Here is a 144,179-nt window from a genome sequence, read left to right on the forward strand (position 1 = left end):
ACTGACAGTCGATATCTTTACAACAGAAGCACTTGCCAGGTGTGCTGCTCATTCAGATTGAGGCAAATAGTTGGGACTGAGATCTCAAAACTGCTTCTATGGTCCAGAGCAGTGTTACTCAACCTTTATGATGTGGGACGTGGGGTCCCCTCTTCATAAAACAAGCATGGTTTGATTGAGGCAATATCACACACAACTAGTGCTTTGGAGGACAATTGGGGTTTTACCACGTTGCAGTAGCTAAACAGGCTTTTTTTCTTTCTCATATGATTGTGACCTATGACCACGTGGTTTAGAAACACTTATTATATTGTGCCCAGGAGATTAACTTTATAATTGTGCATGCTTCTCTGACCAATCTCCCGCCCAGCTTGTCTAACATTAGTGCAAGTTGGCAGTTGGAGTGGACCCTGGCATTCGCAATTCATTTTATGTTTTTTTTCTCAATGGACTAGGTAAGAAGAACACACAGACTGTACAGATTACACATGTTACAAAAATAAAAAGCTGGTTCAAAAGAGAATCCTTAACCTGTTTTGTTAACAACAGCTTTGAAAGGAGGCGGGCAAGGTCTGAAGAAAATAACTCCACTTCCACTTACAATGATACATGCTCTGCCTGAATGGGGTACCAGTCCATCAAAGAGTAAAACTGTATGATGCAAATAAGGTTTTATAGCTCGGCCCACTGGACATCTCTATAAATAAAACTGAAATACTCTCACTTTTGAATTCTTTAGCTTTGTCGGCTATTACTTACCTGTTCTGCACACTATGGATGTCATTTCAACCCTGAGATTGCATCTTGTCTGTTTGCCAAAAATAATACAAAAATGGCTGAACAGGTTTTCATAACATTTTGCATTTGGCTGTTGATGGTCCAACTTAAACTATATTATATAGTGTTTCAAAAATTTCAATGGGTAGGAGGGTTGTAATGGGGGTGGGGAAAAAAACAACTGTTGACAGCATAATAATGTTAATATAACTTAAAATCTATATATATAAAATTCCATAAAGAAAAGAGGTTTTAAGTGTACATAGCCTCAATGTATCATCCTCATCATCACACCAAAATGGTTCAGCCTATGCTAATGAATTTGGCATATTGTTAAGGTTTGGCCCTACTTATAGGGAAGGGTACACTCCCTGTCAGTGATTCACTGAAAGCAACAGGAGCTGGGAGTGGTGTGATGGTGACAGGAACCAACATCCAAATTGCACATCAGTCAGAAACTGCTATTCCTACTTTCACGCAATATTGTATTTACATTGTTGTTTGTGTAATTTAAAATCTAGGTTTCATAGGTGTTCAAGAATTTATATTAGAGCCAAAATGGCAGGGCAAAAACCTCTCATTAGTTTAGAACAGTTAAGTGAATGTTCATGAATTTTGTGTGTATTTTACAGTTAACATACAGAATTTATGGAGTGTCAAATGTTTAATCTTGAATAGGGGAGTCATAAGAGGGACCAGCACAAAAAGTAGCAGATTTGTTAACTTGAAAGCCATATCTATGATTCATTTATTCAGTAAGTCTTCCATTTTATTAATGTGGGAAAGTACTGCTTATTAGAAGAATTTGAGTCGTAGTGGCCATGAGCCTTCACACATTCATGAGAAAAATAGCAGGCACACCATCTCCCAAAAACTGAGAGTGCAGGTGATAGCCATCACACAACCACACAGAAAGCAATGGACACAACGGCAGGAAAGTCGGGCAAGAACTGTCAATGCCACACTGAGTAACTGATATGTCTTTAAAAGGATCATTAAACACTGATCTCTAGCCTTTGTCTGACACTTTAAGACCAGTACAATATTTGGAGTGTAGTGGATAGTTGCTGTCTTGCAAGTATTAGAACAAACTGGTAGCATCTTCTCCAATTCGGGATAATGAAAACTGTTGTTCTCATTAAATGCATGTTTATAAAATACATTGAACACTGCTGTCCCAGCAAAGCTGTCCATCAGATTCCTCAATTCAAGACTTGGTGCCACTCCCTGCAGTTGAATTTTAGACTTCTAACAAACAGATCGCAGCATGTGAGGACTACTTCTAGCAAGATCACATTCTCCATGGTGACCCCCCAGCACAGGCACTCCACAGTGTACTTGTTCACCTCTGACTGTGACACATGACATAACTTCACCTTTACCACTACATTTGCAGATAACGCCACCATCATACCAACAGTTTGCGTGTTTACATGCACTCTAATAACTCAGTTATTCACAGAAACACAGTTTCTAAAATAACTTGTATACCAGATGAATGAATGGAAAGCTGTCTTTTAACCTTATTACATCCGATTTCTTGATTGCCACACATTTGGCTTGTCGGCCTGTTGTGAGCCTCAGCATCAGCAAACACACTGTGCATGCCTGCCAACTGAAGCACTGCACTACTCGTTAGACTTTAGTTTGAACAGCCTCAGTTTGAGCAAACTAGCAAATGGGATTTTACTGATCACTTGTGGGGAAGGAAGGCAGTGCAGTTTGTACCATTGACAGTGATTGGTTCCTGCCTTGTGCCCTGTGTTGGCTGGGATTGGCTCTAGCAGACCCCCGTGACCCTGTGTTCGGATTCAGCGGGTTGGAAAATGGATGGATGGATGTAGTTTATCAACTTTTTTTTTTTAATATAATCCTCAGAAATGGGACAAAAATGTGTTATTTCAGCATTTGTGCATTCAAGTGCGATGTTATTTTCTATATTAAAAAGATACTGTAAAATATAGGTGGAAAAACAGAAAAATGAAGTAAAATAATGTTTTTTGTTGAAGAAAGATTAATTATTGAGAATGTAGGTGGGTCAGACCCCTTTATGGTTCTGACTGAAAAAAAAATCATATTTCTGGTCCTATAAGGGCTAGGGACTTGGGTCTACCCTTAATTGATTCAGCAGATTTCTGGCTCTGTATCCCTAAGATTTCATACACTAATCTATACACAGAAATAGGACAAAAAATGCATTTTTTTCCAAATGGCTGCCACTTTAAAAGTGGGGTGTGGAGTCAGATGGGTGTCAGACCCCTTTATGGACCTGACTGAAAATATTAAGAATTGTTTAGTGAAAATTCTGAGGTCACAACTACAAAAATGAAAGTGCCTATTCTGGATAAAAACCCTTCTCTTGCCTTTTATTATATACATGGAAAGAATGTCTGAGCTTTTCCCTAATTCCCAGTTCTTCATGAAAACTACTAGAATCGCAGAACAAATCACTGTTGTGTAATGTAGATGGATAATGCACTCGTAATCAACATCTTGGCAGATTGGTTCTGTTGGACTGCAGGGGGTGGGAGGCCCTGGTGTCTGGTCAGGTCCAGGGATGCATTCCAGAAAAGAAGGCACAATCAAACAGGTCCCTTAGACATCTCAGACCACTTAACAATCTAATTCTTATATGGTAAGTTGGTATTTTTCAAGTTAAAGTAATTTCTTCACAAGAATTATATGTATGCATTTGACACATGAAATTGTCTTCCAAAGTCCAGCCTTTTCTATAAATTTTAAATACTACTACTGTAATAGAATTTTATATTCAGTCCTGTCCGGCAGTGAAAGCGAAACAGGATCAGTCTTTTGTGCTTGCTCTTGCAGGGTCATACAAACATTACCAAAATGCTGGTCTAGACATGGTGAAGTCACTTCCACCCTGAAACTGCTGCAATACACCTGTGGTGACATATAGTGCTGTGGCTCTGCAGGTTGATACATCTCGATAGAGGGGATGTTTCATGATGGCATCCAATTTTGCCACCATCCTCTTTTCTAAAACAGTTTCCAGTGTGTTCACCCTGTGATGGAGCAGACTTTCCTGATAAGTTTGTTCACGCATTGTGCTTCTTTTGAGCTCAATGCACTTCCCTGGTTGACCACACCGTAGTAAAACACACTGGCAGCTATGGACTGATAGAACATTTCTAGCAGCTTTCTGCACACATCAAAACTCCTTAGCAAATCCAGTCTGCTCTGGCCCTTCTTGTCCAGTGCCACTGTGTTGTCAGACCAATTCAGTTTGTTGTTTATGTGAACCCTCAATTACTTGTAGCTCTGAACCACACACACATTTTCCTGGTGACTGGTCACAGAGGCTTCTTGTCATGTTAGAAGTCAACCACCAGTTATTTTGTCTTAGTGATGCTGGCATGCAGATTTTTGTTCCTGGACCATGAGGTGAAGTCCTCCACAACCGTCCTATACTCTGATACATCACCATTATTAATGCAGCCTATGATGGATCAGTCAATTGAAAATTTCTGTAGGTGGTAAGCACTGGTATTTTGCTGGCAGTCTGTTGTATAGAGGGTAAACTGAAGTTGTACAGGAGGTGCTCGTTTTATACACCACCATTTGTGACTTACAGTCCCTCCTTCACAAACTGCTGTCTGATGAATATTGTAAAATTATATTATGAACAATTTATCATGTGACATGGAATATGATATAAATATGTAGCAGTATAGTTTACAATTATTTTTATGGTTCACCCCCTTGCCGGCCTAAATATCAAACTCTTCCCTTGCCTTAAACTGGTATGGTTGGTTGGAACTGGAGAAACCCAAAAACTATAATCCTCACAGTACTGCCTGCTTTATCGAGGGAAGAGTAAGCCTGGTGGAGCAGACAGATAATTGCATGTTCCATTCCAAACTTGATCCATTTACATTAGTTATTTTGCAAGTCCTTTCTATAGAAACTGTATTGTAGGCTGGAGACTCAAGCCCAGTGTCCATTGCTGATATAACTGAGGTCAAGGTTTCCACAATCTTGTAAAAGGAAACACGCCTTTCGGGGTGAATGTGGGTTTTTCGCCCCATGGACACAATGTTTTGACTTCCAAGTTCCTGTATACTGTACTTGCTTTTCTTTCAGTGACGACGATTTGCATCTCTTCCACCCAGGCGGTAACAGTCCCTTGCGTCCGCACACGTTGCCCAGTCATTCGTCGCCTTTCATGCGGTTCTGACTACCAATGGATCTACCGGCTCGCACGAAGACATCGTCCCCGGGGCAGCACGCAGGGTTAGACTCATAACAGCACTCAAGATCCATTGGTAAACGGGTGAGCGCGGGTTAAAATTGGGAGGCAGCACCGGTGACCCAACTCCGCGCACCACGACGGGACTCGACTTTGCGCGGGCGGAGGCCAAGGGTGACACAAGAAGCGTACTGAACCAACGAGTAAGCGCCGGGCTCCGGGCACGCTTACGGCGGAACAGCGCAGCGCAGCACGCCGCGCACGCGACAAGCTAGCAATGTGGGTGCAGCCTCCCATCTCGCTTCGTCTCGTCTCAGCACGCTGCGCAGGCGGACAGCAGATCGAGGTGTCCATGTTTGCCAGGCAGTCGGGAATCCCGGTCATCGCTCTCTCTCTCTTCTCTCACACTCTCTCGCTCTCCCCTTGAGAGGCGTGTCTTGCGTCTGTTGATTGAAAGCGGCGCTTTTCCCGTGCCAGCCAGCGCTGCGATTATTCAAAAGAAGCCGATACGTTAGATACTGAAGAGTTTATCTGGAAAGCGCAGTGGCGGCTCTGTGGGGCGCAGATACTGCACTGGGCGCCATGGCGCTTTGAGGCCATACCGGAGGTAGTGCGCGCGGCTGCGGAAGACGTTGTCGCCGTATCGCTGGAAGTGCCTGGCACCCTAGCCGGGTCGCTGCGCGCCATTCAACAGCCAGGTAAACCATTTATCAACGTATTTCGTTTCTGTGTGTCTAACGTACTCGGCTCACCTGGTTGTCCTATGTTCTTTCCTTTACTGTGTTTTTTATTTATTTACAAGGCACCTCCTCCCCCCACCCCCGGTCAGTAGAAGCGGACACTTTAACATACTGGGGAATCGTAGCGGTTAACGACAAAGCAGGTGGGATAGAGGGGAGTGTATACGGAGTAACGAGGTCACCGACGAGCTCGAGCCACTCTTTCTTGTTATTAAATCGATGTTTGATTATGGTTCTTTCGTGAAGAAGATGGCCGCCATCTTCTTTGCCTGTTTGAAATAAGCTTCCCCAACCAAGCCTTTTTTTGGTTTGTGTGACTCGAGAGCTCCGCCTCCTGCAGCTTTCCTGCTCTCTCATTTGCTAGTCGATAAAACACTCTCATATCCGGTTTTTCCAATTTGTCGCGACTTTGTCAATTATTTTGTTACACCAAGAAAAAACGGGGCGGGTCGAACTCCGGTTTGAAAGCTGAAGGATTTTTCTAGAATACTGTGCTAGACAAACCAACGTGTATAAACTGTTTAAATTGCATACCCCATGTCCGAGTCCTGAGTACTGGGGGTTGTGGTTTCGTTAAATTTGGTGCCGGTATGCTGTTAATTTTTGGGGGGCATGGGCTAAAACGACCCCGCCCCCCACGCTGGCTCAACATTTCTATCAAATTATCCGTTAACGGGGAGGATGGAATTCGGCATCATTGGAGCACCTGGCACATTCCTTCGTCCTTACTTTCCGCTCGTGCTGCATTGACGCTATTCCATCAGTTATTCACAGTGACATAAATAAAATAACTACAACAGGGGTTGAGGGGAGGTAAACAGGGCATGCAAGGTGAGGATTGGCATCGTTGCGCTTCAGTGGGGGCGGAGCTAAGTAGTGACGTAGTTTCAGTCTGCAGGAGTTGAGCCCAATTTTATATATCGCCCGTGCACTTTTGAAGTTTTTCAGAAGCAGTTATGTTAAATGTCTAATTGTCTGAAAAGTCCTTATTTCAATGGTTTGTTTGAAGGCTTATTAAAGACATTTGGATAATTGAAGTTTGTCCCAGATCAGTTCATATCAATTATGATATGAATTGTTTGGATCAGTGATCTTATAGAATTAAGAAGAGTTGGACTTGGAGCACTTAAAGGTCAGCACGGGGTATTGAACACAGGACTTTATGGAAAAGTGATCAAGAAAGCTAATAGGATGCTCGTTTGTATACCTCAAAGGTGTTATAAACCTCCCCTCAATTGTACTTGTTTGTTATATAACATGCCTGTGAGGCCTCACCTGGAGTACTGTGTTCAGTTCAGGTAATGCACTTGAAGCTAAGTATGTCCAGGCCTGGCAAGTACTTGGATGGGTGACCATGTAGTAACAATAATAATACATTTTATTTATATAGTGCCTTTCCCATGCTCAAGGCACTTTACAGAGTTTAAGATAGAACAGCAGGGTATACAGTATATAGCATTGTACAAACTAGATAAATAAATAAAAAAAGATTAAAACAGTAAATTTAGAGAAAAAGCCTAACAGACAACATAATTCATGGTCTAGCACACACACAGGTTACATGAGCATCTTGACAGAGAGGTAAACTGAGAGAAGGGTAATAAAGTCAGGTAGAGCTAAAAGCCTTCTTGAACAGATGAGTTTTGAGTTGTTTTTTAAAAGAAGTCATGGAGTTAGCTGACCTGATTAATTTCAGTAGGTCATTCCAGAGTCTGGGCGCTATACAGCTGAAGGCCTTGTCACCCATGGAGTGTAGATTAGTGTGGAGCACAACAAGATTGCCAGAATCAGAGGACCTTAGTGGGCGGGCAGGCACATAGTGATGGAGAAGGTCGCTGATGTAGTTTGGCACAAAGGTCGTTTAAGGCTTTGTAGGTTATTAGTAGGATTTTATATTCGATTCTGTTAGACACAGGGAGCCAGTGAAGACTGAGCAGGATGGGTGCTATTTGTTTTCTGCTGCTGGTTCGAGTAAGGACTCTTGCAGCCTAGTTTTGAATAAGCTGGAGCTGTGATATAAGATTAGAAGTGGCACCTGCCAGTAGGAAATTACAATAATCGATGTGGAATGTGATAAAAGCATGGACAAGTTTCTCAGCATTAGAAAAGGAGAGGAACGACAAACACAGGATACATTACGGAGGTGAAAGTAAGAAAGTTTCTTAATGTGGTTTATGTGGGAGGAATAAGAAAGGGAGGAATCAAAAATGACACTAAGATTCTTTGTAATAGAGGCAGGTCTGATGAGATCACCGCCAAGATGGACTGGGAAGGAGCTCATTTGATTAAGTTGCACTGTAGTCCCAATTTGCAGGAGGTCAGTTTTGTTGCAATTTAATTTTAATGAGTTCTGCTCCATCCAGGTATTAAATTCACTGAGGCTGGTTGTGAGCTGAGAAAGCTCTGATGAAGTTCCACTTTTAACATAAATGATAACCCAGTCCAAAGCTACGAATAATAAGGCCAAGGGGAAGCATATAAATACAGAAGAGAAGAGGGCCGAGGACAGAGCCCTGAGGAACTCCTTGTGTGGCTGGCGCTGATCTGAATCTGCTGTTGCCAAGACTAACAAACTCTTGCCTATCAGTCAGGTAGAAAAAGCTTGCGTTGCTACTGAAAGAGGTGTTGCTTAAGCTTGTTGAGGGTTTTCGCCCTGTGGTCTGTATGTCCAGTGAAGGGGACCCTGTGCTGTAAAACTGGGGCCGTCCTTCAGATGACCCGTAAACGTAAAAGCAAGGTGCTGACTCTCTGTGGTCATCAGATTCCTGCGCTAACTTTGTAAAGAGTAGCTAAGAGTAACCATCCTGTCCCAAATTGCCAGACTCTCTCTCACTCCTTCACCACTTAATAACTAATGTGTAGTGAGCATATTATTGCAGAATGGCTGCTGTTGTATCATTCAGATGGATTATGCACATTGATTGTAGCTGAAGTGGCTCCCTACTCACTATGTAAAGTACTTTGAGTAGCTCTGTATACATAAAATGTAATGTAACTTAATGGAAGTGTGATTAAGGATTTGTGCTTAGGACTTCAGACCCTGAGGTTATGGGTTCAAATACCATAGCTAACACTATGTGACCATGAGTAAATTGCTTCATCTGTCTGTATTCCCAACTGGAGTAACCAGTTGTATCTTAAATGTTGCAAGTTGCCTTGGCCAAAGGCATCAGCCAAATAAAGATAATAGTAAATATTTAAAAAAAAACTTACATATATCTTAATTTTCCCATAAGGATAGTTTTATTACCAGTTCTGGATCATTTTAAAGAGTAATTTTAACAAGGTTTAAATTTATTTAGCCACAGAGTAAGTTAGATCTTCTCGTGTTTCCTTTAATAGTACAACTGCTCCTTCTTATTTGAATTTTGGGTATCCGATTCCTTCTGCTTTGACCATTTCTTTTGATAATAAATATTTGTTTCAACATTCATAACATGTAACTTACTGTATTTGTCTAATGCCTTTAATGACAGTGCCAGTTAAGATGAGCACAAAAAAAGTTATTTTTTATTTCTGTTCTACACAAGCCATTTCAGACATAGTGTTAAAATTCTCACCCATGGAGTTTAGCAGTACTTGCTGTTAGTATTTTAGTGAGTCCCATGCAGCAGCACAAAGAAAACAAAAAAAAACTTAAATATTTGTTGTTTTTATAAATTGAGTTACAATGAATCAGAACCAATCTGGAAATATGATATATTTGTTATATTAAACCCGGAAACAATGATAAATAATTCAGTAATGTAATTAATTCTTTCTGTAGTGCCTTTCATCATTACAAAACAGAAATGCAATAACTACATATAATAAGAATATAAAAAAAATTGTAAGCAGAGTAGGTGAAAGCAAAACTCAAGCAGTAGGTGCTTCTTAAAACTGATCACAACATCAACTAGACTTTAAGCTGATAAATGTTTTGTATTAAATAAAGTGGAGTTATGTATTTTAATATATATTTTTGTTATCAGGGTGCTGGATAGTGGCAAGGTGGCTGCATGTTGGTTGGACATGCAACTGACAATACTAATACAATGTAATCCCAAAACACTGGGCTGTTTTAGACTCTTGAAATAAGCCCCCGGTGCTTGTTAAATCAACTGTATGTAGTTATTCTTTGATGCTGCCTTCTACATTCAAAAGGAATGGAAGTATCACATTGTATTGTGTAAACTGTGTCTATCACTTAAAACTACTTGTGTTTTCCAGTCGTTTGTTCTTTGAAAGGACAGTTTGATTAAGCCATTTCACACTACAGCAGGGGACCAGCAAAAGGCACATTTGATGTTTTTTTGTTAGTAATGGAGAAGCATTAACACAAGTTTGAGATATTGCTTACACAAAAAATGTAATTTTATCTTTAATGGTCTTGTCACTTCACCTAACAGATGATAACATATAAAAGTGGCATTTAATAGAAGTGACATTTAAATCCTAAATTAAGACATTTCTGAAAGTTTTCGCCTTTTCACACTTACCATTTTTTCAGATGCCAGTTCAGTCATAGTTTTCAAACCAGATTTTAAAACTGTATAATGTTGTGCATCCATTTGAGGTGACTTTATAAACTCCACACCAATAGTCTTGATTACTGTGATTTTATTTTTTCTCCAGCCGTCTGGAGTTTTTTTGTTTTTTCTTTTCCCCCCTGGCCATTGAACCTTACTCTTATTCGATGTTAATGTTGATTTATTTTGTTTTATAATTGTGTCTTTCATTTTTCTGTTCTTTAATATGTAAAGCACTTTGAGCTACTGTTTGTATGAAAATGTGTTATATAAATAAATGTTGTTGTTGTTGCTGTGTATCAAGGTTTGTTGGCAGTGTGGCATGGTGACTAAGGCAATGGACCAAAGTACCACAACTTTGCCAGTTTAGCCTCCAGTGTACAAGTTTTCTGACCTGCCGTTGATTTAACTAAAAAACTGGAAAAAGTTTCTCTGTGTATTTGTTACTTGTGGTTCCGTTTGTGGAAAATGTTGGATAAATTAATACTTTACAAATAGTAATGCTGAAGAAGAGTCTGGATTTAGAATGAGGTGAAGCCCCATTTGATGCTGCTGCATGTTTACAAGGTTTGAAATGAGAGGTAGAAATGAATGCTGGGCAGTTACTAGCCTTTGTTGTTCAGAGCCTTTAAAAGCTCCTGCTGTTTTGGCAAAGTTGTGAAGCCATTTATACATGTGAAGAAAATGTGCTGTGGTAGTAAAGAAAAGATAACCGGATTTCACAAAGTGTAAAACCACATAGTTTCCCTACAGTTAATGTTTCTGCATCTACGTTTTTTTAAATATTATGAGTAATAATTCTTATTATGAAAGATGCCATGCAAAGTAGGCGAAATAAATGTTTTTTAGTTTTTACTTTCTTTTATGGTTCTGTTCAGCCATTATTATAGTAAAGCACTTTGAGCTACTTTCGTGTATGAAAGTATTATATATAAACAATTGCTTTTGTTTACAATAGTTTTGCCTTTTTCTTGTTTTTTAACTTAAAGCCACAAATGACAGTTGTGCGTACTGCCAAGTTTATTTACTGCTAAGACACACACTGTAAGGTGTTTGTGGATGTTGACCAGCAACCTCATTTATATAATCCACTATTACGCCACACTGCATGCACCATTCAGAAATGCAGTACTTTCAGAGTCATGAATGATACTGTTTTTAATATGTGTCGTAATATTTTTTTAAGCTATTTGAGAAAGCCATGTTTGTCCGCATTTCTCTTTTTTTTTTTTGTTTTGCTGCGTGGTGTAGTTCTAATATCTGTCAAAAGATACTTGGTTAGTTTTTTCCCTAAAACAAAAAAAAAAAAAGGGTGAATTGGTGAGGTGTTCATGGGTATAAAGTCAGTGAGAATAGATCACTTGTACATTTTCTGAGACTACTTTAATTTCTACTTGGTGTCAAAGACTTCACGGGCGATTATTCAGTAATTCACCTTTTTCCAAGTTCATTTTGAAAACAATGATACAACAATAATACAGTACATCATATATCCTTAAACCATAATTTACAGTCTGTAACACAAAGCTTTCATTTTAGTTTCTTTGTTATTAATCCTCTTTTGTATTCTGTTGTGCCTGAATCTGCTCATTGTTCTGCCTTTCTGGCTGTTAGAATCTCTAGGTAAATATGGGGTTTGGATTGTGTTTTGGGTGTGCCTTGCTGTGGGCAAGCTGCTAGACTTTTGCCTTCGTTTCCTTATTGTTATAGACATAGTATTATGCTTGAGAGCTTCATTTTAATTGAAATGAATTCAAAATTTTTTGCATGTAGGCTGGACAAGGGGTGTACCCAAAATTCCTGGAACTGTTTAAAACAAACTTTATTGAAAAACTTGCAGCAATTTCCCTTTAGTCGCCTTCAAAATTGTCTGCTTGAGATGTAATACACTTTTTCTCAGAGCTTCACCCATTCCTGGAAAGATTTCCTGTACTCCTGTTTTATCTAGGGCCTCCTGTGTTTTTTGCTGGATATTTTCCGTGGCAGCACAGCTTGTTTACTTCAGTCTCAATTTTGATTTTGAGATCAAGAAAAAGTTGCATGGCGTGAGATCTGGCAAGTACCAGTGGTGTGCAACAACACCCACATTGTTTTTGGTCAGAAAACGATTTAACTAAATAACACAGTGTGTACAGGTATGCCAGAATGGTGCAAAATGCTGCTTTTCATGTGCTACTTTTACAAACTATTTTTAATACTTTTCTGTTAACGTGTCAGCCATTTTTTGATCATTGTCTCTTGAAAATCTGGCTTGGTGGCTTGGAGGAAAAATGACCAAAGTCATGCATGTGATTGTAGAATAAATTGCAGGAATATTACTTGTTCAACTCGGCATGACGGTTTAACCGGACTTTTAGGCACATGAAAGCTAGTGATATATTTGGGTCCCTCCTTGTAAAATAGTTCATCTATGGATTGCTGATTGGTTTTATGCACCATCTTTGTCTGTCTTGCTCCTGAAGATGTCTGTTTTCACTTCTGTGTTTCACCTTTTACTATTTTAAGCCTGTGTTCCTAAATATTTCTGTTGGTAAATAACTTGAATAGGAAATGTGAAAGTTTTCAACATGTGGCTTAACAGTAGTCAAACTTGCACTGTATGTATATGGTGTTTTCTTTCTGTAGCTGCTGTTCTGCCTAAACCTAATGAATGACCTGTGTCTCTTTTTTGTAACCTTTTTTGGCAGGTAGTAGCCAGACAATGAGAAAGCCTCGAAAGAAGGGGAGGCAAGGTGGGGAGGGTCGCTCCCCATCACCCTACAGTCTAAAGTGTTCTCCAACACGTGAGACCCTGACTTATGCACAGGCTCAAAAGATGGTGGAGGTGGATATTGATGGACGGCTGCACCGAATCAGCATCTTTGACCCACTGAAGGTAATTACTGAGGATGAGATGATGGCACAAGACATCAGTGAGTGCAACAGTAACAAAGAGAACAGTGAGCAGCCTTTGTTTCCCAGCAAGATGAGTAAAAAAACAACGGCCAGCAAAGGCAAGAAGAAGGAGACTGGCAAGAATTCGTCCGCTACAACTGCAGGAGTTGCACACCATAATCATCCGCTGCCGAAGCCCAATTTCAGAGTTGTTGAATCTTATACACCTACTGATGCCCCTCCAATGCCTGCTGCTTATTATCGCTACATGGAGAAAACTGTGGATGAACTAGATGCAGAGGCTGAATATGACATGGATGAGGAGGATTTTGCATGGCTAGATATGGTAAATGAAAAGAGGATATCAGATGGTCAAAACTCTGTATCTCTAGATACATTTGAATTACTCATGGATCGATTAGAGAAAGAGTCCTTCCTTGAAATCAGAAGTCAGGGTCCTTCTCAGTCTGTCATAGATGAGGATGCATTCTGCTGTGTCTGCTTAGATGATGAGTGCCACAACAGCAATGTAATCCTCTTCTGTGACATTTGCAACTTGGCCGTCCACCAAGAATGCTATGGGGTTCCCTACATCCCAGAAGGACAATGGCTGTGCCGCTGCTGCTTGCAGTCTCCTGCGCGGCCCGTGGACTGTGTTCTCTGCCCAAATAAAGGTGGGGCTTTCAAGCAAACAAGTGATGGGCGCTGGGCACATGTTGTGTGTGCCATTTGGATCCCTGAGGTTTGCTTTGCCAACACAGTGTTCCTTGAGCCAGTTGAAGGGGTAGAAAATATTCCACCTGCCCGTTGGAAGCTTACTTGTTACATTTGTAAGCAAAAAGGAGTAGGTGCATCTATCCAGTGTCACAAGGCCAATTGTTATACAGCCTTCCATGTAACATGTGCTCAGAGAGCAGGCCTATTTATGAAGATTGATCCTGTACGGGAGACCAACATTAATGGCACTACTTTTTCCGTCAAGAAAACTGCCTTCTGTGAGGTCCACTCTCCACCTGGGACAGTAAAGAAGCAGAGTTCCCCTTCCAATAGTGAGGGGGAAGAGGGGGAGCAGACAGTGAATAAGGAGGAGGAGGGACTAACTTTTCATAACAGCAAACAGCCTGAGAAAAAGTCCTCAAAATTGAAGCAAAAAATCAAAAAATCTTTGGATGTGGCTTCACGTAGGTCAGCTGTGCCCATGGTGACTGTGCCGCAGATACCTTCCTTCAGGTAGGTCTTATATAAAAACTGCACTAATGCTTACTTAATATCTGGAAGTCTCCACCAGCAGTTTATTATCTATACACAGCAAGCAATGAGCTGTTTCTTATGAATTAATATTTTTATTTATGCTATGAATAGTCCTTGGTTCATTTTTTTGTTTTTATACACTGCTAGAGGCACTATTACTTTATGTGGTGTTTCAGTTCAGAGTTTTGCAAACTATTTTACATCAGATTTTTTTATCAATGGTTAGCATTGTTTACCAGACAAAAAGTAGAATTCTGCAAATGCAACCAAAAGAATTAGGGATGTTCTGATCAGATTCTTTAAGGCCTATACTAATCACCGATTTCATGTTAGTTGATTGGCCGATTCAGATTTTTTTTTTCTTTGTCCCTTTAAATAACTTTTTACACTTACCTCCTGCATAACCAGATGCATAGAAGTTTTATGTCCTATATTGAAGTATTAAGTTTGCTATTTTTATAATTAAATTATAGTCCATAGGTATTAACTGTTCTTTTTTTTTATTAACAAAAATCAGTTCTGTAGGCTTATTGTTCAAGGACCATAAAAATACTAAAATAGATAAAATTTCAATACAATACATTGGTGCTGGGCGATATGACGATATATATCGTGGGGACGATAGAAAAGTGTCTATCGTTCTATTTCTCTTCTATCGTTTCTAACCTAATTTTATCAATTACTAAAGATAATATTGCATTAAATAGGCTATGACAAATGAATGATAATGTCTTGTCGCTATGCAATGCATACTCTACCCTTTATATAAGTGATAATCAAGAATAAAAATGAACTTTTTCGCAAAGAAACTCCATCTTGTGGTTTTGTGACAGTTCAGTTAAATGTCACTTCAAAATAAAGTTGCAAAAAAAAGTATGCAATGATATTTTTGTCAAACTTTTCAGAGAATAACTGGAAACGTACTTTATTGTGGGTGGTATATCGTGATATATATTGTTATTGTGATATAAAATAATCCATATCGTGATATATGATTTTTCCATATCGCCCAGCACTACAATACATACTTTAATGAAATATACACAATATTTACCCATAATGCATATGGCATAAAAGAAAATAAAACGCTTCTCTTAATTACAAGCAGTTTATATTGTTTCAATTTTTCTGTAGTGTACTTATCTGAAGCAAAGTTTAATTATAAAAGTAGTTTTCACAATTTCTCTGGGGGAAAAATACAGTATATACTCTGTGTGTGTATATATAAAATTTTGTATTTTAATTTAAAATATATAAACAATATATATGTATGCATACTAGGGTTGGGTCTACAAGAATGAGGAAATCGAAAAGCCCTTTGAATTACGGTTCCACTTACCGATTCCTACACACAGATTTAACAACTATACTGTATAACTGTAATGATGTGGACTCGGACCACAACACATCTTGGGCTAAAGATTTGCTCTGTGATAACCGTCGACGATCAGTCACGAACCCTGTACTTAGAAGCAGCTGTTATTTAGCATGAGAAACTTATCTTGCGTCACCGGCACTTGTGGAAAATTGGTTTGTTGTACAGCCTCCCTTACAAGAAATTATCAAAACATTTACTACAGCACATCATTAATTTAAAAGAACATCTTATGGTCTCCCAGCCTAAGTGCCTCAGCTAATATTCAGGTAACATTATATAACACTAGCAAAATACCTGCGCTTCGCAGCGGCGAAGTACTGCCTTGAAATTTTTATTAAGAAGAAAATTAAACCTTTTTAAACTGAGGGAAAATATACCAATAATTATTTGTTAAGGATCTCTTTGTATACCACATTGTGAGTTCGGCCCTGGTTGTAATATGACCAAGCTGTGCGCTGAGCTTACTCTTTAGTATGCAACATACAGTTGGCCATGTGAACAGTAATCTTGTTTCAAATCTCACAGTTTGGATTGCTGCTGTCATAATCGGTTTGAGTTTCTTGGTTTGTTTTAATTATGACAGTATTTGTAGGACTTGTGTTGAAGAGACATTCGGCATCTGTCAAGCGTTGTAAGTATACAACCGGTTTCATCGATCACTTCACATCCAGCTTTTGAGAGTTTAAACATTCATAAACATCGAAGTGTCCACTACTGAAATCGTCACCTGTCAATCTAAGATGTTTAAGAGGCATTGGCGGTTGTCGAAAGGTGTAAAATATTTGGCCATTTCGGTACACTTGAAAGCGACAACCAAACAATTCAGCGGCAGCCATCAACTCGCATGCAGATGCATAGGTGAAGGGCTTAAGCATTTCACTCTTATAGTGCTCCTGTGTAATATAATTATCAGTCCACACCTCGAACCTGTCCCAGTCATTCAATACATAAGACACAATATTTCTCCGGATATCAAGAGTGAGCCTGATATGGCAGTGCAATATGTAACAAAGAGAATGGAAAAGGCAGGTGCCATCTCTGGGCATGGAAACCACTCGGTAAGTGACAGTTCTTTGATCGATGGTGATCACCTCGATAGACATGTTAATGGGGGTACGGTTGGAATGATAAAGGAAATGGGTACCTGAACAATGTAAAATAAGTCTAAAATACCTAAACAATAACTATAATCGTAATAATTTATCCATCCATCCTCTTCCGCTTATTCAAGGTCGGGTCGCGGGGGTAGCAGCTTAAGCAGAGAAGCCCAGACTTCCCTCTTGCCGGCCACTTCTTCCAGCTCTTCCAGGAGAATCCCAAGGCATTCCCAGGCCAGCCGGGAGACATAGTCGTAATAAATGAACAGTAAAACACCGGGGAAGCCGTGGATTAAATAAAAAGGCTGCAGTTATCAGCAGGGAGACATGAATCCCGTGGCGAACCAAGGAAGGGAATGTAGAGACTGGAGCGACGGACAGCCTTATATAGGCAGGCAGCCAACAAAGTGGGAGGCGTTGGGATGGGGGACCCAACGCCGCCTCACACGGTGACCGAGCTGCAAGCTATAGACGTATATATGTACGTAAGTAGGATTCAATTAGCGTTGGGAACCCGCGTACCAAATTTCTTTAAGATGGGCCCATAAGTAACAAAGACCGTTGAAAAGTTCAATATGGCAGTCGACAGTGGCATCATACCACAGAAATAAGTACCAAATTTCAGCCTTCTACCTACACGGGTAGTTGGAGAATTAGTGACGTTGGAAAGTTCAATATGGTGGCTGAGAGTGGCGTCATACCACCGAAATAAGTACGTACATTGGTTTCAGTTAGCACAGGGAAGTCGCCTACCAAATTTCGTGAAGATGGGGTCATGAATAAGAAAGTTCAACATGGCGGACGTTGTTGACCGTTATGACCGTTACGCGTAGAATTTGGAAATGAAACCTGCTTAACTTTTGTAAGTAAGCTGTAAGAAAGGAGCCTGCCAAATTTCAGCTTTCTACCTACACGGGAAGTTGAAGAATTAGTGACGTTGGAAAGTTCAATATGGCGGCCGACAGTGGCGCCATACCACCGAAATAAGTACGTACATCGGTTTTGGTTAGAGCAGGGAAGCTACCTACCAAATTTCATGAAGATGGGGCCATAAATAAGAAAGTTCAACATGGCGGACGTTGTCGACCGTTATGTGTAGAATTTCAAAATGAAACCTGCTTAACTTTTGTGTAAGTAAGCTGTAAGGAATAAGCCTGACAAATTTCAGCCTTCCACCTACACGGGAAGTTGGAGAATTAGTGATGAATGAGTGAGTCAGTGAGGGCTTTGCCTTTTATTAGTATAGATAACAGGCAACGGTGTAAGCAACTCTTATTTTAAACTGCAAGAGAGCAGATTAGCTCGCATTTAATTTACAGTTTTTTTTTTTTAGATGATCGTTCACGAAGCTGTAGTTCCTCCACTTCTCCTTCACCTCCAGTGCAGACAAGGCAAAGGTGACTGCAGAGAGAACTGAAGTGTCACAGAGCAGTCACGGCATTTGTGGTGAAAGGGATGTTCTCATTTTCAGTTGTTGAATCGCCGTCATTTAGGTAGATAAAAATAAGTAATCAAAAGTATAATAAACTATAATTTGACGATTGTTCTCGTAGCCAATTTTAGTATTGTTTTCAGTTATGATGTGCAGATGATCAAGTCCGTAAATCCAAAGTTCCTTCTAGTTCTATTTTGTCTAATTATCTGGTGCCTGCTTGGTACAAGGCAGAATAGTCAAAACTGACTGACTGATTCACTCCTCACTAATTCTCCAACTTCCCGTGTAGGTAGAAGGCTGAAATTTGGCAGGCGTATTCCTTACAGGTTACTTACAAAAGTTAAGCAGGCTTAATTTCGAAATTCTACGCGTAATGGTCATAACTGAATCCTACTTATGTACATATATACGTCCATAGCCTGCAGCTCGGTCGCCGTGAGAGGCGGAGTTGCGCCCTTCATCACCACGCCTCCCACGCAGTTGGCTGCCTGCCCATATAAGGCCATCCGTCTGCAGTAATCCAAGCTGTGAGAAAACAGTAAAAAGGAGGCATGTCAGACATTGTGGTACATTTTCTGATGCAGCTAGACGGAAACAACTTCGTGACGCTGCCACCAAATACTCTCAGAAAAATCCACAAGTTAATAGACACACTGTCGCTAAATACTAGCAGGCAAATCCACAAGTTCATAGAGACGCTGCCGCTAAATACTCGCGGGCTAATCCACAAGTTCATAGAGACTCTGTCGCTAAATACTTGCAGGCAATTCCACAAGTTAATACCGGGAATGCCTGTTCAACATCTTCGATTCACGCGTAGCGATTTGGGTGGTGAGATGTCTATTGAGGTAATCACCATCGATCAAAGAACTGTCATTTACTGAGTGGTTTCCTTGCCCGGAGATGCCGCCTGCCTTTTCCATTCTCTGTGTTACATATTGCATGGCCATATCAGGCTCAATCTTGACATCCGGAGGAACATTGTGTCTTATGTATTGAATGACTGGGACAGGTTCAAGGTGTGGACTGATGACGGTACATGAGATAATTATACTACACAGGAGCACTATAAGAGTGAAATGCTTAAGCCCTTCACCTATGCTTCTTAATGTGAGTTGATGGCTGCCGCTGAATTGTTCGGTTGTCGCTTTCAAGTGTACCGAAATGGCCAAATATTTTACACCTTTGGACAACCGCCAATGCCTCTTAAACATCTTAGATTCACAGGTGACAATTTCAGTAATGGACACTTTGATGTTTATGAATGTTTAAACTCGCAAAAGCTGGATGCGAAGTTATCGATGAAGCCGGTTGTATGCTTACAACGCTTGACAGATGCCGAATGTCACTTCAACAGAAGTCCTGCAGATACTAACGTAATTGAAACAAACCATGAAACTCAAACCGATTATGACAGCAGCAATCCAAGCTGTGAGAAAACAGTAAAAAGGAGGCGTGTCAGACGTTGTGGTACATTTTCTGATGCAGCTAGACGGAAACAACTTCGTGACGCTGCCTCCAAATACTCGCAGAAAAATCCACAAGTTAACAGACATGCTGTTGCTAAATACTCGCAGGCAAATCCACAAGTTCATAGAGACTCTGTTGCTAAATACTCGCAGAAATATCCAGAAGTTAATAGACACGCTGTCACTGAATACTCACAGGCAGTTCCACAACTTAATAGAGACGCGGCCGCTAAATTCTCGCAGGCAAATCCACAACTTCATAGAGATGCTGTCGCTAAATACTCGCAGGCGATTCCACAAGTTTATACCGGAAATGCCTGTTAAAAATCTTTAGATTCAAGAGTAGCGATTTGGGTAGTGAATGCTTTAATGAATGAAACCTGTTATCTTTACAACGGTTGACAAACACAGAATGTAACTTGAACACAACATGTCCTCCAAATAAGAACCTGATTGAAAGAAATAATGATAATCAAATCCTTTGTGACAGCAACACTCATAACAGTGAAAAAACTATTACATTGACAATCATGTTAACGTTATTTTTAAAATGTTTCATTTTCTTTTTCATAACTTCTTTAACGCACTACTTCTCCGCTGCAAAGCATGGGTATTTTGCTAGTGTATATATAAATAAACTCTTACACAATCGGTTCATATTGGGAGTTAAACGCTGCTTAAATGTAAATATACATGCACTTTTAGGTTTTAATTATTTTAAATCATTAATTGCATTACAGCCTTTTGCTGTTACAATATACATTTACTATATTTATACAGGAGGGTTTTTTTTTCTTTTCTTTCAGAGTATCGGCTAGACATTCGTAATTCTTGAGGTGTATTTATAAATATGGGTTACCATTTCATTTATGTAGTACTGGTTTCTTATCAAAACCTATGCTGTATGACACATAACAACAAATAATAAACTCAGTACAAATCTTTATAAAGCCTATTGTTTACTCAACAGTGGTTTCAAATTCATCTTCAACTTTTTTTTTTTTTTTTTTTTTCTTCCAATTAAAAATTCAAGCAGCTGTGCTTAAAACAAGCACTTGGTCCAAACTCAAACAATGTTCCATTTTAATTTAAAGGACAAAATAAAAAGGTCTGAATTCATTAAAGTAGCCTTTCTTTCCATTTGTCTAATTGCACATGATAACTTCTGCGATTCCGTATTCCCAGTTTATTACACCACTTTCTTTAATGTAAAGGATGATATTCCAATCGTGTCTTGCTCTATGATAAAACAAGCCTCCACCTGCTGATCTTTGTTTACACTGCAGAAAGTTTGCTGCAAAAAAAACAAAAACATGCAGCTGGCTACATATTTATGAGTAATTCCACAAAGGTGCATGCCCATTGAAGGAGAATGTATTCAGCATATGCTTTTTTAGTTGTTATAGTGTATAGTAGATTGGAGATACTTTAGTAAACAATGTGAAAACACTAGTGGGACTACAAATTATTTTAATTTAAAATGCAGTTTTCAAATGAAAATGTATAAGTGTGGAGTTAATCCCTTTGATAACCTTAGTCAAATTTCTTTTTCTTTTTTTTTTTTCTTTTTTTTTTTTTTTTTTTTGAAGGCCTGTGTGATTTGTTCCTTGACTATTAACCTCTACTATTTTTTTTCTCTCTCTCTCACTAAAGTAAATAACAGTACGAGAAGTATAGCATGTACATATGTTTTAGACTTCAACCACAAACTCTTGTTATGCAAACTACATTTGTCCTCAAAATACTTTACACTGTGCAATGATACGAACTGATTGAAAATTATTTCTCTCTTGTTGATCTATAGCCACTTCCAGGGCTTTCATCAGAAAGGCCAAAAATGGGGGAAAATCATTTAAAAATTCTTTTACATTATCACGAACATCTACTGGAATAAATAAATGACTGTGCACTGTTTTTTTTTTTTTGTCTTTTGCTTCAGTGAATTTCTTTTACTTATTAGTCTGTGAAAGGTCCCTTATCTAACTTCTGAATTCTCACTCTTGCTGAGAAAAGTTCTCTCATTCCAACTCGGTCTGTATCTTTTCTCCAAGCTCCATTTCTTAAAAGTAATACTTACAGCATGGTTTGTTTTCAGTTTCATGTTTCTTTAATTAGTATATTGTTTAAGACAACACAATATTCTCCAGCCTGCTTTAATGTTTACACAGTGACAAAGTCATTACACAGCATCCCTGCACCGTTTCTGTCACCGGTTTAGGTTTCCTGAACAAGCATTTTTATTAGAGTACACAAGGTAGTATTATTTTTTGTTCTTAGTGGGTTTTTTTTTATTTTTATTTAAAACATCTTGCTTTCTCCCTCAAACTTATCGGCTCCCATATTTCCTCTTAAAGTTTTTTTATTACATAGTCAATTGCCTTTTTACCTTGTTGAAGCACCTCTATAGTATTCCTTACTCTGTTGTCTCTTTTTTGTTGTTCTGTTTATTGATTAAATTTACTCTACATTGTTGTCTTTGTTGCATTGATTCCTTTCCAAGTAGTTGTTTTTTCCAGAAAATGTGCTGCATTTCTTTGGAATGTGGTTATAATAGGTTGTATTGGAATATTCATCATAGTAGGCTTAAAGATAAAGTTTTAGCATTCACACAGAATCCCACTGAACATATGGAGCAGAAGGTTGTAGTACTTGTTGATTCGGTGGTAGGTTTTAGGACTTGTTACATTCATAAATGCATAACAAAATGTGTTTCACATATATCAGTCAGTCATTTTCTAACCTGCTTCGTCCAGAGCAGGGTTGTGGGATGTGCTGAAGCCTATCCCGGCTATCATAGGGTGCAAAGCAGGCAGAAACCCTGGAAATGGAGCCACTCCATCTCAAGGCCAACACACACACATACACACATAAACCACGCACTACAGCCAGTTCAGTATCACCAATTCACCTAACATCTGCAAGTCTTTGGACTGTGGGAGGAACCCATGTAGGCATTGGGGAAAACAAGCAAACCTCATGCAGGGAGGACCTGGGACGCAAGCCTAAGTGTCTTTAATGTGACGCAGCAGCACTACCACCGTGCTGCCAACATATGTATCAATAATTCAATATTTTGAAATGTAACAACCAGTCAGGACTTAAAACATATTGTATGAATTTCACACTTGAGTTTGAGGTGCCTACTGAGTAGAGCTAGCAGTTAGTGTGTGACTGAATTTTGGAGAATAGATTTTCTTTCACAAAAGACATATTTCAAATCATTGATGAGGAATGGCATTCACTAGGTGGATTTAAATAATTAAGATCTACACAGTCAAAATAAATCATTCTTACGGGTTGTTAAACAGTAAAGTGACAGCAGTGATTATTTTGGTAGATTTAATTTTGTTGTTTCTCTATTTCTTTTTATGGTGTAATTTAAAAGAAGAGGTTGGTATTTTTCAAGGTGAAGTTCTTTCTTTGCAATCAAGGTATATATTAATTTGCCACAAGAAACTGTGTTCTAAAGTAAAACATTTTTGTAATAAAAAAAAATCTTAGCCTTGCATTTTATAATGGTTATGAAGTGCCCCAGTGTGAAGACAAAAACATAACTTACTGAGTACCTCAGTGTTTTAAGCCAAAGATGTTACCAAGTATTGGTCCGTGTCTTGAGATTGGATACTTATTGCAAAATAGCCATGTCATTTTAGGAAGGAACAAAAAGCAAACCATTACTTAGATGTTCAGCTATTTTCAGCTGTTAGTGTTCCATCACGACAGCTTTTCAGCCCCTGTGTTGTTTTTGCCTTTAGCATATACTTTTCACTTTGAAAAATCATCTCCTAGCAAAGTTACAGACAGTATTCAATTTTGACATCCAGATGTAAATTGCTGTCTTTGTTTTGCAGACAACTAGTCAATAATTCCTGAAAAAGTTATTCTTATCATCACTCACAGTCTTACTGTACATGAACATTTATTTCTTTATTTCATATATTGCTTGCTGCTGCAGGATATCATCATGCACATGGTCTAGTGAGAAAAAGATTGAGCACGCATATTATGTGCAGCTAAGTGACAAGGACTGAACAAATGTTATTGATATACGTTCCTTTTAATCACGTTGATTTTTAAGAAGTTTAGTACAGACATTTTAATGAGTAGCACCATTAAAGAGGAAGTTAAAAGAATTGAGAACAGCTTTGGAAAATAAAGGATAGAATATAAATTGGACAAAGGCAGAACATATGAGGTTTAATTATGATTAGGTTTCACAAGTTAGCCTGCAGGTAAAGCTATTGAAAAGAGCAGATACATTTAAATATTTAAGATATCTATGTAGCCCAAGATGGATAACTAGATGTAGAGATAACCCTTAGAGTGCAGTGTGCATGGAACAATTGGAAGAAGGTATCAGGAGGATATTGTATTATCTAAGGTTAAAGGTAAGTTTTTTTTAAGACGGTGGTAAGACCAGCAGTGATGTAGGAGACATGGGCACTGGAGGGGAGCACAACAGAAAAAGTTTGATATAGCGGAAATGAGGATGTTGAGATGGATGTGTGAAGTTAAAGGACAGAATAAGAAAATGATATTCAGAAGTAAAACAAATATGGGAGAGATCTTAGAAAATACAGGAAATTAGGTTGAATTGGCATGGACATGAGATAATGAGAGACAATGGATATGTGGGCATAACAGTGATGAGAGTAGAAATACAGGGGAAGAGAAAACGAGGGATGCTAAAGTAGAAGTGGATGGATAATGTAAAAGGTCTGATGGAAAAGGATCTGACTGGGGAGGATGTACAGGACCAAGCTCTATGGAGAAAATTGATCAAGTACATTGACCCCACATAAGTGGTCAATGATGAAGAAGTACAGTAATTTTAACATTGGCGACTCAGAGCAGTCCTTCATCTCAGAGTCTGCATGAGTTGATTGGTATCAGTAAGTGTCAGTGACTTTAGTAACTCAAAAACGTCCTCAATAATTGCCCTATTCTCAGCAAGAGCGACTCAACATGTCCTACAAAATTTGGCAGTCGGCTTTTGGAGCTTCTGTCTAATTCATCATGGTTTGGCTTAGTTGGACTCTGAATTTTTCACTTTCTCAGTATTTTTTTTTTTTTTTTTAAATTATATCAGCTTACATCACATAATGGAAACTGTAATTGTGTGTGTGTGTGTGTGTTGTACTTGTAAACATATTATCGACGTATTGGTGACTTGGCTCTTTTGTAAATCTCTCTCCGCAGGCTATGTAAAATAACACATATTGGATAAAGTGAAAAGTATTCACCGTTTTTTATAATCGAGTGATCTGACTGCATATGTCTTGGCATTACAAGCCATGGCACTACATAACTGCTGAAGAAACAGAACTGCAGAGACAAAGCTTTGGTAATTTGGTGAATGAAAGTGGGGTGTCAATTCAACCCACAATACCTGCTGCGATCAGAGGGGTGAACAGGAAACTTCCTTGTATTAAGAAAATAGTACCAAGAATATTCCATCAAATTTTATTATTTCAAGTTTACTTTTGTTGTCACTAACACACTTCATAAACGCAGAAGAAACACTTCTTAAATCGGAACATTTGCTGCCTCAAAGAAGATATCTTTTATAATGGAGGTGAAAGGTACCGAGGTCACAATGTGAAAATGGAAGCCTTAAAACGTACCAAATATAAAAGCAGGCTAGGATTTATTTTATTTTATTTTAAATGCCTCACTTTAGAATGCAAATTTGTATGGCAAACTTACATATACTTTAATTATGAAGTAACTTGAAAAATGACCAAACTTGGTTTTTAGTGGATGTGTGAGTTTGGGAACAGTGAGTAATTGTTTATGATTTGATATTCTTTGCTGACATAACCTGTTATTTAATATGTATATACATACAATTGATAAAGCTCTCTCTTTCCCTTCAGTCATTTTTATTTCCGACAATGCCCAGCAACTTTATGACCCCATGCAATATTCATGTGCCATGGAAATTTTTAGAATTACCACTTTTGAAGTCTTAACTTACCACCTTGCCACTTCATTGTGTAAATGTGAATTTCCAGGTAGTGTTTGTTGATGTTGATTTCCTGCTTGAATGATGTAAAAACACTTAAATAATATTTTGTTCCCAGAGAAATCTAAAAGATAAATATATTAACCATGCATCACATTTCTCCAAATATAACGTCACTACAAAAATGCCATTTTGGGCTAACCTAGTTGTTATTTTATATAAGGGAACTGGGTGTAAGGTCAGCATTGCGCCTTGGATAATTTGAGTAAGGTAGTTATTTCCAAGCTGTCCCACTGTGAGTTGACGCCAAAAGTGTGTTTATAAACAAAGGAGGCGATTTCAAAAGAAACCTCGGATTGTTTAACATTGCACATTTTATGATATTATCTAACCTGAACCATGTATGTGGAAAAATGTAATAACACATGGTTCTTGGAGCTTTTTCATTTGATTGGAAACTGATGGGTGTTTTTTTTTTTTTGCCTCTATATCAACTTTACTGTGTGCTGTTTGAGTAAAAAATAATAATGTAGGGATTAATTATAAAGTTCAGATACATTATTTTTGCACCATCTTCCTCAAAGTAGAATTAAATTCTCTAGATTAAATATGCCTTCAAGGTATTGTAAAACTAGAGGTTATCTCTCAAAAAAACACAGAACAGTAATTTATAAAAAAAACAAAAACAAAGTTACACTCCACAAAACTGACACATATCTCCGATTCAGGTTGGTCAGCTTTAAAAAATTCGATATAATATACACCTATGTGAAAATGGTGCCTATGTTTAGTACAGTTCAGGAAGGGGAAGCACATTGGGTGGTAACAGAAAAGAACTGAACGGGTAAGTTCCATTTCCTTTGCTGGTGTTAACCTTAAAATTGTTCACCCTACGGGTCTCAAGGCTTTATGTGAAAACTTGAATTTTCCATCTGTCCCATAGCATGTAAAAGGCAGGATTAGACACACCTGCTCACTAAATGAATGGTGTTAAAATGCATGTGCCTCAGCATTAAAAAGCTATTAATTTTGCCATAATTTTAATCCCCTCATTGAAATGCATGACACTACAAGTTAATTTGATCACAAATTACAATTAAATGGTTACATCAACTCGCTCTTGAAGCACGCACAGATGTATATGAAATAACTTCTTAATGGGATAAAAGTGCAATAACAAAAGTCTTTTTACCTTGAAAAAGCAGAGGTATTTCCTGCTTTGTTGAGCCTAAACCAGGAGGGAATTTAAAAAGAAATAGGTGTAATTTCCACACTGAAATTCAAGCCAGGTTAATCACAAAAGTTCTTTTTTAGTTTTGTGTTGCAATTTTTTTTTATTAGTATTTTCACCTGTGATTTCATTGTTTTCATGGGTTATTCATTGTGGATTAAGAAATCCACGTTGTTCCTCCATGGCAAGGTGAATGTAGAAACATACTGGTATGCCCATAAAACATTAATTGGGCTGCTGTTTGCTTTAGCCATCTAAGTGGATGGTTATCTTCTGAACATTTTATGAAATTGGTCTCACTCACGATGTAGTGGTGTCCATCTGTTCAAGAAGCAGGCTTTTTATTTTAATAGCACTGGGCATTTTAAACTTAGGATCAAGTATGTCACAGTACCTTATTGAGGCAGGTAATTCTTACAACCTGCTAGACATTCCTGATTTAATAAATAGCTATACCAACACTGTCTAGGTTTTTTGTGTGAGTGATCTAATATTAGCTTTCTGTGGAGAGAAAGTTAAAGTTGTTTGACCACATTGGCCAGCCATTTTTTAATTCTTAAGCAGTTTTTTTTCCCCAGCATCTCTCTAGCTGCAGTGTCTTTTAGACCTCTTTGTTAAAGCAGTTTAAGTTTCTTTTTTTTTTTTTTTTTGATTCTTTGAAATTATTTCCTTTTTAAGTCAGCTTCACAAAACTGACTGCGAACATGGATATGCACTTGATATCTCTTCTGTCCGTGTTATTTTGAGAGTACTTGCATGTCTACGAGATTTGCTTTGTTGTGTGTTCATGTTGAAAAACATGTCTTCCTCCGGTAGATGACACTTGTCCTGCTCTTTATTCTGTGTAGCCCTAAAAAAAAAAAAGGGAGGCACAGGCTATTGGCAACTGGTGTATTTTAAAAAAAATATATAACAGATTTTTGTTCTTACACATTTTATTTAAGAAGGGGTTTGATTCTGCAGTTTTTATTTTGCTTTAGTTTTCATTTTTCACTTTTTTTTGTTTTTATTTTGGTAAACAAAGTCCTTTTTTTAGTAGTTATAGCTACAGTTTTCATTAATGATATCTTTCTTAAGTGCCAAATCTTGTCTGATTCCAGTTAGTTATTTAATTTTTTTGGCACTTTTTAATATTTCTCAGTACCTCCTCAATGGTTCTTGTAGTTTCTGGGAAATTACAAACTAATTCATATAGGAAAATCTCAGATAAATATGAATTAAGAAAATTTGCTTTTTTCAGTTCACCCTTACTGTTCCTGTTACATCTCATCTACCTCCTTGACCTTTCTTTTGCTGCACAGATGCTCATAGATTATTATCTGGTCATCTTTTGCTTATTTGCAGTATTCCTCAATAACTACCTTATACCTTTTCTGCTGTCTTTTATACCTGGTGGTATCATATCCTCATATGACTCACAGCAACACTCGAGTTGTCTTGTAGGTGCTTTTTCTTTTGCAATTACTTTCTTAGCTTCTTATTCATCCACTGCAAATTCTCAAGGTTTCTAATTGTTTGTAGTAACGAGTCCTACATTGTACTTACTCTTAAACCCACTACACTGCTCCTCAGCGTTCCTTATATGTACGAGTTTGTCTCTTTTAGACTTGGCTGCATTAGATCCAAATGGTCTCTACTAAAATCAGATTTAGCAGCTTTAATTTTTGTATAGACACTCTGCGAAAACACTGTTAAAGTTGCTATATTAGTAGCACTAGATCCCAGTGGTTCACTTACGTCTACCTCAAAAATGATTATTAAACAATAATAAATCTAAGCTGACTTCTCCTCTCATTAGTGTTTAAAATAAAATTCACATTATTATGCTTCACTGTTTTATGGCAGTCTCTTAGCTACTATTTGGTTTTTATACGTCCATCCCCTCTTAGTTAAACATCCTTCAGTAACTTGCTAATTTGATTTTAATAAAAAAAAAATGCACATTTACTCCATTAGGGCTAGGATGTCTGTAATGCACTGTTAATGGTGGGAGACTGTTATTGCTGCTTTCTAGTCAATACATATTTTCATGCTAAGATGTGCCTCATCTCTTGTTTCAATCCTATTATATATTAGCAGCTACACCTCCCACTTTTTAATTTTTGACTTTCTCTACTAAATGGCATGTATACATTTATATTATATTCATCCCCAACTCTAGGAGTAGTCAAGGTTTCTGTAACTGCTATATTTACATGCAGTTACATATATCTGTAATTGAATTATTTTATTTTTAATGCTTCAAGCGTTAAGGCAAAAGTATGTTTTTAACTTTTGTAATTTTACTAATATTGATATTGGAGTTCATCTGTACCAAAAGGTGTGGCAATGTTCCATAACCGTATAACTTTATACCCTTCACAAATAAAAAATACAGTAAACAGTCAGCTGCTATAAGATTTGCTTGGAAACAAAAAGTGTCGATTTTTATACTACATCTCCTCTTAATACCCAGCTCTTTAGAATTTCTTTGCAAAGCTTGCAACCTTTCATTCATTCATTATCCAACCCACTATATCCTAACACAGGGTCACGCGGGGTCTGCTGGAGCCAATCCCAGCCCACATAGGGCTCAAGGCAGGGACAAACCCCAGGCAGGGCGCAAGCCCACCGCAGTAACGACCTACCTGTGTCATTTATTCCATTGTAGGCAATGACAGCTTGATCCACCTAGACTTTTTTCAGAAGCCTGCCCATATGCCCAGGAAGGTTTCCTACTTTCTGTCCTTGCACAACACACTGTACAAGATTCGTTGATGCTGGAACAAACCTTTGTGTTAGTACCTGTAACTGAGCTCCCAACTCTTTCAGGGGGTACGTTTAGGTGTGAGAAGTGTGGGCTTCATCTCCCCCCCCCCCATTTAAGAGTTACAGAAATCAACACTGTAAGGTCCTAAAAGGAGTTGAACAATTACCTCACTGTAAACTTGCACTACAGTTATAATATTGCAGAACCTGCGCCACTTTATAAAGCGCGTATTTACATATGATGACGATATCATTTTTAAGATGAAATGCAATTCTGTGTCCTGTCGAAAGAGAGAGAACGGAGGCACGTAGTGATTCACACACACACAGAGCACATAGAAGATAAAATACAAAACAAAGCATTTAACGTACTACTTTAGTTATGATGGGATATGAGAAACTAGTAAATTAAATGATTTTACGATGAAGTCTTTGATCTACTTTTTAATGACCAAATAAACCATGTGATTAAAATGGAAATTTCGAGATTAAAGTTGACATCTCATGCTTTTTTCCCCCCACTGTGTGCCTTTTTTTTTTTGTCTGTACCCTAATAAGCTTTCATATGACACTTAGACGGTGGGCTACGACTCACCTTTTCACGGCGACTTTGATATCTGACAACTTGTTTTTTATTTCGGGCACTGTGCGACTTTGTGAACTTGAGTTTTCGAGTTTCTCCGACACCCTATGTCACTCGATCAACTTCCTTTTGTTGTTCATACCACTGTTTAAACCAACAAATAGTATGTTTTTCCTTGCCTCCACTTGGTATTCGCTGAAATTCTATTTTCTCTCGTGCTTTTGCCATTGCCTTTTCACAGAACACTGAGCTTAATGGCTATTTATATTGATTTGCATATTCAAAGAGGAGTAATTCTGGGAGGAGTTGGGGTGGGGCAGTAGGCATGAGAGTTAATTTTCACGCTGTCCGGGATTTATGTAGCGGAAGAACGTGGAAGCTGGCGTTTGCACAGATTTATGCATCTGGATTTTTTTATGCATAAACTCATTTCCGCTTTTGTGCTTATGTCATGTTATAGTGCGAATTCTACGCACTGCGTTATGTATGAGGCCCCTAATGTTGCCTACACTGTATTTAAATAACTGTCCATCCTCAGTTGGAATGTGCACTTTGAGTTTGCTTTCTTCCTTCCTAGTACAAAAGTTCTCTGCGCCTGACGGAGGAGATGTGAGCAGAGGGGCTGTTTGCTTAGAAGATACTGACCTCCTCAAAAACATGCCGCTTTCTTTGCGGTGCTTTGGCAAACTTAAAAGCACACGTATTGATTCTTTGATTGTTTGCTTTTCTTTGCGAGCGAGCTCTCTCTCTCTCTCTGAAATTCTCTGCTCCTGATGCAGACACTCCTTTGAAGAGAAGATATATTTGCATTCTTTTAATTGTGAGAAAGAACTGTTATCTCTGTCTTGTCATGGAGCACAGTTTAAACTTTTGACTAAAGGGTGTTATTTCATGTCTAGAGGGCTCTAATAATGTTAACAGTGTGGGAGAGTTTATAAGGGCTTAAAATATATAAAAATAACCATACAAACATATGGTTTCTACTTCGCGGATTTTCACTTATCGCGGGGGGTTCTGGAACGCAACCCCCGCGATCGAGGAGGGATTACTGTAATCCTGTATAGGGCTTTAATGATTACGGATTTTTTTAGACCGATAACCAAGTCTTTGACCATGGTTGAGTTGTATGTTAAATCTGTCATTGATAATGAGTCATTTCTGAGTAAAACATGTTAGTGATGGTCCAATCCATGGGGGTGTACAAACTAGCGACCACACTTTTTCTTCAAGTTCACATGTATTTTCAAAAGCAGTTAGTTTTGTGGCAAGGCTATTAGCTGTACATCTGGCTGGAAAATTTTATGTCTGTAGTACCTCTGATTTACACTTGTTTTTATCTATGTGGTGATGCGTTAGTGTAATAGAATTCTCTTTATTAGTGTTGTCAAAACAAACATTTTGCTCGAGGTTGGCTGGATTCTTAATTATTATGTCTTATCAGTGAAATAGTTAACCTGGTGGTCAGTAACAGTGACAATGGTACCCAGGCTCAGAGCAGTTGATTAGCTGCCAAAAGTCTTTGTTTGTCAAGTCACTCTTTTTTGCTTACGGTGTTCCCAAACAGCAATTTTGACCATGGTTCGTTTTCTCTGAAGGTTAATTGATAGAAATCTCATGTTTAGTTTAAATATTGCCCTAGTATGCCTATTGGAAATGAATAAGCTTTCTAAAAGTAATTCTATATCAAGTGCTGCACATTTAAGTTAAGCATATAATCAATAAGAGTTTTTGATTTAAACTTCTACTTAATCAGTGTTTAATCATTACCTGCCATACTTTTCTACATCAGTAATTTGTAGTCCCTTTCTTATTTATTTATGTATGTATGTTTGTTCACTGCTTCCATGGAGATAGCCCGACCTAATAGTAATTAGCCAGATTTTAATGTTTCCATGTGTTTCTTTTGGGATGCACTATTGAAAAGAAAGAACGCTTTTTGTTATTTCTTAAAGTATGACACATGTGGAGGACACTTGCTGTAAAGCTAGCAAGTGAATGGAATTGGCTAGATTATTTTAATAAAATGCTTGTAAAATATTCTTTAGTGGTATTCCCTATTTGGTTTTTTTAACATTGATGTATGTACAGTTATGTTATATATGGCAAGTTTTAAAGCCAAACTGATAAAAGTATTTATTTTTAAACAGGCTAAATAAAATCTGCACTGGTGTGAATGTTCAGCGAAAGAACCAGTTCATGCAGAGGCTACATAATTATTGGCTGTTGAAGAGACAGTCAAGAAACGGGGTGCCGCTAATTCGGAGGTTGCATTCTCACCTTCAGTCACAGCGGAACGCAGATCAGGTGAGGGAACCATATGGCATGACTTTGCAGCTCTGCTTCTTTTAAGTATATTATTGATTGACCAATAACATGCAGTTACTACAGTTAAGTAGATAACATTATTACTGTCTTAGGTTTGAAGTTGAAAAGGCATTTGCTATTTTGGTAAATTTAAATAGTTCATGAAATATTCTCAACTTTCCGATTTGATGTTTTATTTTCAGATTTTTTTTTTTTTCTCCCCCAGTTAATTATGTTTGCAATCCTAAAACAAATTATAATGATGAGACTGTTAATGTAGCAAATTCATTTTTTTGATGAGTTAAATATGAGTTAAATATGTAAGAGATCAGTATAACCAAAGAACAGTCAGTTCTTTAGTTAGTTCTTCATATCCAAGGTGTTTTATTCCCAGTATGTAATAAGAAATATTGGTGTTAAGATAGCAAAATCAAAGAACAATATACCGGCTACTATAAAGCAGAATGGGCATGTCCCTGGTGTGCAGCATTAGGAGAAATCTTGTCGATGAAGAAGCCAATGCAATGTTTAATGAAGATTAGAGAATTGTAATTTTTACTATGATTTGCACAGAATATTTATAAACTTTAGAAAATAGTGACTTTTGGAGTGCCAGTGAATAAACAAGCTTTGTTGGTCTGAATGGCCTGTTCTTGTCAACTGTTTTTCTAACATTCTAAAAAAACCAAAAGTGGTAGCAATTGAGCAATTCATGTTTCTTTAAATGTCCATTTTAAAATTAGTCTGGCACATATAAGAATATATGCATGTTTTTGTTGAGAGCAGCATTAAAAGTGTCTTTCACATATTCCATGTAACACTCACTTTTTCACAAAGATGGGTTAACAAAGCCATACATTTGTATGCACTGTTGACTGATGTAAATGTATGATACAATGGAACAATTTGTCCTCATATTTGTAAAGCAAATACTGGGTACCACTAGACCTGACAGCTAAATTTACATTTAAGTAGCTGCATGACTACTTGTTGCTTTGGGTATTTAAGGCTGAAGGTAGTCGCATGTCAGCTATGGCAGAGGGCAGAAAAAAGTCCTGATGTACATCAACCTGAGAAGCCAAGGTTTGAAGGCTGTTAATTTAATGGACACAAAATATAAAAATTGTTTGGATTATGTCTTAAAAGGAGAAACCACAAACTGGCAGACCCTGTCAACAGTATCAGTCATGCTCCTTTTTACTTTAGAATGTCAAAGTACCTTGAGTATAGTATATTTACAAGAAATATGTCATCTACATTATTTTTAGCACAGTTCAGCTTTTTATTTATTTTTTTATTTTTATTTTTTTAATGCCAAGCTGCTAGCATTATGTTTCTAGTGAAATATTGGCAGATGGACACCAATTCACTCTGCCACCATGTATAACTTAAACTTTTATTCAGGAATAATAAATGCTGACTTCTGAGCACACGTTCTGTCAAAACAAGTTCATTGCCAAAGAGAGAATTTCCCTTTTTACCATCAAGAAAGCAAGCTAATCTAAAAAGGGATAAAAACACTCCCAATACCAAACATGCACAAAACTAGCTCATTGTGAAAATGTCCCCAGTTTACTGATACTGTACATACAAGTCATCTCATCTGACTGTTTTGTACTTATTACAGAAGTTCATCTTGCTTTGCTTCTTGCAAAGAATGATGAAAGAAACTTCAGTGGTAGTTGTTTTCAGCATTATTTTCCCATTGAGTAATTTGAATTTAAAAGGAAAAAAAATTGAAAAATTTCAGGACAAATAAGGAAATTGTTTCAGAAAGAGGCCAAACAAAGCATGCCCGTCTGTTTATTTTGAAATACGCATACAAAAAAGAAATGCATTCCTGATTCTCTACTGACAATAACCATTAAATAAAATAATTGAAGTAAACAAGGGAGCACCTAAAGTAATACAGTGGTAAAGCAACATTTTAAAAATAGTGGTTTTATAGTTTTCTTTAAAAAAGAGCTAATAAAAAAAAAATATTCTAAAAGTCTATCCACATTCTTTTATTTTATAACGTTATTGTAGAACTGTGGAACATGATCAGGGATCAGAATGACCCATTGCGGTGTCTTCTCTATAACAATACAGTATTTCTATAACTGCAGATTTTCAGTTTTTCTAGTTCTAAACTAAAACTTAAGTTAGAATATAAAAAAAGCCTACAGTCTCTTGTTAGTTGTTGTTGTTGCTTTATTGTGTTTTTTTAATAACTATATATGACCAAATGTCAATGATATGGCAAGAAATATTGTGTCAGTTCAGAAGGTCTTAACACTAAATCCCTGAGGCCTATGAAAAAACTCATAATTCTGGCCCAACTTAAATCCCTTCACACCTCTTCATCAGCATCTTTTGTGTTGTAAATGCATCGATCAGCACAAGCAGCCTACTGTCCCATTACCTGCCTTGACGGAGCTCAGCTCGGCAAAATGTTCTTCCAGCTCAAGCCAAGGCTCCTTATCTGCATGTGAGGTTCCTGGAGTTGTATAAGGTTAATAATACAGTATATCATTATTTGGAATACATGCATTTCATGTGTGTTCTGTGTCAAGAAAGATCTGGGTAAGTGTAGGATGAAAGGAAATGTGAGGCAAGCAATGCTGAATACGTACATAAAGCAGAAACTTTTTCCATGTTATACTAATAAAGACATGAAGTGTATAATGTGTGAAGACTTTAGTCCAAATATCAAATAAACATGTGTGCTTCAAGAATATAACCATAGAAATTATTATTACTATAATATAATAAAAACTTACATTTCATTTGAGTCTGTAGCACCCCATGTAAATTTTGGTTACTTGTAAAAGTTTGAGCAGTTTTATTCTGTGTATTCTGTGACATTCACGTGGTACAACAAACTTGCCTCTCCTTCTCTCAGTTGATGGCATTTATCTCCATTGTTTTCACAAGAGCAACGCTGTGGCAGATGCCTGCTCAGAACTATTTGTTGTACCTGCAATCAAAGATACAATGTCTCGTGACTGCTATCAGACTGGACAAAGGCAGGACTATAACAGACAGCTTCTTCACAGCTCTTCTGCTGGCTAATAGACTGCTGCACTCTGCTTGGCACCATATAGTAAAATGGGACTTCCACCTGCAGCTAAAGTCACTTCAGTATGCGAGTAATTCGACACGCTGCTGTTTAGATCTGGCAGTGCCGTGATGATTGGATTTTCTTGTGATACACAAAAGCAGCTGGTAGATTGTGAAAATAAGTTATCTTTGTCGTTTGTTATTTTTGAGTCATGACTTTAACCTCAAGTATTCACTAATTTTGAAGACCTTAAACTCCTCCTCGGTTAATCATTATTGGTCATTAGAACATGAAATTGTATTGTTGGTGGTTGACAGTCTAGCCTTATGCCGTAAGTAAATGAGGGATAGAGTCTCATTCAGCTGAAGGAGCCAGCTGATTTAATGCACGGTTTTCTAACGCACATTAATAACACACTGGGCAATAAGTGTTTTTTACTACATTGGCATGACTGGAAGGCATTGCTCTTGAGTTGTCTTGCCAGTCCCTAACCACATAATTTGAATCATGATATTCCAGTAAATGGGGTGGTGTTGGTAGGAATTCATTGCATTGTCATGCTGTTTCAAAAGTACATATTTAATTAATTGGACATTAGGGTAATTCAGGCAAGACTTTTTTTTTTTTATTATTTGACCGTAGAATATTTTTTATGGGAACAGGCTATTCAGTCCAATAAAGCTTGTCAGTCTTACTCATCTTATTAAAAATAACATTTAGTTGAGTTTTAAAGGTCCTTAAAAGCCCCCATCTAGCACAATACTTGTGAGCTTATTTCACGTGTCTATACTTAACTGTATGTTTTTTAGAACTTTGAAATGTGTGAAATTTACCCTTAAGAAGTTTCTCTCTATCTTTCTGTTTTCATGTTAGATAACTTGGATTTACTGTTCTAATTTATGATTTTGAACACATCACTTATGGCTCCTCTTAATATTTTGTTTAAACTGAAAAGATTCATCTCCTTTAGTATTGCCTTTCTGCTGATATCTCTTATTGGAGCTTATATGTCGCCGTCTTGGAATCTGCCTAGTTGTACTTAAGTTGACTTTCTGAAGACATCTCAATGAGGCCTCATTAGTACATTAAGTAGCCTAAACATAGAAGAAAAACTACTCTATGAATTGTACTACATACTTTAGGCTATATACTCTACCATATTCAATAGCATTTCTAATTGCTATTGTATAATTTCTGTATGTAGAATGTGAAGAGTACAGTATACTACTTTCAAGTTTCAAAACTATTACTGTAGCATTCATATCTTAACAGTTTTACTTCTTAATGTGTCATATTTAGTATATATCTAATTTACTTTGTCACACAAATGTTTCCAAGTCTGAATTCGTCTTGGGTCTCTCTTAGCTGATTGCAGATTATCTGTCATTCCACATAGTTTCATATCTATGTATATTCAGAAGGACAGTGATGTCCACACTGATCCCTGAGGGATACTTTTTAACATTTAAAATAAAGTATCTTGCACCATAATCCTTTGCTTGCTGTGTTTAAGTCAAATATCACACACTTGCACACTGTCTTGGACCCCCTCTTGTGGGATGTTGTTAAAAGTTGCCTCAAAAATCAAGATTAATTATATGTTGTGAATGTCTCTGATCATTTGCTGTTTTATAATAAAATTCCAGCATTTTAGTGTAAACCAGAGTTTCTTAAACTTCTTTTTTTTTTTGCAATCCAATCTTGCTGTTTTAATGTCTCTAGAGACCCTTTCCTTGTTAAATTCCTTAAAGAAATGTCAGTGAGATGGGGGAAGGTATTTTCCCCTTTGGAGAATTATGGCCAATCATCTTAGCTTTTCCTCCTTTATGAATCAAGAATGATTGTTAGGGGTGAATGGTAATAGAGGACGATTGTCAGAAATTTTGATTGCTTAATCTACCCATGGACCCAATTTACAAACTTTTTGTGACCTATTACCTTTAAGTATGATAGTAACTCACAACCCAATGGAGGTTAACCTCGACCCATACAGTCTTGATTGTCCCCTAATTTACTTGAACTTGACATGTGTTGCTCAATCGTTTTTTAATTATTGCTTCCATTGCTTTATCTATGATTCATTTTAAGCTTCGTAGTATGTAACTAGAATTTGCTTAATAATGTATTTTATATATTGGAATAACATTTTCAAGCTTCCAGTTGTACGAAATTTCCCCTTATGCACTAATTTTTTTTTGGCAGATGTTTGTTTATATACAGGAGCATCTTAATAAATTAGAATATCATCGAAAAGTTTATTTCAGTAATTCAGTTCAAAAGGTGAAATTCGTATATAGATTCAACGCACACAGTGATATTTCAAGCATTTATTTCTTTTCATTTTGCTGATTATGGCTTATAGCTAATGAAAACCCAAAATTCAGTATCTCAGAAAATTAGAATATTGTGAAAAAGTTCAATATTGTAGACTCATGATGTCCCGCTCCACTCGGCTAATTAACCCAAAACACCTGCAAAGGTCTCTCTGTCTGGTTCAGTAGGCCACACAATCATGGAGAAGACTGCCGACTTGACAGTTGTCCAGAAAACAGTCATTGACACCCTCCACAAGGATGGGAAGCCACAAAAGGTCATTGGTAAAGAAGTTGGTTGTTCACAGAGTGCTGTATCCAAGCATATTAATGGAAAGTTGTGTGGAAGGAAAAAATGTGGCAGAAAAAGGTGCACAAGCAACAGGGATTACCACAGACTGCAATTGGAGTTAGTGCTTCTAGAGTCACCACACTGAAACGTATCCAGGATATGGGGTACAACTGCCACATTCTTTGTGTCAAGTGGCTCCTGAACCAGAGACAACGTCAGAAGTGTCTAACCTGGGCTAAAGAGAAAACAGATTGGACTGTTGCTCAGTGGTCCAAAGTCCTCTTTTCAGATTAAATATTGTGTGTATTGTGCATTTCATGTGGAAATCAATGTCCCAGAGTCTGGAGGAAGAGTGGAGAGTCGCAGAATTCAAGTTGCTTCAGTTTCAGCGTGAAGTTTCAATAGACAGTGGAGATTTGGAGAGCCATGTCATCTGCTGGTGTTGATCCACTGTGTCTTATCAAGTCCAAGGCCAGCTCAGCTGTCTACCAGGAAATTTTAGAGCACTTCATGCTTCCCTCTGCTGACAAGCTTTATGGAGATGCTGATTTTATTTTCCAGCAGGACTTATAACCTGCTCACACTGCCACAAAGTACCAATACCTGGTTTAATGACTATGGTATCAGTGTGCCTCATTGGCCAGTAAACTCACCTGATTTAAACCCCTTAGAGACTCTTTGAGGTATTGTCAAGAGGAAGATGAGAGACACCAGACCCAACAATGCAGACGAGCTGAAGGCCGCTATCGAAGCATCCTGGGCTTCCATAACACCCCAGCAGTGCCACAGGCTGATCGCCTCTATGCCATGCCGTATTGATGCAATAATTCATGCAAATTGAGCCCCATCCAAGTATTGAGTGTGTATATGGACATACTTTTCAGTAGGCCAACATTTCTTTATTGAAATTTTTTTTTTTGTTTTTTTTTTTGTTAGTTATATGTAATATTCTAATTTTCTGAGATACTGAATTTTGAGTTTTAATTACCTGTAGGCCATGATCAGCAAAATGAAAAGAAATAAACGCTTGAGAAATATCACTCTGTGTGTAATGAATCTATATAATATGAGTTTCACTTTTTGAATTGAATTACTGAAATAAATGAACTTTTTGATGATATTCTAATTTATTGACATGCATCTGTATATACTGTACTCTCTAACCTTCTTAAGAACTCTAGAATAAATGTCATCTGGTCCCAAGAATTTGATTTCAGCCTTATCAATCTAAACAGAATGTACCAGTAGTTATCAGCAGTGCAGAAATCAATATGATATTGATGCCTGCTATTGGATCAGTGCATCCCTGTTTTCAGATACTGTAATCCCGGATTACTGTCAGATTATTGATAGTCTAGGTGATATCCATGATATGTGTATTAATTGGATATTTCCAACCTAATACCTATTTGAAATTTCCATTTTTTACTTTCTGCTTTTGGGCATTGACGACTATGACATTCCATTCTGTTCTTATTACCTATTATGACATCTGCAAATGTTTATTTGTTTTCTTTTTTTCTCTTGACCTCATTTACTAGACAATCTTCTCTAAATTACAGTACATGCTATCACAAAGTCACTATGACAAAAAACATATCACTTTACTTTTCATCACATAATAGTGTATCAGCTCATTATCAGTTTTTTCTCTTAACTCTGCTCTGTTCTTCCTTTTCCAGTAAAATACAAGTACTTAACACTAGAATTATCAGAGCCTACGAAAATACTCGTAGATCTGTCCCACCTTAAATTGCTTCGCACCCCTCCATCAGCGTCTTTTGTCCTGTAAATGTGTCGAAAAAGGCAGCAAGTAGCCTGCCATCGCATCCCCCACCGCCGCACAGTTTTCTCAGCTCAAGTCTGTTTCCCTGCGTGTCAGTTGCTTGGAGTTGTATAGAGTGAGATGTCAAACAAAATCACACCTTTTATAAATACTATATCGTTATTTGGAACACATGCATTTCATTTGTGTTCCGTGTTTACAGCAATCTATGTATAGTAAACACATTGTTAAAACAGAAATGTTTTTCAAGTTTTAGTAATAATTGACAAAATGTAGACATGAAGTGTATAATGTGTGAAGCCTGAAGTCTAAATACTAGTCTAAAAAATGTGCACCGGTGGGGGATGTGATAGCACTCTGCTCGCTGCTTATCAACACATTTACAGGACAAAAGATGCTAATGGAGAGGTGCAAAGCAATTTAAGGTGGGATGGATCTACGAGTTTTTTCGTTGGCTCTGGTAATTCTAGTATTAAACTTAAGCACGGGGAGGAAATGTAGCTTGTTGTTGAGAATTTGATATCTAGGTGATAAAAAACTTAAGGATTGCAGCTTTTTAATAATTAATAATAATAAAATAATTCTTTGCATTTATATAGCACTTTTCTCACTACTCAAAGCGCTCCGCAATTGCAGGTTAAGGGCATTGCTTAAGAGCCCAACAGAGAAGAGTCCCTTTTGGCATTTATGGGATTCGAACCGGCAACCTTCCGATTGCCAGTGCAGATCCTACGATTTAGATATAAATAGGCTGACCCGCCTTTTAAGGCGACCGACTTTTAAGTTGACCACTTCTTAAAGCAATTCAATATGTAGATCAATTTGATATTTTATACAAACTCATTGATTTGGTTATATTGCATTTGAGTGGTATTACTTTAATACTCGTAGTTTCTGTTATTTTTGTGATGAAATTTAGACTTTTTTTTTCTATATTGAGGTCGCCCTTTTGAACCCCCCTGATATTTACTATGCGGTGAAGCTTTTGTACTCCATCAACATTAATTCTTTCCAGAGACACAATTTTGTCTATTTTTCCAGCGCATCGCGCACAAAAGCAAGGAAATGATCGAAGCACCAGAACTCTGCTCACATCATGTCGCTTCGTACCGCAAGCTGCAAGTAGTAAGTCTGTGATAAGCGGAATACCGCTACGCTTTCCACTCATGTAATGGAAGGACAATCCTGACTGCTTTTATATAGTAAGAAAGAAGAAGAAGATAACGCACAGTGTGGAGTAGAAAATCATCTTTTACCTGGAAAAACAAAACTACAAATCGCATCGTGCATTGCAAAATGGACGGGGCTTGTGTGAAACTCTGCGCCTGCGTAGCACTCACGGGACGGAAGGACAATCCCAACCGCTTTTATATAGAAGGATGTTAGTTGTAGCATCCTGACCTTTATTCTTTTGACCTTTCTCTTTACAGGCTGAGCCTGATGAGAAGACCAGTGCAGTCAAGGAGGAGCTGAAGTACTGGCAGAAGCTCCGGCATGACTTGGAGAGGGCTCGACTTCTTATTGAACTCATCCGAAAGAGAGAGAAGCTAAAGAGAGAGCAGGTAACACTTGGATGTTGGCTCTCAGAAATAATTATCAGTGCACTCAAGAGACATAGAAAAAGAAATAGTCTTTCCAAATCATGGATAATGTCTCTTGCATCCTGAGTCATTAGATGTGTGTGTTTTCCTTTCCTCTCCTTTTGACCTTGATAATTTCAGTAGTAATGCTGTCATTTATGGTGTGCTCCCATACAATTATGGTAAATTAAAGCTTTAGTAGTTCCAGTGAAAACGTTTGTGTGTACTCATGAGTGAAATGTTTTTCTACCCCCACATGGAGTGTTATTTCTTGGTTATGCACACAATTGGTAAGTTTAAAAATTGCATGGGTGTATTGTATTGGTTTATAATTTTATCACTGCATCATTAGTGGAGTGAAAGATTAGTCTGTGGGAACACTTTGACAGGACCAGCAGCCCCAGCATTTATTGTAGGTTACTGTTAATGTCTTCGTAACCAGTTGCGTATTTACAGTGCATCTGGAAAGTATTCACAGCGCATCACTTTTTCCACATTTTATGTTACAGCCTTATTCCAAAATGGATTAAATTCATTCTTTTCCTCAGAATTCTACACCTACCTTTGTCGATTTTCGCAAAGTGTTCGACTCAGTTGATCGAGCTGCCCTGTGGGACATCCTGAGGGTCCGCGGGATCCCCTTGAGGTTGCTGGATGTCATGGCCGGCCTGTACACTGGTACCACGAGTGCTGTGCCGTGTGGTGACAGGACCTCTGCGTTTTTCCCAGTTGATTCTTGGGTTCATCAGGGGTGATGTCTTGCTCCTACTCTGTTCAGTGCTTGTATGGACTGGGTGTTGGGCAAGGTCGTGGGGTGCAGCAGCTGTTTGACATCTGTTGGTGAAGAAAGATTCACAGATCTTGACTTTGCTGACAATGCCGTGATCTTCGTGGAGTCAATGGAGGCTCTGATCGTGGCGCTCGAGAGACTGAGTGAGGAGTCTGAGTGTCTGGGCTTGCGAATGTCCTGGATAAAAACCAAGATCCAGGCCTTTAATGACCTCTTGGGCACAGCCTTCTAGCGGTGTGTCTGTTTGCAGAGAGAGTGTTGACCTTGTTGAGAGTTTACTTGCTTTGGCAGTGACATTCATGTCTCTGGCAACTCTTCCTACGAAGTCAGTAGACAGATTTGGAGAGTATTGGGGGTGGTTCATGAGGTCACTGGAAAGGGGTGTGTGGAGCTCCCGATATCTATGCAAAAGGACTTTAGAGTCCTGGGGCCTCATGAATAAACTGCGTACGCAAAAAAATGTCGCGCAAGAACGTTTCCACGTTCAAATGGCGATGTATAAAACCTAAACTTGGCATAAATCCACGCACATTTCCACAGTAGCTCATACCCTGTCATATGCAAGTTCTGCGCTTGGTTTTGCAGACTGGCGGCACCCAGCGTCAAAGCAGTGCTACTGTTCCTATGTAGTTACCCTTTCTTTTTTTTAGATCCACATCCCTGATGTGGCTTTAAAAATACACTAAAATTAATTGCATATTGTTAATTAGTTTAATGCATCTGATTGTAATTAACCTGTAGCAATATAATGGTCCATAGAATGGTCAAACTATTCCAAATACCATAACTGCTTTAGCATTGTTACTGTCACTGCACCTGCTTCTTCTTTCAGCTGCTTCCATTAAGCATGAAAGTTGCCACATCGGATCATCATATGATATCTTTTGTAAGTAGGGTGTGTCTTATTAGAATCTCATGTTTCACGTCCCTGCGAGGCGGCCCTGTGACAATCTCTTGGCACCAAGTCTCATGTTTATGGTCCCTGCGAGACGCTCTGTGGCCAGTCTATTTTGTCTCATGGGAAAAGTAAGGACAGGAATTGGAGGTTAGTACGTTTGAAAGACAGTACTGCTACAATAAAGTATTTCATCGAAGCTCGCGCACGGTGCAGCAAGCATCTTGCATGAGACATGAACAATCACTGCGCCGCCGTGTTCCCATGTTTAATAACATGCTTTAACTCCTATCATCATGAAAATGATATCACATATACAGTACATCTCAGTATTTTAATTATTCAGAGACCTGTAATATCACGAATGTAATGGATTCTGTGTCCTGTCAGAGGAAGAGAAAGCCCGGAAGTACGTAGTCATTCACACACACAGAGCACATAGAAGATCAAATACAAAGCAAAGCATTTAATGTGCTACTTTAGTTACGATAGGATTTGAAAAACTAGTAAATTAAACGATTTTAAGATGAAGTTTATGATGATCTACTTTAATGAAAAAATAAACTGTGATTAAAGAGGAAATTTCGAGATTAAAGTTGACATTTCATGCTTTTTTACCCCACTTTGTGCTTTTTTTTTTTTTTTCCCTCTGTACCCTAATAAGCTTTCATATGACACTCGGACAGTGGGCTACGACTCACCTTTTCACGGTGACTTTGATATCTGACACCGTACGACTTTGTGAACTTGAGTTTTCGAGTTTCTCCGACACCCTATGTCACTGGATCAACTTTCTTTTGTTGTTCATACCACTGTTTAAACCAACAAATAGAATTTCAGCGAATACCAAGTGGAGGCAAGGAAAAAACATACTATTTTCTCTCATGCTTTTGCCATTGCCTTTTCACAGAACGCTGAGGTTAAGGGCTATTTATATTGATTTGCATATTCAAAGTAAAAAGGAGTAATTCTGGGAGGAGTTGGGGTGGGGCAGTAGGCACGAGTGTTAATTTTCACTTTGACCGGGATTTATGTAGCAGAAGAACGTGGAAGCTGGCATTCACACAGATTTATGCATCTGGATTTTTTTTTTTTGTGCTTACGTCATGTTATAGTGCGAATTCTACGCACTGTGTTATGCATGAGGCCCCTGGTGCTTCCTGTCTTGCTATATGGTTGCGAGACATGGATGCTATCCTGTGACCTAAGACGAAGACTGGACTTCTTTGTGTGTGTCTCCAGAAAATCCTTGGGTACCATTGGTTTGACTTTGTGTTGAATGAGCGGTTGCTCATGGAGTCCCGAATGAGGCACATTACCTGCATTGTGAAGGAGCATCATTTATGGCACTACGGCCATGTGGCGCGTTTCCCAGAGGGTGATCTGGCTCATAAGATCCTTATTGTTGGGTACCAGAGTGGCTGGACCACGCCAAGGAGTTGCCCACATAACACCTGGCTGCGGCAGATAGAGGGTCATTTCCGGAGGGTGGGACTGGGCCGTGCATCTGCCTGGGGGGTTGCAAACTGGGATCCCTAGTTGTTTCGTTGTGTAGTGGGTGCGGCAACGTACTATACCAGTGCATGCTTCCCAACTTGACTTGACTTGATACCAAGTTGAATTTTGATTTTCTTTTGAAAAAAGAAGTAATGAAATTGCACATGATTAATTAATTTTTTTGTAAACAGTCTTAATATGTAGCAGAACATTTGTAACTAAGGTCTGATAGTGTCAATACCCAATTCCCTACTGATTGGTGACATTATTTTGCTCTCAAACTATGCACAAGTTTATTCCTGAACTAATACGATAATGGGATTCTAACTCTATACCAGGATTAAAAGAATATATGTATGTGTTTTTGCTTTTTAAAATGTTTATGAGAATAAAAGTGATCTCACAATTGTTTACCGAAATTCTCCTGCTTCAAAAACAAAGCATTTACAGAATTGACTTCTGGTGTTTTTGCTTTTGATGTGTTAATGCCATGCTTTTTAGCATCACCACTGTGAGCCATTGTCATATGCCCTCAAGCCCCTGCCCCCACCCTTTTTTAAATTGTATCTTTGGGTATTCCTAGTAATTCATCAACTTGCAGTCATAAGAGCGGCACTGAATTTCACTTACATTATATATTAACTATATGTGGGTAGTTGATATTATATATTATTTGAAATAGAAAAAAATCAAATTCTCACTTAGAGGATCTGTGCAAAACCTGGCAGCGTCTAATCAATAACATTTATTGAGGAAACAGATTCTCTTCCCTTTTTTATTTATTTATTTATTTTTCCTACTGTTAAAGTTTTACTCTGTTGGCCTAACTCTCTTTCTCATGGGTGAGGGTTGATTTGATTCAAACCTAGTTTTGTAAAATGTGACTTGCTTTTATGGAATGTTATTTGATTTTAATAAATAAAATAAAATGTTTAAAAAGTTAAAAAATAATAATAAAAAAGAGTATTTTCACATTTTCAGAACTAGTTCTTGTGACATACCTTGCATCAGGTATCCACCTCTCTCAAGCAAGTTTGGTTCCCTCCAGTACAAACACAAGTACAGAATGGAGCTTCTTCCTTTTTTGCATTGACTCAGCAACCAGGTTGAACCACACTTCACTCTGGATAATATCATTAAAGGGGTAGATTTTCTTATTATTCAGTTCACGTATAGTGACATTCAAAAGTATTCAATCCCCTTGAAAGTCATCATGGTTTTCTACATAACAAAAGATTTGTACACATATTTATCCATTCAGTATTTTTAATGTGAATTCTTATGCTGTAACAGTACATTTCCAAAGTCAACATAAACCATATCTCTACATATTTAACTGAATAAGAAAAACTCAACAGTTATTCCAACAGATAAAATTGTCTCAATTGAAATACAGTGTTCTGGTAATATATGACAGCGCTCAATATATGATCATTTTGTTTACCACTGTTTCTTTTTGCCAGGTCAAAGTCCATCAGGCAGCAATGGAGTTACAGCTTACTCCCTTCATTGTACTCCTTCGCAACACTCTAGACCAGCTGCAGGAAAAGGATCCTGCACAGATATTTGCCAAGCCAGTTGACCTCAAGGAGGTACGTTTTCTTTCATGTAACCATTCCTTCCTAAGGAAGCTAAGGTTTGAAAAGTAATTTATTTAGGGTTATTTAATAAAAGGTCACAATAATTGTATTAATCTGCAGCCTTGCATGGATTAGAAAACCTTCCCCTAGCTCTAAAGAGTACTATGAGAGATGAATTCAAATGAATTGGCAGAACACTGAAAATAAGTCTTAACAGTAAATACCTAGGAATAATTTATTTTTTGAGCTAATGGCTGTTCTATATTTTAATCTTATAGGTCCCAGATTATCTAGATTTTATCAGCCAGCCTATGGATTTTGCAACCATGCGAACAAAGCTGGAGGCTCACAGGTATAAGGCCTTAGAAGAATTTGAAGCAGATTTTAACCTCATTGTTAACAACTGCATGAAGTACAATTCCAAAGACACTGTGTTCCATCGGGCTGCAGTCCGGTTACGAGACCTGGGCGGGGCTATTCTACGGCAAACTCAACGTCAGATGGACAGCATTGGTTTTGATCTGGAGACTGGCACACACCTTCCAGAATCCCCTAAAACAGTGGACTTTTACCGTTTCTCCTGGGAAGATGGTCAGTATTTTATTCTTTATAATTTATCTAAACTTGCAGGTAAAACTTGGGGACTCTGTGACAGGAATAACACTCCAGCCACCATTAAAAATAAAAAAGACCTCTCGTGTCGTTGCATGCTGCACTCGAATCCTGATCTGGGTTGTTCGTTGTATGGTGGGTATGGCAACGCACTGTACCATGCATGCTCCCAAACTCCCTTCCTCTCTCTCCCTCTCTCTTTCCCTCCCTCTTTCTCTCTCTCTCTCTCTCTCTCTCTCCCCCTCACCTATAGACATTGTGTCAGTCCATAAAATATGTTATGTTTTCTATCTGTATTTTCTTTAATTGTATTTTTAGCTTTAATGGGGAGCAGAATGACATTGGCTTTTCTCCCCCCTTCGGCCTATGCGTATATCTCTCCATTGCTCTCAAGCAAATTTAAAGGCTTACAATTAAACTTGCAAATTAATACAGGTTACCCTTTGCCATGTTGCGTTAACAAAGAGTTTTTACATGTAGAAGTTTTTATTGTAAGGTAGAAAATGTTGGATTGTTATTAAATGAGGCTGCTGGCTTGTGAACTCTTCCTGGTAGATGTGCAAAGGGCTCATCTAGAGCTCTTACAAGTGTTCTTCTTTAAACTGAAGAAATGTGTGTGGTCTTGAGTAATTCCTGATTCTTTTGGAGTACCTTGTGGCCCTACCCAGGTGTAATAAGTTTATATACCTATATGCACAAATGTTAGGCCTCTAGTACCCCTTCCTCCCAAGTTACTAGGCCTTGTTAGCAAACATTTTACAATATTTTTTCCACTAGCCAAATAAAAAAAAAAAAATTAATTAAACTTCCCAAAAGTTTGCAGTGCATGCTGCTTCTATTCAGATGTTTGAAATAGTTTCTTCTTTTTTTAATGCGATGGTCACTAAGTCACTTATGGTATCCTTACCCTTTAAATATAGTGGACAACATCCTTATCCCAGAGAATCGTGTTCACCTTTCGCTAGAGGCCCAGCTGAAGGAGTTGCTGGACAAACTGGACATGGTGAGCGCTATGAGGTCAAGTGGTGCTCGCACACGTCGTGTACGACTGCTTCGCAGGGAGATCAACAGCATTCGATATAAACTGGGGCAGCATCAGCAGAAGGCTCTGTTCAATGGAGGCCATTCTAAGGTTGTGTATGGAGAAGAAGCTGACGGTGAGAAAAGTCCAGTGGAGGAGTCTTCTGATAGCCCTGACCGACCAGGTAAAGACAAAAGCAGACAGTGTCATCTCTCTGTGCTTTCTTCTTATTGCTTTTTTTGGTTAATCTTGAACTTTTTTTTTTTTTTTTTTAATAATATAAAGCTGAAGACGTCAAGTCCACTCCACCACCAACCCTAGAACCTACCGGACCTCCTCCCTCATTAACGGACTGTGATGCAAATGAGGAACCACCCACCCTCAAACCGATGGGTGGTGGAGGGGAAATCAAAGTCCAGAGTCGTTTGCACAAACGGCTCAAGTCTGACAGTGAAGTTATTTCCAGCAGGCGGCTTCAGGGGGATGGCCAGGGACGTGGCGGAGCAATCATTCAGAGGCTTTTAAGTGATAATGGCCTTAATGGTTTGATCTTGGGTACACCAGATCCCTCCATCTCTCCCATCTCAGGTGTGGGCAGGCGTACTTCTGTTTTGTTCAAGAAAGCTAAAAATGGAGCAAAGATGCCAAAGGGTTCAGAGAGTCCCCTCCAGAATGGGGATGCACAGAGCCCACTGTCTCCAACACAGTTGTCCCCAGCAAAGGACTGTTGTGAAAGGCAGTCCCGGAAAAGGCCACAGAGCCTAAGCTGCAGTTCAGAGAGTGAAGGTGAAAAATCTCCAGGACGGAATACCGAGCCAGGTGAGAATGGCATTGTCTGTAACAAGGATACTGGACATTTGCCTCATGTCAGACCCTGCTCTGTCCAGTTTATTCATTCAATTTTATTTTTATTATTGTTATTTTTACATATTATTTATAGAGCACCTTTCCCATGCTCAAAACATTTTCCAAGAACAGATTTTTAGTCTGTTCCCTTGTGGGTAACAGAATTTATCATGTTCTTCTTAAAACATTTTTGGTGCTGATTGTTTGGAGACCATTTATCTATCCAGGTTTACTTCTTTTCTAAGTAATCTTTAAAAAGAAAAGGGACAGTTATTTTGGAAAGACATCCTTTTTATATGAATGCTGTTCTGGCTTCCATAGCAAGGTTGCATGATCTACTGCATACGTTCACAGGTCATTTTAGTATTGATGCATGTCCCCTCTTTTTCATGTTCAAAGGGTTAACTTTTGTCAGTACTTCTAAGAATGTGATCTTGAAATTAAGATACCTGGATAGTAGGACATTATAATATAGAATTCAATTTCAGATTGATATCGCAGTAGAAAGTGAAGTATATATTCTTTTAAGTCTGTGTGAAATGGTTCAAAACATTACTGGAGAAAGGGTTAGACTGCTTTTTATAAGGGAATCAAAAGGTTAAATGCATGTTATTTTAAGTCCAAAAACCAATTTTGATACAAGTAGTTTACAATACTATTTTTTCATACTACTGAATTATTGTAACTTGTAAAACCAGTTCTCTAGACTGTTGTAGTAGGAACTATAAATAAAATGTAATAAAATTTTATTTTCACTTACTGAAATTGAATAGTAATACATTTTTCTTGAAAGAACCCCTCTTTTTCTTTGTAATAGCCTACAGTGATTGTGTAGTAATGGATGTGATCAGAGCTCTGTGTGACTATTTCCTTTGTGTTCATCATAGGGTTATTACATGGCAACTGTCAAGGGTGGTATTTAAGCTTATGGTGGTATGTTTTCTGTATTGAATTGCTTACAGATCTTCTGGCAATCAGCTTGCTTTTTTACTGAAAAATTTAAGTTTATAAAACATTTTAATAGTAGTTGGTACATTATTCTTTAAACGCCTTTTTTTGTCCTATCCAAAATTTAACAAATCTCGTATGACCAGTTTCCTATATTGACTATAACTTGCAAGGCCCCTATGATAAAATATGCTAATACTTTGGTTACAGTAAAATAATACGATGGTTTCATTATTTTTGAAATATTAATTACTGGGAGCCATTTCAGATTACACCGAACAACAAATGTTTTTCAAACGTGTTTTGCTTCCTTCAAAATTTTGGTGATTATGATCGACAGCTTTAACCTGGATACAAATATAATTTCAGATTGTCTGTATCACACAATTTTGGAGAAACATGAGATAAACTTTTATTGAATTTATCATGTTAAATCACTTAAGGATGACTCATTGCATTATTTCAGTTAGTTAAAAATGTTTGTTTTTCTGCTGAGTTTCATTTGTTTTCAGTGTCTGATGCTACTCGTTTTAGTATCCAACAGTAGTCAGGGAGCACTGATCCACTTGCCTGTATGCCAATTTCCTATTATTGCAGTGTCTTGTGAAAATATTTACCATGTTCATCACTGACTGCAACCAAAATAGCAGTGTGAATGCAGAAAATGAATCTTTAACAACATGTTGCACTTCATGGTGATATATTTGTGAAGCATTTTGTCAACCTTCTGCCTTCCATGCTGCTTACCTCCAGCCCCACTAGCAGATCTTCAAACCACTCGTCATTGGTGACGTGTTTGATTTGTGGACCAAAATTCCTTCCTTTATCTTGGCATCAGTTAATCATGGAAAACCTCTGTCTTAGATATTAAAATCTTTCACCATCTTTGTTCATTTCTTTCACAAATCTTTCATCAGTTCATTTTTATATGAAGAAGAGGCAAAAATATATCTTTGTTGGGATTGAAAAGTGGTTTATATGTCATGTTTTCTATTCCAGAACCACATGCCCTTTAGCATAGTTGTCTCATTCACAAATGAAACAACAGCACTTTGTATATATGAGTTGCTTTTATACCACCACAGATATTGCATTGTATATGCATGCACCCTAATGGCTGCAAATCACAAAAATAGCCAATTGCAAAAAAAAAAAAAATGTGATAGGAAGATATAAAGTTTTTTTTTTTTTTTGTTTTTTTTATCAGTAGACCAAATTTCATAAGATATACACAGAGTGTTCAGGAAGCAAAATCTTTGTTGTCCAGTGTTATATTCTCTCTTTATTTTACTTTTGAGTTCTTAATACACTAAAATCGATTAAAATTAGCACTGTTACTTCATTAGATAACAGAGTAGTTATCAAAGCATCAATATCACACTCGCCAATCAAACTGAAAACAAAGAGAGGGCATTGGGGTGGTGGTGGCACCATGGCTTATGATTGCACCTGTTGAATGAGAGGATGATGGAAAAGAAACAGATGAAGTGGAAAAGATCTTCTAACTTCATTTCTGGATCATTCACATCTTCTGCTTCTTTGTCTGTGTTGCCCAAATTAATAAAATGCTGTGCTCTATCTGTACCCAAATGATTATAGTATACTGCACTATACATACTTGTGCAAAAGCCGCACCAAAAACATAACCTGACATTAAAATGCCACATTGATTCTTTTAACTACGAAGAACATTTCTTATAACTTAATAAAGGTATTAAAGTCCTGGTAAACTTGAAAACGTAGCTTGAACTGTTACATCTGGGATGATACCTGTATTTGTACTTGACCTAAATTAGGCTCTGAATTGGGTCTTTCAGAAGTCAGTCCAAAATGCACATTGCAAACCTTAGTCCTGCTGCAGAGATTCCGTAATCTAAATAGTATACATTGCAAAACAAAGTACTTGTTCTCCAGATGTCAATTTTTTCTTGCCACCACTGATATTGACACATTGTGCTTTCTAATATTTTATTTAATTCGGTTAAGTTTATTTTTATATAGTGACTGCTGAGTGCAGGGGCAAAGCGCACTGACAAGTTCTCGGGTAAAATGCAAACCTTCCAAGTTACAATAAAAGCTTGATTATCTGTGACTCAATTAACCGTCAGGGCCAAAAAAAAAAAAAGCGCATGCCAATGCCTACCTATTATTGTACTACTACTGCCATACAGTATGCTGCAAGCAAACTCTCCCATCTGCTAGGGCATAGTGTTCTTCCCCAGTGCTATGTGTCAGGCCGCATTTTGAAATTGCAGTGTCAGTTACAGTATGTACCTTCAGTTTTAATAGCATTTTGTAGGTTTTGTCTTTTTATAATTAATCTGCTATACATTGTTATGGCATATAAACCTAATCATGTGGTATTGAAAATTTCACAGAAAACTGAAATTATTAGTTTACAAAATGGCTAAAGAGCTTCAAGTATTGTTTTAGTTTACGGAGTAGAAAGAACAGCGGTGAACGATATAAAGCGTGATGTTGACAAAATTGAAAAATGTGTTAAAAGTGGAAACCACTGACGGTAAAGTTAATCTTCTCCTATATTGTAAATTTCTTTTTAAAGTCTGTTATGTTTTGTTAATATATTGTGATGGGCAGGCAGCCTGCAATGGGAATGGGTGAAGGGCTTCTGTTCTTTAAGGGGCAGAGATGTCTGTTAGGAGAGGAGTGACAGGAGAAGTTATGAGACAAAGGAAGCTGTGGAGGAAAGTTTTGAGTAGAGAGTTAGGAGACAATAAGCAGGAGTGTTTGCAGTATAGAGAAAAAAGGAACCGTGAGTGGCAGTTAAACTGATTGGTAGGGAAAGATTTCTTTTATTGTTTTGGAGGTGTGTTTTGTAACTCAGATAGTGGAGTATAAGACAGGGCACCGTTTGTTACGGAATGAAGGCTCTAAGTAAAACTCCAGTACCTCTGAGTTGTGTTTTCTTATCACACTGTTCATTACAATATTATATGAAATAATTCTGTTAGCACTGTATTATATTTTGTTTTGTAAATAATGACTATTTGCTAATCTACAGTATATATTTTTTCTGTTATCCATCTTTTCTCTTATCTGTCATGGCCTCTGTCCCAATCCCTGATGGATAATCAAGGTTTTACTGTATATGTTACATAATGAGTACACCTAAAGACACAGATTTGTTGAAACAGACAGGAAAACAGAGCAGTTTGACTGTAATTAACATAAATGGAAACTAGTCATATCTATCCATTTAATAATTTAACATTTTTTTAACTGTGCCAATTGACAACAGAGGAAGGGAAAACAAAGAGTGAAGACACCCCAGAAGTTTACAGTCAGTTATAACAAAAATGTGAATGGTAGTGATATTAATAATGTCGTTTTTTGTATCTAAGGAGTCTTTTCTCATAATGCTTATTTCAAGCATAATGAACATATCTAGGATTGACACCTGCTTAAGATGGGATGGTGACTGGAATCTGTTTTTTCATATAACCTCTTTGACGAGCAATCATTATATGATGGTCTGTGGTGCTTTTTCAAATTTAAAAAAAGAAAAGGAAAAGAAAAAAAGTGTGCTGTCTTAGGAGCCGCAAGCTCTGAGAGTGCCTGTATTTGTCGTGTTTATTCAGTATCTCCTGTTCTAAAGCCAAAATACTGCTGTTTTACTGATGCCTATGTTGAATGTAATTTTTTGTGGGTGATATAATTTTCTTTTTTCAAAGCTTATATATAGTTTTCCCAGTCATTTTCCTCAAGGTTGTAATCTAAATAACATAGACCTCATATTCTTTGATTTGATGCATGGTTTGTCTGTTTGGTCCAATATAGTAATTTGCACCTAATCCCTTTCCCTTGTGACAGCCTTTCTCTCCAAGGATAGAACTACCCATTTTCGTTGCTTCTTTTCAGCCTCACTCGTCAAACTAACCATTTTTATAGTGGAAGTATTTTGTTGGGAAATTGTGGCAGTGAATTGGCTGGGTTTGCGACTCCAGCCTAGCTGTGTCGGACCATTGGTTTCTTGATGTGATTTATCATTCATTTCATTCATCCATTGCACACCATGCAAAGTTACGAGTCATTGGCATTATAGCTGTAAACCTCATTCATGTGGCCCAGGTGGGTGCAAGAAAGTCACTATCATGCTGCTGTTGCTAGTGTATAATGTTGGACAACAGAATATTCTTGAAAGACAATTTTCTTATTTTCAGACGCTTAACTGATATATTTATCTTTTTTTTTTTGGATACATTTTTTGCCTGTTTTAAATTTTTTCTGTCTAACCCTCGCAACTGGATAGACAAACAGATACACAGACACATATCCTTTTACTAAGGTGTATAAGCTGATTTTCGTCTGTCCGGCAGCTGGTCTGTGTTGGACGTATTCAATACTAATGTTTTCAGTGCACCATCTTTTGGAATGTATTTTGTAATGCATGTAGTAATAAATGGCATTGCCTTTTTCATTTCAATAGATTGTGCATCACAAACATTTCAATTTCAGTTTCAATACTTTATTGTCATGTGTACAAGTACCATGTACAATGAAATGCTTGCTTGCATGTGCCCCTGCAGACAGTGAACATAGACAACAACAACAAAAAAACACACACAATAAATGCATTAAATAAATAAAACCAGAATCCTAGGGATAAATAGAGGCAGTGGCAGAAGTATATGTGCAGGTCGCAGTGGAGGTGACACAAGGTTACTGATTGTTCATGAGTCTGATTGCAGTTGAGTAGAAACTGTTCCTGAACCTGGAGGTGCACGTCTGAATGGACTTATAGTAGCTTCCCAGATGGGAGGAGGGTGAAAAGTGACAATGCAGGGTGGCTGGGGTACCGCCTGATACGGTTCACTTTCCTAAGACAGCGTGTAGTGTGGATGTCATGGATCGCAGGGAGCTGTGTGCCCATGATCTGCTGTGCTGTACTCGCCACACGCTGCAGAGCTCTGCAGTCCTAAACTGAGCAGTTGCTGTACCAGAATGGGATGCGTTCTGTCGGGTTGGATTCCACAGTACACCTGTAGAATCTGCACAGGGTTGTGGGGGACATTCGGGCTTTACTCTGTCTCCTGAGGAAGTAGAGGCGTTGTTGGGCTTTCTTGACTACTGCCGCAGTGTGACTTGACCGTTTAAGGTCATCAGTGAGGGTGACTCCGAGGAACCTAAAGCTGCTGACCTGCTCCACAGCCTCACCTCGATGTAGATGGGTTGTGTTCTTTTGCCTGTTTGTGGAAATCCACAAACATCACCTTAGTTTTGCTAACGTTGAGGGTGAGGTGGTTGTCCTGACACCATTCTGACAGGAGTCTGACCTCCTCCCTGTAGGCCTACTTAGTACTTAGTACTGCTTTTTACGAATCCCATATCAAATGGCATATAACAGACAAAGCAACTGGATGGCCACACAGGTACACAGAAATTTGTGCTTTTGGCAAGGAGAATTATTGTCACCTGTACAGAGTGCAGTGGAATTCTTCGCTTTCATGTGCTAATCCTTATGCATACTTACCACTCATGGCACCAGAGAGTGAAAACTACCTTTCCTTGAAACTTTTTTCTTAACTTTAAAAAGTATCTTATATGATGTGGTTTTCTTTTAAAACTGTGCAGTCACATTTACATGTTTGTGACTGCTCTGTGATTGCATTGCATACCATAGTCTCCACCACAGTTGATTATAAATAGACTTGTTATGTCTCAAGCAAAAATAAAGTCAAATTCACACACTTTGTAATTGTGATTGCATTAGGGATGTCCTATGAACTGGTACATAGATACTCGACACTGAAGTTCTGAAAACGTAATAGCACCAGATATTCTATAGTATCAATACTCATTGATACTTTTCATTGTGTTGATATACTGCATCAACACATGTCAAGAGGAGAAAATGCAAAAGTCATCTGTGGGAAAAGCTCTGTGTTTGAGCCAGGACAATTTTATCCAATGATTGCAGGAATCATCTTTTTATTATAAAAAAAAAACACTGACTCTCATTACCAATACTTTTACCCCATTATGAAAGTAGTTCAGAAAATACGGTTGTGCATGCTTTGAGAATGCTATGAAGTGAACAATCAGATGCAAGTTTTAATCATTCAACTTGTACTGTCACAAAGTTGTAAGAGGAGACAAAATAATGGAAAAATGAATCGCTTTTTAATACCATGTATTGAGTACGTCTACTGACTTGCATCCATTCGTCCATTTTCTAACAGGCTTTTATAATTCAGGGTATGGAGCTGACCTTGCATGCATAGACTGTTGTGCATATAGGATTGTGAACAATGACGGTACTAACACCAGTTGTAGCAAGTGAAAATCTAGGGAAGTTTCAGACAAAGCGGCTGTTTGGCTTGTCTGCACTCATGATTAAATAAGCTGCTCCATTTGTTAATACCAAAATAAAATTATTTACTGCTTCAAAGCCCTCCGATTTGTGCCAGTTAGCAGTTAGGTAAAATGGCACACTTCATTGCTAAATACAAATATGGAAAAGCTAAATCAGTGTCAAAGTAATGTTCATTAGTTTAACCCCTAAAATGTGATGAACATAGTGAAAGCACATATGTAATGTATTTGAAAGGTATGTTGGTGAATGTAATATAGTGTGCCAGTTACACTGCAGGTCTAGTTAATATTCTACTTCTGTATTAGTCCACGGGCTAATGGAATAACAGTCTTATCAGTCATATAAGATACTCTGAAACTAGCACAGCAAAGGGTGTTTCACAGGAGATTTGAAACCGTGGATTCATGTGAAACCAATATGATTTCATGGAAGAAATTTAAAGTTTGGACAAATGTGGAAAAAAAAATTAGGACAGAATGAGAAAATTAGAGGATTTTGTGACATTTGAAAAGTGAAGAAATTTCATTCATTTGTTAAACTAACTTAAAGAGGATTATTTTTTTTTACCAGCTATTGCAGCAAATATAAACGTTATAAATTTTACCATAGCAAATTTGACAGATTTTTGTAACACCCAGATTGTAAAAGCATGTTGTTGCATAAGCAGCTTTAAAGAGTTTAAATTAAAATATTCGGTATTATCTTGGAATTCATTAATTGAACAGTACTGAAATAATAATGTATGAATTTTTATTTTGATTTAAAGCAATATTTTTCAGTACTGGAGAGAAAATAATAAATCTGGAATGTGCACATTCTAAAATACAGTATGTTGTTTGTGACAATACCATTCTTTATAAGCCCTCTACTGAAACGCCCCCAAGATTATAGGTGTATTACACATTACTATTAGTATTCATAAATATCAAAATACAAATGCTGGGCTTAAATTTTAGTTTGTTTAAATGAGAGTTGAGTAACTGCTTGATGGATATACCTCTACTGTTAGCATTTATATATTCCATATTACAGAAAAAGGTACAAAACTGTTCACTTGAATAATGGAGGCACTTTTAATAAAAGCTGTTGAATGGGATTTCTGTTTTTGCTGTGGTATTAAATAGGTACTTAATATTGCAACATTTCACTGATATTCGTATCAAATACAAAAATGCTATTATTGTGATATTCCCTCATTGTATATGTGTTCATATTGCAAAGATAATTTTAGGCACAAAAAAAAAAACGCAACATTACCACATTTCTCTTTTGTTTGAACTAATGTCAAAGGCTGGCTAGATGTGTTGAATGAAAGCATAAGCATTTACATGTTAATGTACGGAGTGGGCCAGAAATTACAAAGACACTGAAATCCTTTTGAAAACAGATATTTAAATACCCCCTCACAAGTCAAGTCAATGTTATGAAATCTCAAGTTACATATTATATTGTTTTCTTCCCTCATGTACTCATGTGAATCGCACATATACGTTTCCTGTTCAATTCTGGTCACATTATTGGTTTCAAAAGAGTCTTCTACACCAATCAGCCGCAACATTAAAACCACTGACAGGTGAAGTAAATAACATTGATTATCTTGTTATAGTGGCACCTGTCAAAAAGGATGGGATATATTAGGCAGCAAGTGAACAGTTGGTTCTTGAAGGTGATGTATTGAAAGCAGGAAAAACAGGGGAGCCTAAGAATCTCAGCGACTTTGACGTGGGTCATATTTTGATGGCTAGATGACTGTGTCGGACCTTCTACAAGATGGTAGGTCTTGTGTGGTGTTTGTGGTATGCAGTGTATAGCACCCAAACAAAGGTGGTCCAAGGATTGTCAACCAGTGAACCGGCAAAAGGGTTCATTGATGCATGTGGGGAGTGAAACCTGACTGGTCCAATCCCACAGAATAGTTACTGTAGCATGAATTGGTAGAACAAAAATTTAACAATGGCCATCATAGAAAGGTATTGGAGCACACAGTGCAATTAAGCTAGCTGCATATGGGGCTGCATGGCCACAGACCGGTCAGAGTGTCCATACTGACCCCTGTCCTCTGTCGAAAGTGGCACCAGTTGGCACATGAGCATTAGAATGGGACCATGGAGCAGTGGAATAAGGTGGCCTGGTCTCATATATGGGGTTATAATTTAGATCATATGGATAGCTTGTTGCGTGTATGTCATTTACCTGGGGAAGATATGGCAACAGGATGCACCAAGGGAAAAGCCGGTCTAGGCAGTGTGGTGCTCTGGGCAATGTTCTGCTAGGAAACATTAGGTTCTGTGTTTCATGCAAATGATCCTTGGATACATACCACCTACCTAAAGATTGTTTCACATCAAATGCACTGCTTCATGGCAACAATTTTCCCAGATGGCAGGAGCCTCTTTCTGCTGCACTGCAAAAATTGTTCAGGAATGGTTTGAGGAACATGACAAAGACTTTAAGGTGTTGATTTGGCCTCTAAATTCCCCCCGATCTCAATCTAATCCAATCTGTAGGATGTTCTGAAAAAACAAGTCTGATCCCATGGAGGCTGTACCTTGCAACTTACAGGACTTCAAGGGTCTGCTGGTAATGTCGCAATGTCAGATACCACAGGATTACTGTCAGAGGTCTTGTGGAGTTCATGCCTCAATGGGTCAGAGCTGTTTTAGCAAGCAGGACATGCAGAATATTTGGCAGATAATTATAATGTTGTGGCTTATTGGTATATGTTGGCATCGTGGCTGAACAACTCCTGGATGTTGTTTGGATTTTGTCCTTGTGTATTTCTCCAGGTTCTTTTCTCACATCCAAAGATTTCCATGATGGGTTGTCTTGTGGTTTTACATTGGCTCCTTTATGAGTGTTAAGGTGTGTGTCACTGGGCCCAACAATTGACTTGTACCCAAACCAGGATTAGTTTGGTCTTTCACCCAGCACCTCCAGTATAGTCTGTGGCCCCCAAAGCCCTCAGCAGCTTGTAATAGATTAAGTTGGTTCAAGAATTTTATTTTTCTGTTGCTTTTAACTCTCATTTTGACATGTAATGATGCATATTTAGGACAGAATTATTAGGACTTTAGCTGCAATTATGGTATGCTTTCATTTTATTTTTTATTTAAATTAGCCAGCTTTTGCCATTTTTACAGTTAAAAAATGTTTTACATTATTAGACGCTTACTTGTGTTTTCTACTTTCTGTCTGAGTTTTGCCAGTATTCCCTGGTGTTATCTTCTTTGACCTTAAAATGATGTTTATTTCAGTCTTGAGTTTGTGAGAGCTAAACTGGTCCAAATTGTCTGTTAGTATTTAAAAGTGAGGTTCTAATGTTCTGCTCCATTACTCTTGGTGACCATATTTTAAATCCTATAAACCTCATTATAAGGCAGATGTTTGACATTGTTGGAGTGGTTTATGATGCTGCTTCAGATGACTGGGATCGAATCTTAACCCAGTTGCTATCAGTGTGGAGTTTATAAAGATTTTTTTCTGTGTATTCTTGGTTGGGTGTTCTGCTGCTTCACAAGTTTAAATTCATATGGCATAAATGCATATCTTTAAGTGAAGGCCCTGTAGTGGCCTAATTTCACACCTAGGGCTGTTTCTTACATTGCACCTGATGATTCTGGGCTAGGCTTCAGGTCCTCATAATCCTTTAATGTATAATTAGATTTAGAAAATTAATGGATACATAGGATTGAGAATTCATAATCTATAAAACATTTTATCTTTTTCAACAGAGTAAAAATTTAAACAAGTAGGAAATTTGTCAGAATTATAGTTTGAGGCATAAAACTAAATTGTATATTGCGTTAAATGGCTTCTAAAAGAAAAATATGCATTATCAAAAACCTGCTGCCTTTGTAGACCTACTGAAATCAAGGCTGAAATGCATTGTTCACATATCTGTTCAACTATTTCTATCTTTTTCATTCCCTCTTCTTAGTTTTTTTTTTTTTTTTCCTCCATGTAGGAATGACTAATGGCTATGGGAAGCACACAGAGAGTGGTTCAGACTCTGAATGCAGTTCTTCAGCAGCTTGCCATACTTTGTTTGAGAAAGAAAGGTAAAAAGTCTGTTTGTACCAACTTGTTTAACTTGTGTGTTAATGAGACCTCTTTTAGGTTGGAATAAGTCCAATCCATCATTCCACCTTTGTAACATATTTCATTTTTTATGTTTTAATACTTTATTAAATGCTGAAATATTTATTTAATAATTAAAATCAAAACTTTAAGTCATAATTAGCAAGAAAATATATATTATTCTAACTTTGAGTTACTGTACTATGCAGTTAGAACATGCCTTCTATGAAATAAAACAAAAGCCTTAATCAGTTGTCTTAGTCTGTTTGGGTTGCTACTGGTAACATGTAACTCATCATTACTTTGCTTGCAAATAAACCACTCCCTCACCACTAGGTTCTTCTAGGCGAGGATGATGAATGGACACTCATTTAAGCTAATTACCATTAAAAGAAATAGTAAAACAAAATGATGAGCTGGAGTAGAACCTTGTATACTATGCAACGTATGATTATATTTATCAGAATCACCTGTAATTCTAAATAGCAACAAATGCATTGTTCTTTCTTGCTAGCTTATTTTGGAGTTCAAGGGAGCTTGTGCGTGTCGATTATTTCCAAAAAAAAAAAAAAACTTGTTGGCAAAACATATGAATTCTATAATATAATGCTAATCTGACATTATTCCTTTGCTTTAACTAGCTGTAGATCAGTACCAATGTCTCCTATGCTGATAATGCTACAAAGATGTTAACCTTGATAGCGAGAAAGCCAAAAATATTATTTCTGAAAATTATCAGTGACAATTGAGACATTTTAAAAAGAAAACTTTTCCATTACCTCATTATAACACCTGATAAAAATTTTATTTATGTCTTCAACAGTGATGCCTCAGTGCCCAAGCGCAGTCGTGGTAAACCAGCACTTTCACGGGTACCTTTCTTGGAGGGTGTCAATGGAGACTCGGAATTTACCCCAGCAGGTAAAGTCAGATCTAGACTTGCTTAAATTTGAGACTGTTTCCAGAGTCAAAACATAACCCTTGAGCTTCAGGAGTTGACTTTTTTTTTGGAAGGACGCTCTTAATAGAAATCACACACAATACTTGCTTCAGTAATAGCCCTCACTCAACAAAACCTCCCAAAATAATGATAATACCACTATAATGGTAATGTGGATCTCTTTCTGACATAACACATTATCCAGAAGCTGCCATTTTCAGCTCATTTGCCCATAAAGCATTGTTTTGTGCTTTTTGGGGCCCTACAGGTGTATTCACAAGTAAGGAAAACCTGTCTTACTAGTGGATAATCAAACAGCTGATTCTAATTATCTCTTTTTTCTTGGTCCAGTTCATTTGTGGGTCCACATTGTGGCAGTTGGCATGTTTTGTTTACCTTGCACAACAAATATAAAAAAGAAGTACCAACTTTGGTTTTCTCTTTTCTGTCAGATCCCTTGCATCATACAACTCAGGAAAATGCCTGACCAAATTCACTCTGAAAAATACAAATTAATTCAAAGAAGTATAACGGAAGGGAATATGTTAACAATATTTTAATTATTGTGGCTGGTAAAATTTTTTCTCATGTTTGACCTTGTTTTTTATATTCTGGTTAAACAAGTCTAAAGCTTTCTTAAATAAGAATTTTATTACAGATTTCAGTCAAAAGTAGATGAGCCAAAATATTGCACTCTTAAATTTTGATAAACAAAATCATTTCAGTATGTGTTTTGAAACAGATTTATTAGAATAAAATCTTACAGTGTTTGCATTTTACAGGAGTATAACATATAGCTTGGTAGCTGTGCTTTTATTTTAGATCATTTTTTTCATATTTATAGAGTATAATTCCTGGATTTTATCAGGTCATTATTGAATGTCAAATGCAGAGTATAGTGAATTTCCTAACTGTATGTTCTCCAACACATCAAAACTCTGGCACCATTAGTGGTGAGTGTAACTACTAGCTTGAAACTTCTTTCTTTGTTATTTCAAATAACTTACTACTTGTATTTAAGGTCACTTATCAAATATCAGGAATGTTGTTAGGATTACTTTCTGAAAACCTGTATGAAAGCCAGAAAACAATACTTAAACATCCACTATACCCATCTGTTGTTCTTAGCACCATTTTTGCATCCTCATACACTGATATTACAGATGCCATGTATTACTCCACCACTAATTTGCTTAATGCCCACCTCCTCATCTCTCACTTTCCTGTCAAACTACTTTTCCAGATGTACAAATGCATAATTCGGCTTCTTTCTCTCTGGTTGATGTTTTTCCTGAATTTGTTAGACAGAAAACATTGTAGCTTTTACCTTCCCAGGCATGAAACCAAACTACATTTCGTTTCACCTAACCTTTTTCTTTTCTTAAGTACCCTTTTAACTACCTTGATTGCACTCTGCAAAGCTTAGTTGTGCATTATGATTGACACTACAATGGATTACCCATTCCTTTGTATACTCTAATAAGAATACTTCTTTCCAATCTTCAGGTATCCTCCCTTCATGCAAAATCAAGAAGCACAAGTTTCTCACTCTCAACTCAAAGGCACTCTGTTTAACATTCATATAATAGTTTGGTTGTGTTTAATACTTTACCTGTCCTTTATTTTTTTCAGCCCTTTTGCATCCATTTCTTATAAAAAAAATTTTAGCACAGGCCTTCTATTTTAACATTCATTCTTTGGTCAACTGTATTTTTAACTATATTTAAGTTTAGTGGGTATTGGGTAATCATGGCACCAACACAAAACTGCTTTTTATACCATACAAAAATAGGAAGTATAGGGAACCATGTTTCAGCTATGGAATCCAATACTATAATTTAATTACAACAATATCACTGTATAGTTATGTGTTAATAGTTAATTGACCATAATAAATAGTCTGTTTAACACAATTGCTTAGGATTGCAGACATCCAGTGTCTTTTGCTGCAGGGCCAGGTATGGCAGAAACTACCTCTGGCCAGGTTCTGTTGCATCACAGGACATGCATTTTAAAACATCCTCATGCACTCATTCCAAACAAAATTATATTTGCCAGTCAACCTAGCATACATACTGTATCTTCAGGATGTGGGAGGAACTTGGGGTGAATGTGCTATTAATGGAAAATTGATTAATAAAACTATGAAATTAGGTAGACGATTTTGAAGTTTTTAAATTGTAAATGTGTTTTTTCCTGTCTGTTGGACACAGTAGTAGTTCTGCCAGGAATCCCAAGTTTGCCCTTGTAAATGTTTCAATTGCAGAACATGTTTACCATGTACACAGTGTCCTTTTTGGAATATGCATGCGTGAGTGCACAGTGTTGCACTGAAACACTCCCTATGCTTTGCAAGATTAGTATGAAGGTCACTTTTGACAGATATGATGGCAGGATAGTATATATAAAATGGTGAACATACAGATGAAAATATTGGTACCCTTCAAAAAAAAAAAAAAGTTTTTTTTAAGCTAAAACTGACAAAAGTTTTCAGTTTCCATAATTCTTTGTCACATTTAATAGAACAGAAACTTTTGTATTTCATTAAACCAAATATTTTAAAAACTAAACAAATGTAAATGGCATTGATTTTAAGTATTGGTCCTTTTAACATACTGTTTCATAGCACACATTGTTTGGAGACAATAACTTTTATCAAGTGTTTTCTGTAGCTCTAAGTAAGATTTCTACATTTCCTGACTGGTCGTTTGGCCCACTTTTTATCAGTTCAGGTGCACTTACAGCACTTTCCACTGTTTGGTGATCATTCAGATCAGGCTTTTTCAGAATGATCCAGTGTTTTCTTCTCCTACATTTTTGGGTGCTTTTAGATGTAGATTTAAGGTCATTATCCAGCTGGTGAAGCCATGACCTGTGCCTAAGGGAAAGCTTTCCAATATTAGGCTATATGTTTTGCTCCAAAATACCCTGATGATCATCTGATTTTATTTTCAGTCAGTCATCTTCCAATCCGCTATATCCTAACACAGGTTTCTGTTGGAGCCTATCCCAGCCAGCACAGACCGCAAGGCAGGAACAAATCCCAGGCAGGGCGCCAGCCCACCATAGAGCAAACACACCAAGCACACACTAGGGACGATTGTGGATCGCCTATGCACCTAACCTACATGTCTTTGGATTGTGAGAGGAAATGGGAGCACCTGGAGGAAACCCATGCAGACACAGGGAGAACATGCAAACTTGACACAGGGAAGACCCGGGAAGCGAAGTCAGGTCTCCTTACTGTGAGGCAGCAGCGCTTCTACTGCGCCACCGTGCCACCCTGATTTTTATAGTGCCCTGTACAAATTCAAAGAGGCTGTAAATCAACCTCAAAACATCTCTGAGCCGCCTCCTTGTTTGACCTTAGGGATGGTGTTCTTTTCTTTACAAGCTTAATTTTTTTATTCTTTTTTTATTTTATAATTTAGTTTTTTTACTGTGAATGCAGAGTTGGTTTGATGTACCGGAAAGATCTCATTTTGTTTCATTATTCTCTCATAAGGACTGTTTCTTGATAGTATGCAATGTTGGAAGCACCAGAGCTCTTCTCATGTTTCTCCCATAAAAGTGCGTTCTTTCTGGGTCATTTACCATGAAGCCTATTTTCATTTAGACAGACACAGATGTTGCGGCTTGAAACTGCTGCTCCTTAAACTTGTATTGTATTGTATTTTGAAGTTTAGACCGTGGACATAAGCTCCCCTCAGACTCTCTGAGTTGATCTTCAGGTAGCAGTAGTGTTTTCCTGAATGCAGCACAGAGAACTGACAATGTCTGCTTTGACTCTTCAAACAGCTCTCTGTTTTTTCTTCTCTTTCCCATGTTTAATGCGACACAAAACAATTGAGTTAGTTATTTTCTCTACATAAACTGGCCGAATGAGTGATTACAAGATGGAAGACATTTGTGATAATCATTAAAACACAGGAGTCTGCCTGAAGGATCACTATGGGGCAATTGTTATAACTTATAAAAGGGTTCTAACAATTTTGTCTCAACCATTTTGGAATGTCTTCATAGAATAAGCAAGAATTTAGTTCTTTTCCTGACATGTTGGGTTTTTTTCCACTGCAAATGGAGAAATGCATGTATGGAGGACAAAGGATCTTTTAATTTCAATACTTTCTAGGAAGAACAGTGTATTACCGATATGTGTGTGTGTGTGTGTGTGTGTGTGTGTGTATATGTATAATATATCTAATTTTTTTTCTTTTTTTTTTTTTTTTACCATGAAGTACAATTTAATAAAAACTCTGTCTATCTAAAGTGAGAGTGAATAGTAGCTGGGTATCCTGTGGTGGGCTGGCACCCTGCCCTGGGGTTTGTTTCCTGCCTTGCGCTCTGTGTTGGCTGGGATTGACTCCAGTAGACCCCCGTGACCCTGTAGTTAGGATATAGCGGGTTGGATAATGGATGGATAGATGGGTATCTGTTTCATTGAAACTGTGATTCATGTATTTATACATCACAACTTGGATGTATAAAGTAGCAGGGCAATTTGACTGGAGATTTAGAGTAACCTTCCCCATGGATGGTAATAGCTGTGGTTGGTCATGAACATATTTTGGGGTAAGAATGTGTGAGTTGAAGTTTACATGAACATTTGATTTAGTAAACCATCATATGTAAAAGGTATTGTGATAATTGTGGTAAATATCTTCTCATTTGGACAGGCAGAAATATTCTGATGCCTTTTGAGAACAGTGCAGAACTGGAGCCTTTAGACTTGGTTTGGGCAAAGTGCCGTGGTTACCCATCCTACCCTGCACTGGTGAGCTGGATTCAGACATTTTTCTTGTATAGACAGTGTACTTTTGTGAAATGTTATTGTGTATAAGTTCTGTTGTGTGTTATTAATGTCTAAAAGAGATGTTTAACTGATCATTTCTAAATTGCCCTTGTATCAGATCATTGATCCAGAGATGCCAAGGGAGGGACTGCTTCACAATGGGGTTCCCATTCCTGTTCCACCACTGGATGTATTGAAACTGGGTGATCAGATGCAGGTTGAAGCTGGAGAAAAGCTCTACCTCGTGCTCTTTTTTGATAATAAACGGACATGGTGAGTGCATGGCAATTAACTGCATGTAAAAAAAAAATAAATAAAATGGAGTGTGGAGGAAATCTCTGTATCTGTATTGTTTTTAAGTGTGCTGGTTCCCCTTGCAGCATGTGTAGTTACAAATTACAGCATACTGCATTCATAGAGGCTTTACTGCTAATTCGATCATGTAGCTTTCTAGAACTAGTTTCTCTTTGGTTCTTTTTAATTGTGGGTTTTGCTTTGCATTCCTCTCCAGGCAGTGGCTTCCTCGTGACAAGGTCCTACCACTGGGTGTTGATGACACAGTGGACAAACTGCGAATGATGGAGGGCCGCAAGACCAGCATACGTAAATCTGTTCAAGTTGCGTATGACCGGGCCATGATGCACCTGAGCCGTGTGCGAGGGGACCATGCATTTGTCACCTCAAACTACCTGTAGACTTTGGCAAAAGGAGGGTGCTGTTGGCTTTTTTTTTTTCTTAATGGACAAAAAGAAAAAAAAATCAGCAAGATGTCACGAATTTAATTTTTTAAATGCTTTTTTTGTGTTCCAAATTCATTTTTAAATACTTTTTTTCATATATTTCTAAAGGAAAGAAACCTCACTGCCATTTGTAATAATAGCTTTTTACTTTTACAAATTGACAAACCACTTGTACATGAAGCATATACATCATGACTCCTGTGTTTGTAAATGGGGCCGGGATGGGAGGGATAAGGGAATACATCACTGTGGGGAAAAAGACCTGTACATAGGTGTAAAATACCACGATAAATTATTGCTGGCTGCAGCACTCATTTAAATCTCTCTGTGGTGGTAAATGTTTTTTAATTTTTTAATTAAATACTCATAGTAATTTATTTAAGAGAAATGTATGGAAGAAACCCTGCGGTTTGACAATTGTAAGAATTAGATGAGCTATTTAAAAGAAAAGAGTAAGAAATCAAGCAGTGGGCTTTGTGACTTGTGTATAATGTTGTAATATTAAGGTTTTAAAATACACTTTATTACATTTTATTTCATTTTTAATGTTATTGAGCTATTATTGCTATGGGACCTAAATGTTGCTGTTAGTCCACTGTAAAGCACAGAATGTTGTATTTATTGTAGAAAGTGTTAATTTGCTTTCTAGATCTGTTTATAAGATGGCTATGAGAGACTATACGCTTGTACAAAGTGCAGATTTTACCTACTATAACCTTACTGTCTGAAATTATATTTTCTCTCTTGAGAAATAAATGTTCTAATGTAATTGTTCTGCTTTTGTTGAAGTTTGGTTGGGTAAAATTCACTTCAGTTAATTTTTACTGTAACCACCAGCTGATGCCACTAAGCTCCAAACCTCAGACACAGCAATGCCCAGTACACTTTTGGGTTCAAATAAATAATTTATTTAAACACGGTGCATCTCCAATAATCACTCTTCCAAAGATTAGCCAAAGTACAGTAATCCCTCCTCGATCGCGGGAGTTGCGTTAAAGAACCCCCCACAATAGGTGAAAATCCGTGAAGTAGAAACCATATGTTTGTATGGTTATTTTTATATATTTTAAGCCCTTATAAAATCTCCCACACTGTTTATAAATATTCCCTGCACAGTTATACAGCATAAACCCTTTGTATTCTCTTAGAGATTAGGTAAGATTAATTGAAATTATGTATGTAAACACACTGTTTATATACAGCAAAACCTAAATATTAAAGATATCGAGTGTCTCCGATATCACATATGTTACAGCCATTACGATAGACAGGCCACCAGCAATAAATATGTACAATGTAAGAAAAATTGTATGCAGTAAATGTGTGTACAGTGACACTAAATGTATGTAAATGTACTAAGTACTGCAAGTAGAAAATTAATTATGGTTACTCACCAACAATGACACGATGACTTGTCCGATAGCAAGGAGTTTAGTTTTACTGCGCAACAAAGGAGAGCGTTACAGCTCTTCTAAAGGAGCCTCTTCAGGCGATTGTGAAGCACTGCCGTTCTTCTTCTTCTGGCAGTCTTCAATCCAAATCCCTAAAGCAGATTCCATCCAGACTTCTGCCTTATTACATCCACTTACAACTCGTTTTGTACCCTGGTTAAAAGGACACTGCGGCCGTAGATCTTATATTTCTTTCCTACTTTTTAAATAAAAAGAATCGTAGCCTCATTGATGCCGTAATGGCGTCCTACAGCTGTGTAGCTTTTGCGTTCCTTCAACATATCCAAAACTTTTACCTTTTCGGCAATCGTTAACATCTTCCGTTGGCGCTTGGGCACGGCCTCTGAAGCAAGAGCAGATCATTTTGGAGCCATAATGAAGGGCTTGACTGTGCACAAAGATAAACACAAGTTAATTCTTTACACAGCGAAACATGTTGATGCTGAATGAACGAGACAAGACTTCCTGGTTAACGCCGCGGAATCAAATTCGGCGCTCCATCGCTGAGCCATTCAGCACACAGGAACTTAAATGCGTACTCTGATTGGTTAGCTTCTCAGCCATCCGCCAATAGTGTCACTTGTTTGAAATCAAGTGGGAAAACCAACTGAGGAAGCATGTACAGGAAGTAAAAAGACCCATTGTCCGCAGAACCTGCGAAGCAGCGTAAAATCTGCGTTATATATTTAGATATGCTTACATATAAAATCTGCGATAGAGTGAAGCCGCGAAAGTCGAAGTGCGATATAGCGAGGGATTACTGTACATGATAAGTAAACAAATTCTTCCTCCTCTCGTCCTCCTGTTCAATGTTGCCCGCTGTCTTCCGACTCAGACTCCTTGATGTACGACAATAGGCTCCCTTTTAAGCTGGATCCAGAAATGCTTCCGATGCTATCCCGTGTCTCCCAGGAAGTATTTCTGGGCCATAAAGAAAGTAGAATGTCCTAGCCCAGCAGCACCCTCTATTGGCCCCTGACAGAATCTTGAAGTGCAGCCCTATCTCCCAACCACCCCTGCGGATTTCCCAATTGGGTTGCCACACAAGGACCCCTGCCACTTGTTGTATAGGAGATGGAACTGTATGCTTTCGTTGGTCCATCCACTATATTACACCAAGAGGGCATAAAGTTATGTTTTAGTTCCACCGGCCAGTTCATCTGTCATTTCATTCTGTTCCTCCTGTCCAGGTAATAAACCATCCTCCTTAACCGGTCGGGATAATAATACTTACATTCATTTAAATTGTGCTTTTTTCCCCTACTCAAAGAACGTCCTCCTCCTACATTACCAAGTTGTTCTCAAAAGACAGATACAGAGTGCTAACCTGAATTTATACATTTAATGTAAAATGTTAAAGGACTACTCCACCTAAAGATGATTTTTTTTACATGCTACTTACCCCATGTAGTTTGTAGTGATGGCTGAGAAAAAAAATCGGTATCATGTTTTTGTGCACCATGGACAGAAAAAAGTTGGATTTAATAGAAGCAAATAATGACTAACGCTGTGCAACAACAAACAATGTGGGGAAAACATCCCTGGAGATACTTGTGTTGCATAATCGACATGTCAGTTATTCAATGGTATGCCCAAAACATGCAAACACACAGTCTCTCTCTAAAATACTGTTAAATGTGTACTTCTGAAATAATAACTTGCACATCGTAAACATGAAGCTAAAGCCTCATGGGACTGACTTTTTGAATTGAAGACCCACCTCTCACCCTCATTGTTGGTCAAGGGTCCTGTCTTCAGTTCAGACTTGATTGAGTCTTTAGTTTCCTGTTTGTGATTGTGAATAACATACTTTAATAGTGCTGTTAAAGCAAAGTGCAAAATAATAAAATCAAGGGTGTAAAGACAGGTAAACAATAAAAATGTACAGTAATCCCTCCTTGATCGCGGGGGTTGCGTAGTAGAAGTAGAAACCATATATTTGTATGGTTATTTTTATATATTTTAAGCCCTTATAAACTCTCCTACACTGTTAACATTTAACATTATTAGAGCCCTCTAGATATGAAATAACACCCTTTAGTCAAAAGTTTAAACTGTGGTCCATGACAAGACAGAGATAACAGTTCTTTCTCACAATTAAAAGAATGCAAACATATCTTCCTCTTCAAAGGAATGCGCATCAGGAGCAGAGAATGTCAGAGAGAACGAGAGAGAGAAAAGCAAACAATAAAAAAATCAATACATGCTGTTGGGCTTTTAAGTATGCACACCGTGATAAAGCGGCCGCAAAGAAGGGAGAAACGTGAAGGTAGTCTTTCAGCATTTTTTACAGGAGCATCCGTATCCTTTAGGCAAACAGCCCCTGTGCTCACACCCCCTCCGACAGGCAGAGAGAGTGAGAGAGACAGAGAAAAGCAAACAATCAAGCACCACGGGGGAAGCATATTGTATACCATTGAGGAGTTTTAGTTAATACGTAATACATGCTCTGATTGGGTAGCTTCTAAGCCATCCGCCAATAGCGTCCCTTGTATGAAATCAACTGGGCAAACACACTGAGGAAGCATGTACCATAAATTAAAAGACCCATTGTCCGCAGAAATCCGCGAACCAGCAAAAAATCTGTGATATATATTTAGATATGCTTACATTTAAAATCCGCAATGGAGAGAAGTCATGAAAGTTAAAGCGCGATATAGTGAGGGATCACTGTATATACTCAGAACTACTTTTTTATAATCCTAGAAACCTGATTTAGACTTATTTCCACACTGATTTTTTGTTTAAAAAAAAACAAACTGCAAACATTAATCTTTTTTTTTTTTTTTTTTTTTTGCCAAGGCAAATGGCTACGTGTTGGGTGTTTTAGATTGTTTAACTTTTATAAATTATTTCAAAATGTGAGATTTCAATTTTAAAAATGCTATCTTTAAATGAAAACAGAATAGTGTGGACAGCTTTGTGCCTGGGCTTCATCCCGAGTTCCTGGCTCAGGAGGGGGCTCATGGCACATGTGTCTTGCTGTCAGGCCCCTCCTGCAGCCTGATGGCTCTCGGGTTCATTTGTACTTGCCAGATTTCTTCCATCATATGACTGCTGCATGTTTAGTGTTGCCAGGTAACAGAGTCAGAGGTCAGACCAAGGGCCAGAGAATTGACCAGTGGTGTCAAACTCTGGTATCACAAAGCCTCAGTGACGGCAGGGTTTTGTTATGCTGATTCTCGTGTGGTGATACTTTTGTAAATCAAATGAGTCCACACTCCCGATTCAGGTGATTTAAACATCGACCAGTGAAATAAAAAAGGCTGAGAAGATTATGCAGGACACGCATGCTCTTTGGCATTTCCATTCAGCTCCACTGAATTAAATCATTTGTGCTCACGAATCAGCTTATGATTCGCTGAAAAGAGTCATTCAAAAAAAATAAATTGTTTGCGAATCGACTATCACGTCATACTACTATACTGTAGCAGTTGGGATGAGCTGTTCAGATTCTCACTTTTTTTAAAATGGTGATTTCTTTTTTTTATTTTGGAGACCTGAGGAATGCACCCTGCCTTGACCTGGCTAGAAAACTCAGAGACACAAAATAAAGCAGTCAAAAATGAATGGGTAAAGTGTATATTAACTAAATGAAGAAAGCAAAAAAACCAATCAATAAATAACATGCTCTTAATCCCACCCAAATTCCCTTGGCAGTGATAACTATTTAACAAACACTGAACAGATGAAATCAAACAAAATACTAGTCATTACATGATAAACAATTAACACGACACAGTCCACTACAGCAGGTGCAGATATCGATGAAGAGTAGAAATTAAGTTTTGTCCTACCAGGTTCCAGTTGTTATGTGAAGATTTGATGTGATTGGAGCGCTCCCCAGATGAAGATGCGTCCACCCATGACAGAGTCACATGAAAAGGCAGGTGCTGGACAAGCACATAAACCAAGAAAGAACTGAAAATCATGTACAGTTCATCTGGAAAGTATTCACAGCGCATCACTTTTTCCACATTTTGTTAAGTTACAGCCTTATTCCAAAACGAATTAAATTCATTTTTTCCCTCAGAATTCTACACACAACACCTCATAATGACAACGTGAAAAAAGTTTACTTGAGATTTTTGCAAATTTATTAAAAAATAAAAAAACTGAGAAAGCACATGTACATAAGTATTCACCGCCTTTGCCATGAAGCTCCAAATTGAGCTCAGGTGCATCCTGTTTCCCCTGATCATCCTTGAGATGTTTCTGCAGCTTAATTAGAGTCCACCTGTGGTAAATCCAGTTGATTGGACCTGATTTGGAAAGGCACACACCTGTCTATAGAAGGTCCCACAGTTGACAGTTCATGTCAGAGCACAAACCAAGCATGAAGTCAAAGGAATTGTCCATAGACGTCCAAGACAGGATTGTCTCGAGGCACAAATCTAGGGAAGGTTACAGAAAAATGTAAACTGCTTTGAAGGTCCCAATGAGCACAGTGGCCTCCATCATCCGTAAGTGGAAGAAGTTCGAAACCACCAGGACTCTTCCTAGAGCTGGCCGGCCATCTAAACTGAGCGATCGGGGGAGAAGGACCTTAGTCAGGGAGGTGACCAAGAACCCGATGGTCACTCTGTCAGAGCTCCAGAGGTCCTCTGTGGAGAGAGGAGAACCTTCCAGAAGGACAACCATCTCTGCAGCAATCCACCAATCAGGCCTGTATGGTAGAGTGGCCAGACAGAAGCCACTCCTTAGTAAAAGGCACATGGCAGCCCTCCTGGAGTTTGCCAAAAGGCACCTGAAGGACTCTCAGACCACGAGAAATAAAATTCTCTGGTCTGATGAGACAAAGATTGAACTGTTTGGTGTGAATGCCAGGCGTCACATTTGGAGGAAACCAGGCACCGCTCATCACCAGGCCAATACCATCCCTACAGTGAAGCATGGTGGTGGCAGCATCATGCTGTGGGGATGTTTTTCAGCTGCAGGAACTGGGAGAATAGTCAGGATAAAGGGAAAAATGACTGCAGCAATGTACAGAGACATCCTGGATGAAAACCTGCTCCATTGCGCTCTTGACCTCAGACTGGGGCGATGGTTCATCTTTCAGCAGAACAACGACCCTAAGCACACAGCCAAGATATCAAAGGAGTGGCTTCAGGACAAGTCTGTGAATGTCCTTGAGTGGCCCAGCCAGAGCCCAAACTTGAATCTGATTGAACATCTCTGGAGAGATCTTAAAATGGCTGAGCACCGACGCTTCCCATCCAACCTGATGGAGCTCGAGAGGTGCTGCAAAGAGGAATGGGCTTAAACTGGCCAAGGATAGGTGTGCCAAGCTTGTGGCATCATATTCAAAAAGACTTGAGGCTGTAATTGCTGCCAAAGGTGCATCGACAAAGTATTGAGCAAAGGCTGTGAATACTTATGTACATGGGATTTCTCAGTTTTTTTTTTTATTTTTAATAAATTTGCAAAAACTTCAAGTAACTTTTTTCACGTTGTCATTATGGGGTGAACTTTGAGGAAAAAAATGAATTTAATCCATTTTGGAATAAGGCTGTAACATAACAAAATGTGGAAAAAGTGATGCGCTGTGAATACTTTCCGGACGCACTGTAGGTTGTATTTGTAGTTCAATAGAGCGTGAAGAGTAGAAGCAAATAGACACCAATGATTGCCATCACCCTTTGGCTTCTTTTTTTAAAGATGGTGCCTAATCATTCTTGTTGCCAGCATCCCCTGCACCACTCTGAAGCTGCCCAATGAATTAATCAGCAAAAATTTAAGGGGGCTCCTTTACACCAAGAGCAATACTCCTGCATAAGGCATCACTGTGACTATCACAGTCAAGTCAGAACTATTCTTTCTTTTTAATCCCAGTGTGTGTGTGTTTATTTAAAGAGCTTCTGTAAAAAGCCTATTTCCCCTTAGCGACAAATAAAGTTTTATCTATCTATCTATCATATAGTGCTTTTCATATCTGTCTATTATATAATGATTTTTATATCTACCTATTTATTTTAATGCCTTTTGTGTCCATCTATTGTATAGTGCCTTTCATATCTCTCGATCATATAGTGACTTTCATATCTATCTACAGTATCTTATATAGTGATTTTCATATCCACCTATTTATTATATAGTGCCTTTCATATCTCTCTTATACAGGGAGTGCAGAATTATTAGGCAAGTTGTATTTTTGAGGATTAATTTTAATATGGAACAAACACAGTGCTATCAGTCAATCCAAAATGTTAATAAACCTGAAAACTGAATGTTTCACAATGGAAATGTGAGTGTGAACATCATCAGGGGAATACATATGTGCGCACAATTATTAGGCAACTATTAGTATGAAGATTTATTATGCAACTAAAGGAAAAATGAAAATTTTCCCATCTCACTTGTTTATTTTCATCTGTTATAGTGAGAATAATAAACAAACACCTCAAAATTTACAAATAAACATCTCTGACATTTCAAAAAATCAATCAATCAATCAATGACCAATATAGCCACCCTTCTTTCCAATAACAGTCATAAGCCTTTCCATTCATGGAGTCTGTCAGTTTCTTGATCTGTTGACGATCAGCTTTTTGTGGAGCAGTGACTACAGCCTCCCAGACACTCTTCAGAGAGGTGTATTGTTTTTCTCCCCCGTAAATCTAGCGTTTAAGTGCCCACAAGTTCTCGATAGGGTTTAGGTCAGATGAGGAAGGGGGGCCATGTCATTATTCCTTCATCTTTAAGGCCTTTACTGGCTGGCCACACAGTGGAGAACTTCGATGCAAGTGATGGAGCATTGGCCTGCATAAAAATCATGGTCTTTTTCCTGTATCACTGTTTGAAGAAAGTGTCTTCGAAAAACTGGCAGTAGGTTTGGGAGTTGATTTTGAGTTCATCTTCAATGCAAAAGGTCCAACTAGCTCATCTTTAAAAATACCAGCTCATACCAGTACCCCACCTCCACGTTGGAGTGGAGCTCTGTGCCCATTACTGATCCACAGGTCCATCCATCTGGTCCATCAAGAGTCACTCTCATCTCATCGGTCCATAAAACCTTTGAAAAAAATCTGTCTTCAGATATTTCTTGGCCCAGTTTTGACGTTTCAACTTATGTTTCTTGTTCAGTGGTGGTTGGGTTTCAGCCCTCCTTACCTTGGCCATGTCTTTGAGCACTGAACACCTTGTACTTCTGGGCACTCCAGGTAGGTTGCAGCTCTGGAATATGAAAGTACTGGAGGATAATGGGTTCCTGGTAGCTTCACGTTTGATTCCTCTCAAATCTTTGGCAGCTAATTTGCGTCTTTTGTTCTCAACACGTTTCTTGCGACCCTGTTGACTATTTGCAACAAAATGTTTGATGGTTCTGTGATCACACACCAATATCTTAGCAATTCCAAAAGTGCTGCATCCCTCTGAAAGACTTTTTACAATTTTTGACTTTTCAGAGTCAGTTAAATCTCTTTTTGGCCCGTTTTGCCCGAGGAAAACTAGCTGCCTAATAATTCTGCACACCTTGATATAGGGTGTTGATCTCCTTAGGCCACACCCTCCCTCATTACACAAATACACATCACCTGACGTGCTTAAATCCAATAAGCATTCAAGTTAATACAGCTTGGAGTTGGAATATACGCATTAAAAATGATGATATGGTCAAAATACTCACTTGCCTAATAATTGTGCACACAGTGTATAGTGCCTTTCATATCTACTTATCTATTATATAGTGCTTTTTTTTCTGTCTATCTATTATATGGTGCCTTTCTTCATCTATCTATCTAATACTACTTGGGCTGCTGGGATTTTGTAGGCCATTTAAGTAGTGCTGCTACCATACTGTCATTAACTCGGACTTCAGAGCACCAGAGAGCCCCCATAAGCACCAAAAGTGCTTCCAAAATGCCCGGTAGTGTGGGAAATCCCATCAAAAAGCCAGACTAGACACAAAAAAGGCCTCATAGAATCTTTATAAAAATGTAAAGAGTTATTTCCATAAACTCCCCAGAGATACAAAAGAAAGCTCATTGAAGTACAAAAGCCCAAATGGAGTTGCCTGTAATACAAAAGCAATCCAAAGAAAAAAAAAATACTCAATTCAGATGTTTAGAGGTGAAGTCAAAAAACAGCAAAAACCAAGAGCAGAGCGCATGCATGAAGAAGGGTCAGCAGCAGATTTATAGAACGGAGGACATTTCCTGGTGATGATTGGCAGGAAGCCCCACTTCTTGGGGAATCACCCCCAAAACACATGGACGGTACTGTCTGGGACTCACTGAGATTGACTTATTTGGGACTTAGGAGGAATATTCAAAGAAAGTGATATGCTCTGTAGCAGCACTAAACGAAGCCATAAGGCTGCCATTTTAGTACTAATGCTGATAGGCTCAGAATCTGTGGTTTTAACAGTGGTACATAAATGTGGAGTAAATAAGACTTTGTAGGGTTTATGATTTTTCAAATTAGGAAATTTAGTGGGTTGTTACCTTCCAGTGGCCACCATTTTTTCTGCAGAACTTTGAAGTGATGGCATGATGTAACAATACAGAACTTCTTGTAAATGTGCGTTTGTGAATGCGCCTCAAACCCCGCCTGGCTCCACCCTGAAATGGGCGTAGTTAAGCCATGCTAATCAGCCTTATACATTGACAGTCACGATGCGGCTGCTGCTGCTGAACGTCTTTGGCTGGTAGTGCAGAAGTAGATACCAAAGGTCTCGTCGCTAAATTAGAGGACCTTTATTTGGTGGCCTAAGCGCGGGAGTCAACAACAAGCACAAATATGTTGAATGTAACACATTACTACTGCTGTAAATGTCATGAGATCCAGTCGCACCATGCCTGAAATAAAAGGCGGTGAAGCGGATTGCTAGTCACTGGCAGAATGTGGGTGTAACGGGAGGAGGACCAAAACCCGTCTACGCTCACTGATTTCAACCTGCGAATGCCGTCTCTCATCGGAGATGGTTTTAAATGCCAGAGCAGTCCTGACGATATGCAGTCTCTTCTTGGCATCACAGATGACTTGTTCGTTAATGGAATGCCACTGCTCACAGTGGAGAAAAGCAGCTTCCTTCTCGTTAGGTGGCCTTCCTGCAATACGAGTGCAGTGCAGTGAAGTGCTTTGATTACGTTTGGAGAACTGGACACTAATACCGCTAATGACCTTTTAAATGTTGGCAAAAATATGTTATGTGCACTCCCACCATACGAAAACTGGATGTGGCGCCCTGTTGGTCAGATAATGGCTTTCAACACAGCGGGTACGACGGATCTGAAGCTCGGCTGAGATATTGCTGGCCTGTCGAACAATTCACTGAGAAGTGACATGAGGCAACCGACAAAGTGATGAAAAGCCAAAAAGTTTTACACTGCAGACGCTCAGCACAGGCTCTCTTAAAAGAGAACTAAAATATAGTCAGTGCATCATATTCATTATACTTTTGAGGTGTAATACAGTATGTTTGTCACGTCAACACTCTTTGTTAACACCGGCTTGGTAATGTGAATTATTATGGGTGCAACTCGTCATTTAGCTGGTTTGGCTTCATTTCCCTGCATGGTGACGGGTGTCGTCGTTTCCCAGTTTCTCTGAAGTGTTGCATGTGGACGGCATGAGCCAGAGTTGCCATAAATGTACGTACGCCTGTTCCCTTGTCAAGTATTCTTTTATGAATCCCAATATTGGTGTGGGAAGTTGCATATGCACATTTCAAACCACTCTTCATACTTTATAAATGAGGCCCCAGGATAGCCAGCCACAGTGGCTGCAGGTTTTCATGTCAACCATTTTCTTAATTCGAGCTTGCGTATTTACTGATAAGACAATGCACTTTAGTTGACTTTACAGGTTAAGATTCAGAACCCTTAAGTGCTTATGCTAGTTTTAAACATCACACACTCTCCATACACTGTGGAGGAGCTTCAAGTTTCTTTTCTGTCCCTGGTGCAACTTAAAGATTGTTCTTATAATTGGCAAAATGGGCATCATACCTCGAGAACGTCTACATCTGGCAGGAAATGAGTCTGCTGATCTTTGTTTTTTTTTAAATTTAAATATGAAATGACAGGCAGACGCGTATGGAATTAAAGCACATAATCACTTCCAGCCTTTCTTGTTGTATCAAATTTACCTGAAAGGGAAATATAATTTGTTTCTCAATTTTATTTTTTTTGTAGTGAAGCACTAAATTTCACTGTAAATGGAATTTTCCATTAATTTGTTCTGTTCATCACCCACTTCTGAAGCTTTTCCAGGTCTTTCTGAATTGTTTTAACTGCCTCCTCGGTTGTCTGCCATTCCTCCAATTTTAGTATCATCTCTGAATTTCAGACGTTTACAAAACTGCACTGAAATCGAGGAGATGGAGTTGGTGGTACCAGAAATTAAGGAATCTGAGTCAGTGGTACCAGAAATTGAGGAGTTGGTGGTACCAGAAATTGAGGCGTCAGAGTTGGTGGTATGACAAGTTGAGGAGTCGGAATTGGTGGTACCAGAAATCGAGGAGTTGGTACTACCAGAAATCGAGGAGACGGAGTCAGTGGTACCAAAAATTTAGGTGTTGGATTCAGTGGTACGAGAAATTAGGGCGTGTGAGTTGGTGGTACTAGAAATATCAGAGTTGATGGCATGAGAAGTTGCGGTGTTAGAGTCAGTGGAACCAGAAATTGAGGTGTCTGAGTCTGTAGTACCAGAAATGAAGGAGTCTGAGTCAAGGGTAACAGAAATTAAGGAGTTGGAGTCTGTGGTACCAGAAATTGAGTAGCTGGAGTCGGTGGCACCAGGAATTGAGGTCTCAGAGTCAGTGGTAACAGAAATTGAAGTATCTGAGTTGGTGGTAACAGAAATTAAGGTGTTGAAATCAGTGGTATCGGAAATATTAGAGTTGGTGGTACCAGAAAGTAAGGTGTCAGAGTTGGTGGTAGCAGAAATGTCAGAGCTGATGTTACCAGAAATTGAGGAGTCAGAATCGGTGGTCTGTGGTGGGCTGGTGCCCTGCCCAGGGTTTGTTTCCTGCCTTGTGTCCTTTGTTGGCTGGGATTGGCTCCAGCAGACCCCCATGACCCTGTAGTTAGGATGTAGTGGGTTGGATAATGGATGGATGGCATCGGTGGTACCAGAAATTGAGGCGACGGAGTCAGTGGTACCAGAAATTGAGGTGTTGGAGATGGTGGTACCAGAAATTGAGGTGTTGGAGTTGGTGGAACCAAAAATTGGGGAGTTTGAGATGGTGGTACAAGAAATTGAGGTGTTGGAGTTGGTGGTACCAGAAATGTCACAGTTGGTGGTATAAGTTGAGTTAGAATTGGTGGTACCAAAAATTGAGGATGAGGAGTTGGTGCTACCAAAAATGAAGGTGTCTGATTCAGTGGTACCAGAAATGTCAGAGTTGGTGGTTTCAGAAATTGAGGACTTGGAGTTGGAGGATTTGTGCACTGACTCAATGGCCCTTCATAACAGTGCAGGTTGATCTTCCATATATATAAATTTAAACATATGAGACTAAATTTTAACAGAGTAATAGCCAGCATTATATTGTTTTTTAACATTTTATGCTACAGTAGCTCTTGTGTGGGTATAGAACCAGATACGTCAGCCTTCACTCCCCACGTTCATCCATGGGCCCTTGACCCTGTCGCCATTTCTCCGGTTGTTCTTCCTTGGACCACTTATTATTACAGTAGGTATTAACTACTGCATACTGTGAGCACCCCAGAAGATCTGACATTTTGGAGATGTTCTGACCCAGGTGTCTAGCCCTGGTCAAAGTCACTCAGATCCTTATGCTTGCTCCTTTTACCACAACCTTCAGGGACTGCCTGTTCACTTGCAGCCTAATATATCCCAGACCTGGACAGTTGCCATTGTAACAAGACAATCCACATTCTTCACTTCACCTCTCAGTGGTTTTCATGTTGTGGGTGATCAGTGAACTTTATATGTCTGGCTCAGCTAGTCTGGGCTGTATGAGGGATCTTTTTCCTAAATATTTTGGATCTGCTTGTTGTCTCTTCTACAAGGTAGCTGCTGCTGAAATGACAAAAAGGTTAGGATGCTGACGTTTGAGCCTTAGTCTAGTTGTAGGTGTGATTGCGTAGAACTTCTACTCCCTCCTGCTTATTTTTTTTATCTTATTCTATGTTGCTTCAATGCTTTTACCTTCATTCTTGTATGTTGGGGCGACACTGCGACCCCATATATTATAAAGGCATAAATGAATGGAGCTTTTCGGCAAAAAAAAAAACATCACTAAGGATCTCAGTCTTAGATCAAACTGTGCAAGCTGGCGACACTTCCAGTTAAATGCCAGCCAGGCAGGAAGAGGCGGGTCTGTGGTTGTGGAACACAGGAAGTGATGTCAGGGGTGCTGAGGCTGTCAATTGTCTGGTCTGTAGAGAGAGACAGAGAAGAGGTGTTAGAATACAGCGCCGCCCTGTGGACTGATGAGGAATTACCTCCACCAGAGACCCCCAAAGCACACATGTGACAATGTGTTATAACTTACTTTGTAAGTCACCTTGGATAAAGGCATCTGTTAAATAAAAATAATAATAATATTAAAATGCCCTCATTGTTGCATATAAAGAGTTCTAAGCTTGTCTAATTGTATAATCTAGGAGAATGCCACAGGACCGAAACCCTTTATGCGTAATTTTGTCTAAAGGCATTTCATTTCTGATGTGAGTTTTTACCTTTGTTTTCAGTTCCCCGTTTCTCGTCACCATCTTCTCTTGTCCTTTTACTTGACATCTTGCTGGCTGTGGGTCGTTGCGCTCCCATCCTCCCTGGCCTGGTCTTTATCTTTTTTGACAGGGTCTGTGCAGAGCATTTTCCAAACTAATCATCATTGGCCTCTGTCACTAGGAGGAGGTCAGATGCCCTCTGTGTCTGGAGGGTCGCTAGTCCTCTAGTGCCACACTTTTGCTCTTGTTCTGATGCCCCCTACATTTCCAGGTCTCCGTCTTAGGTGCTCATTACCCATTGCCATTTGGTTTTCTCAGCAGTCTTGCCCCTCCATATTGGTATTTGTGCCATGTGTAACATCTATTTTTTTTTTATTTATTTATCCAGTCACGCTCAGCTTAAAACTTCATGTTTTAAAGTGTGGCACAGAAGAAGAGAAACAACTCACAGAATGCAAATGAAGACAAATGGGCAGCCTCCATTACTCCTAAGGCAACATCAACGAGGAGGCTCAATCAAATTAGACAAAGGAGAATAACCTGCCATTCTACTTCCCTTTAGTCTGTATGAACATTTAATGTTACAAATATTTACACAATATTCTGATGTTGTTTTAATTCTAAATATTTACAGTTTCATTTGATTTTACACTTCATTATCAAAAATAATATTTCAAAATACAGAAAAACAAATAGAACGGGTAAAATGGAGAATCTAAATAAAAAATAGTGGGTGTACTGAGCCCTTTACCTGCAATCCTAGAGTTGCCCAAGCGAGGTCGCTGCTACTCGACTCCTTCCGAACACGCGGTGATTTCCATTGCGACACGCGAGTTGAAACTGCCGCGCAGGCGCACTTGGAAAAGCGGCGGCAGCGCAGGTTGAAAAATGAACTGAACGAGGACATCTGGTGGTCAAAGTGGGAACGTGCAAGTGAAATCGTTTTTGTTCAATTTAAGATTACAGATAACAGTAAGAACTAGGAATAGTGGATTACTTTACACAATTCACTCTATCAATCACATTACAAATTACTTAAACGCTCCATCCAGTATATTGGAGGTACTAAATAGCTGCCAATATGAGCCAATAGGTGTCTCATCATGTTGGAGATGCAAACAATTTTAGAGACTTTAACATCTTAAAATGGCATCATCAGGTGCTCAGTATCATCTCTGGTGATGCTCTGCTAAGCCTTGAACGCCGCCATCTTTATCTCCTGAGTGTTTTGGGGGGCTTGTCCTCTTAAGTTTTCTCTTCAGCATATGGAAGGCCTGCTCAGTTGAATTTGAATCGGGTGATTGCCTTGACCATTCAATAATTTTTCATTATTAATTTGGTATTTGTTACACTGTATTAATCCCAGAGGGATAATAACTTTGGAAAACTCCTGTGTTGTCATAGCAGTATGTTTGAGGTTGTTATCTAGTTGTATGATAAACGCCGTCCATTGCGTTTGGAGGCATTTACTGGAATTTGAGCAGATCAGATGTTTCTTTTCTCCCCAGAATCCATTGTGCCACTGCTGTCAGCAGATCCATCATCAATGGAGAGAAGTGTGTCAGGACCTGTGGCAGCCATATACGCCCAAGCCATAACACCCCCCAGCAACATGTTTAACAGGTGAGGTGGTCCACTTTGGATTTTGGGCAGTTCCTTTATATCTCCACACTTTGCTCTTGCCATCATTCTGTGGTTCATCTTTGTCCTTTCTGTTCACAAGACCTTAACCCAGAATTCTGCAGGCTCTTTCAAGTCCCTTTTCCCTGTAATCTGGCCATCCTGTTTTTGTGACTAGCTAGTGGTCTGCATCTTGCAATATGGCCTCTGAATTTCTGTTCATGAAGTCTTCTGCTGATACTCATCTCTGACACACACACATCAGCCCCCTGAAGTCTGTCTCTGATCTGTCAGACAGGCCTTTGGGACTTTACCTTACCTTCATCATAGTGAGGATTCTTCTCTCATCTGCAGTGGAGGTCCTCCTTGGCCCACCAGTCCCTTTGTGATTACTGAGCTCACTGGTGTGTTCTTTCTTCTTGATAATACTCCTGACAGTTGATTTTGGTCATCCTAAGGTTTCACTGATGTCTCTAATTCTTGTTTTTCAGCATCATAATGGCCTCTTTGACTTTCATTGACACGGCTCTGGTCATCATGTTGAACACTGGCAGCTACAGACTCCAAAGGGTGGAAGCAGGCCGAGGTATCTTATGAAGCCATGAAACCCACCTGAGGAATCACAAACACCTGTGACACCAATCGTCTGAAACACTGAAATGGGGGGCCGTGTAGAGAAAGTGTTGTGTGACCAAAATGTATGCAAATCCTCTTAAATGACAGTCTGCAATGTGCACTTCAGTCACGATGTCGGAATTGTTTGATTTGTAATTTTAAATTGTGGAGCAGGGGGCGAAATCAAAGAAAAATACGGCTTTGTCCCAAACTGAGATGCCCGAGTTTGCGCAAATGTAATACATAAACAGTTCAAATGGATTAGCGCTGTTATTTTCAAACAAAATTTTCAGTTTATACATTTTTAAAATATGACCCACACATACAAGTAAATGTTTATATTTAATTCTTTTTCAAATGTCATGTTTTTCTATCTTTAATACTGTGTTCACTCAGTAAATGTACTTTATTTGAACGGAATGAAATGAAGTAAACCACACGAAGATCGTTCATTAAGGTCACATATGTCCGGTGGAATTAATAGTCAAACTTTATCAATGCCGGTCCATTTATTAAGTGTAATACTGCTTCACTTATTTACCACATAAAATGAAAAGTTCGATTTTGGTTGATTGCACTTTCTGTGTAATCTAAACTTTGATTACAGCGTTGAACTGACGTTACTGTTTGCTGGCGTCCTGAAGCTGCTCTCCATGTTTATGGGGTCACATCCGCTGATCAATTACACTGGCAGTCAGTCATTTTGCAGATTCACGAGAGACATCAGGATTGTCGCCACCAGGGGGTGCAAACCCGCCCAAACTTGGTGCCGATGCCAGGCCCGGATAAACGGAGAGGGCACTCAGCTCTGACATGACAGAAGGCCGGACTGGGCCGTGCCGAGAAGTTCATTCAGGCCGGGAATCCCAAGTCGAGCTCCGGCCACACAATCGACATCCGTTTTTTTGTACACCAACAAACACCGTTTTGTCTTGGATTTTTCTGACAGTAGATTCAGCTTTTACACATCCATCCATCCATTGTCTAACCCGCTGAATCCGAATACAGGGTCACGGGGGTCTGCTGGAGCCAATCCCAGCCAACACAGGGCACAAGGCAGGAACCAATCCCGGGCAGGGTGCCAACCCACCACAGTTTACACATACATTTCACTCTTAAATATTAGTCTCAAGACAACATCTGATAAAGTGTGGAACAACTCTTCATAAATGTAAACACTTCATAAATAAATAAACCATGTAGTTCTATAATATTTATATCAAAACAGATGTGCAAAAAGCACTGAAGCACAAAACGCAGTTGTCAGTGGAATCCCCAGAGCAGAGATTATGAGTCCTGAATCTCCAGAGCCGTCCGTGTCTGGACGGTAAAACTGAATACTCGTCCACAAAGTTTGAAGTGCTGGTCAAAAAAGACCACTTTGTATTTCTTCAATAGACAAAAGACTCAAAAACAGGCAGAATTCTGGCAAGCAGTTTTTAAAGAACGCACTTAGTAAACAAAAAACTATGAAACATTTCGTGTCGCCTACTCAGTCACTCGCTCGTCATAGCGCTATAAGGTTTAACTGTCAGAGCGCACTTTAAAAATATGAAAACAGTGACGTAGCTTAAGGGGGGCAAGGGGGCGCAGCATCTAGTGGGCGCCAAACTGATGTTGCGAAATTTTACAATGAAATGATTTAACTTCGGTCCATCGCTCCATCAGTATATCTTTTTCCTGTTTTTGTCTCTTTCTGATTTCGCTTTATTGTACAGTATGGGGAAGATGTATGTCCAAATCTGAGAGCTGGTCTTCAGATTTCACTGACTGTTGGAACCTCCATCGCCAGTTGTGAAAGATCTTTCAGTAAATTAAAACTTATCTTGTCCTCCCTGAGATCATCCATGGCACAGGAAAGATTGTCAGCCAGTGTGGAGCAGGTGGTTACCGACAGCATACAGTTTGATAAACTAATCGATAAATGTGCAGCAGCAAAGGCTAGGAAAATGTCTCTTTGAAGTTAATAATTACATTTAAAACATTATACATCAAAATATATATTTTTTTTAATTTATACTAACTTCATTTTCAGGTTATTATATTATTATATCCAATGTAATGTTTAAGTTTGACAGTTATATATATATATATATATATATATATATATATATATATATATATATATATATATATATATATATATATATATATATACTGTGGGTTGGCACCCTGCCCAGGATTGGTTCCTGCCTTGTGCCCTGTGTTGGCTGGGATTGGCTCCAGCAGACCCCGTGACCCTGTATTCGGATTCAGCGGGTTAGAAAATGGATGTATATATATATATATATATATATATATATATATATATTCAGCAAAAAGAAACGTCCCTTTTCAGGACTGTGTATTTCAACAATAATGTTTTAAAAATCCAAATAACTTTACAGATCTTCATTGTAAAGGGTTTAAACAATGTTTTCCATGCATGTTCAATTAACCAGAATCAATTAATTAACATGCACCTGTGGAATGGTCGTTAAGACCTTAACAGCTTACAGAAAGTAGGCATTTAAGGTCACAGTTCTAAAACGCAGGACACTAAAGAGACTTGTCTACCGACTGTGAAAAACACCCAAAGAAAGATGCCCAGGGTCCCTGCTCATCTGCGTGAACGTGCATTAGGCATGCTGCAGGGAGGCATGAGGACCGCTGATGTGGCTAGGGCAATAAATTGCCATGTCCGCACTGTGAGACGCCTAAGACAGCGCTACAGGGAGACAGGAAGGACAGCTGATCATCCTCGCAGTGGAAGACCACGTGTAACAACACCTGCACAGGATCGGTACATCGAATATCACACCTGCGTGACAGGAACAGGATGGCCACAACAACTGCTCGAGTCACACCAGGAACACACAATCCCTCCATCAGTGCTCAGACTGTCCGCAATAGGCTGAGAGAGGCTGGACTGAGGGCTTGTAGGCCTGTTGTAAGGCAGGTCCTTACCAGACATCACCAGCAACAACGCCGCCTATGGGCACAAACCCACCTTCGCTGGACCAGACAGGAGTGGCAAAAAGTGCTCTTCACTGATGAGTCACGGTTTTGTCTCACCAGGGGTGATGGACGGATTCGTGTTTATCGTCGAAGGAATTGAGCACGTCTGGGACCTGTTGGATCGCAGGGTGAGGGCTAGGAAATGTCCAGGAACTTGCAGGTGCCTTGGTGGAAGAGTGGGGTAACATCTCACAGCAAGAACTGACAAATCTGGTCCAGTCCATGAGGAGGAGATGCACTGCAGTACTTCAAGAAGCTGGTGGCCACACCAGATACGGACTGGTACTTTTGATTTTGAGCCTCCCTTCATTCAGGGACACATTGTGAAACATTTTTAGTTTATGTCTTATGGTGTCGACTCTTTTAGTGTTCATACAAATATTTACACATTAAGTTTACTGAAAGTAAAAACAGTTGAAAGTCAGAGGACGTTTCTTTTTTGCTGAGTATATATATATATACAGTATATACACATACATACATACATACACACATACATACATACATATATATCTACATATATATATACTGTATATAGCAAAATCCCCGCGCTTCGCAGCGACGAAGAACTGCTTTTAAATTTTTATTAAGAAGAAAAGAAAACCTTTTTAAACTGAGGGAAAATATACCAATAACTATCTGTTAAGGATCTCTTTGTATACCACGTTGTAGTTTATATTTCAATAATATTTTAGAATAATTATATTTTAGAACTACCATTGTTGCCTTAATTAATTTACTTCGTTCTATATTTATAAATTTAATGAAACCTTGAAAATATACGCATAAAAGTGCTTTAAAAAATTAAAATATTTAAAAATTTAAAGCTATTTCAAATAAAAAATATGATTTTTTTTCTTAAACTACTATTATTTTAAATATATTTTTTTAAATGTTCTTTCCCTTCCCCATTGCATTTTGGCAAACAGGAGGGCTCGCGAAATCTTCAGTTGTCCCCGTCCGCTACGCCTCTGTATGAAAATAACGTAAAAACAAAACACGTTCATTAACAGACTTATCATGAGCTAAAGAACGACAGGTACGTTTAAAAACACAAATCATTCCCCTCACATACGCGTTTCATTAATAAAAAATGTAAACATTTCGTGTCGCCTGTTCAGTCACCCTGAGGGGAAAAGGAAGAAAAAAACGTTAAAGATGTGACCATACGCTACACTTCATTAAAATATGGAAAAAACAAATAAAACAAAATAAATACACTGTAACAAATACCAAAACTCATACAACATCCAAATATAATTCAAAGTATATTATACGCTTTTAAACAATCTTCATATAAAAGTTTAATCACGAAAGCCCCAGACGTGCGCACCTCTCATCTTTGCGCTCCTGTTTAACTGTCAGATCGCCAGACGCGCGCGAAGTCAAAACTTGAGTTGAACAAAAACGATAAACCATCCAAGCAGAGACCACAAAAGAACCCCTCCACCGTTACACCGAAAGGATTTGTGCCCACTACTGAGCAATAACGCCTGCTCCTTTTCCAGTATAACAACATTATATAATCTCACCATTAGTTTATTTCACTGGTTTGTCCGAAAGCTCCCGCTGATTGTTAACGTCAGTCCGGCTCTGGCAGAGGGCATTAGTAACTGCTGTCCAGTGAACTTCACTGCACGCTTTGATTTAATGCAAATACACTAAATTGCGATGATTGCAAATTATTACACATCTCTTCTTGTTCCTGCGCCTTTGCGATCCTCTTAAATAAAAGGTATATAGAAACAGAAGCTTTGGGCTGAGGAATGGTGCTGCTTTGTAGAGCACGTGGGTAAGAGTTGGCGCTGAACAGTTAGTTGACAAGTTCATTCATGAAGTCGTAATATCTGATTCTAAATCAATCGTCCGATCATTGAATGGTTTCCAGAAAGGAGACCACACTTGTGTGTATCGTTTTGTTGATGCGGCCGATCGTCAAATTGCTGCAGCACTGAATCCTGAATATGGAAATCTGAGCTCCATCTTGTGTCCACAGGCCTGTCTGAGTGACCTCGTAAGCTCGCCGTGTTGCCCAGCAGGTCCAACACACCTGAACTAACCCGTTTTACACCTTCGAGTGCTTTCTCCATCGGGGCAGGTGTAAAGAAAGGCCCTTGAGAGAGTCGTGTTAAGGACGTGGGCGCTGCAGTTTAATCCGGAGCAGCCGCGCAAGGTGTTTGCAGTCAATGCCGAGAACTCTTCACACAGTAAGGCCTTGTTCACACGGGCGTTAAGTTTTTGGATAAACGAACTTGGTCTGAACGTCCTAGACGTTTATGTTGCATTTTGTGGTGGCGATCGATTGACTTCTACACCGGCGTTCGTTTGTCTCTGTCTAACGCCAGCCTGCAGCCCAAATTGTAGTTTGTGTGTTAACCTGTGGAGGCAGTGTCGGGAACTGGATATGAAAGCCCTTGTCGTTTTATTTGAGGTGCCTCCTTTCAATATGGACCATTTTGCTATGTTAGATATTAATCTTCTTGTTTTAAAAATACTCGTAATACGGCGACGTAGGGAGAGAAAAATCGCAGCCGCTACTGGGTTCATCCTCTGACTGCACAACGTCGGGTTAAAGGAAGTTTTTGTGCTTTATGAAGAAATGCGAAAATTTCCGCGCAAGTTTTTTAATTACCGTCGGATGTCGGTTTCCACTTTTGATTGTCTGCTGCAGCTGGTGCAATGCCACATTGCACGCCGATCAACCAATATGCGACTTGGTGTTAGCCCCGAAGAGAGACTACTTGTCACTTTGAGGTAAGGAAACAGTAGTCGAGTGTGCGCTTACACCGGTGTTATGCACTGAAATGCCCCCTACATAATCGTTATCAAATATTATATTAGAACATAAATTAATAGGTTCATGGTTTACAAATTACATGAGACAATAAAATAAAATAAAATAAGCAATATGAAAATATATATGTTGTATATGAAAACATAAAAATATCCGGTCCTCCAAAGCATAAAATAAACGCGCAGAAAACGAACTAGAAGCGGTTTCCTTGCGTTCATTGGGTTTTAAACGCCAAGAAAAAGCTGCATGCAACGTTTTTTTGATGCCGTATAAACGCGCTGCCGGACAAACGCACGTCACCAAAGCCCGTGTGAACACTCTCATTGACTCCTACGTGTAGAAAACACTCGGCGCTTGATCCGCGCCCACCGGACGCTACGAACGCAAAAAAACCGCTTGATTTTAACGCCCGTGTGAACAAGGCCAAGCGCGAATGTTTTCACGTATTTTAATTGTGCTTCCTTATTCGTACGGGAGTGGAGAAAGCGCCCTTTACACAAGAGTGTAGTTCTGATTAATATTACGGATGGTAACCGACATGAACGAAGTTTTCGGTTCAAAAATCTGTTGTGACAGCACAGCCATAATTACTGAAGGTCCCCTTAATGTCACGTACAACATCCCTTCTCGGTTAGCCCTGTTAGAGACACCACTGGGTTCTTGGTCACCTCTCTGACTATGGCCATCATGCTGGGCAGTTCCCTGGGGGGCCCCACGAGCATAGGGGGTCCATGCTAATCTGTGCATTGCTTTGCCCCTGGGGGCTATAATGCTGTTAAGATGGCCCTGTCTTGGCTGGTTACTTACTTTGACCAAGTCTATGAGAGGTCCTGGTGGTTCCAAACTCGTTCGATTTCACAATTATTGAGACCACTGGGCTTCTGGGAACACTCAAAGCTTTAAAATGATTTTACCCCCCCCCACCCCCCTTGCCCTGATCTTTGCCCCATTACAATTTGATCACGGTGGTCTACAGAGAGCTCCTTGGACTTCATGGCTTGTGCAGTGTGAATCGTGGGACCTTCTATATCTGCAGGTGCACATGTGTCTTTCTGCACGATGTCCCATCAGTTCAGTTTGCCAACGGTGGACTCCGGTCAAGTTTTAGAAACGTCTCCAGGAGAGTTAAATCAAACGGGACTCGCCTGCGCACAAGTTGGAGTTCTGGAGTAAAACAAACAGTCACTTTGTCACAATGGGTTACTGAATACAGAATGAGAAAAGCGCTAAATAAATTATTATTACTAGAATTGAAAAGAAATCCTACAACCCAATAAAGTGTGCAGAGAGTGAAAGCTCTCGCTGTAGTTGTGCACCGTTGTTAGGTTTTCTTCTGTCTCACTCCGGCAGTGTCACCCGCAGTACTCGGCCCCCCGTCCCACTCCTGCTCTGTATGCCCCCCTTCTCTTCTTCTGCCTCATTGCCACTTAGTTATGCCCTCTGCTGTCCGGCTATGCCACTCCGTCTCACTCTTCCTGTGTCACCCCACTACTCCTACCACTTATTTGGCTCCTCTCACTTCAGCAGGGTGGTCTCCCAAATTCAAGCGACTCCTAGAACGATTTCCATAATTCTCGTTTTCTAATGTCATCATTGCTGGTTTGGTTCGTCTCGTTCCAGTTAAGTGGTGGTGGTGGCGAGGGGTCCACAATCTCAAACTCCAGTCCTGGAGGGGCGCAGTGGCTGCAGGTTTTCATTCTAACCATCTTCTTAATTAGTGACCAGTTTTTGATGCTAATTAATTTCTTTAGTCTTAGCTTTAATTAGCCTGACTCGGGCCCCTTAGTTGTTTTTCCTTAATTAGCAGCCGGACAGTAATGAGACATAAAACAAGCAGGACGTGACCAAACTGCTGGAAGGTCTGACCTGCGTGTGCACATTTAACACAAAAGTACACAGAAGCAGGTGGACTGGTCCTGTTCAGGTTACTGGAAACTACAGTAGGCACACAGGTCTGCTTCAAAGTTAATAATGAAGTTACATCTGCCTGTGTGGAGTGAGACAAGGCGGCAGAACGAGAGCCGGAGACTGTGACACTCTTAAAGATGTTGGTTCTTTAACAGCACTGTTTGGTTCTTCACAGGGTTGTGTGATTCCTCGCACGTCCATTGCTTGACCAAGCACCATTTCATTCTGGGATGGCTTCTTTGCATATGAAGTTGATTCTTTGTGCTTCCTAATACGTCTCTCTATCATATAAAAAAATCTTGGGACGAGACGAGACTTTTTCAGGGAGACACTTTCACGTCACATGAGACAAGATAGATAGATAGATAGATAGATAGATAGATACGTGAAAGGCACTATAATAAATAGATAGATAGATAGATAGATAGATATGTGAAAGGCACTATAATAAATAGATAGATAGATAGATAGATAGATATGCAGTGAGACAAAAGGACAGCAGCAGTAGAAACGTTTAAATGTTCAAATGCAGATCATGAACAAAGTGAAAGTAAAAACAGATGAATTTTGAATGTATGGTAGGCTACCTAGGAGGACGCTATCAGATTAGAAAAACCTGAACTTAATCTGTTATTGCACATGTGCAGCAAGAGTCCTTCTGAAATCACGACCCATTGGTATTTCACAAATCTGTTCCCATCTATTCGTAATTCTTCACTGTATGGAGCCCTAAATACATAAATGGGTCTTTCTGGGACCTTCATGCTAATGGGTCTTTTTTTACAAGTCACAGGAGGTTCACCTCAAGCTTTATAACACACTGGTGAGGCCTCATCTGGAGTACTGGGTGCAGTTTTGGTCTCCAGGCTACAAAAAGGACATAACAGCACTAGAAAAGGTCCAGAGAAGAGCGACCAGGCTGATTCCAGGGCTACAGGGGATGAATTAATGAAGGAAGATTAAAAGAGCTGAGCCGTTACAGTTTAAGCAAAAGAAGATTAAGAGGAGACCTGATTGAAGTGTTTAAAATCATGAAGGGAATTAGTACAGTGGATCGAGACTTGTATCTTAAAATGACTTCATCAAGAACATGTGGACACAGTTGTTAACTTGTTGAGGGTAAATTTCACAAAAACATTAGGAAGTTTTTCTTTACCCAAAGAATAATAAGACACTTGGAATAAGTGACCAAGTAGTGTGGTAGACAGTAAGACTTTAGGGATTTTCAAAACTCGACTTGATGTTTTTATTTAAAGAAATAAGTGGATAGGACTGGCAAGCTTTGTTGGGTTCAATTGCCTGTTCTCGTCCAGAGTGTTCTAATGTCTGAAGAGCCACACTGGCACCTTTATTTTAAGAGTGCTGTGTGTTCATTCAGAAGCGGCCCTCGTCCTTTGAGAGTTTCATTCTAGTAAATCAGGTCCTTCACAGCTCAGAGCTCTCCAAAGTACAAGGGGTCTTTGCAAACTGACCTGACTCAATGACTACCCGAGTCCTCTTTCACGGACTGTCATTGTTACGGTGGTTTAATGTCTTCACTGATATTCCTCCATGCAGTGGACTCACAAAGCGTTCAGACACCTCACCGTGTGGCGCTCTCTGCTTCAGTCCTGTCCCTATGAGCTCCCATGGCACTTCCTTTGATGTCATGGCTTGAGGTTTGTTCTGATCCGCTTTCTCCACTGTAGAACCCTCAGTAGATAGGCGTGATGCAGGGGTGTTTACCCAGTGGTCTGAGTGTGGATCCCAATGCCACAGTGCAGCGATGGGCACACTGTGCTCTAAACATGATGCCATTCTTCAACTGAGATGTATAAGTGAGGTCCTGACTCTCTGGGGTCATAAAAGATCCCTGGAGATCCTTCATAAAGTGTAGGGGGTTTCCTGATGTCCTGGCTAAATTGACCACCATGGCCTGGTCATTCGAGTCCCCTAATCATCCCTTGTCTCAAACTGGCTAACTGTCTCTCACCTAACAGCTCATGTGTGGTGAGTGTAGTGGCACAAAAATGGCTGCTGTCAGATCATCCAGGGGTTTGCTGCACATTAGCGGTGGCTGAAGTGGCTCCCCACTCACCATGAAAAGTGCTTTGATTAGTAAGAAAGGCGCAATACAAGTGGTGCCTTGGTTTGTGGGCTTAATTCATTACGGAAACGAGCTTGTAATCCAAAGCAGTCAAAGTGAATTTCGCCATAAGAAATAACGGGAACTCATTTGATTCATTCTACAACCCAAAAATATTCATATAAAAATGATTAATACAAAATATAAAGTAAAAATACATAAAACAAACAAACTAACCGGCACTTTACCTTTGAAATGAATCGTGGCTGGTGTGAGAAAGACGAGAGGAGGAGGAGGAGGAGGAGGAGGAGGAGGAGGGTTATTGTGCAGGACGACTTTCACTCTAACTAATGGAATCCCAGCTATCTGTTGGCTCTCTGGACTTTTTTTTGCGACTTTAACAAGAGGGCGGCACGGTGGCGCAGTGGTAGCGCTGCTGCCTCGCAGTTAGGAGACCGGTTCGCTTCCCGGGTCCTCCCTGCGTGGAGTTTGCATGTTCTCCCCGTGTCTGCGTGGGTTTCCTCCGGGCGCTCCGGTTTCCTCCCACAATCCAAAGACATGCAGGTTAGGTGGATTGGCAATTCTAAATTGGCCCTAGTGTGTGCTTGGTGTGTGGGTGTGTTTGTGTGTGTCCTGCGGTGGGTTGGCACCCTGCCCAGGATTGGTTCCTGCCTTGTGCCCTGTGTTGGCTGGGATTGGCTCCAGCAGACCCCCGTGACCCTGTATTCGGATTCAGCGGGTTAGACAATGGATGGATGGATGGACTTTAACAAGAGTCACTACACTTGGACACAAAATAAAAAAAATGCTTTACGCCCTGTAATGTTTCTAAACTCGTTTGTGATTCCCATCCAACGGGACGACACGCAGAAGAGCATCCCGTTGCAAACGGAGCCTCCCAGCGCTGTAGCAGTCCGCCGCCAAAGCGAATCCGAAAAGATCGAGGACAGGCGCCCTGCAATGGATGGGTGATCAATGAACATTATACATGCAAGGGCACACCGTTACTTGGCCACTAACCTGGCCCCGACCCTGCCCGATGTGTCTCTGTATAGGAGAGTGGCAGATCCCGCTACAATAAATAACCGCGCTGTTCCTGTTTCAAGCTGAATAAAAGCTGAAGTATTGGGAATCGGCTTCGTGTTTTGGGGTGCAAGACAGGGACTCACACGTTACAACACGCACACACAAGTGGTCACAATGCTATTATAAACAGTATACAGTACCCTCGTACGGTTGTTGACTATACGAGTGAGGCACGCCGAAATGAGACTGCGCGTGGGAGACGATTACCCACAATCCTGCAGTGAGTGAGTGAGAGAGAGAGAGAGAGAGAGAGAGAGAAAGACATCGGCTCAGCTGTGATCATGTGACGCTCGGCCGACAAAGCGTATACAGTGACGCTTGGCCGACAAAGCGTATACAGTACGTAGTACCGTACTCATATTGCAAGACCTCGCTCGTTTATCAAGTTAAAATGTATTCAAAATTTTAGATCGTCTTGCAAAACACTCGCGTACTAAGTCACTCGCAATCCAAGGTTTTACTGTATAAATGTAAAGAGTTATTATTCGTATTGTTTCCTAATAATCAACTGAATTGACTACAGGTAGCCTGCACACTTCTCGTGATGGTCAATACAGTGGCATGCGCCCGCGTCAAAGCGAAGGGTCTGAATGCTTCTGCAAAGGGGTACGTCAGCCTTTTATTGTTAACAAATATACAAACATTTCCAAAATCCGATTTTTTGATTTGTCATTCTGGGGCACTAAGTGTTGCTTGATGAGAATAAAACAATGAATTTCAACGATTTTAGGAAGGCTGCCACAGAACAAAATATGTGAAAGAAGTGAAGGGGCCTTTAGAGTTGCTGAATCCACAGTATTAGCTTACACACACACACACAATGGCATTTGTTCCTGGCTTTCTTACAGAAATTTGTATTTTGGTAGATTTTATTCTTGCTCAGAATGTTGTGTTTCATGAATAAACCTATTTTTGATGTTTCATTTTTGATATTGGTTTGCTGTCTATTTATTATCCATGATTGCCATCCAGTAGTGCCACCCATGTTATCTATTTGATGTTTTTCTTCAGCTTTTATAAATTTTGTAGCCTTCTGAATATCTGTAAAGTGCTTTAAGAGGGGGAAAGGCGCTATATAAATAAAAGGAGCTCTTACTGTCATTTAAACAGTAAGGTGGGAGCTGATCCTGAGGTCATATCCTGTGTGGCGCTGGCTTGTTCTTCCCGAGGCCTTGTGGGGTTCACTCTTGCTTTCTTACATATCACACAGTGGTGTCAAAGCAGGGCTTCAGGGTGATGCCATAGGGGTTCCATTTATCCTTGTCAGAAGACTCATCCACATGAAGGTTCAAGAAAGAACTATTTATGGATTTAGGGGCATAGCAGGCTTTCTAAATAGTTAGGAATAGCTGATAACAAATTAATGAAACCCCAGCGGGCTCCTGATTTTCAAAGGTCTCACTGCATACAGTAACTCCAGCTAAAGTTCCTCCTTTCTGGACCTGCCCGTATCTCACTAGGTAGCCTAACATACATGAGAAATTTCTGTGTTCTCTGCATATCAGAAATCTTTTCAAAGCCCAAAGAACAAACTTCATCTGCAAAGAGCCCTTCACAGAATGAGCTACAAAGAACCATACAACTCAATGAAGCGCCATTACAGAGCTATTATTTTTAAAGAGTGTACTATAAATTATCCAAGTTTGTTGGTCATTCATACAAGAGAACCCCGAATGTGGCGTAGAAAGTGACCACGTCAGACAGTCAAGGCTCTGGGGGCTCATTTAACCAACTTGACGCCCGCTTGGTGTCCCCAAGCAGATTTGGTTCCTGCCTTGTGTCCGAAACTATGCCCACCCCACTTCAACCCTGGAACAAACAGGTTCGGTTTACAAGTGGATGCTGTATGTTCGGACCCCCAGTGCAGCCATACAAGAGCTGATTTCTGCCACTCAAAAAAAAATAAAAATGAAATGTGTTGAGTTATTTCACAAAGACGCTGCCTGCTGCTGGTAACATCATGGACGTGCGTCCTCTTGTCACCAATGGATGTACAGGACAAGTCTGCACACAAGTCTTAATGTATGGGCACAATGGGCACTAGCTGGGGGTCCACGATGTTTCTGATGTCTATGTAGGTTTTTGTTGTGCTATCAAAATAGGGGTCCCAGAACACTGCTTTGCCTGGGGGCCTGCGATGCTGTTCAGATGGCCCTGGTACTCCGTACACAAGAACCAAACAGATGGCACAGGCGTACATTTAGCTTTAATCAACTTGAAGTTCAGTAAGTTCAGGACTGATGTTTTAACTCACAGAGACAGAGGATGCCATTGCTGTCTCACAGCACCACAGTCTGCATGAGCTTGGCATGCTCTCCTCACGCATGTGGGCAGACTAGACTGGCACCGACTGTGGAAAGGACGCCAGGCCAACACAATCATCTCATTTACATGGGCCCTGGTGTGGAGTCCCCAGCCAAGCCCCCTCATCTTTGGTGTGTGCGCTCTTAGAGATACTGGTGCTTTAATGGCACTACTGGGGTGTGTGGTCCCTCGTAGAGACATTTCATTCTTTGAATTTCAAGTTGGTTCTTTCAGCTTTGAAAAACTTTCTAATATAATATAATAATACTAGCCAACCCGCGGCGTACCATACGCCGCATAATCAGGCCGGTTTTTTAATAATTTTTAAGCACAGGGAGAAAATGTAACATTTGCAAAATCGGTAATGTAATAAATCAGCAAGAAAAGCAACATTGTAACAATGCACGGAACAAACCAACACACAATAGTCCGTGCGGCGTAGCGAGGTGTGTACAAAGTGCAGGAGCATCTAAGAAGACGCATGTTTGTCGCGGATGCGAATTGCTGTATGTAGCGTGTACAACACTTTGCTATGGTGCACGCGGTCGTGGGTCGTAACTTAAAACTCGGTTTTTAAAGACTGCTCACTTCATTGTGTTTTAACCTCAGTTGTAAAGGAATGTTTTAATGATCCCATTGCATACCCCTCGCAAACAGTTTTACACGCTGCATATGGCGATTCACCTCCGCGAGAAACACGCCTCTATGAACAGTCAACGTGTGGGAGGGGGGTGTGTACAAAGGGTAGGGACGAAAACAGAGGGAGCGTACGAGTCGCACTTAGTGGCAATTCCACGGTTTGCAGCCCGAATGGGGTTCAACGGCTTACCCACGCCTAGATACACGATCAATCTCATGCATAATTATTTATTGAATGGTAAACAGTTCTGGAAAGACACGGTTGTCTAAAACAGGTTGGTGTGAGAATACAACAGTAAGTGAATGAAAAGATGGAACTCTGGAGAGAGCAAAATACAACACAATAGTGAACCCGCGGCATAATTATTTATTGATGGTTGAACACTTCTGGAAAGACAAAGGGACACCCCTCGCAAACTGTTCTACACGCCGCATACAGCGAATCACATCCGCGACATGATTTTTCCTAGATGGTCCTGTCGCGTCTACCCTCGTTCTCGAAGCATACACACCGCCTGGTCATGTGTCCGCTCGCAAGAGAAACTCACGGAGAGCCGCTCACCAGCTGCCTGTGTGTGTGCCTCTGTCTGTCTCTGGCGTGGCTTTCTCTTGCGCTGCCTCTGTGTGAACCGGTCAGGCACAGAGAAGGTCAGCTGCTGACAGAGCGTCTCGACTGTTGCAGGGCCTGCATTAGTGAAGCAGGTGAGATGCTAATGAAACAGAGGCACAGGGCTTATTGGTTTTTAAAGACTGATTCCTTCATTGTGCTTCAACCTCAGTTGTAAAGGATTGTTTTAAGGATCCCATGGGATACCCTCGCAAACCGTTTCACATGCTGCATATGGCGATTTACCTCCGTGAGAAACATGCCTCTATGAACAGTCAACGTAGCTCGGAGGTACATGACATTAACCCGACCTGCACTGCATGTGGCCTCTATGACAGACGAACATAAATGACGCCATTTTTTCTGTGTCGTCGCGTCCGAGTTGGTGGGCGTGACTCTGCGAGTTGTCGTCGTATCCAATGGTCTTGGAGTTGGTGGGCGTGGCTCCTTCCTGCGTGCGCCATAGGTGTCTCACTTGTTGGCGGCTTAGTGAATCCACACCCCTTCCGGCGTGCTTTTCATGCTTGTCTTACCTTAGTGAATTATATATATAGATGACTTTCTCGTATACTCAGATATGGGGATGGATCTTTGAGGACTAAACCACAAGACAATGATTTATATTTTTATATTATGTACATTAAAGAACCATCAACAACAAATTAATCAAATTAATAATATATTGAAGAATTATTATAAAAGTAAACTTGAATAAATTGGAATCTGAAGCCGCATAAATATAAAAGTAGCACTTCTGGTTAGCCGAAATAGCTCAAAAGTTGATAGAAATCTATGTCTTGTACCTAATACTTGTATACAAAATTTGGTTGACCTAAGTGAAAGCATACTTAAGTTATCGTGTTTACACACACGCACAAAGACAGACAGACACACAGACAGACAGACACAAAGACAGACAGACACACAGACAGACAGACACACAGACATAATTCCAAAAATAGTATTTTTGGACTCAGGGAGGTCTAAAACATTGAGATTCATCAAAATCTCAACATTGAATTTTTGGTGATTACAATACTGTCTCTGTACTTTGCATATGAGAGAGTCAGTCAGTCAGTCATTGTTCGACCCGCTATATCCTAACTACAGGGTTATGGGGGTCTGCTGGAGCCAATTCCAGCCAACACAGGGCACAAGGCAGGAAAAAATCTCCAGGCAGGGCGCCAGCCCACCGCAGGGCACCTACACACCAAGCACACACTAGGGACAATTTAGGATCGCCAATGCACCTAACCTGCATGTCTTTGGACTGTGAGAGGAAACCAACACAGACATGGGGAGAACACGCAAACTCCATGCAGGGAGGACCCAGGAAGTGAACGTGGGTATCCTTACTGCGAGGCAGCAGCGCTACCCACTGCACCACCGTGCCGCCCCATATTAGAAAATAAAAACCCCAAACCTTCAAAGTGTGGGAGGCCACCTAGCAGGACACCTGAACGTGGCCTGTGTTACTGCAGGCAGCAAACGAGTCCTGTTAAAATCAGGACCCCAGTGAGATTTCACAAATCTGTTACAACCTTTTTGTTATTTTTAAATAAATGGTTCTTTTTGGACTTTTAGGAACAACACTTTGGTTCCCCTATGGCACTGCTCTGAAGAACCCACTGTGGCACCTTTTAGTTTTATGAGTGTAGGAAAACCGTAGAGAAGCTGGCACGGCTGCAGGAACAGTTTGTGGTAAGGGGTGCTGTGGACTGCTTAGGCTATAGAGAGAGGGTACATACTGTACCTGGTCCACACCAATACACTCTTCAGAATGTGCACCGGGTACAGACCTATAAATACCTGGGAGTGCAGCTGGATGACAAATTGGACTGGACTGCCAATACTGATGCTCTGTGCAAGAAAGGACAGAGCCGACTATACTTCTTTAGAAGGCTGGCGTCCTTCAACATCTGCAATAAGATGCTGCAGATGTTCTATCAGATCAGCCCTATTCTACGTGGTGGTGTGCTGGGGAGGCAGCATAAAGAAGAGGGACGCCTCATGCCTGGACAAACTGGTGAGGAAGGCAGGCTCTATTGTAGGCATGGAGCTGGACAGTTTGACATCCGTGGCAGAGCAACGGGCACTGAGCAGACTCCTGTCAATCATGAAGAATCCATTGCATCCACTTAACAGTGTCATCTCCAGACAGAGGAGCAGCTTCAGCGACAGACTGCGGTCACCATCCTGCTCCACTGACAGACTGAGGAGACCCCACACTATGTGACTCTTCAATTCCACCCGGTGAGGTAAACGTTAATATTATTCAAAGTTATTGTCTGTCTGTTATACCTGCATTGTTATCACTCTTTAATTTAATATTGTTTTTTGTATCAGTATACTGCTGCTGAATTATGTGAATTTCCCCTTGGGATTAATAAAGTATCTATCTATCTATCTATCTATCTATAACCGGCTCCATACAGTAAATACCAATGAACAGATGGTACCAGATTTGTGAAATACCAGTGGCTCAGGATTTTGACATGACCCTTGCTACATTCATACAATATGCAGGACGTAACTTTATAAGTAATTCTACTTTCTTTTCTTCGATTCTCTTGATGGAAATAACCCAAATGTCACGAGGAAGCGAGTGTTTGCTGCCTTTTTGCATCTTGTTCAGTTGCTGTGGTTGGCTGAGGACAGCGACACTCTTACCGTTTTACTCTCCAGCCGCGCTGCTGTGCAGTTCTGGATCAGCATTGCGAGATACAGTGACTGTCAACAAAGTGTGTTGTTACTACTTGACATGGCACACTTTTTTCTAATTTAAAAACGAATCCATCCATCCATCCCAACATGGAAAAAAACGTAAGTGTAAATTTTGTGATGAATATTCCAGCGAATGGACATTTATCAAACAAGGCAGAAGCTGTTTTGAAGCAAACTGTGGTGTATGTAATTGCACTCTCAGTATTTAACATGGCGGGAAGTCTGATATCAAGCAACACATTATGTCTCTACTTTTATATAATATATTGGTCTGGGTTTGTAGGGGGCATATATAAATATATATATATATATATATATAGTAATATAGAGAGAGATTTTAAGAGTGGGAGGCATGGTGGCACAGTGGGTAGCACTGCTGTTAGGAGACCCGGGTTTGCTTCCTGGGTTCTCCCTGCATGGAGGTTGCATGTTCTCCCCGTGTCTGCGTGGGTTTCCTCCCACAGTCCAAAGACATGCAGGTTTGGTGCATTGGCGATCCTAAATTGTCCCTAGTGTGTGCTTGGTGTGTACGTGTGCACCCTGCGGTGGGTTGGCGCCCTGCCCAGGGTTTGCTTCCTGCCTTGCGCCCTCTGTTGGCTGGGATTGGCTCCCGCAGACCCCCATGGCCCTGTAGTTAGGATATAGCGGGTTGGATAATGGATGGATTTTAAGAGTGTCCCGTATTTCTAATTTTCTAATCTGGCAACCCTACCCAGTAAAGAACCATGAAGTGCCAGTAAAGAAGCAGGATTTGTCAGAGGCGAGATGGTGGCTCGGGACCCCCATGTGAATGAGTGATTGTGCTGGAGTTGTGCATGCATGAGTGAAGGGAGTTCTTGTCATCTCTCCTATCAAACCTCCAGTAAACTTTACATGTTTTTCAGTTCAGTATTTTTTTTTTTTGATAACTTCAGATCCTAATGATCTTCATAAAACATAAATGACTTGTCGATAACATTCTCAGATGTGTGACCTTTACTGAATCTTTTAATTACTGCGCCAAATAACGGTTTAAATTTCTAAAGGGATTTATACTGGGTGAAGTAACAGGTGACATAATGCAAACTCCTCCCATGCAGGGAAGCTGACGCGTTTTTCAGTCGTGGTCTTCTGTCCCCAGGACATTTCAAAGGATGGTGTTGCTGACCGGAACATCTCCACCTCCGCCTTTTAAACTGTATACAGAGAGCGGCGCAAAGAAAGCCAATAGCTCGCCATGACAAGCAGAGCCCACGAACAGCCTGAGCACTGCGGGCGTAACCCATGCGTGGACCCGAGTACATCCAAAAAATGAAACGAAAAGTAAAGAAATAAAAGAAAAAGCGTGTGAAGACCTGGAACAGACTTAATTCTGTCTACACCAGCGTCCACACGTAAAGCGCAGTGCATATGTGACACCTCCGCGCACATTCCGAAGCGACATCAGTGTCACCTGAAGAGCAGCCACCGTTTGAGCAAAGCCATCATCTTCTTGTGCTTCACTATCACTAGAGGTGTTAGTGGCCATTTCTGAAGAACTGTCACTAGCACGACAAGTCGTTCTCTTCTGTATGTCCTTATTCAGCCTGTCCTGCGGCCTCAAATGCTGTGTCCTCCGCTCTCGGGAAGACGATCTGCCGGCCGCCAATAGGAGGCGATCCGCCAGTGTTGAGGAAGGAATATTTTTTGGGAAAAAAATGAACGATTTTTTTTTTATACAAGTTAATAAATGTCGGGTCCTCCGTAGCCCGCGGCTGCAGCCCAGGTTAGCTCGTGGAGAATGCTGGTCAGCACATACTCAGCTGTGGGAGGGGTTTACTGCAAAAAAATGAATTTAAAATTAAAATTATGAAATGAAATTTAAGTCTCTCTTTTGCCATTTATTTTTCAAAGTTAACGCGCAAAGATGCTGCAAAAACTTCCCGCGCTCTTGGTAGCTGGAGAAATCCTTTACACACAACATAGATAGACAGATAGATAATGTGAAATGCACTATATAATAGATAGATACTTTATTGATCCTGATGAAAATTGAAGTACCAGTAGCCAAGGGTTAAAGTACATCCAAGTACACACTTTACAAATAACATTAAGTAACTATTGAAGTCTTACAGTCCAATACAGGTAATAACAATAAGAACACAAGAACAATAAAAATCTAGGAATTAAATTCAATTCTCGGAAACTGAAAAAACATCGTGTTGCTCTGTTATTATACGTAAAAGTGTTAAATGGTTTCTGTTCTCCTTCATCACTGCATGCATTTTTTGCAACGATTAACAATTAGGTACACTTTTTTAAAACTCCTAAACCGGCCAGCCTCTTAGTATTTATTCGTAAGGCTTTTCCGAAAAAGTTTCACAATGTCGAAGGTCTTAGAAATGGCCACTAGGTGGTGCTGTTGTCTGCAGCGCGTCGACATTCGGCTCTAAAGCGCGCTCCTTCAGTTATAATTTTAAACAAATAGCAGGTGCAGAATCTCGCATAAACCGGGAATAATTTCAAAAGCCTCATTAAATTATTTATTAAGAATTTTAGATGGCAATCATTGAGAATCTTTTAGTAATTAGAGTACCAGATTTAGAAAATTAGTTTTTGTGAAGATGTCATCATATTGCATTACTCACCCATCCATTGTTTTAATCCGCTTACTCCACAGCTGCAGTACACACTAAGACGGTTCTTAGAGTTGATTATTTGAAATGTAAATTAAAAGCATAATATTCTTAAACCCCTTAATGCAATTCATGGTTGCTTTTGAAGCCGGGGCCTATTCTGGCTGCACCGGGTGTAAGACAGGAGCTTGGCGTGGACACGGCGGCAGTCCATTCTACACACGCAACACGTAGGCAAGGCTCAGGTCGGAATGGAGAAATTTTCGAAACTGTACGGCTTTGGTCGCGTGTGTTGGACCAAAGACCATTTTGTCAAAGTCAAAGATACTGTATACAAGTCCGCTTTTGGCCATCAGCCCCTCATTACTATAAATTCCACATTGTAATCATCCACAAGTCTGTCAAGACTTGTACTTCTCCTAAGCCTCTGTTTGTGTTACAAACTAAATCTAGTAGTGCTACTCCATGCTGTATGAAGAAGCCGCGCAGATGTAAAACATGTTACGGGCTTTAGGTCGCTCAACGGTTGGTGTCTTAGTGCCGTTTCTGTAGCCTTACGAGTAAGAAAGTTCCAAGGAAGATCAGCCCAAGCACCACATGCTCAAAGACCACCAGTGATCCATTGACCACACTTTGGGCACCACAATTCTAAGTGACTCGAAACTGATTAAGAACCCACTTCACCTGCACCCCCGACACTCTTAACCGAACTGACCGAATTTGAGAATGTATGGAAATCTGAACGCTGCTGTCAGGTTCAGAGACTACGACCAGGTGGTGCAGGCTGAACGAACAAAACCGTCAGTGCCCCAGTCACTGAATCCTTGAAGAAACGTAAACTCCAAACAACGTTATGGTGAATGTGGCTAAGTGATTACGCTGTTAGGCTCTAAATCAAGGTCGCTGATTGAGCTCTCGTGCTTCTTCAGCTGCCAGTGATCTTGTCAGAGAGACACGCAAGTCTGGGGTGAGCTGCCGGATCGTTTTTGCATACAGCGCGCCATGAACACTCAAGTCAGGGTCAGCCGGTGACAGGCACAGGGACCTGGGTTCACGTGGCAGCTGCTGCCGGCAAGTCGATTAAGAGCGGCGTGTATTAGCGGGCCGCTCGGCGGTGAATCACCGGCGCTTTCTTTAGTAAACAGGTCTGCCGCGAAGCCCGCCGCCCCCCGCGGGCGCCACTATCCGCATGCTGATGTCTTTAATAATATTCCATCCATTTAGATAAAGGTTAGGAGCAGCGAGGCATGGCAGTGTGTGATTAGTAGATTAGATCAATAAATGTTTGAATAAATCTCCAAAACCGGTCTATTGTATCAACAGGATGTCAGTGTATATAGTCCCTCCTGCCGCAGCAGATCGATAACTGAATGAAGCGTCAAATTCGCGCTGTTCCAAGTTTACTTTGCTTCGACACCACGTGATGGGAAGGAAAAAAAATGTAAACCGGTAAATTAGGCGCACTTTGCCTCACCTACGTCACCACAGAGAACTCGGAGTTGAGCCAAATAGATACTCGGCAGATGAAGGTCAACCCCTCAAAAATGTCATCAAAGCAAACCTTCTGCTCTGCCTTTCACATCTATCTATCTATCTATTATATAGTGCCTTTCACATCTATCTATCTATCTATTATATAGTGCCTTTCATATCTATCTATCTATCTATCTATCTATCTATCTATCTATCTATCTATCTATTATATAGTGCCTTTCACATCTTTCTATCTATCTATTATATAGTTCCTTTCATATCTATCTATCTATCTATCTATCTATCTATCTATCTATCTATCTATCTATCTATCTATTTATTATAGTGCCGTTCACATCTATTTATCTATCTATTATATAGTGCCTTTCACATCTATTTATCTATCTATCTATCTATTTATTTATTATATAGTGCCTTTCACATCTATCTGTCTATTTCCACCAAAAATGGCATTTCTGTCTGGTCAGATTACATGTTTTATTTTATCACATTGACTAAGGTTTAAAGACGAGTGTTACGTCACGTCTCAGAGAAGTTTGGTATCTTTTGTTGCATTCAAGCAAAACTCGGAACTCACATTTTCTGACCTCGGACTTGGAAAATGCAAAAAGGAAACACTCCCCAAACTCGGAATGTCTTTTTGCAAACTCCAGGTTTCTCAAGGTCGAGTTTGCCCTCTTTCATATTATGACGTCAATCCAAAATGTCAGTGTACAATGAACATTATGTAGAGTTGCACTTTATAGGTTGAACTTGTTTATTAAAAGCATTTGCTTTAAACGAATCGTCTTAACCATGAATGCTGACAAGGCAAATGTTGACAGCACAAACAGTGATGGACTAATCGATGTTAGCTTGTGCTGTTCGCACATTACGCTCAATGGTTGCTGTGTGCAGTTTTTTAATTGCACAATCTAAGCACAAACGATACTGTTTATTGTTGCCATGTGCATAGACATCTTTTCCAGACATGACAACATGCCTTTTGAACCTTTCTTGTTCATCGTTTTCTTCTCTGATCCGCACTACAGAACTATTTAGTTAGTGCCTGTTCCTAGAGCACCAGCTTTCACGGTGGCATCTGTTTTTAACTTTCCCACTTGGGCAGCACGGACGTGCCGAAGTCCCAAATGACACAACAGCGACTTCCGATTTCCTAGTTGCTCTCCGTGACGAATGCAGCATTTGTTGTCTCCGAATTGTCCGACGGACTAAACGATAGCTCCGTGTTCGTAGACCATTGATGCGGATCTTCCTACTCGGAATTTGGAAACTGAGATTTACCGCCTGTCGGACATCACGTGAACACGGCACTAAACCACCTGATCCTAAACGTCACTCCAGTGATGACCTGTGACGCAGCTGTTAGCGAAGGCAAACACAACTATACTGCGAACAACATCTTCGTACTGGAAACAAACTGGCATTGTGGGAGAATGTGAAAATAAATAAAAACAGAAAAAAAAAACCACTTTAAATCAAAGTGTGCAATTTTGTAATGACTCCAAATTGAAGTAATAACTTATGCTACCATTTTGTCAGAAAAGCTTGTTGAAAGTACTAGAATTTAATGACACCACGTGTGATATTGCTGTTCAATTTCATAAAGTCTGTGATATCATATTGTATGCAGCATATCCTGAATATTGATTAAGCCATTTTATAAACTTTTGTTAATTTCTAGAATGTTATGAAGGCGTCAATCACATGTACAACATCTTTTCAATGCCTACTATGGTACTGTGTGCATGTATACTGAGGCGAGGGCAGGCGCCTTTAAGTTTGGCTGGCCGTGTGGAGGAATGGGCAGGATTAGCTGTGGGGTCAAACAGACCTGGTGCAGAATTTATGCATTTTTGTTTTTTAATAATAATAATAACAACAATAATAATAATAATAATAATAATAATAATAATAATAATAATTCTTTACATTCATATAGTGCCTTTCTCACTACTCAAAGCACTTCACTGACTGGGGATCCACTTCAACCACCACTAATGTGCAGCATCCACTTGGATGATTTTGTGCAGTTAGGTGGTGAAGGGGTGAAAGATAGAGATGGGGGGTAATTAGGAGGCCAGAATGACTATAGGCTATGGTGGGCAATAAAGCCAGGCCATCAGAATACCCTCTACCCATCATGAAGGATGCCCAAGGCTCTTTGATGACCACAGAGAGTCAGGACCTCACTTTTACATGTCAGAAGGACAGGACCATATTTACAGCACTGTGACCCCATCACTGCACTGGAGCATTGGCACCTATACACAGACCACAGGGTAAGTGCCCCCTGCTGGCCTCGCCAACATCCCCTCCAGCAGCAGTCCAAGCTTTTCCTGGTTGGTCTCCCATCCAAGTGCTGGCCGGGCTTGCTTAACTTCAGGTGGATGAAGTATGTGTGGTATTGGTATTTGTTTTATGGAGAGGAAAAGAGGCACAGATGGCATTAAAATGCAGTATTTGTGGTAAGATCACAAACGTCGATGGCTGCAAAGCACCATTTATCTCACACTTTATCTTAGTGAAGAATCGCTCCAGTCATCACTGATGCCCCCCTATATGACACCCACGTCAGGCTCTACAGGATCACCCTGATGTCACTGAGAGTCTCTACAAAGGATGTAATGACCAGCTAAAGCATTAGATCTTGACCAGAAGGACACTATGGCTGTTGTTATAAGACTGGCAGGTACAAGTGTCGTCCACTCACACGTTGTGGTCAAGACATTCGGACTATGTTTGGTTTCTTCAAAAAGCTGCAGTGGTTGCTGATCACACAGAAATGCTTGTGAAGATGCCCTGCTAGGATATTCTCGAAGATAAGGTGACTAGATTATCATTTTGAAGAAAATTTAATCTGGCGATTTTAGCACATCTGTACATCTTGTCAGGTTCATCTGCTCATTTTGAATCCTTAGCCAAACCCAGAATTGGATTTACTGACCTCACAGAACAAACTTTTTACAGACGTCTGGCCAGGCACTCAGCAGGACACTGTGATCAAACTAGGGGGTCTTGTCCCATAAGATGTCCTTTACTTTACTAGCGTGCATTAGGATATCTCTCTATTATATAAACAAAATCCTAAGACGGGACAAGTCCCGTGAGACAAGACTTTGGCCATGAGATGTTTTCAAGTCACACCCTCCTCTAAGCCATTTTTAACCACACACACGGTCCTCTCACCTCTCATTCGTGTGAATGCCTTTGACAGACGCAGTTCTTGCACTCTCAGCTCTTATAAATTTTGATGTTTTCCTCACTTTAAGTTCCCAATTAAAGAAGACTTATTATGTCCAAATCTTATTGAAGAATTTCATCCCGAAGGGTTATCAACAGAAGAAATTAGTACACAGGCAATCCGAGCACCAAGAAACGATGAAGTCAAACGCATTAGCGCAAAAAATGTTGATCGGTTTAGACGGCAAATTGGATACATACGTATCAATAGACTATGTTGAAACAGTTGGTGGTGATGATGCGGAAGTTGAAAATATCAACTTACAGTATCATGAAGAATATCTACAACCGTTAACACCGGCCGGTCTTCCACCACATGAATGACTGTAGAACAGTACTTCCCGATTGGGGTTGCTGGGGGTGCCAGAATCCATTGAGGAAGAAAAATGAAAAACATTATTTGTACAAAATCTTAATTTATCTATCCATTCCTAAATAATTAAATGGGCAGGCTATTTCGTATCAGTGCAATACGCTGTTTGTTAAAATGGATGACTCCTGCTCTTAAGTGCAAGTCTGCGTGGATATTATGAACTATCATATCTGTTCAAGTTCTATTTAAATCTATACTAATAAAAGGCAAAGCCGTCACTGACTGACTGACTCACTGACTCATCACTAATTCTCCAACTTCCCGTGTAGGTAGAAGGCTGAAATTTGGCAGGTTCATTCCTTACAGCTTACTTACAAAAGTTGTGCAGGTTTCATTTTGAAATTCTACGTGTAATGGTCATAACTGGAACCTATTTTTTCGTCCATATACTATAATAGACTTCTGCTCGATGGCTGTGGGAGGTGGAGTTACGCCTCCCACGTAATTTAGTGCCTGCCCATATAAGGCCGTCCGTCAGCGGCAATCCAATAGAAACACTGCCGCTAAATATTCACGGGTGAAGGACTGTGCTTATGCAGACGAAGATGAGATGGTCAGGGTGGTGTTTGGCAGAAACTCAGCGAAACTGCGAGAGAAAAGTGCCGGGTCTTAGCTAACATTAAATACAGCCGTGGACATCGCACGAGATGGCACCAGTACAGCTGGGAAGCTTCGATGCGTGTACACCGAGCGGCTCACGTGAACCGACGCAGTGCACAGACAAAAAGCAACAGTTCCAAAGAGTGCTGAACAAAAACCAAATTACACAATTGAAAAGGCAGCAAAAAAACATGAAGCGTGTGACACATACAAACATATTCATAAGTGCAGCTACTGCGGAAACAAAGCGCACGGTGGAAAAAATCAATGTCCCGCTAAAGGAAGACAGTGTAAAAAAAAAACCCGTGCATGCAGTGTGTCACGTCTGATAAAGAGAAAGACGAGCTGTTTATTGATGTAGTAAGAAACGAATCGATGAATGGAACCTGTTATCTTTACAACGATTGACAAACACGGAATGTAACTTGAACACAACACGTCCTCCAAATACGAACCTGACTGAAAGAAATAATGATAATCAAATCCTTGATGACCGCAACACTCATAACACTCACAAAACAATTACTGTATATAGACAATCATGTTACGTTATTTTTAAAATGTTCCCTTTTCTTTTTCATAACTTCTTTAACACACTACTTCTCCACTGCGAAGCGCGGGTATATATATATATGTATATATATACCCCGATCTACATACTCTCAAATAGACAAACCACATGCTGTGGCGCAATGGAAGAGGCTTCGCCTCTAGCGCCGATGTCCGAGGTTCAATTCCCGAAAGGGGGTGCACTGAGTATGTACGCCTGATGACCCCAAAATTAGGGCGAAACACGTGTCGCGTACTCTTTGCATTATTTCACATAAAACTATTTCAATATATATATACACACACATAAATATATATCAGCGCTTCCCGATTCATTTTAGCCTCGCATCCCCTTGGTTTGAGGCGTATGAAAAAATATGCGGTTAATGCAGAAAGACAGATCACCAATTGAAGCTTTATGAATAATGGATACTTTATTCGCGATCAATGATTGTTTTGGTAAAACCATACTCAGTGTATTCATTAGATGAAAGGTAAAAAAGTAAGAGCGAGGGGAGGGTGACTTATTGAGGCACGCAGGCGAAACCACAAAGCACGCGGGGTCGATGTACTGTAGTGTGCGTCAACTCGATCTGAATTGCGCGATCACATTTGAAAAAATATTTCTTTTCAAGTTTTATTTAGTCGACACAAATATCTTTGGTTGGAATGTAAGGCGAATTTACTCTTTACATTTGTATGGTGAAAAAAAAATGTATGCAATGATGCCTACATTTAACTTACATTCCTACCAAAGATATTTCTGTCGACTAAATAAAAATTCCTTCTATTTAAAATTTAAATAGAACTTGAACAGATACGATAGTTCATAATATCCACACAGACTTGCACGTAAGAGTGGGAGTCATCCGTTTAATTATTTAGGAATGGATAAATAAATTAAGATTTTGTACAAATAATGTTTTTCATTTTTCTTCTTTGATGGATTCTGGCACCCCCAGCAACAGTTGCTCGCACCCCAAAGAGTGTATGTATATATATATATATACTAGCAGAATACCCGCGCTTCGCAGTGGAGAAGTAGTGTGTTAAAGAAGTTATGAAAAAGAAAAGGAAACATTTTAAAAATAATGTAACATGATTGTTAATGTAATTGTTTTGTCTTTGATATGAGTGTTGTTGTCATATCTATATATCTATATATATATCTATATATATATATCTATCTATATCTATATATATATCTATCTATATATATATATATATATATATATATATATATATATATATATATATATCAAAATACCCGCGCTTGGAAGCGGAGAAGTAAAAAGAAAAGGAAACATTTTAATAATAACGTAACATGATTGACAATGTAATTGTTTTGTCATTGTCATGAGTGTTGCTGGCATATATATACAGTATATATATATACACATATACTATGGGGTGCCAAACAGGCAAATAAATTGATTTTGTGAATATATAAAGTCGGCGTCAGAATATATAAAGTCAAAACTTGAATATATAAAGTCAGCGTCGGAATTTATAAAGTCATTCCTGATTATATAAAGTCAACATCGGAGTATATAAACTCACTCCTGAATAAATAAAGTGAAAGTCAAAGTCTATTGATTGAAACGACTCTGAACTGAACTAAGTATTCAGAAAAATAAATTAAAAAAACACTGTTCGGTTAATGTTTTGAAAATGATGCATGTGCCCTGCCCAGGATTGGTTCCTGCCTTGCGCCCAGTATTGGCTGGGATTGGCTCCAGTAGACCCCCGTGACCCTGTGGTCGGATTCAACGGGTTGGGAAATGGATGGATATTCCAGCGCTGACTTTATATATTCAAGTTCTGACTTTATTTATTCCTACAGTGACTTTATATAATTAAGTGTTGACTTTATATAGTTAAATTTAGTCATCATTGCATACATTTTTCTTCACCATAGAAATTTAAAGACTAAATTCAACTTACATTCCTACCAAAGATATTTCTGTCAACTAAATAGAACCTACTTATATCCAAATAGAACTTAAAAAGATATATTTTTTTTGAATCTGACCATGCATTTTAGATCGACTTGACGTGCACCACATTGAGCCCGTGTGCTATTGAGCTGTCGCCTGCCTGCCTCAATAAGTCACCCTCGCTTCGCTCTTACTTTTTTACCGTTTATTTAATCATGGCTAGTCGCGAAAAAATTAGAAAACGGAAGGAGGATTACACTGAGTATGGCTTTACCAAAACAATTATTGATGGAGAATAAAGTATCCATTATTCATAAAGCTTCAATTGGTGATCTGTGTTTCTGCGCTAACCTCTAAGGGGGTGCGAAACCGGCCCCGTCCGTCACAGGGGGTGTGAGGGTAAAATGAATTGGGAAGCGCTGCTGTAGAAAGAAGGATACACCCAAGAACAGTAATGTAGTACATCTTCAGGGGATATCAGACAACAAAGGAGATCTTGAAATGCCTAAAACTCTAATCCAACATGAAACATAATTTACTTTCAAACTATGACATTTTACTATTTATTTTTTACTATGGTTAATTACTTGCTGTAATGTAAAATAGTTAGGTCTCTTATGCATATAGAACAATAAAAATAACAATCTGTTTAAATTGTACATCTGCATCCCAATACGCGTGCGGCAGAACCGTAAAGAGGCTAGTGCGTATCACAGGCCCAGGGTTTGGCAAGTGAAGCGAATAGGGAGCAAAGCCCCCTAGTAGTACTTATTTTCCTATATGGTTATGATTCTCTTTGAATATATGCAAATCATCATCTTTGAGAATCTTCTTTTCTACAGAGACTGTTGTCAGTCATTATAATAAATAGTAGATGTACGTGGAGTCTGAACTGGACAGACTTTTATGAAGACAACTGACCACACCATGGAGTGTTGACTATCAAGATCCCCCAGTCTGCCTGCATGATGAATATGTTCTAGTCAGCTGCTAAGAAGAACACTGACAACACACAGAGGAGTCTAAGCTGACCAGACCACACCACACCACACCAGTGGGCATAAAGACAGATGAGCCTTGTCCAGCCAGACAGACTGGTCACATCACTTTAACTCTTACTGACCACACAGAGGAATGCCTAGCCTTGCTTTTTGCACACTCGCAGGTGTTGGAAGGCAGTGGGTACAAGTGCCAGTCCTGAGCAGCTGCAATGCAAGTTCAGAACTGACTGATCAGCAAGATGGCATGTGGCACCTCTGATGCAGCAGAAACCTCTTAACTATTTACACTTGCAAACGTTTGGCAACCGCCAGTGAAGTGGGTAAGGATGGCACGTTGGAGGTGCCACAAGAAAATGGAGGCCCACCTCACCATGAAGAACCATGCATCGAGAACACATGCCCGACCCACACATACAAAATCTGAATAAACTCAATTCATTGAAATCTGACATTTAAGGGAAATCTAATTTGTCTCTCATTTTTCAGTCTGTGATTCCAGTAAAGGTTGCATTCCTCATAATCCGGGATTTCAAATTGAAATGGAAAGCTGAAAAGCAGACAAATTGACCTTTGAGAATGGAATTACTTGTCCTTGATGGACTCATTACGGGCCCTTTCAAAAACATAATAATAAAATCTAAATAATATTAAAAACAAAGCCACCTACTTGATCGGATACTCCAGAGACGGCCTGGAGAGACTGAGGGGAATGAATTTTGAGAAGAATAGGAGTGGAGAGCTGGCACTACAGCCACAGGCTGAGGACATGTGTGAGTAGAGGACCTGCCTGCTGGTGGGGTCACTCTGTCTAAACAGACCACACATCGGAGAAGGCAGTGGGGGGGTGTAGAGGAGGGGTGTGGATGACATGACCAACAGGTGGTGCCACCAGGAATCAGAAGGGGCTTGTGAGGTGAAATTGTTCTTCAGATCCTTGGCATGGCTTCAAGCCCAATGATTAGGGTACCCCAGTTACAGAAGGAGATGTTAACCTTATATTAGATTAGAATGGGATTGCCAGGTAACCCATCAAGCCTATTGGCTAAGCTCCCCCCAGGGTCTGTCCAGGGTGAGACCAGGCAGCTAACATGCTGGAAGGTGAGACACCACAAGGCTTCTCGTTCGACCCTTACCAATGTCAGACTGTGTGATCCTGAACTGGTCACTTAATTTGTGTCCACTGAGAGGGAGGCTGGATAGTAATTCGTCCCTACTTTTTCAGCCACTAACATGTTGTGTAAAGTTAGCAGAGAGAATGAGGGATGGCTGAGCTCCATCTTTGCCTCAGCCTATTATGGCAGATTTCACAAAGACTCGAATGTCTTGAGCTCACCTTTTTAAAACAAATGACATAATAAAAATACAGACTTGGAATGCACCCCAGCTTATCAAACACTATATAAAAACTAAGTTTGCTCTCTCTGTAACTGTGGTCAAGAAGAAAGTAGCATATTTTGTTCATCTTGTAAGGATGGGCAATTGAATTACAGGAAGACTAATAGAAGAATGGCTGGTGAACATCATGGAATGGTGTGGCATTAATAAATATGAAGAACTTGGGAGGAAAGGTCAAATTGATCAGCTTCACTGACGGAGAAGCTGACAGCCAACCATCATGTGGAAGACAACGCTAAATGATGATGATGATGATGATGATCTGTATTAGGACAGAGGAAATCTAAGCCAACACTCCATTAATTGTGTGAGAAGGCAGAGAAGGTGTGCAGGGTGGGCCTACTGGCCGATGGATGATAAAGGACACCGCAAGGTTTTTGGTTAACCCACAAGTGCTATTTCACTGTGTAACTTTCAACAAATCTCTCAGATGGTGAGTGCTGTCATTACTGCAACAAGCATAACATAAATGCAGACAATTAAAATAAAAGTATTACCTTGCACTGCAATAAATCCTGAGATGGTGCTCACTATTAAAAAACACTTTATACAGTTTGCTTGCTTGTATTATTTCAGGTTGAATGAGAATCAACCACCTGCCCCAAATCCCGTAGCATACAAGGAGCATCTGTCTCTTCTCGTTATGAGGACATTGAGATACGGCCTAGTTGGACCTGCAACCCTGGAACACGCATGGTGAGGGAAAATGAACACCTCTGAGTCCTGAAAGCTGCAAGGAATGACAAGACAGGTGCCAATGCCATGTAGGCCTCTCATTCTTCACCTGCAGGAAAGTCTTCTATACATCCGTGTCCACATCAGGCAGATATAGACTTAGAACTGAGTGGCACCATCTGCAGGCATCATCCACAAGTGTTATCATTTTCTGCCTGACAGTCCTCTCCTCCTCCATATCCCCCCATGTGTGGTTGTAGACCTGAATCTGCATAAACTAAATGGTGCCACCATCTGCTAATCCATATCATCAACAAATGAAAATGAACTTGGCTTTGTGAGCCTAAATGCTGACACCTACCCATCTGTTCTCCTCCAACGAATGTGGTTCTAGATCTGGGTCTGCATAGACTGAGTGATGCCACCTACAGGCTGCTCCTCTGTTCCTCCATATTCCCATTGTGTTAAAATAGACTCTGGTGTAGTGAAGCTGAGTGGCTCCACCTGGCAGCAGGTCTTCCCCTAATCCATGTTTATCCAACATGTGGCTGTACACCTGGGTCTTCTTCGACTGACTGGCACAACCTACAGGCTGATCTTTGCTTAACCAGGCGGCCATTGGGTGGTTGTTAGGTTCAGGTGTGCCAAGTCTGACTGGCAGGGCAAACCCAGTGCTCATTCATATTACCATTGTGTATGTAGACTTGGGTCTGCTGAGTCTGAGTGGTGCCACCTACAAGAAGTTCTTCTGCTCATCTTTACCCATTTCTGGGGGGTTATAAGCCTACTGAATCTGAGTGACGCCATCTTCAGGTAAGTCCTCCGATAATCTATATAACCAAAATGTGAAAAGAGACTGTCCAGTAAGTGAAGCTTAGTGGCTCCATGACAAAGCTGGTTCTCTTCTCATCCATTACCCCTCCAGTATGTGGTTACAGACCCAGGTCAGCATAGATTGAATGGCGCCACCTGCAGGCAGGTTTTCTGCTCATCTTTGTTCCCATCAGGTAGTTGTAGACATAGAATTTCTAAATCTGAATGGCGCCACCTGCAGGCAGGTTTTCTACTCATTCAGGCTAACATTGTGTGGTTGTTGTCCTAGGTCTGTTGCACCTGAGTGGCTTCACCTTCATGAGGGTCTTATTCTCTTCCTTGCCCCTATCAGGTGGTTATGGACTTAGGACTACTGAATCTGAATGGTGCCACCTGCCACTGAAGGTTAACATCTCTTTCTATAACTGGGGCTCCTAATTGGGGTACCTTAGCCTTTGGACCTGACTGTCTACCAAGGGTCTGAAGGACAAAATATCCTCACAAGCTTTCTCTGCCTTAATATAAAAGTTAACATCTCTTTTTGTAACTGGGGTACCTACCTGGGGTACCTTAGCTATAGAGCTCCATCTCCTGCCAAGGGCCTGAATGATAATATAATCTTACAAGCCCCTTCTACTCTAATATGAAGGTGGACATCTCTTTCTATAACTGGGGTACCTAACTGGGGTACCTTAGCCTTTGGACATGACTGTCTACCAAGGGTCTGAAGGACAAAATATCCTCACAAGCTTCCTCTACCTTAATATAAAAGTTAACATCTCTTTCTGTAACTGGGGTACCTACCTGGGGTACCTTAGCTATAGAGGTCCATCACCTGCCAAGGGCCTGAATGGTAATATAATCTTACTAGCCCCTTCTCCTCTAATATGAAGATGAACTTCTCCTTTTATAAGCCTTGCCAAGAATCTGAAGAACAATTTCACATCACAAGCCCCTTCTACTCTAATATGAAAGTTAACATTTTTTTCAATAACTGGGGTACCTAACTGGGGTGCCTTAGCCTTTGGGCCTGACTATCTGCCAAGGCTCTGAAGGACAATATCACCTTTTGAGCTTCTTTTTCTATACCTGGAGGTGCCTAGCTGGGGTAACAGCCATTGGGTGTGACTGTCTGTTAAGGATCTGTAGGACAATTTCCCCTCACAAGCCCCTTCTACCCAAATATGATGGTTAACATCTCGTTCAGTAACTGGGGCACCTTAGCCATTGGGCTGGACTGTCTGACAATGGTCTGAAGTACAATATCACTTCACCAGCACCTTCTACTCTAATATGAAGGTTAACATGTCTTTCTATAATTGGGGTACCAAACTGGGGTACCTTAACCATTGTTCTTGAAGTCTTGCTAAGGGTCTAAAGAACAATTTCACATTACAAGCTTCTTCTACATTAATATGAAGGTTAACACCTCTTTTCATATCTAGGGTACCTTAGCCATTGAGCCTGACCACCTGCCAAGGACCCGAATGGCAATATCACCTTATTAGCCCCTTCTAATGATATGAAGGTTGACATCTCTTTCTATAACTTTCAACAGCCCTAACATGAAACAAGCAAAGGTTTATACTATATAACACCTTTGTATAGGGAATGCCATTTTAAAGATTTAGAAGTTGGTACAAATGTCTTCCACTGCATAGGAATGGAGATGGCTCCCTTCTCACCAAGGGGATACCCAGTCATTGCTTTAACATGAATGAGCCGAGAGACAGGGTGGCCACTCTCTAATAGCCCAAGTGCCCCATTGGCCATTCCTGCCAGGCCTTGCTGTGGAGTGACTCTCCATGGTTGTCTATCCCGTGTTTCTCTTCTCAGTGTACGCGTTGAGCTGCTGTTCCGCAGCAGAGCAGTTGGAATAAGTTAACCCAATACGCTATCTTCAAGCTGTTGAATAATTGATCTTCTTGTTCCGTCTCTCCGGTGGTTTCATTGCCTCATAAAAAATACATCACGATATGAATAGTGCATTGGAGGCATCACTGAGCCCTTGTGTGGTGCTCGGGTCAAACAGCTCTAAATTCTACCACATCTCCTTAATAGATTTGAGAGGTGGGTTCCAGGGCATTGCTGTTTCATCTGCTCCGATTTGTTATTCTTATAATAAACGCTGAGCAGATACAGTGAGCTGCTTTTTAAGAATCCGCCTAACAAAGAGCAAAGAGCTTCAACTGGCGTGCTGCTTCACGGAGGACATAGGAGGACAGCTGGCCCGTTCTTCTCTGACACTTTACAGTGATGGCGACTTACCTGTAGGCCGATGACTCTGGTTGCCCTGTGCCCCACATTAGGGATGAAGATGACTCAAAGGTCTCCTCAGGCTCATGCTATCTGCTCCTTCGCTTTTCTCCTACAGCCCCTCTTTGCTTTCCTTGAGGTTGCCGGGAAGGGCAGCCTGTGGAGTCGTTTTTCACTTCTCTGGCCCTCTTAATATCCAACATCTTGCCTGCTGCGTCTAGCTTCAAACATTAATCTTCCCCGCATCTGAAGACACTTAATTGCACTTGGATTCAAAATTAAAGAGAACCAGCTGCTCTGTCAAAGATTAATGTCATTTTAAAGTCAATTTACCGATACAGCGTGTCCCTGTCCTCTTTTATATGGAGAGGAAAACAGCTCAAATGAAATAATCAGGACGTGTAAGCCCTGCTGCTGGCTGCCATTGGGCTGATGCTGTAAGCTGACCACCTTGTCTTTTGAGTTCATCACTAGACCAGGCCTTTGTCATTTCCAGCCAGGGGAAACTCTTGTAGGATTAATTGTCCTTTGGCTTGGCAGGCAGGAATAGACACCACATCTGGAGTCATAATGAAGAAGGCCAGCCTGGAACGTAACATCAAAGTACATCTTTGAAGGTCTCACATGGTGCCAGTCACCTCACTTACAGGGCCATCTTAACATGTGGGCACAGTGGGCACTGAACAGATGCCCCAGGAGCATAGGGGCCCACAATGTTTCTGTTTTGCTATCAAAACAGGGGCTCAGCACATTACTTTGCCCCAGTGGCCTATGATGCTGGTAAGTTGGCCCTGCTCACTTGTGGTCACTGCCACGCCACAAACAGTGTACTTCAAATCCAATGATCTTTGCATTTCATTTCTAATGGTCTTTTTATTTCATCTAATCTCATTTTCTTAACCGGTTTTCCTGGTGAGGGTAACGATGACAGCAGCTCAAGCAGGTCAGCCCAGAATTCACGGTCATTAGCTACAGATTCCTGGTCTTCTTGGAATATTCTGAGGTGTTCTCAAGCCTGCCAAGGGGTGTAGTCCCTCCAGCATTTCCTGGGTCTGCCACAGGGTCTTCTATTAAGGATGTTTGCGGGGACACCAGCCAGTTTGGTGACCTTGCCAGGCTGCAGGACCTGACAACATACCGGGTTGTGTGCTCAAAGAATGTGCCAGTTAACTGGCTGGTGTCTTCACCAAATCACTGACGTCTTCAACAAATCTCTGAGCCAGTCGTTAGTCCCAGCATGCTTCAAGTCGAATACCATTATACCAGTGCCGATAAAGTCATCAGTGACATGCTTGAATGACTACTGACCAGTTGCACTCACGCCAATCATAATGAAGTGCTTCGAAAGGTTAGTCATGTCACACATAAAGACTAATCTCTCTGCCTCCCTTGACCCTCTTCAATTTGCATATCACTCAAACAGGTTAACTGATGATGTCATATGCTCTGCCCTTCACCTCTCCCTGACACATCTGGATAAAAAAGACACATATGTCAGGATGCTATTCATAGACTTTAGCTCTGCCTTTGACACAATCATCCCTCAAAAGCTGGTTGATGGGCTGCAACACTTCCAGCAACATCTCACTGAGCACTGGAGTGCCGCAGGTCTGCATGCTTAGTCCACTGCTGTTCACCCTGCTGACTCACAACTGCACAGCCATGCACAACACCAACCACATCATCAAGTTTGCGGATGATACGACGGTGCTGGGACTGATAAGCAGTGATGATGAAACAGCATACAGAGATGAGGTGGAATGGCTGTCTGCATGGACACAGCATAGCATAGACAACAATCTATCTCTCCATGTTGACAAGACAAAAGAGATAATCGTGGACTTCAAAAAATCACATCCTGCACACATTCCACTCAGCATCAACGGTTTAGATGTGAAGACTCTTAGGAGTATCAAGTTCCTCGGTGTGCACATAACTAAGGAACTTACGTGGACATATAACACCTCACCATTAATCAAGAAAACCCAGCAGAGACTGCACTTCCTGAGGCGGCTGAAGCGAGCAAGTCTTCCCCTTTCCATCCTCACCATGTTCTACAAAGGCACCATTGAGAGTGTTCTGACCAGCTGCATCACTTTCTGGTATGACAACTGCAACATATCTGACCGCAAGCGCCTGCAAAGCATATTGAAGACAGCAGAGAACATAATTGGGGTGCCTCTCCCTTCACTTCTGGACATACTGTATTTTACAAATGCAGTGTCAGCAAGGCCTGCAGCATTGTGCAGGACCCCTTACTCCCCTCACATGGACTTTTCACACTTCTGCCATCCAAGAGAATATACTGCAGCATCAGAGCCAGATCTGCCTGGTGGCAGGAGAGTTTTTACCCCCAAGCTGTCAGACTCCTTAACACCATGCTGCCACCTGGAATCTTCCACACTGCTTTAACCACCACCTCTAAAAACAGAACTTTTATACATGCAAGCCACTTTCTTGCAAAGACGAGTGTGCATGTAGAAAAAGGACTGAAAATCTCATACTGACCTTTAAGTATTTTAACACTCTTGACATCCTTCTGCTGTGAAACATTTTGACCTGTTGTTATTTACACATGTCTTAAACAACTATTATCATACACTGATAATTTTTGTATTATTTATATCTATTGTTTATCCATCCATCCATTATCCATCCATCCATTTTCTAACCCGCTATATCCTAACTACAGGGTCATGGGGGTCTGTTGGAGCCAATCCCAGCCAACACAGGGCACAAGGCAGGAAACAAACCCCGGGCAGGGTGCCAGCCCACCGCAGGGCACACACACACACACACACACCCAATGCACCTAACCTGCATTTCTTTGGAGTGTGGGAGGAAACCGGAGCCCCTGGAGGAAACCCACGCAGACACAGGGAGAACATACAAACTCCACGCAGGGAGGACCCGGGAAGCAAATTTATTATTATTATTATTTATTTATTATATTACATATCTATTGACTATATTTACGTATCTAGATTGCAAATACTATATCAATTTTCATATTACTAACTACATGTCAATATTGCTGCTACTTCTTTGTCTTGTCATTGCACAATGTCTTGTTTGTGTTTTAATTTTAAACTTAAATTTTAATTCTATTTTTAATTTATTATTTGCAAGTCATGTTGTTACACTGTGGACTCTGAGCTTTGCATTTCGTCTATCTGTATACTTGTATATGGTTGAGATGACAATAAAGTTCACTTTAACTTTAAGTTAACTTTAACTTTATTGGATTGGTCTACTCCTGCTCCCTAAATAATAACACACACATTCATAGATATACACATAACAACAACATAACCACAATAGTGCCCTATGAATGACAAACACACCGCTGGTTAATCTCTAGCACTTTACACCACACAAGTGCCTTATGAATAACATAACTTGTCACTGCCCTAGCACTTCATGATACTTACTTATTATCAGCATGAACAACATAGGATGTTTTAAAGATATCTCAGACCTAAATATTACTTTTGATCTCCAAGAAAATATTCAAACATACAAATAGAATCCTTGACTATAGGCCATTTTTCAGCCAAGAATGCCTTACTTTACGTACTGTTCCCTACTTTTAAATGGAGCTCTCACCCTCAGCCTTAATAAACCTTGCAGCATAGAGGTAATGGCAAATCTCCAGCTGCACCAGGTGCTCAAAGAAATCTACCTTATTACTTCAATCACTCTAGACATTAAGACAAATAGAAGGATGAAAACAAATTAATATTTATTAAAGAACAATAATAAGTAATAGAAAATAAGATCGATTGTAAAGTCTGGATATATAGTCTTAAAAAAAGCTTACTGAAAGGAATCAGTGATGTCAAGGATTAATGTCTCAGTGCGGCATTTAATTTAACAATCAATGTTCATTAACATGCTGTTAACTGATTATTGGATGAAAACTGGTCTTTGTTTTCTCTTCTGACGTCACTCTTCTGTCATCGTTGTTTCTCTTCTGATGTTGCTTTCAGACGACGCATATTTATTATAAAATTTCATGCCGTGGTTTCACAACACATGATTGTTGCATGCACCTGATTGGCTGGCTATTAATATAATGGGTGAATTTTGCTCCCCAAATAATAAAAGTTTTTTGATGTTGCTTTTGAGTTCATCACTAGACCAGGCCTTTGTCATTTCTAGCCAGGGGAAACACTTGTAGGATTAATTGTCCTTTGGCTTGGCAGGCAGGAATAGACACCACATCTGGAGTCATAATGAAGAAGGCCAGCCTGGAACTTAACATCAAAGTACATCTTTGAAGGTCTCACATGGTGCCAGTCACCTCACTTACACTTTAGGTATCGGCATGTCTTCCTTTCCCAGGCTGTAAACCAAATTGCTGTCTCAGATGTCCATCCATAAAGTAATCAAAAGCCTGAGGTATCGGCAAGTCTTCCTTTCCCAGGCTGTTAAACCAATTTAGCACTATGTTGTAAACAACTGTTATAAAGTGAAGTATAATGGAAGAGGATATGCCTTTTATATTATAATGCCTATGCAAGTGTACTGCATCTGAATTAATTTTGTTGGAATTGAGCAAAATATAATAAAAATATAGAAAATAATTTGTAGATTTTATACACCATAACAAGACGAAGTACCTGAGATAACTGAGTAATAAAGTAGCAGAGGTCGACTACTGTAGGCAAAGCCTGTGTTCTTGAGTTTTTGGAGCCAGCCAGCTCATAACAACAGCGAACACCCTGAACGAAATCTGATTTGATTGCTCCTTCGGCAACTGAATCCTTGGCCTCTCTTCACACTTTCTATGAAACTTTATTTGTTTTATTATTGTTTTGTTTATTTTGTTTGGAATTTTATTTATTTATTCCTTTCTTTATGACAATGAACATGTTTGCATCATAGTTTTCAACTGCAATCATCACTTCACATGAGACTTCTCAGCTATGGCCATTTTGCTTGCCGGCTGCTTCCAAATGACCCATGTCGACGTGATTTGTAATGTTTTTGCGTGTTGGCTCTTTTTGATGGCAGCACAGTATGCTGAGTATTCTTACTTTGGATAAAAAGAAACACCCATCCTGTGTGCTGTTGTGTTTATTTTTTCTATTGGATTTTTTGGGTGTCTATTTCTTGACGGATTTACAGATTACACTTATTTCTAAATTATTTTGGTTTTGTTTGCTGGTTAAGTTGCTTTATTGGTTTCACACAATGCTATTATTTTAAATTTCAAGTTTGCCTTCTTCCACATTGTCACACATGAGCGATTAGGGGGCTGCTAAAGAACCAGATGAAGTATGGAAAGCCGCAGGATGGGGAACAAAGGCAGAGTATTAATGCTTTTTCTTTATTTCACCAGAAAAACCACAGAACAAAAGAATGAGCCACCTTGAATTTGTCACAAAAATCAACATCCCGACTTCTGAAGAACTTCCACATTACTCTCATCTTGCCCTGATGACTTCACCTCCATTGAAGACTATTCACGTCACCCTTCCCGCAGTTTACTTCCTCATCAGATCCCATAAATTGCACCTTTTGCACGCCATTGATTGTCAACCGTTTTTCACAAAACCTGACTGTTGTACTTGCTCAAGAAAGATTTCTTTCGGACCACACAGTATACAGGGACTGATCCCCAACCCTTAATCTGTGTCTCTGTGTTTTCTTCACAATATCCTGATATTTCTTTTCCTCAAAAGATTGCCTAGGTTCTGTCTGACCATCACCTTGAAGATCTTCTTTACGATGAAATGTCTTTACTTCCGTTTCTGACTGACTTGCTTGAACTTTTGACTTCAGAGGTCCATGATGAACTCAGATATCAACAGTTACATTATCTCCCCATCCTTGCTCATTCATCAGGCTGCATGACACCAGTTTTTTTCATACTTGTCCTGGAGGATCTTCTGTGATGGGCCACATCATGAATCAGTTACATTTGGAATTATAAATACTTATTCCCAACTGTAAATAGTTATTTTTGTACTTACCTGGAGTTAAGCAAGGAAGTGTGGAGAAGCACTCCTTTGAAGGCTCGTTCTTTATCATTGTCACGTACCTCTGGGATCAAAGGACCAATGTCTTGGCAGTCATCTATAGCTTTGGGGAGCAGAGGTTAGTTGCCGGCACACTCACCCATGCATTAGGAAAAGGATCCCACATAAGAGTTTAATGAGTCGTAAAGACACTTATATAGATGGAGGGAGAGCTCACTCAAACTCTATAGAAGTAAAGTTATTGGAAGCACTGCAATAAGTGTATATGTTTAATATGTCACCATGCTCTGTACAAATATAATTTTATAAATCTACTTTTCTTTTTACTCACATGCACAGCTAACACGATGCCAGATTTAGCACAGGGGCTCATCATTTAGAACTGCTAGGCAAGCATTAGAAGACAAGACAGGGACAACTGCAAAATGGGCATTGTATATTTTTTTTTGTGTCTCAAAATCAGCATGACATCATCCGGTCCTGAAAATCCTTCCAACGCAGTGACGAAAATGGCAGACTCTATACATCTACAGTATGCAGCGTAAGCTGTCATTAAACAAAGCTAAGTTATTTCTCCTATGTGATTTCTTACCGCTGTATAACCAAGGGAGGGGTATTGCCTTTTTATATTATATCAATATACAGTAGATTCTGGTTATGTAACACGCCGCAATTAAAAAAGAACTCGTTCCAACAAGGCAGCTATCACCCCCTGCTGGATACAAGCACTCATCTGTTTGGATCTTATCTCTCCGTCAGCAGTAATTGGCTGCTGCCAGCACAGGCATGCTAGGATTGGTCAGCTAAAACCTGACCATGTACAAAATGAGAGAGCAGCCACAAGTGGAGTGACTGAGCGCAGTTTGGTGTTGGATCTGCTGTGCGTTTTGTAAGCAGTGACGCTGTATAAATATACACCAGCATATTATTGGAGCTCTGTTAGGTGTCTGGGATTTGGTGGTGTGCCTGGTTTTGTATTTACAGTGGAACCTCGGTTCACGACCATAATTCGTTCCAAAACGCTGGTCACAACCAGAATTGGTCATAACCCAAAGTAATTTCCCCCCATAGGATTGTATGTAAATACAATTAATCCGTTTCAGACAGTATGAACTGTATGTAAATATATATATTTTTAAGATTTTTAAGCACAAATATAGTTAATTAAACCATAGAATGCACAGCGTAATAGTAAACTAAATGTAAAAACATTGAATAACACTGAGAAAACCTTGAACAACAGAGAAAACTAACACTGCAATAGCTCACGCTATAGTGCTAGGAACCGCTCGCTAAAAACACTTTTGAAAAATCCGTAATTTAATAAACCACCAATAAAAGTAACATTGCAACAATGCACGCTGCAAACCGATCGCTGTAAACAGAAGTGAAGTGAAGGTTAAAATCCAATAGAAAAAAGGCTTCATTAAATACAACGAGGTTAAAACAATGCTCGAATCTGTCTCTTTAAAAACAAGCCCGGTGCATTCTTTAACTGCCTTCTCGGCCTTATGCGGCCAGCCCTCTTTCTCTCTCGCTCGCTGCACAGGGAGAGACTGAACACATGTGTGGACATCATCGGCGTGCACAAACCGAAAGGGAAACTGGCTTGTTCGTATACCGAGTGTGTGGTCATGGACAGATGCAAAAGTTTGGCAAACTTTTTGGTTGTAAACCGATTTGTATGTGTTCCGAGACGTTTGTGAACCGAGGTTCCACTGTACTTTCACAAAATTATTTGCTTTTTTCTCTTTTCATTCATTGTGTGACTTTGTTTTCCTTAATTTTGCTCTTTTATTGAGGAAGAAGACCATTCATTTTTTTTTCTTCTTCACTGCACAGATTTTTGGACCACTTAAAATATTGTACTATAGTATATCCCTTTGCCTTCTTTGGTTTTGTGCCATTGTTTTTGAACTGTGCTTTGCAAATTGCATGATTCTAGACTGCTGTTATTGGAACTCACTGGAATAAACAGTGTCATGGCCAGCAAGTGTCGTGGAACCCATAATAAACGTTGGGGTGCCAACTGGGCAACCCTGTTTAATATTAACAAAACAAAAGTGTTATTTGAGGCAAAAGTAAGAACATTTGGCCCAATCCGCCTCTAAATTGAGTAGACTAAAGTGCAGCTTTGGACAAATTTTGTGTCAGGCAGCTTGTGAACCCCATTCTCATCCAAGACAATGATCAGAATGAGATGTGACACTCAGGGCACGTCCTCTTTTATTCAACCCTGATTATATTCTGCAGAGCTCTTCTCACTACTGCAGAAGGAAGAGAAAAGACAATCATAACTTGAGTCTGGGTCTCTCTCTCTTCCAAATGGTCCGGTAAGCTATGAATTACAAGATGCCTAGTTCCCCCTGGGGGATCTATCTATCTATCTATCTATTATATAGTGCCTTTCACACTATCTATCTATCTATTATATAGTGCCTTTCACATCTATCTGTCTATCTATCTATTATATAGCGCTCTTCATATCTATCTGTCTATCTATCTATCTATCTATCTATCTATCTATCTATCTATCTATCTATCTATCTATCTATCTATCTATCATATAGTGCTCTTCATATCTATCTGTCTATCTATCTATCTATTATATAGCGCCTTTCACATCTATCTGTCTATCTATATATTATATAGTGCCTTTCATATCTATCTATCTATCTATCTATCTATCTATCTATCTATCTATCAGCTGTACTAGAGTACAATTGCATGAATCATAACAATCTCATATCTGATAAGATCTCTTTCCACTTTATAATTCCATTGATCTCTGAGGACCTCAGATATCATCCTGTCTGTTTCTGTTTTTATTGCTCCTTCTTTAGGACCCTGGGTTCAGTTCACAATAGTCCTCACTTTAATGTATTGCAGGAGGTTTGTGAAATACCCTGCAGAAATCAGGGGTCCCATCTTACTCTGGTGCTGTGTCAACTGTATATGTGTTGTTGTGGACTCAAATCCTATCCATAGCCTTTGTACTGTATGTGTATTCTTACCTAGCTTGATGTCTGTAGTTAAATACATTCCTCTTTCCTTTTACATCTGTAACTCCTAACTAAACAGTATAGCAAAACAGGCAGGAGAAGAAGTTACATGTTTATTCATGTATTATGGATAATATGTCCAAAATATTAGAATGCAGAAAACGAATGTGAGTGTTGGGAAAGTAATGATACTTCAACTTATGTAATAAGCAGCTCATCTTGCTTAAGCTACCCAAGTGGCTTTCTGTCCTGTATGTTGCTTGACCTTGTGGAAGACGAATGTTCTCTTCGTTCCCTTGTACTAATTCATGTCTGAGAAGTAAGCTTTACAAAACCATGTAATAGCATGCTTTGTTTTAGCAAACAGAAAAATGTTTGTGCAAAGGACTCAAGGTCTGAGCATTCCACACATGAGTCTGCCTTATCACGTTTTCCCTTAGCTTACATCTGAACGCCATAACAAAAGGAGCCAAGAAATCAAGTTGCACAAGGGGCGTTGAAGGGGCTAAAGGTTTGTGTATAATAAATGTGTTGACTGTTACATTTTATAATGATATTAAATTACGCATTCTAGGGGTATAAAACTGGACCCCACCCAACAGACGGGGTTCAGAAGAGCCCTGACGCTGTCATGTATATTTGATTGTCTGCTTTTCTGAAACTCTTCTCACCGTGACTCTGAAAATAAAGCTGCTTTATAACCGCACCTGCTGTCGGGTCTGAGATTTAGTCCACAGTTTTGGCGCCCAAACGTGGGGCAGGAGACGGCAGACGGCTCCTCGTGCAGGATCGTCCAGATGACCGTGGTGGAGCCGATTCCGGCCGGATCGGGTCCAGCTTCGTAAATGTAGGATTGGCCTGCCTTGGGCGTTTCCTGCGTGGGGAGTCCCTGACCTCCTCCTAGCCGATACGAGGCACGACTTGACGGGCATTTCCATGCAGGTGGATGGAGTCACGGTGAGTAGATCGGGGGATTCCTGTTAGTTTGACTGGTGTGCTGGAAGTAATATGAATATAGAAGGAAAAGGAATAAAAAGCATATGCAAAATAAAGAATAAGAAAGCATACTGTATGGAAAATACATAGGAGTGTTCTAAGGGCTCACGGAAAGTGACTTGGGACCCTACGGAAAAGGCACAGTGTGAATGTTAGCTAGTCACCCCTGTGGAAAGGATTAGAAAAGGGGCGAGTGGCACGCTCCTATAATAATTTGAGGAACGGGGGTGAAAGGGCGTATTTAGAGAATGTGTGTCTAAATAAACGGGAGGTCGAGTTTTTCATCTGCTGTCTGGTCATACTCTTGTTTCAACGGGTTGCTAAGGTGACGGAGACAATACCCTGGCAGATTGACGCATACAAACCGTCTGATGAAGGGATCGGGTAAAAACCTCCATATCCTGGACTCCACGGGGCGTATTGATGTAGGATTCTGCTGATGCAAATAACGGACACGAAGTCACCTGAAGCTGTAATCCGGGAATAGGAGCGGACGGCGGGTGGAACGGGGTTTATCGAGGGCTGAGTCACTTTCTGCTGAGATCCTGCCACTCACTATGGGAAAAACAATCAGTAGCCAGTCAAACAGTCCCCCAAGAGTCCTAAAAACCTAACGTTAGAAGGATTATTTTCGGGGGATCGCCAGGCTCCTAGTGCGCTGTCGGGATCGAAAGGCGGGTTCCCTAGAAAGCTCATTGAAAAGAAGACAGGATTAAAAAAAATGTAGGAGGTGGAATAAGGACAGTGGAGGTGGATGGCCAGTGGAAGGAACTGGAGATATGAATTAGAAAAATACTGTGCAGAAATACACAGGGTTGTTGTAATGGAGGTCCTTATCGGATGGATATTTATGACAGATGGGAATTGGTTATTAAAGACCGTACGTTGGAAGCGGCACAAAAACGGAATGAGCTTTTAGTTGCTGAACTTAAGAATAGAAAGGAAAAAGAACAGCTGCTTATAGCTTTACAGAAAGTGTAGGCTGATACGGGACCCCAGTCTGAAGGAAGGAGGAGAAGGAGTGATAAAAAAAAAAACTTTTATATCCAGTGCTTCTTCCCAACACTTTACCCACAACCCCTTCCACTGCCACATTCAATCATTGCCCCAACGGCTCCTGTGGTTACCGATGCCCCAGTTACTGATGATTTCTTTGATGAACAATATCAATGTGACCCCTCCTCACTTACACATCCTGATGATGAGACTGACGGCCACTTGTTAGGGGCTATGGGAGGCTTTTCTAACTTACACAAAAGCCCTCCATTTCACAACGTACTAAAACAAAACCCCTCAGAGATAAGACCCTGAAAACCTTACCCCTTTAAGTCCCCAAACCTTTAGCACCCACATTTTCATGCCCTTTAATTGAGGTTCCTAACCCCGACACGATCCCACACTGCCCCAGGAAACGATAACCCCACTACTGTAATGATACACCGTAACTGAGATATTCAAGAGCTGAAAGACGTAGTGTCCAAATTGCCTGATCGTAAGGTAATCGGTGGGTTGAAGTTTGTGGAACAGGTGCAGCAACTAGACAACATATATAACCCGGTGCAGCCGAGTGGACCCAAGTGCTACGCAGAAAGATGGGCACCACTTGGGCTACTGTCAATTATGGGCAGCATAATGGAGTACAGTGGCATTGGAATGAGGCATTGCCTCGTGGACAAAATAATGAGGGTCCTTTCCTTGCCAAATGGGAATCCGTGAAAACTGCAATAGCTGCAAAATATAAAAGGGCACCGACTGATACCTTTTCAGCTGCCAAACAAAAGAAAGATGAGACAGTAGATGAATGGGCACACCGCATTCAGGACTTGATGACAAACCATTCTGGCTTAGAAGCCCAGATGACCGTGTCAAGGCAGCAGTTCCTCCTTTTTGTCAGGACTCAGAAGTGATATTCAAAATAAAGTACGCACGTCCTGTATTTGGATGGGAAAGTGCCACTTTTGATGAAGTTAAAAGACATACGGAGCATGCTGAACGACAGACTAAACAAAAAGAGTCAGACACTCAGACCAAGTTAATCGCGGCACAAATGAATTATTATGCAGGTGGAGCTCAGGCAGGGGGAGAGGACGTGAAAGACGTGGATTTTCCGAGAACAGGGGCGAAGCCGGGGGAGAGGTCGTGGATTTTTACTCCCTAATCCGAATTCTTCGTCTGCTCAGCCGCCTCTCCCCTCAGATCAAGCACCTACACATCTTGCCTGTTACGATGGGACACTTCTGCAGCAATTGCCCACATCAGCTTCCTCCCCCACCTTCCTTACCTGAACCTGAGGATATTCCTTTCACAGGGACCCCAGCCACTCTTTTCAGTTGCCTTTGCTCACTTGCCATGGGACACAGATCCTTTATTGACTTTGCTGAATGGCACTGAAACTGCTTTTCTAATCTGCCTCGAACGATACACTGACTGTTCTTAGTGCTTCTGGACAACCACATTTTTACTGGTGTCTAAACCTCTTCGAGTTCAGCTTCATTCCAGTGGTTCCACTTTGATGCACCGTTCTTTGTTAAATCAGCTCTGCCCTGTTAATCTGTTAGGAAGGGATCTGATGACTAAACTCTCCCTCTCTATTTCTCTAACCAAATGAGGGTTTCACTGTTCTATTCCTAAATTCCTGTGCCAAACCTCCCCCCACACTAAGCCCTCTTTTGCAGCCTGGACCCTGAACATCTCCTCACACACCATTCTTCTAAAGCCCTACACTCTTATATTCTTTTCCCCACTTGCAAGTCCCCAACACCCTCCACTGCACTGCCCAGTACTTCCCTTCTGAAGTGGACACACCTTGGTTAGAATCTTTTCTCTTTTCAGGTATGAGCCCAGAGACCCTTCATATCCCTTGCATTTTTTTCTCATGCAAACACAGCTGCTGCTGTCAGTGCACTTCACATATTCCCAAAGCGTTTTTCGGAGGTTTGGTTCCCCATGTTTTTCTTTAGCCAATTATAGCACCGTTCACTGAGTTGAAATTGGGGATTGGGTGGAACAATGTTTCAATAGGACGGACTGGCTACATGTTGCTTCGGGTATCTTTGATACCTCAGATCATTTGATAACTAAAGTTTGTGCTTCAAAATGATTTTTTAGTACATCGTGCATTGTGCTTTTTCATTGCAAACCGCCTCTCCCTCTTGGCTTTCCTCACTTCCCGATGCACTTTGGTCCCAGGGGAAAAATGATTATGGAAGGATAGCACACTGTGAGCCACTGGTGATTTACCCAAAAATCCTCCTTCTGCCCGCATTGCTCCCAGTATCCTCTGTCTCCAGCAGCAGAGGCTGGCATCTCCGCCGTACATTCCGATCTCGTGAAACGTGGAGCAATCATTCAAATTAAACACTCTCCAGTCAACTCCCCCGTTTTACCTGTTTAAAAGGCTGACGGTTCATGGCGTTTTTGTTTAAGATCTTCGACACGTAAATTCTGCAGTTTTCCTAGGGCACCTATTGTTACTAATCCTTCCACTATTCTTTCTACAATACCCTCGTCCACCTGTTATTTCTCTGTTATTGACTTTGCTAATGCTTATTTTTGTATTCCTTTGCACCCCGACTCTCAATTCTGGTTTGCCTTTACTTTCCAAAACCCGCCGTTGGACATGGACCGTTATGCCTCAGGGATTATTGTAGCCCTTGTGTATTGGATAAGCTCTTGCTCAAAATTTAAAAGGCTTTTGGCCGGAAAAAGACAGTGTATTGATACAGTATGTGGAATGTTGTGTAGTACTACGGAAGCAGATTGTGCACGGGATACTCAGCAATTGTTATTATTTAGCAGAAAATGGCCACAAAGTTTCTAAAACAAAACTGCAGTTAATTCAAACAACTGTGAAATATTCAGGTCATGACATTTCTTGTGAAACGAGAGCTCTCTCTCTCTCTCTAGCGACCGTATAAACACCATTCAAAATCTTCCTAGACCAAGACATGTTACAAAGCAACAGGTTGTGTCTGTATTAGGCATTATAGGATACTGCCGGCAATGGATTTTAAACTTCAATGAAAGAGCACAGCTTTTGCAAACTTTAGCGGTCACCCCTGATCTCCCCCTTTCTGGTCAGGTGGCATGGAATGATCAAGCTGGGAAGGCTCTATGTAACTTAAAAAAAAATGCCCTACTGTTTGCATGCGTTGGGACTGTTGACTATCTCGTCCATTCACTCTGTTTGTGGACGAAAAGGGGGGATATATGAATGCAGTTTTTTACACAACTCCATGGAGAAAAAACAAAGGCTTAGCCTATTTTTTGAAAAAATTGGATCCAGTGGCTGTGGGACATCCAACCTGTCTCAGAGCTGTAGCAGCCACAACAGAGGCCGTGCTAGCCAGTACAGATATAGTGCTCATGAGCCCCCTAGTGGTAAAAGTGCCTCACGCCGTACACTCCATTTTAGTACAGGCTAAAACCTCACATCTCACTACTGCTAGGGAAATACACTACCAAAATATACTCTGTACATTGTCAAACGTTACCATAGAAAGGTGCTCCACCTTAAATCCAGCTACATTGCTTCCAACTGAAAATCAAGGGGACAACAACTGTCATGATAAAATAACTAAGGTTATAAAACCTAGACCAGACCTACAGGAAACACCCTTAGGAACAGGAGAGATAATTTTTGTGGATGGGTGTTCTTTATGATTGGAAAATGGAACACCTTCAACCAGCTATGCAGTGGTCAAAGGTGACCACCTGCTGGAAGCAAACCGAATTTCTTCAAGTTTAAGCGCAGGCAGCTGAGTTGATAGCTCTCACCCGAGCTTGTCAGTTGTCAGAGGGAAAAATTGTAACTATCTATACTGATTCTAGATATGCTTTTGGAGTCTGCCATGATCATGGGGCATTATGGAAACTCAGGGGATTCAAGACCAGTACTGGCAAGCCCATTCAACATAAAAAACTAAAAGAATCCCTCTTAGAGGCCATAACGAAACCATCAAAGCTAGCGATCGTTAAATGTCAAGCTCACATAGGAAAACAGGATCCTGTCAGCAAAGGAAACAAATTAGCTGATCATTTTGCTAAACGGGCTGCGTATAATAACACACCAATCTTTTTATTCCAACAGAGAAATGACCAGGACACTGATAATCAAATTATTTCTTTACAGAATGCAGCCACGGACACAGAGAAGAGAAAATGGTCCAAAGAAGGGTCCCTCTCTGATGGAGTCTGGACCCATAAGCAAACTAACAAACCTTTCCTCCCAAAAGCTTCTTTCCCAGGTATGGAAAAAATCGCCCATGGCCTAGACCATGCTGGAAAAGACGCCATGGTTCAAGATGTTGAAAAATATTGGGAAGCTGTAGGTTTCTCTACATATGCAGAGCAGTTCTGCAGGTGCTGTGCATTATGTCAAAAGTTTAATGTAGGAAAGGGCACCCAGGTAAGTCCGCCATTACACCTAACCTAATGGGTCCATTCGAACACCTTCAAATGGACTTCATTGAATTAACACCATCAAAGGGGTACCGATACTGTTAAGTAATTGTTGATGTGTTCTCCCGATGGGTGGAAGCTTTCCCTTCCAAACATGCAGATGCCAAACCTGTGGCAAAAGCTTTGATAAAGGAAATCATTCCTGATGGGGAATACCACAGAAATTACAAACTGATAATGGCACCCACTAAATTCCATTATAAATGAATTAACCACCTGGCTCCAGATAAATGTGCATCATTATTGCAAATACCACCCCCAGAGTGGAGGTATTGTGGAACGATGCAATGGTACCTTGCAATCTAAATTGGCTAAAATCTGTGAGCAAACAAATTTAACTTGGCCTGATGCTCTGCCTCTGGCCTTGATGGGATTAAGGGGAAGAACACATTGGCAGTTAGGGCTGTCGCCATTCGAAATTCTGACCGGATGGACCATGCCAGTCGGCATGGTCATAGGTAATGTTACACTGCATACTGTGGACAATGATCTTCTTTCCAGTCTTACAGGTCTCCGAGCTTCTCTGAAGGAAGTCCACGAGCAGGTGAATCAGGCCTGGAGAACTAGTCCTCCATCAAAGGACTCCCGATTCCATTAGGAACCTGGATTCTGGCTAGAGATACTCGAAGGAAACATTGGCATCACCCTCGGTGGAGAGGACCGTTCAAGTTCTGCTGTAGACACCACATGCTGTTAAAGTTGAGGGACTGCCTGCTTGGATTCACATCTCACATTGCAAAAGATGGCACCCTTGATTGTGGTCCTACTATGTCTTTCCATCCCCTTGTCGACTGCTCTGGTCACCTTGACTTTTCCTTTGGAATCACCACATCAGTTCAGGTGGATTTCTGTTCTATTATTGACTGTGGGACTGATCGACAAATCCAGTGGAACTGGTCTGACAAATATGTGTGTGTAACTGTTACAAACTCTGGATTCGGAAGTAACTGTGACAAGTGGGACTGGGTTTTGGCTAATACTGGAACTGATGACTGGGGTTTATTAACCCTATAAGGCCCAGAAGTATGGTCTGAAATATCGTTTTCTATTATAAAAGGACATGCCCCTCATGAATGTGCGAATACCATTGTAACCCTTTGATCATTACTCTGAAGAACCCTTCTTTACATGATTCAGGAACCTGTATTTTAGGGGCATATGTATCTGGAATAGATCCTCTAGGGAGATTTCAAATTAAGGTTGAGAACCCTGTTACTAACACCTCCCATTTCCCCACACACACACCTCTCTCTCCTACCCTGGTCCAAACCCGCCCCCTGTCAAGGTCATGAATATCTCCACCTCTTCTTCCACTTTTTCTATTGAAATTGGGTATGGGGATCAGAACCGTTGGCTGCAATGGGTATTATATTGGCTAGACAAGTGAATCAATCTGATTGCTATGCATGTGCTATAGCTAGGCCACATTTGGCCACTGTCCCTTTTCCTCTTTCTAACATATCTGATCCTACTGGCCTTCCTTGCCTACTTGCCCTTTTTATCTCTTCCTCTATTCCAATCGACTCTAATTACATTACACTTTCCCTTCTTTTTCCCCCTACTCTTCCCATGACTCCCCGATATTCCAGCCTGATGAAGGTATTTATACCTGTTTTTTTAGAAACCTTACTTCCTCTCGTGGCACAAATGTTGGTAATATCCCATCCTCTTTTTGTTTCCAAACTTTTCCGATTAATTCTTCCTCTTTAGCTTCCAAATTATCAATTTTCTGATTACTCAGAATACTGATATTTGGTGGATGTGCCATAGGTCTAAATTGCTTGACATCCTTCCACCTGACTGGACTGGCACTTCTGCTTTAATACAATTTGTTATGCCTTTCCGACTTTTCCCTTTAACTGCCTTCCATGTGTCGACCATGTTTGGCCGACATCATCAACCCCATTCTGTGGACCCTTCCCAGTTTTCCCTACATGGCCCTGGGGTGTATTTTGATTCCATTCGAGTCCCTCGTGGAGTCCCTGATAAGTTCAAGGCAAGGGACCAAGTTGTTGCCGAATTTGAGTCTATTTTTCCTCAGGTTACTATAAACAAAAATGTAGATTGGATTAATTACCTCTATTATAATCAACAAAGATTCTTAAATTTTACTAAAGAAGCTGTTGAAGGTATCCATGAGCAACTTGATAAAACATCCCTCATGACCTGGCAAAATCGATTGGCTTTAGATATGCTCTTGGCTGAGAAAGGAGGCGTTTGTGCTATGTTTGGTGATGCATGCTGTACCTATATCCCTAATAATACAGCTCCTGATGGATCAATCACCCGTGCTTTAGCTGATTTGACATGAACTAGCTACTAATTCTGACATTTCTAATCCTTGGGACAAATGGTTTATGTCCACTTTTGGGTCCTGGGGCCAATGGCTTAAATCAGTTTTCATCTCTCTTACGGTTGCTTTAATTGTTCTCCTGCTTGTAGCTTGCTGTATTGTTCCCTTGATAAGATACATTGTATCCAAGTATTTTACTGCCTCAATGGCAAAGGCTTACTTTTTACACAAAGAAAAATGCTTCAGATCAGCACAGCCACCCCACACTCCTCCGCCCACTCCACTCCATCCTCCTCTCCTACCCTTTCCTACTCAACTCTCCCTGATCAAATATTTTTGTTTGCTAAAAAAGGGGGGAATGTGGAAGACGAATGTTCTCTTCGTTCCCTTGTACTAATTCATGTCTGAGAAGTAAGCTTTACAAAACCATGTAATAGCATGCTTTGTTTTAGCAAACAGAAAAATGTTTGTGCAAAGGACTCAAGGTCTGAGCATTCCACACATGAGTCTGCCTTATCACGTTTTCCCTTAGCTTACATCTGAACGCCATAACAAAAGGAGCCAAGAAATCAAGTTGCACAAGGGGCGTTGAAGGGGCTAAAGGTTTGTGTATAATAAATGTGTTGACTGTTACATTTTATAATGATATTAAATTACGCATTCTAGGGGTATAAAACTGGACCCCACCCAACAGACGGGGTTCAGAAGAGCCCTGACGCTGTCATGTATATTTGATTGTCTGCTTTTCTGAAACTCTTCTCACCGTGACTCTGAAAATAAAGCTGCTTTATAACCGCACCTGCTGTTGGGTCTGAGATTTCGTCCACAACCTCCGGTTCAATGCGTTCCGGCATGGCTCTTGGATGGAGTCGCCTAAATATACAGCTTGGCCTGTCAGAATATGGCAGCCGAAGAGAGAGACTTAGCCACTGTATCAGCCTTAATTTATAGATATCCTGTGGCTCCTTGGCACACCTCTTGAATAAGTTATGCTTAACGTCATTGTCATGTTGAAAGATGAATCTTCTCCTGAGCCGTAGGTTTATAGCAGACTGGAACAAGTTCTCCTGCAATACTGTGCAGTATTTGTGTCTATCCATTGTCCCTTCAACTCTGACAAGATTCCCAGTCCTAGCACATGAAAAGCATGCCAGTAGCATGATGCTACCCCCACCATATTTCACAGTAGGTATGGTGTTTTGTGTGGCTTAGGTAGTGTTAGTTATACACCACACATACCTTTTTGAAGTGTGGCCAGAAAGCTTTATTTTAGTCTCATCTGACCATAAAACTTTCTCCCACATCTTAACTGGGTCTTTCTCATGCTTTGTAGTAAAAGCCCTATATGCTTTTATGTGGACCTTCTTAAGGAACAGCTTCTTTCTTGTTACCCTCCCATAGAGGATTGTTTTATGCAGAGCTCTTGAAATTGTGGACCCCTGCACTTTCACTCCAGTTTCAGCCAAAGAGCACTGCAGACTCCTGAGAGTGATGGTTAGATTTTTAGTTGTCTCTCTCACCAATTGATGTTTTGCTCTGATGTTTAGTTTTGAGGGACAGCCTGTTCTAGGAAGAGTCTGGGTGCTGTGATGAACCTTCCACTTTCTGATGATGGATCCAACAGTACTAAACGGGACATTCATACTTTTCAATATTTTTTTGTAGCCATATTCTGCCATGCACATTTCAATGACTTTGTTTCTCACATCAGCAGAATGCTCCTTTGTCTTCATTTTTGCAGCGGTTGTCCACCCAAGACTATAGCCCTTACAAAGAGTGCATTTTATATCCAGAGATATATCAAGGACTCATAAATAGTACCTAATTATATTTAATTATGGTCAAATGACTGTCACCTTTGCGTCATTTGTGTAAACCTGGAGCTTCCAAAGCACAGAGGTTTTAAATACTTATGCAAACGCTAACTTTGGAGTTTTACTTTCTACAGTTAAATATCTACTGATGAATGTTTTATTTTGACTTTAGAAATGTATTTACAACATAAGAGTTCACATTAAAAATACTGAAAGGATAAATAAGTGTTCTGTCATGTATAAAATTATGATGACTTTTAAGGGAATTGAATACTTTTGCGCACCACTGTATTACATTATCCTGAAGAGAGTTTGTGTGTTCTGCCACCACAGTAGAAAGAAAGAGCAGAAGTTGCCAGGAAATGAAACAACATCCAAAAATACAAAGCGATGGTCAAACCCAGGAAATCAAATTGATCTTTAGATTCAAAACAAGATTTCAAACTCAAAGCCTGACAAGAGAATATTTAGAGAAGCTCCATAACCACAGATTGCACTCACTCTTTTGAGGCGTAACTACCAAGTAATGCGTGACACAAGTTTAAATAACCGAGCACTAACAACGTCACTTGGTGCGACTTCCAGCATCCTCCCATTGTAACCTGAGGTTGTGTATTAGCAATGGTTATTCAAAACAAATCCAAAAAAAATTGGTAAAAACTACGGTATCAACAACGTGAAAACCAAGTTTTATCTCTGCATATATAAAATCCAATGTCTGTCTGTCTGTCTGCTTTTCACAAGAGAACTACTTCACGGATTTAGATCAGGTTTATTTCTATAATTTGCTTGAAAATTCCATGATTTCGCGACTTCTTTCATCTTCTTATCATAGCTTGCTTGCGGTACTGATTTATTTGAGCGAATCTGAGAGAGACGCAACGGACTGAGCCGAGGGGGCGGGGCCCTCATCACTCACACACCATCCTCAGGGCATTCCTTACCTCCGCTTAGCTAGCGAATGACAGAATTACTTCACGGATTTAAATCAGGTATTTTCTAGAATTTGCTAGAAAATTCTATGATTTTGTGACTTCTCTCATCGTGCTAAGTATCATAGCTTGCTTGCGGTACTGATTTATTTGAGCGAATCTGAGAGAGACACAACGGACTGAGCCGAGGGGGCGGGGCCCTCCTCACTCAAATACCATCCTCAGGGTGTTCCTTACCTCCGCTTAGCTAGCGAATGACAGAACTACTTCACGGATTTAGATCAGGTTTATTTCTATAATTTGCTTGAAAATTCCATGATTTCGTGACTTCTCTCATCGCGCTAAGTATCATAGCTTGCTTGCGGTACTGATTTATTTGAGCGAATCTGAGAGAGATGCAACGGACTGAGCCGAGGGGGCGGGGCCCTCCTCACTCACACACCATCCTCAGGGCATTCCTTACCTCCGCTTAGCTAGCGAATGACAGAACTACTTCACGGATTTAGATCAGGTTTTTTCTAGAATTTGCTAGAAAATTCTATGATTTTGTGACTTCTCTCATCGTGCTAAGTATCATAGCTTGCTTGCGGTACTGATTTATTTGAGCGAATCTGAGAGAGACGCAACGGACTGAGCTGAGGGGGCAGGGCCCTCCTCACTCACACACCATCCTCAGGGTGTTCCTTACCTCCGCTTAGCTAGCGAATGAGAGAACTACTTCACGGATTTAGATCAGGTTTTTTCAAGAATTTGCTTGAACATTCTGGTTGATTTTGCAACTTCGCTTGCAGGAGTGATATATTGGCACTAATTTGAGGCTATGGGCCGAGGCGAGGGGAGTAGTATAGGAGCGTCACTATTATACATCATCAGATTTTGACAGGTGTATGTCCCGCCCCCCTGGCATTTCCGGTACCCACCTGCTGCCACCTGTTTAATGGGGCATTTCCCCCCGCGGTCTGATCTCTGCCTGTTGTCGGGTGCGCTGTTTAACCGGCATCGGACCTTTTGTCAGTCGTGCGCAAGGAAAAATGGTCGGCCGATCTTAGCCTTGATGCTAAAACTGGGGGCTGATCATCTTTGTGAGCCGAGACGGGGCCTTTGGGAGCCTGTAAGGTGTCATAAAAGGTAAGTCATCAATGGGGCGGAGCAGACATCCTGCTCCTATCTGCTTGCAGCGCTCGGGGTGTGTACAGAGAGTACAGAGAGCGTGATTGACAGACCCGGCGAGAGGATGTACAAGAAAACTTTAGAGAGAATCTATGACACACCCAAGGAACCTGGCAGTACAGCCCAAAACACCCCTTGAGCATCCCGTTACCTCGCCCACCTTGTAAAACCATGCCCTTTATAAAGCAAGGCATATTTCAGATACCAAAAGTGTTTAAAACAATAACTTTCAGAGTGGATGTACAAGGAAAGGTTTAAGAGAGAATCTAGGACACATCCAGGGAAAAAAAACCTGGCAGTGCGTCCCAAACACACCCATGGGTATAGCGTTACTTTGCCCACCATGTAAAAAACCATGCCCTTTATAAAGCAAGGCATATGGTAGATGCCCAAGTGTTTAAAACAATAACTTTCAGAGTCGATGTACAAGGAAAAAGGTTTTAGAGAGAGTCTATGACACACCCAAGGAACCTGGCAGTACAGCCCAAAACACCTCTTGAGCATCCGTTACCTTGCCCACCTTGTAAAACCATGCCCTTTATAAAGCAAGGCATATTTCAGATACCAAAAGTGATTTAAAACAACAAGTTTTATTCAATGATTCAAAAAAAGATGCCAAAGTGTCTTAAAAACAACAAATTTTATTGAAGCAAAATTCCAAACATAGCAAAATAAGATCTGGTCTTCACTTTGAGTTACAAATTGTTTGCTATACATTAAAATTGTTTAAACTATGACTAAAAGCAGGAGAAACAGCCGTAAAATAATCACACAAGCTTAATTGTATAAAGATTTGCAATTCACTTGAAAAGAAAAAAAAACACAAGAAAATGTATACATATAGGGGTACGCAAATGAAAATTCAAAACCTGGTCCAACAGTGAGTCGGTAATACACCTAAAATAAAAATGTTTAAGCCAGCAAATATACTTTATATATTTATATTTCACTAAATTATGCAAACCTATTTTCTGTTTGGAACAGAGCCGACCACATAAAGCTGGTCTTCACAGGCTGAATCAGTTTTGCATATCCATCAATGGGTCTCTCTCCCTGCTCAAATTCAGCTATAACATCATCCACATCAATCTTGATAGCTTTACGAAAACAAGGGAGATTGTACATTTTTAACAAAGCACGCACACAGGACACAAATCTATCTCTTCTAGCCCTTTTGAGCATAAATAAGCTATGTCTATATGCAATAATTGGTTATATTACAAAATGTGTCCATCTGGTATGCATTTTTTCTCTTGACATTCCATACATTTTTCCACTAAATGTTCAACAGAGCTAAACACATAAGCCCAAATGACTGAGCGACCAATATGGTCATAATGAATCTTTATTAGATATAATAAAAGGAGAAAACCTTCTATAGGTTGCATTACGTGTCACGCTGGGCAGGGACCTGGTTTTCCTTGTTCTAGCTGCCGAGTCTTGGTTCCTCTGACAACAGAAACAAAACACAAACAGTTAGCCGACAGAAAATATAACTCAAACAGATCTTGTTTAGCATGGATAATGCAATTTGCTTAGGTTTCTGTAAATTAATGTTGGTTTTAAAAAATAACAGTAATGGTGATTAGAGACAAGTTCAAAAGCTGCTGTCGAATCTTGGACTTTGTTGCATGGTCTTTTGTATAAGCCGAAAGTGTTTACTTCAGCAACAAACTGCTTCAGACAGTTTAGTATGAATTTTACTCGGTTTCACAATTCTTAAGCCACACAAGGCTTTAACCAAATAAAACACCGTGTGTATTAATCTTTAAATACTGATCTGTCGACAGATGCTGGAAACACAAGGGTGTATTTCCTCAGGATCACATTCTAGTAAAGACAAGTGTGCCCATCCTGAGATCGGAACCCAAACGGCATGCTAAACAAGACCCAGTTAATACATCTTACACAGGTGCAGAACACGTAGCTACAACAGACTTTACATAATGCTTCATTAAAATCAATCCGGCTCTGTGACTGCGATGGCTGACAAGTGTTTGAGAAAATACACAGGTCTTGAGACTTCCGCCTTGAAGTTGAACAATCTTTCACACTGTGCTTAAATACGTCACTGGCCATCGTCACTCTATGGGGGAAAAAAAGAAAAGAAATGTCAAGCAAAAAAACGTGTTGGAATGGATGAGTGAACAATACACTTACAGTATGCACAAACAAGCACAGCTGAGGTTCAAGAGAAACAGAGCAATTGTTTCAATGATCAATTACCAGTAGCAAGTAGATTTAGCAGAGATGTCTTATTACTCAAAATTCAATGATGGATATAAAATTTATCCTCACTTGTATCAATGTGCTCTCAAAATATGCTTGGGCTGTGTAAATAAAAGGCCAAGACAGTTTCTCTGGGTTTTAGTTTGATCTTTAGACAGAGTCGAGTTCCTAAAAAGCTACATACAGGCCAAGGCAAAAAAATTTATAACACATTGGTACAAAAACTTCTAAGACAGAACAATATTGTACATTTGTACATTTGTCACGAACAGCGATGTAAAGGCCAGCATAGTAAAACGGTTCAAAAGCACCTTAAAATCCAAAATGTGGAAATATTTTACATATGCCAATACTTTTCGGTATATAGATGTCCCGTCAGACGTTCTGCAGAGTTATAACCACAGTTTACACACCACGATTAAAACAAGACCTGTAGATGTGACTCCTGAAAATGCCCCGAGTGTTTGGAAAACAATCTATGGTAGGGCGGGCAAAGAAAATCTACTCCGTGCACTTTGAAAATAGGTGATCATGTCCGAGTTTCAAAATTAAAAGTGTATTCGAAAAGGCTATGAGCAGTGGTTTATAGATGAGATATTTATTATCGTTGACTCTTTTAAAATGAATCAAACCTGTCTATAAACTAAGGTTACCCAGGTGATGAAATTAAAGAGATTTTATGCAGAAGAGTTACAAAAATAAAGCCCGATGCTAACCAGGTGTATACCGCATCCAGAAAATTCTAACCACTCACGGGCAGGCGTGGTAGAAACAAGCATGTGTTGGCAAAATGGCTTGGTTGGGACAAGAAATTTAACAGTTGGGTCAAGACTTCAGAAGTGAAAGACAAGGAGTTGAGAAACCAAGAAAAATGTCTAAAGTCAGAAGTGCATTTTATATAACACTGCTGAGTAATTCATCGCCAGAACCTTTCCCAAACACAACAGCATCATTAACCATTCAGGTAGCCAAGACAATAAAACAGCCCAGAGACTGGAAAGTGGCACTGGTGGAACTGACTTACCCACAAATGTTCAATTCCATCACCCAGGAAGCACCATTTACACTAATGAATGAGGAAACAAGAGAGTATGAAGTGACAGACCCAGAGACAGGATGTACCAGAAGGTTTCAGAGAGAATCTATTACACACCCAAGGAAACTGGCAGTGCAGCCCAAACACACCATGGGCATCCCATTACCTCAGCCACCTTCCAAACCATACCCTTTATAAAGCAAATCATAAAGTAAACACCAAGGTGTCTTAAAAACAATAACTTTATTGTATATTTCAAGGACACACACAGTTTGCATCCTTTACCTCATGATCTAACCCAACCCATCTGTTATAACAGGATACATAAAGGGAGAGAAAAAAAAGGATATCAAAGTATCTTAAAACAACAAGTTTATTGAAGCAAAATTCCAAACATAGCAATTAACACGTAGTCTTTGCTTTCAGAGTTACACACTGTGTATAAATGTTTATGTTGGTGTAATGCACTCCTAGACAATAATGTTTTGTACTGTATGTTGCAAACTTCATTGAAAAGATTCCTTGAGCATTCTGTTCATAAATTTGTCAAAAGAGACTTTGGGTAAATTACAGTATGAAACTGCTTAGGAAAATTATACAAACAAGCTTGTGTGAATGAGATCAGTAACCCATTTGAAAAGAAACAAAAACACAATTGTATACAAGTATGAGAACACAATCTAATTGCAAACCAGGTCCAAACCTATCAGTGAACCAATAATACCCCTAAATAAAAGTGTTTAATTCAGCACATGTTTAATATATTTGTATTTCACCAAATTATGCAAGCCTATTTTCTCTGTTTGGAACAGAGCCGACCACTAAAAGATGGTCCTCACAGGCTGAATCAGTTGTGCATAAGCATCAACGGGTATCTCTCCCTGCTCAAACACCGACAGAACATCATCCTGCACCTTTCTCTTGACAGATTTAAGAAAACAGGGGAGATTACACATTTTAGCATAGCACAGACACAGGACACAAGTCTAGCCTTTCTACCCCTTTGGAGCATAAATAAGCTAGGTCTATAAGCCCAAGAACGTTTTTAGACAGGCATAGATCCAAATTACCTGTTTAGATTTCTCTGGTTCATGTTCTACCGACTGGTTATCTTCTATAATGATGACACCGGTCTCTGCTTTAGCGGTATGTTTTGTTGTTGCAGAATCCATGTTTTGCTTCTTTCTAGTAAAAGAAAACAGATAATGGTGTGTCTCGGGATGGACCAGCAAGCTCCAATGCCACGAGGGACCAGCGAGAACGCTCGACTGGCCAAGCGACACAGGGACACGGGTAAGCTGGGATCGGCAAGATCCGATGCCGCGACGGACCAGCGAGGGCACTCGCCTGTCCAAGCGACACAGGGACTATGGCTAGCGTAGCCAGTTAAAACCTTGCAAAAGTGGTGGACTCAGCCAACCAACTTAAGCTCGGTCAAAGGAATTGTTAGCTGTAAAACAAGCGTTGGTGTCTCCTTTCTGACTTGGACAGCGGTGGACTCAGCCGACCTGCTAGGTCTCTGTCATAAGGAGATGGCTACCAGTGCTTGGTTTTAATCAAAGGAGAGACAGAAAATAAAAGGAGAGGAAAAAGAAAGAAAGAAAGAAAGAAAGAAAGAAAGAAAGAAAACACAGCACAACTTACCCAATTCTTATTACTGAGGAGCCCGGGCCTTTGGGTCCAAATATCTGTACTTAAATATGCTTTTGGGCGAGGCTTTTACAACGCTGGGGCCAATCAAAACGTTTTAAGAAAAGATTTTTTAAGATAACCCGCCAACATATTTTTAACCAATCAACAAACACATGCCGCATGTTAAGCTAGCCAATGGAATTACACCATGCTGGTTCGGGCGTGTGCTGAGTGCATCCAGCGCTTCCCAAATTCAGAACCGACAATCAGGATACACACCAGGCAGCTGTGATGTGAATGGTCTCATATGGCTAAAAGGCAATATGGCGCGACTGAATAAATGTGTGAACTGGTCTGTCAATGAAAACGGTGTTAGCATATGAATTTAACAGTAACAGACAAAATCTTTGTAATACTGCACATGCAATGGTGGCGCACTCTAACCCAGGAGATCTGGTTTTGCGATTGGGGACGAGAGCAAAAATAAGACGGATCTATCTATCTATCTATCTATCTATCTATATTATCATGATTAAAATATGAATGTGTGTTATTCTAACATAGCCCCATAAACAATTAGTAAAAAAAAATGGAATGC

General features: G+C 40.0%; 1 protein-coding gene across 1 annotated transcript; it reads left to right on the plus strand.

Annotated features, from left to right (window-relative positions):
- The first annotated feature begins 5,209 nt into the window (after nt 1-5,209).
- Nucleotides 5,210-67,424, plus strand: brpf3b (bromodomain and PHD finger containing, 3b). Its single transcript, XM_039749291.1, has 13 exons — nt 5,210-5,685; nt 12,923-14,339; nt 32,414-32,570; nt 41,434-41,565; nt 46,229-46,357; nt 46,624-46,936; nt 47,878-48,162; nt 48,264-48,797; nt 60,071-60,164; nt 61,007-61,104; nt 65,800-65,897; nt 66,034-66,188; nt 66,427-67,424. The coding sequence occupies exons 2-13, from the start codon at nt 12,937-12,939 to the stop codon at nt 66,608-66,610; spliced, it is 3,582 nt and encodes a 1,193-aa protein (XP_039605225.1). The 5' UTR covers nt 5,210-5,685; nt 12,923-12,936; the 3' UTR covers nt 66,611-67,424.
- Nucleotides 67,425-144,179: the final 76,755 nt, after the last annotated feature.

The sequence above is a fragment of the Polypterus senegalus genome, chromosome 3 (genome assembly GCF_016835505.1).
Source record: "Polypterus senegalus isolate Bchr_013 chromosome 3, ASM1683550v1, whole genome shotgun sequence".
Lineage (NCBI taxonomy): Eukaryota > Metazoa > Chordata > Cladistia > Polypteriformes > Polypteridae > Polypterus > Polypterus senegalus.

Excerpts from the sequence above, each read along its gene's own strand:
- brpf3b (XM_039749291.1), top strand. The coding sequence starts at position 12,937 with ATGAGAAAGCCTCGAAAGAAGGGGAGGCAAGGTGGGGAGGGTCGCTCC. Across the intron at positions 46,358-46,623 it reads AGCCAGTTGACCTCAAGGAG|GTCCCAGATTATCTAGATTT; the intron begins GTACGTTTTCTT and ends TTAATCTTATAG. Across the intron at positions 66,189-66,426 it reads TTTGATAATAAACGGACATG|GCAGTGGCTTCCTCGTGACA; the intron begins GTGAGTGCATGG and ends ATTCCTCTCCAG.